The sequence below is a fragment of the Heteronotia binoei genome, chromosome 11, assembly GCF_032191835.1.
Source record: "Heteronotia binoei isolate CCM8104 ecotype False Entrance Well chromosome 11, APGP_CSIRO_Hbin_v1, whole genome shotgun sequence".
NCBI classification, from domain to species: Eukaryota; Metazoa; Chordata; class Lepidosauria; order Squamata; family Gekkonidae; genus Heteronotia; species Heteronotia binoei.
The window spans coordinates 80,692,500-80,817,634 of NC_083233.1; the positions used below are offsets into that span (position 1 = coordinate 80,692,500).

Consider the following 125,135-nt stretch of genomic DNA (forward strand, 5'->3'; position numbering starts at 1 on the left):
TAGCCTCTGTTGAAAAACCTCCAAGGAAGGAGAGCCCACCACCTCCCGAGTGGGAAGGTTCCCCCCAGGTTCATCTAGTCCAACCCCCTGCACAAGGCAGGAAGCTCGCAAAGACCTCCCCCTAAATTCACAGGATCTTCATTGCTGTCAGATGGCCATCTAGCCTCTGTTGAAAAACCTCCAAGGAAGGAGAGCCCACCGCCTCCCGAGTGGGAAGGTTCCCCCCAGGTTCATCTAGTCCAACCCCCTGCACAAGGCAGGAAGCTCGCAAAGACCTCCCCCTAAATTCACAGGATCTTCATTGCTGTCAGAGGGCCATCTAGCCTCTGTTTAGAAACCTCCAAGGAAGGAGAGCCCGCCACCTCCTGAGTTGGAAGGGACCCCCCAGGGTTATCTAGTCCCACCCCCTGCACAATGTAGGAAACTCAAACGCCTCCCCCTAAATTCACAGGATCCTCATTGCTGTCAGAGGGCCATCTAGCCTCTGTTGAAAAACCTCTAAGGAAGGAGAGCCCACCATCTCCGGAGGAAGTCTGTTCCACTGAGGAACCCCTCTAACCGTCAGGAAGTTCTTCCTAATGTTGAATTTCGCATCATGTAATGGTGTGGTGGTACCACTTATGCTTTGCTGCAGTTCTGGCTTTAGACTTCTGGTCTGTTCGACGTGCCCAATTCCTACTGCTCTGCTAACTGAATACCCCATCCTGCCATTCCTGCTTGACTCCGAATGAAAAGAAAACCTCAGAATATAAATAACGTCAATAATTAAAATTAAATAATGAACTCCTGGCTATGCTTCCACAAACTGTCCTGCATTAGAAACCATCATTTCTATGAAAGTTCATGGTCCCTCTTACAGCAAAATGTGTGGGATAAAAGAGCAAGAAAAATCGGCTTCGTTTATCGTCTGTAGTGCCTTTTTCATAGAATCATAGAGTTGGAAGGGATCTCACAGGTCATCTAGTCCAGGGGTGTCAAACATGCGGCCAGTTGGCCGAATCAGGCCCCTGAGCAACTAACTCATCTGCTTCCTTCTCCCTCTCTCTTCCTTCCTTCTGCATCTCAACTTACTTTGCAAGCCTTGCTCAATCGCACAGGAGCAACAGAGCAAAACCTCATTTTCTCTGTTGGCAGAGGCTCCTCACCCTCCTGGTTCCCTCGGGAGGGAAGGAAAGAGCCAGAGCTTCCTTTGCCCAGTTCCCTGGATCGCATGGGAGAGATACAAAGAAAGCACCTTTAAGACCAACAGGTGCTAATGTTTTAAGCATGTTTTGTTTTAAGGTTTTTTTTTTTAAATCTTTAGTCATGTTTGTTTGTGTCCTTTAAATAGTTTGGATCTCTGCTACCTAATCTTAAATAGAAACACACATGGCCCGGCCCAACAAGGTCGCGGGGAAGCTCTCCTTCCTTGGAGGTTTTTAAACAGAGGCTAGATGGCCATCTGACAGCAATGAGGATCCTGTGAATTCAGAGGGAGGTGTTTGTGAGTTTCCTGCATTATGCAGGGGGTTGGACTAGATTACTCTGGGGGGGTTCCTTCCAATTCAGGAGGTGGCGGGCTCTTCTTCCTTGGAGGTTTTCCAACAGAGGCTAGTTGGCCATCTGACAGCAATGAGGATCCTGTGAATTTAGGGGGAGGTGTTGGTGAGTTTCCTGCATTGTGCAGGGGGTTGGACTAGATGACTCTGGGGGGTTCCTTCCAATTCAGGAGGTGGCGGGCTCTTCTTCCTTGGAGGTTTTCCAACAGAGGCTAGTTGGCCATCTGACAGCAATGAGGATCCTGTGAATTTAGGCGGAGGTGTTGGTGAGTTTCCTGCATTGTGCAGGGGGTTGGACTAGATGACTCTGGGGGGTTCCTTCCAATTCAGGAGGTGGCGGGCTCTTCTTCCTTGGAGGTTTTCCAACAGAGGCTAGATGGCCATCTGACAGCAATGAGGATCCTGTGAATTCAGAGGGAGGTATTTGTGAGTTTCCTGCCTTGTGCAGGGGGTTGGACTAGATGACCCTGGGGGGTCCCTTCCAACTCGGGAGGTGGTGGGCTCTCCTTCCTTGGAGGTTTTGAAACAGAGGCTAGATGGCCATCTGACAGCAATAAAGATCCTGTGAATGCAGGGGGAGGTATATGTGAGTTTCCTGCATTGTGCAGGGGGTTGGACTAGATTACTCTGGGGGGGTTCCTTCCAATTCAGGAGGTGGTGGGCTCTCCTTCCTTGGAGGTTTTGAAACAGAGGCTAGATGGCCATCTGACAGCAATGAAGATCCTGTGAATTTAGGGGGAGGTATTTGTGAGTTTCCTGCATTGTGCAGGGGGTTGGACTATTTATTTATTCGGGATTTATATCCCGCCCTTCCCACGAATGGCTAAGGGTGGTTCCTTCCAATTCAGGAGGTGGTGGGCTCTCCTTCCTTGGAGGTTTTGAAACAGAGGCTAGATGGCCATCTGACAGCAATGAAGATCCTGTGAATTGAGGGGGAGGTGTTTGTGAGTTTCCTGCATTGTGCAGGGGGTTGGACTAGATGACTCTGGGGGGTTCCTTCCAATTCAGGAGGTGGCGGGCTCTTCTTCCTTGGAGGTTTTCCAACAGAGGCTAGATGGCCATCTGACAGCAATGAGAATCCTGTGAATTTAGGGGGAGGTATTTGTGAGTTTCCTGCAGTGTGCAGGAGGTTGGACTAGATGACCGTGCAGGTCCCTTCCAACTCTATGATTCTATGACTGTAGGAAGGTCTCATTTATGTCAGATATGGCCCTCATAACAAATGAGTTTGACACCCCTGATCTAGTCCAATGAGGATCCTGTAAATGCCTGGGATAAATGACCATGAAAAACTGGCTGTTTATTGTCTACACTGCACTTCTCATAGAATCATAGAGTTGGAAGGACAGCAATGAGGATCCTGTAAATTTAAGGGGCTCTTGCATTGTGCAGGGGGTTGGACTAGATGACCCTGAAGGTCCCTTCCAACTCTATAATTCTATGAAGGTCTCATTTATGTCAGATCTGGCCCACACAACAAATGGGTTTGACACCCCTGATCTAGTCCAACCCCCTGCACAATGAAGGAAAGTCACAAATACCTTTCCTCCCCCCAATGACCCTGCTTTGTGCCCAGAAGATGGCAAAACCCCAACTTTAAAGAGCTCAGCAGGGTAGGGAAGGCCGCCTTCTGGCTGCCACCACCCTGGCCCAAAGCACCCACCCACCTGTGTCTTCCTAAATAGCAAGCACCTTTAACCGTGACCGAAGAGCTGTGAGGACCCAGGCAGTTTAACAAGAACAACAGGTTTATTATAAGTCCTCCTGAGAAACAAATGGGTAATAAAACCTTTAGTGCACAGTGAATATAGAAAATACTAAGGCTGGTATAATGAAATTAAAGCCCTGACACGTCCAGCTAGACATTCCCTTCCTAATACCAAACAGACGCATCTCCTTGGGCGAGGGAACTCTTTCACTGCCTCCTCTGCACAGGGAACCTTTCTCCCTGCAGCCTCTCTAGAGAGAGCACACCTTCTCAGCGGCTCTGCTCACGACCTGAGTTCGATCCCCGGCGGAAGCCGGGTTTCCAGGAAGCCAGCTCGAGGTTGACTCAGCCTTCCATCCTTCCGAGGTCGGTCAAATGAGAACCCAGCTTGCTGGGGGGAAAGTGTAGATGGGGGAAGGCAATGGCAAACCACCCTGTAAACAAAGTCTGCCGTGAAAACGTGAAAGCAACGTCACCCCAGAGTCGGAAACGACTGGTGCTTGCACAGGGGACCTTTCCTGCTACAGAGCTGGCCTGTCGCATATGTCCAGAACAGGGAGATATCCAGGACAGAATTGCTCTATGCAGGCCTCAGATTCAATGGGAGCTCACAGGAGCACAGCTCCCGAACCTGAGTTCCACCTCCTTGTCCATTGAATAGTATTGCAGCTGCATAACAATCCCTGGATGAGTTCCACCACCTATTTTTCTACAAAATGACCGCTGGCTATATGTGTCATTGGGACAGATACCCTCCAGTAAAAAAAAAAAAAAAGAATGTGCGCAAAACTTGACTTTTCCACTTTGGGGGGAAATTTGACATTCACACATCCCTTCCCCTCTAGTAATAGAAAGAAATGGCCTTAACTTTCTGTCCAAATAAGTTAGGTAAGTTAGGGGAGGTGTTGTGGCTCAGTGGAATAGCCTCTGCTTTGCATGTCGAAGGTAACAGATTCAATCCTCAGCAACTCGTTAAAAGAAACAGGAAGCAGAAGAGGTGAAAAGCCTCAGGCTGAGACTCTGGACAGACACTGCCAGTCTGAGTAGACAATACTAGCCTTAATGGACCTACCCAGAAGGTAGGACCAGAACCAATGGGTTGAAATTAAATCAGAAGAGTTTCTGGCTCAACATTAGGAAGAACTTCCTGACCGGTAGAGCAGTTCCTCAGTGGAACAGGCTTCCTCCTCGGGCGGTGGTGGGCTCTCCTTCCTTGGAGGTTTTTCAACAGAGGCTAGATGGCCATCGGACAGCAATGAGGATCCTGTGAATTTAGGGGGAGATGTTTGAGTTTCCTGCATTGTGCAGGGGGTTGGACTGGATGACCCTTGAGGTCCCTTCCAACTCTATGATTCTATGAACTTCCTGACCGTTAGAGTGATTCCTCAGTGGAACAGGCTTCCTCAGGAGGGGGTGGGCTCTCCTTCCTTGGAGGTTTTTCAACAGAGGCTAGATGGCCATCTGACAGCAATGAGGATCCTGTGAATTTAGGGGGAGGTGTTTGTGAGTTTCCTGCCTTGTGCAGGGGGTTGGACTAGATTGACCCTGGAGGTCCCTTCCAACTCTAGGATTCTATGACTGTTAGAGCAATTCCTCAGTGGAACAGGCTTCCTCGGGAGGTGGTGGGCTCTCCTTCCTTGGAGGTTTTGAAACAGAGGCTAGATGGCCATCTGAAAGCAATAAAGATCCTGTGAATTTAGGGGGAGGTGTTTGTGCGTTTCCTGCCTTGTGCAGGGGTTGGACTAGATGACTCTGGAGGTCCCTTCCGACTCTAGGATTCTAAGGGTCTGATTCAGTATATGGCAGCTTCATGTGTGTGTGTGAAAGCAGTGCAACAAATGTGTGTAAGTTCAAACCATCAGTAATCATCAAAACCCTCATCGCTTCTGGGAGACACTCTTGGTCTCCTGCAAAGGATCTCCCTCTCTGGCCACTTGTGACCTTCACACAGAGGAGTCCTGAGAATGGAACCTGCGTTCTGCCTGCACCTCATGTGACCTCCCACCAGCTTATAAATCCAGAGGTGCATTTTTACTAAACAGGACCAAACTTAATGAAGAAAAGTGAAGCCAGGTGTTTCCACCATGCCTTGACACACACTTTCCTCTGAGTTCCTTCATTATCAGTATTTTGTGTTCAAATACAACTTGTTTTGCAAATCCTGGGGTGCGTGTATTATAGAGGCCAGAACTCTCCAGCTTCCTGGCTACAACTGGATCACGACAGAGCCCAAGATTTCTCTCAAGTAAAATTCTGCAGCCATGAGGGCTAGGAACACGCCCTTTTTTTGTTTTGTTCAATGAGGGCCAAGATGCTGAATTTTGTGCTTTGTATCATTTTTTTTTCCATGCACGCACACAGGTGAAAGGACACACACAGCTATGGGCTGAGCCTCTTTTCCAAGGCAGAAAGGATTCTTGGCAACTCTAAACTCTGGTGTCCTGCCCTGTTAACAGAGCGGGTGAGCAGCACAAAACATCTGATTTTTTTTTTTTTTGGTACCTACACAAAACTACTTTAGTAACTGACTGAACAAGTCCCAGATTGGGGGGGGGAGGGGAAAAAAAAAACCACGACATGCATTTGTGATCTCAAGCAGCAAAACTGGAATTATAAAGAAACTGACTTTTTAATATAAATTATAAACCCATCCAGTTTAAAGCAGATCGCTAGCAGTTTCGTCACTTAATTATGTCGGAGGCAAAGTGTTAACACAATCGTCCACAGTCATAAATTACAGAGCGCCATCAAGGAAGTGAAAAAGTTCAAAGGTGGTTTCTGCAGAGAACAGAAAAATCCCCTTCTTTATATAGGTTAAAAGAGACCCCCCCCTCCCCCCTCCAAAAATCATGATTAAACATAAAGATTGCAAAATATAAATGCAAAATTTAAAGTTAAAAATTACTAAGGAGATACAAAAGCCCCACCCCTCCATTGGGCAACACAGCTAAGGTGATGGTAAGTTTACTTCACGCAAGGGAAGGCGGTTGGGTTAAAACTCCCCTCACCTTCATCCCCATGAAGAAACACCCAACAAAACAGGCTTAAATCAGAGAATTTGGTTGCAAAAGACAGCTGCAAGGGGATCCTGCCTCACGATCCCAGCACTATATAAAATTAACTTCTCTCAATCTGTAAACAGTAGTTTTGGTAGCTCACTTCTATCGGTTAACTCACAAATAAAAGGGATACAGCAGCACTAAATGAAATCCAGAGGGGGTATGTGTGTTGTCAAAGGAAAGAATCGAACTCCTTTTCACAGGTCACCAAGATCAAAATTCTTTGATTGCAGAAAATCACTCTCTGTAGTGGGCAGCTGGAATCAGATGTTGCCCATCTTACATACTTTGAGACAGAGTGTGTGCATGTACACATACCTAGCCTGTTCAGGAAGACAGCATCCTTTTCTCCTGATTGGGTATTGAAAAGTCTTGCAAAGGCCATTTCAGAATTCAGTTTCAATGCATAAAATTACAGAAGGCAGCTCCAGTGTTTGGCATTCTGAGAGCCCTACATTTCTAAATTAAAAGGAGCAAAAATAAGGTAGGGGGGGTGCTGGATTTCCTCACAAATTGGTCTCAGGCCTGGTTTGGAGGGGAGCCGCTACCTGAAAGACACTTAAGAGCTTATGAGCCACCATGCATACGTCCCACAACATTTCAGTGGGAAAAGACGTTGCCAGCATGAACAGCCGATACTGCCACAACTCCCCACTGACCTCCTAGTGATCTCTGCTGAAGAGTATGAACCAAAGTTTCCTTCCAAGCGGGCACAGACGACATCACACTGCTCCAAGCGGGCTCCATCCCTGAGGAACATCTGGCAATGCCAGCAAAAATAGGCTTTTTTGATCGAGACGTCTGCAGAGGGTGCTTCCGGAAGCGCAGACGCAGCGCTGGAAGCAGAACTACGGCAGTCGGCGAATCTCCACAGTATCAAAGATGTGGGTACAGTGAGGATCGCCAAAAATGAGGATTGTACCGAGAACTCTAAGAGGGGTATCCTTGAGAACACTCCACACCACGACAGTCTTTTCCGCAATCGACAGAATCGGCCAACGAGCTCGGTGATGACTGTTTGGGAGTTTCTTGAAAGGCTGATGGACATCTTCACATTCTAATTTCAATATGTATGTGAGCAAATGAAGGGGGGAAACCAAAGAACAACATCAAAGCAGATCTATGGCAGTCGACGAATCTCCACGGTATCAAAGATGTGGGTACGGCGAGAATCACCAAAACCGAGAACTGTACTAAGAAAGAACTCTAAGGGAGGTATACTTGAGAACAGTCCACACCACAACAGCGGAGGAATATAAAGGAGCCCCGGCTAAAGACGAGCAAGAAGAAGCAGAAGAGCTAATTAATCGCCGAGCTCCAGAGGACAGCTTCTGGAAGCAATTCATGACCATGAAAATACCATTGTGGATGGTTGTGACAACGGGAATTGCTTTAGCTACAGGTTTCTCCCTCAACAGTCTTTTTCGCAGTCGTAAGAATCAGCGAATGAGCTCACTTACGTTCGTTTGGGAGTTTCTCGAAAGGCTGATGGACATCTTCATACCTAATTTATTCAAATTTCAATAGGTACGCAAACAAACGAAGGGGAAAAAAACCAAAGAACCTCCAATTGGCAACATCAAATGACCCCAAAATGAATCAATAAACTGCATATGGTTAATGAAAATAAAATGTCTACAGAGGGCTGCCGTTCAGAGCCACCGCCGTAACAGATCCTACTCTGGGTTAAACATTTTTTATGGGACTTCCCCTGAAGGTACAGCTGTAGGAAGACCAGAAGAACATTCCGTTCCTACAGCTGTTTTGTAGAACATTCCACATTTTGGGATTTCATTGCTCACAGCCAGTGCAAAAGTCTGAAGAGAACACCTTCAGAATGGTGCATTTTAAATCAAAACCGATCTTGAGTGCAGGGTCTTTAAGAGCCACGTTGGTGTTGCTGGATGAACTGACGGGTGTGTCAATTTCAGTTCTGAGGCACATCCATCCAGGGAAGGAATTTTATCAAAACTATTTCGGACGGAGCCACGTGATTTTTTTCCTAGGTTCCTTCTCAGCATCTGAGCATGCAGCCCTGGGAATAGCAGCTGCTTCTCCCCTGGGACAGACAGACAACAGACAGACAAGACACCCACAAAAGAAGGAAGCTACCTGCAAAACATCTATGGGCCCCATCATCTATGGACGCTTTGGAGAAAGAGCAAACCGAAGTAGCACGTCTTAAGTGGCTAAATAAGGGTCATCTCGATATTTCCTGAAAGGGGCATTTGGAAGAATGAAGATTGCAGCCTTAAGACTCCCTGCTGATAAAAAGCAAAAGCATACAGAGCTGTCACGGTTGTACTTCGCAACCGCCTTAATCCCAACGAACAAAGACTCTGGAGTCCTATGCAGGTCAGGTCGAGCGGGTTCAGAAACAAGTGGTTTCTAGCAAGAGTCAAGTGACTTCACCAGCACAGCTAGTACTCTTAAAGCTGCAGGTCACAAGCTTCCCTCCCCCCCAGCAACCAGAAGCCTTCAAAAGCTTGGAAGTTCTTGCCCCCAAATCCTGGTAGCCCAAAAGGAGATTTGGAGGTGGGGAATGGAGTACCTGGTATTATTTCTTAAAAGTTCTACCTGCTGGAAAAGAAGAAAAACCCCATCAAGATTAGCGATACCAGATGCTACAAAACATGCCCCACCCTCACGCCAACACCGGAATAATTAGATTGGCTGCAAAAATAAATGAAGATTAACATCCCGGGCTAGAAGTTGACAGGACAGTTTTCATCGGAAAGTTCTTTAAACCCCCAAATGTGGAGCACCTAAGAAGAGACGCAGCATTGCCCCCCCCTCCGCACCCTTCAGGAGAGGAACGAGTCGTTTACTTGCGTTCCCCACAGTTCTCTGAAGTTTTTATCTTGTGTGCATTTTCCCCCAAAACCGGTCAGGATCTAGTTCAGATTAAAGAATTACAAGGAAGCACTATTCAAGTTTCGCACCCTGTCGTCTTCATCACACTCTTTGAAACCGACCAAGGACAGAGATGGGTCTCAAGACGTGTGACCTGTGACGCTTTGATTTCTGTTCATCCGGAGCTTCGGAAGTGAAGCTTTTATACAGGCTTACAAAATTCCTTTTGCAATTCTCACTTCCTCTTTCGCAGCCTGTATATTCGTAGAGCCTTTTCGAGCGTTGCTCCCATCCACCAACAGGGTGGAAAAGGAGACTCTGTGGTCTTAAACGCTGAAACTAATGTAGGTAGTATTTTCGCCCAACCGTGGTTGTTAAGGGCAGCTGGCCCTATGAGCAGACCGAGAGTCACACAAGACAGCTCCGTAACCAAAGTAGATGTTGCGGTGGAAAGAAGCACCCGAAGAGTCCCGCAGCTAAACACAGGCCCCTAGGGACTTCTGCTTTTTCTAAGGCAAAAAAAAAAAAAACCCACACACAAAACTATAAATACAGCATTATGCAATGGAAAAATACAAACTCCTTTGAAATATGCTTTACACTGGATTTTTCTATTGCTGCTTCTAAAGACTTCAAGCCCCCAAAGAGTTTCTGGAGAAGGCTCCCCCAACACCAAGGAAAATGAAACAGATTGGGGTTTGGTTTTGTTTCTGTTACAACAGCCTTAGGAACATGTATAAAAAGTGGTCTAGCCCTGACGGAGGAGGGTTCCGGCTTCTGGTTTTATGTACAATAATTTAAATCAGCTTGAATATATCTTTTTTTTTTAATACATAAAAAAACCCTATTTTACGATCAAAGTCCTTCATGCATTTATGAGGAAGTTCCAGATTTTAGCGTCAAAGTCTGGCAGCGGGTGTCAATCCTTGCCTGACGGCGACCGACATCTAGTGCCCGAAAGGCGTTTCCTCAAACCTTCAGGTTTTTGATACTATCAAGTCTTTTTCTCAGCAGTTCACCAATTTCTTGAATTGAATGCTGGTAACTGTTCTGGACCTTCACTAGCGCAGTCTTTGTAAACTTCTTTTCTTCCTGGAAAAAAAAGTTATATACAAATCCTGTTAAATCACATGGAAGGCCACTTCTGTTTGGAGAGTCAGTTTGGTGTAGCGGTTAAGTGTGCAGACTCTTATCTGGGAGAACCAGGTTTGATTCCCCACTCCTCCACTTGCACCCGCTGGAATGGCCTTGGGTCAGCCAGAGCGCTCTTATCTGGGAGAACCGGGTTTGATTCCCCACTCCTCCACTTGCACCTGCTGGTATGGCCTTGGGTCAGCCAGAGCTCTGGCAGAGGTTGTTCTGGAAAGGGCAGCTGTTGTGGGTCCTCTCAGCCCCACCCACCTCACAGGGTGTCTGTTGAGGGGGGGAACGTAAAGGAGATTGTGAGCCACACTGAGACTCTTCAGAGTGGAGGGCAGGATATAAATCCAATATCTTCATCTATCTCACAGGGTGTCTGTTGTGGGGGGGGGGGGAAGGTAAAGGAGTTTGTGAGCTGCTCTGAGACTCTTCGGAGTGGAGGGTGGGATATAAATCCAATATCTTCATCTACCTCACAGGGTGTCTGTTGTGGGGGAGGAAGGGAAAGGAGATTGTGAGCCGCTCTGAGACTCTTCGGAGTGGAGGGCGGGATATAAATCCAGTATCTTCATCTACCTCACAGGGTGTCTGTTGTGGGGGAGGAAGGGAAAGGAGATTGTGAACCGCTCTGAGACTCTTCGGAGTGGAGGGTGGGATATAAATCCAATATCTTCATCTACCTCACAGGGTGTCTGTTGTGTGTGGGGGGGGAAGGTAACGGAGTTTGTGAGCCGCTCTGAGACTCTTCGGAGTGGAGGGCGGGATATAAATCCAATATCTTCATCTACCTCACAGGGTGTCTGTTGTGGGGATGGGGGAGGTAAAGGAGATTGTGAGCTGCTCTGAGACTCTTCGGAGTGGAAGGTGGGATATAAATCCAGTAACTTCTTCTTTTTTTATTTAGTGATTCTTGCAAATGCCTCCATGTACAGACAGGCATACGTTGCAGAATTAAACATTCCTGACCTCTGGGCTTCTAAGGAGTAATGTTCGTGTATCATCTGCCTTGTGCCAGCCAATCCTGTCAGGCTGCCTGTGGGTCTAAACCAAAGTCATCAGAGATCTTTATTCATGTCCCGAGTCAGGATGAACTTCAGCCCAATAATCCCGTCTTCACACAAAACTGAGAGGAAATGTAGCACTTGAAGAAAGAGGGGTGTGCAGACGGGAAGGTGCTTTTATCGAACATTTGGCTTTTCTCATGGCACTGACAAGCTGGGTACACTGAACCCGTATCCCTGTCATACCTGCTGGGTGGATTTGCATCATAAAAACTCTGGCCTTGGCTCAGCCTTAAAACAGCTCCAGTACGTGGTGTGTCACCGTTTCCTCAAACTATACTGTTTGGCCTATGGGAGTGGGGAAACCCCTAGGATTCCCAACTCATGCATATGCCCAGGTGGCAGGAAATGAAAGAGTCAGGGAGATTTTGCTCATTTGCTTTCAGTTCTGTCCGCACCAAAAGAAAGCAGAGCTAGAAAGGAAAGAAATGGGGGGGGGGACCCTCCCCACAATCAAGAATAAAATTCTCTGACCCTCCTGAACTGTTCACTGTGGGGATGTGTGACGGAGTAAAGGCTTCTCCGAAGTCCAGAACTTTTAATAGGGACAAAGGGAACTGGTCACCCACTCAGACAGAACAGTTTCTGCTATACCATCTGACTCCTCTCAGAGGCTGGAGTTTCCCAAAGTACAGCTCTGTTGATTCTCCTGGACCTCTCAGTGGCTTTTGAAACCATCAATCATGGTATTCTTGCAGACTGGGAGGCACCGTTTTAATTTTTTAATTTATATCCCGCCCTATCCTGCAAGCGAGCTCAGGGCGGCTTAGAAGATCCAAGATTTTACAACACTCAAAACTTTACATGTTTTTATAGTTTGCAGTTGGCGTTACTAGTGCAACTCCGCCTAGAACAGGGACTTCCAACCTTTTCGGGCCCGAGGGAAGAGAAACGGGCCCAGGCTGGATAGATTTGCAGAAACTGTTTCAACATCTCTCTGGCTTTCTGAGGTCGTCTGCCACAGGTTGGGAACTAGTGCTCTAAAAGTCTGACAGTGCCTTCGAAACCACTGCAGTTTTTCAGGGTTTAAGCCCTCAGGAGCTAAGCTCATTCTGTCAGACAGGAATGAGAAGGATGATCCATCGATCCTTCTTTTTGGCTCAGAAGGCGGGAGTGGGATTACCAAGAAGGGCCACTGGCAGTCGGGCAACAGAGGTGCCACAAAGCCCGATGCATCTTCACGCTCATTCCTAACTGACCGAATGAGCTTTAACCTGTGAATACTTCTGTTTGTGGAAATTCCCTTTGCCTTTTCCCATGGCCTTTCAGGTGTTAGCTTTCCACTTTTCTGTTTACTTTGGGAAGTCCTTTTGCTTGGTTAAGGTGGCAAGAATGGAGTGGGGTCCAATTAGAAACAAACATGGCCTTCTTGTACTCTACTGGGCCCTGGCTCTGAGAACTCAAAAAGTTCCTCCGCTGTGTGGAATTATTTATTGATCTTTTTGATTTATATCCCATCCTCCCCGCCGAGGCAGGCTCAGGGCAGCTCACAAATTTGAGGTCACACATGGTGTGACCAAATAAAACACAACAATAAAAACATAAAACATAACAACAATTTCTAAAAACATCTACTTATACTGGCATCAAGGTTTCAGACAATGATCTGAATGGCGGTTAGCCATTCGAAGAGCTCCTAGGATCGCGATAACATGTTTAGCCTGGAGAGGAGGCGGCTGAGAGGTGATCTGATCACCATCTTCAAGTACTTGAAGGGCTGTCATCTAGAGGATGGGGTGGAATTGTTTTCTGAGGCCCCGGAAGGTAGAACCAGAACCAACGGGTTGAAATTAAATCAAAAGAGTTTCCGGCTCTACATCAGAAAGAACTTCCTGACAGAGTGATTTCTCAGTGGAACAGGCTTCCTCAGGAGGTGGTGAGCTCTCCTTCCTTGGAGGTTTTTAGACAGAGGCTAGGTGGCCATCTGACAGCAATGAAGATCCTGTGAATTTAGGGGGAGGTGTTTGTGAGTTTCCTCCATTGTGCAGGGGGCTGGATTAGATGACCCTAGAGGTCGCTTCCAACTCTATGATTCTAAGAGGTAGACCAGGGGTGGCCAAGGGTAGCTCTCCAGATGGTTTTTTTTGCCTACAACTGCCATCAGCCCCAGCCAGCATGGCCAATGGCTGGGGCTGATGGCAGTTGTAGGCAAAAAAAAAAACCATCTGGAGAGCTACCGTTGGCCACCCCTGAGGTAAACCATCAATGATGTTTCTATGGGCCAATCCCGCTGCTGCAGATGCATGGCAGAAGAGTGCCGTTTTGCAGGCCCTGCGGAAACTGTGAAAGCTCTCGCAGGGCCCTGATCTCTTCTGGCAGCTCATCCCACCAGCTAGAGACAGCAACGGAAAAGGACCTGGATCTTTGAGCCCTGCTTCTTTGATGCTGGGGACTGTCAACAGGTTTTGAGACCCGGACCGAAGTGCTCGCTGAGGCACGTGCAGGGAAAGGCGGTCCCTAAGGTATGCATGACCCCTGGTCTTCTTTGATGCTTTCGAAGACTGCCACTCTGACTGAATCTCTTTCCACACTCTGAGCAGTTTTGGTCCTACCTGGAGGGCAGGTCTCAGAAGGGGGTGCGGGGGGGAGGGGCAGCTGCTCAGCCCCTTGGCCTGTGGGGACGCACAAGGTTCCATTGTGTCCCCTATGCTCCTTAATCTTTATACAAAATCACTGGAGATTTGGGCTGCTGTAGAAGATGAAGATATTGGATTTATATCCCGCCCTCCACTCCAAAGAGTCTCAGAGCGGCTTACAATCTCCTTTACCTTCCTCCCCCACAACAGACACCCTGTGAGGTAGATGAAGATATTGGATTTATATCCCGCCCTCCACTCCGAAGAGTCTCAGAGCGGCTCACAATCTCCTTCACCTTCCTCCCCCCACAACAGTCACCCTGTGAGGTAGATGAAGATATTGGATTTATATCCCGCCCTCCACTCTGAAGAGTCTCAGAGCGGCTCACAGTCTCCTTTCCCTTCCTCCCCCACAACAGACACCCTGTGAGGTGGGTGGGGCTGGAGAGGGCTCTCACAGCAGCTGCCCTTTCAAGGACAACCTCTGCCAGAGCTATGGTTGACCCAAGGCCATTCCAGCAGGTGCAAGTGGAGGAGTGGGGAATCAAACCCGGTTCTCCTAGATAAGAGCCCGCACACTTAACCACTACACCAAACTGGCTCTCCACTGTCTTGTCACTGTCTTGTCACCATTATGCAGATGACAGCCAGCTCTATCCCACACTTCCGGCTGATCCTAAGGGGGCCTGTAGAAACCCCAAACGAGTAACAGAGGCACTTTTGGAGTGGATGCAAGCTCATAAACGGAATCTTCATCCCAACAAGTTAGAACTGTTGGTGAGTGGAAAGCCTGAGCTGGGATTTAAGGGATCACCCGTTCTAGATGTGGTTATACTCCTCATGAAGTTTGGTGTAATGGTGAAGTGAGCGGACTCTTATCCAGGAGAACCAGGTTTCATTCCCCACTCCTCCGCTTGCAGCTGCAGGAATGACCTTGGGTCAGCCATAGCTCTGGCAGAGTTTGTCCTTGAAAGGGCAGCTTCCGTGAGAGCCCTCTCAGCCCCACCCACCTCACAGGGTGTCTGTTGTGGGGGGAAAAGATAGAGGAGATTGTAAGCTGCTCTGAGTCTCTGATTCAGAGAGAAGGGCGGAGTATAAATCTGCACTCTTCTTCTTCTCCACTCCTCCACTTGCAGCTGCAGGAATGGCCTTGGGTCAGGCATAGCTATCGCAAGAGTTGTCCTTGAAAGGGCAGCTTCTGGGAGAGCCCTCTCAGCCCCACCCACCTCACAGGGTGTCTGTTGTGGGGGGAGAAGATAGAGGAGATTGTAAGCTGCTCTGAGTCTCCGATTCAGAGAGAAGGGCGGAGTATAAACCTGCAGTCTTCTTCTTCTCCAATCCTCCACTTGCAGCTGCAGGAATGGCCTTGGGTCAGCCATAGCTCTTGCAGAAGTTGTCTTTGAAAGGGCAGCTTCCGGGAGAGCGCTCTCAGCCCCACCCACCTCACAGGGTGTCTGTTGTGGGGAGAGAAGATAGAGGAGATTGTAAGCTGCTCTGAGTCTCTGAATCAGAGAGAAGGGCAGAGTATAAATCTACAGCGAGTTTGGTGTAGTGGTGAAGTGTGCGGACTCTTATCTGGGAGAACCGGGTTTGATTCCCCACTCCTCCACTTGCACCTGCTGGCATGGTTTTGGGTCAGCCATAGCTCTGGCAGAGGTTGTCCTTGAAAGGGCAGCTGCTTTGAGAGCCATCTCAGTCCCACCCACCTCACAGGGTGTCTGTTGTGGGGGAGGAAGGGAAAGGAGAATGTAGGCCGCTCTGAGACTCTGTCCTTGAAAGGGCAGCTGCTGTGAGAGCCCTCTCCAGCCCCACCCACCTCACAGGGTGTCTATTGTGAGGGAGGAAGGGAAAGGAGATTGTGAGTTGCTCTGAGACTCTTCGGAATGGAGGGTGGGATATAAATCCAATATCTTCTTCTTCTTCTTTTTCTTCTACAGTTCTTCTTGAAGGAGCATGCTGATCGTCTAGGGGTGCTTTTGGACTCAGGCCTGCTGCTAGTTAAGCACGTGGCAGCCGTGGCCAGGAGTGCCTTTTACCAGCTTTGACCGGCTAGTCAGCGGTGACCTTTCCTGGAGAGAAAAGCTGAGGCCGCTGTGGCACCTGCCCTCATTAGATTCCTGTACCACGCTGTCCATGGGGCTGCCCCTGAAAAGTGTTTGGAAACGTCACCTGGTATAGGATGCTGGAGCCAGGATGTGGGTCACGGGGGGTGCATCACCCCACTCTTGGCCCACCCACACTGGCTGGCTCCCAATTTGCCCCTGGGCACAATTCAATGTGTCGGTCTTGACCTTCAAAGCCCTATATGGTTTGGGACCAACATTCTGAAAGGATCACCGAATCCAGGGGTGTCAAACCGTTGGGAAATGTGTTTAAAAGAGCCAGTTTGGTGTAGTGGTTAAGTGTGCGGACTCTTATCTGGGAGAACCAGGTTTGATTCCCCACTCCTCCACTTGCACCTGCTGGAATGGCCTTGGGTCAGCCATAGCTCTGGCAGAGGTTGTCCTTGAAAGGGCAGCTGCTGTGAGAGCCCTCTCTAGCCCCACCCACCTCACAGGGTGTCTGTTGTGAGGGGAGAAGACATAGGAGATTGTAAGCCGCTCTGAGTCTCTGATTCAGGGAGAAGGGCGGGATATAAATCTGCAATTCTTCTTCTTCTTCTAAAATGAGAGGCGTGGAGGTTGCAATAAATGGAGATAAGACTTAAAGCTTATAAAAAAGAAATAAAGTTTCCTTGAAAAACATCAGGAAAAGGTACTTGGGCTACAGAAATAAAATTTAGCTTACTAGCATGGCTAGCGACTTCTTTTGTGTTTTAACAATTTATTAATAACATATGGTTACAATATTTAATTGTCGTTTTCTATACTAACCCATATGATATGGCTAACTACTTCTAATCTGCTACATGGCTGCTTTTATTACCCTTTAGAACAAAGCAGGAGACAAGTGCGCCTTTAAGACCAACTAAGTTTTATTCAGAATGTAAGCTTCCGTGCGCTCTAAGCAGACTTCATCAGAGAGCTGACATTCTGAATAAAACTTAGTTGGTCTTAAAGGTGCTCTTGTCTCCTGCTTTGTTCTATTGCTTCAGACCAACACGGTTGTCTACTGGGATTTATTACCCTTTGTTAGCTGGTTTCTTCTCCCCAGAGAACTTGGAGCCAGGAAAAAGAGCAATTCAGCTTGCATATGAGATCAAAGGAGTTTCACACATAGTGCAAATGCCCAGCTTAGAAGAGCCAGGAACTAATTGGGTTTAGGCTACAATACATCACTTCCTCTTTTAGGTAAACAAAAACAGTTAACTCTATAACGGCTGGAATGTAAATAACTTGTATTCCAACACAAACTCATTTGTTATGAGGGCCGGATCTGATATAAATGAGACCTTGTCAGGCTGGGCCCTGTCCGGTTCCTAATTAAGGATAGGTAGCAGAGATAGAAACTTTATAAAGGACACAGACAAACACACAAGTAAAGATTTTAAAGAACACCCCTTAAAATAAAACACGCTTAAAATGTTAGCACTCGTTGGTCTTAAAGGTGATTTCTTTGTATTTTTCCCATGGGGTCCAGGGAACTGGCAAAGGAAGCTCTGGCTCTTTCCTTCCTTCCCCAGGGGACCAGGAGGGGGAGGAGTCTCAGCCAACAGGAGGAAGAGAGGCTTGGCTCAGGAGCTCTGCTGCGTGATTGAGAGAGCCTGGTAAAGCAAGCTTTGCCTTCCCCCCTTCCTCCCCAAGGGAGGAGTCTCAGCCAATGGAGAAAATAGAGGTTTTGCTCTGTAACTCCTGTGCAACTGAGCAAGTGTGGCAAAGCAGGCCATGATGCAGAAGGAAAAAAAGGGGAGAGAGAAGGAAGCAGATGACAGCCAGTTGCTCGGGGGCCTGATAGGAGCCCTCTGGGGGCCTGATTCGGCCCCTGGGCTGCATGTCTGACACTCCGGATCTAATTCCTTATGATCCTTACGGTCATCTTGGAGGCCCCCCTTCAAGTGCCCCCACCTTCGAAGATAGGGAAGGTGGCTACCTGGGAGAGGGCATTCCCCATCGTGATGACACCAAAACTCTGGAAATCTTTTCCCAAGAAGATTTGTCCGTCTCGTTCTGTTGCCAGATGACTAAAGTTATTTTTTGTTCTGTTTTTGCTCCTACCCAATGTTTTATGTTTTTTATGTATTTTAACTGTTTTATGTGTATGTTAACTATTTTTAATTTTTTTTTAAAAAAAATGTTGTTTTAATGAGGTATGTTTTGGGGTTTATTTTAATGGTTTTTATAATATAATTTCATCATATATGTTTTAAATGGCTGGCCACCTCGGCAGCCCTTGCAAGTGCAGGAAAGCAGGATACAAATTTTGTAAATAAATAAAATAAATCCCCTATCACAGGGGTGGCCAATGGGAGCTCTCCAGATGTTTTTTTGCCTACAACTCCCATCAGCCCCAGCCAGCATGGCCAATGGCTGGGGCTGATGGGAGCTGTAGGCAAAAAAAACACATCTGGAGAGCTACCGTTGGCCACCCCTGCCCTATCAGATATACATTCTTCAGACACTCCTTGCTGTGTGAAAAAAAGAGGTGAAAACATGAAAACTATTAGAAAACCGCAAGAGTAATAAGTCTCTTCTAGGTTTTTGGCTACCTGCAGCCTCCAGCTCCAGCTCTGGGAGAAGAGCCACGTTTTTAATTTTAGAATTTTATTAATTTTAGAATTTCAATTAAATTGTTTAATTAGTTATTGTTTTGAATATTATTGTACTTAATGTATTGATTTAATGTTGTTAGCCGCCCTGAGCCTGCTTCGGTGGGGAGGGCGGGATACAAATAAAATGATGTATGTATGTGACATCAAATAAAATAAAATAATCTCCGCTGACCGCCTTCATTAGCCACTCACTCCGGCTACCCTGCAGAGGCAGGTGGGAGGAGACGGCCCCATCCCCCAAAACAAGCTTTACAAAGCTGAGGATTTGTGGGTGTTTGTTTGGTGCCCTCTTGGGGCTGCCTGCTACAAAGCCCTATTCCAAAGCACCATGCAAGTATGTGAGTGCAGAGGTACACACACACAAGCAGAGAGAAATGTAACAGCCAATTCCCGAATTTTCTGTCACGCAAACAAAGGAGCAAAATTTAGGATGCAACTGTGCGGAAAAGAGCCAGCTGGATTAGTAGCAGCTGGGAGAGGGGCTGCGGCTGAACAGCAGAGCACTCGTTTTCAGAAGAAGACGATGACTGCAGATTCGTCTCTGAATCAGCGTCTCAGAGCGGCTCACAATCTCCTTTCCCTTCCTCCCCCACAACAGACACCCCGTGAGGTAGAAGAAGATATTGGATTTATATCCCACCCTCCACTCCGAAGAATCTCAGAGCAGCTCACAATTTCCTTTACCTTCCCCCCCCCCACAACAGACACCCTGTGAGGTAGATGAAGATATTGGATTTATATCCCGCCCTCCACTCCGAAGAGTCTCAGAGCGGCTCACAATCTCCTTTCCCTTCCTCCCCCACAACAGACACCCCGTGAGGTAGAAGAAGATATTGGATTTATATCCCGCCCTCCACTCCGAAGAGTCTCAGAGCGGCTCACAATCTCCTTTATCTCCCTCCCCCACAACAGACACCCTGTGAGGTAGATGAAGATATTGGATTTATATCCCGCCCTCCACTCCAAAGAGTCTCAGAGCGGCTCACAATCTCCCCTGCCCCTAACTCTATCCCTACGATTGGATCTGGAGGTTAATATGGTATCACCTTCCCAATCCATGAAGGCCCCTGAGAAAGTTCTAAAAAAAATCAAGTGGTCCCCGGCCCTAGAAAGGGAGTTTTCTTCCCTCTTTGGCTCTGAAGCGCTATGCAGATTAAGGGATTCAATCATAAATTCCAATTCAGATTATTCAATCCTTTCAGGATTTTCATTATTAATTGATTATTGTAGTGCCAAAGCTAAACCGGTGATCTTGTCTAGGTCTAGTTTCTCCAGCTGGTTCGATACAGATTGTTTAGCTTGGAAACAAGAACTGAGAGCTCATTTTAAAGAGGCTTGTCACTCCAAAGACCAATCAAAAATTAAGGCCTACATTGCTTACAAGACAGCCTACCTGGAGCTTACTACATCCAAAAAGAAAGCTTTCTTTCAGAATAAATGGGACCAACTTTACCACTCGATAAAATCTAACGATAATAAGGCCTTCTGGAGAATCATTTCAGGTAATCTAAAAAACAATTCTGTTACTGACCCAAATATCTCTGAGCAAACATGGGTTGATTACTTCTCTAACATTTTTGCTGCCCCATGTGTATCCCCTCCTATCTTAGCAAACCCCTCAGTTACTGATATGCCGGTCTGGCCTCCAGTAACTCTAGAGGAAATCAGTGAGTTATTGAAGGATTTAAAAGCGGGTAAAGCACCTGGCCCTGATGGCCTTCCCGCTGAGGTATTCACAAAGTTTGCCGATTGGTGGCTCTTGCCCCTTGCAAAATTGTTCTCTTTTATCGATCTGCATGGCTCCATCCCTGACTCTTGGCTTGACTCTATAATTATCCCAATATACAAAAAGGGGGGGTTGGAGTTACCAGAAAACTTCCGCCCCATTAGTTTATTATCTATAGTGGGCAAATTGTATGCAAAACATTTAGAACTCCGATTAACTGACTGGATGCGCCTAGGCAACATCATAGGTCCTGAACAGATTGGCTTCTCCAAAGGCAAATCTGCTATGGATCACTGCTGCACTCTGGCCTTCCTTGCTGAAAAATATATGCATACCGGGTCAAAAAAATTATATGCTGCCTTCATCGATTTGAAGGGTGCTTTTGATTCAATAGATAGAGCCCAACTATGGATCAAGCTAGGTTACCTGGGAATGGACCCTCGTTTGCTGTTTCTCTTGAGGAAACTTCATTCTAATACCTTTTGCCAAGTGAAATTTTCTTCTAGCGGTGACTTGACTAGTAAAATCCCAGTGTTAAAGGGGGTAAAACAAGGTTGTGTGCTGGCCCCACATCTTTTTAATTTATTTTTAACTGACCTGGCACAATTTTTGACCCCCATCAATGGTCATCCGCCTAAACTTGCAGGCCGAGCGGTCCCCTTATTACTTTATGCCGATGACACTACCATCCTCTCTTGTACAAGAGTGGGCCTGCAAAGGTATTTGAACGCCTTTTATGACTACTGTAATTGTAATTCACTTACTATCATTTATACCAAATCTAAAGTAGTTGTCTTTTCAAATTGCTGGGGCCCACAGAGATGGTTTATTGGCAATTCAACAATCGAGCAAACAAAAATTTTTAAATACTTGGGGATCACTTTTAACCACAAGTTAAGCTGGGTTTCACATCGTAACAACACCATCAACTTGGCTAAGTGTTCAGCTGCTCAAATTAAACAGTTTTTCTTTGCAAGGGGCAACCAATTAGTTCCAGCAGCTATTAAAGTATTCAAAGCCAAAACGCTTGCCCAAATCCTCTATGGTATCCCTATATGGATCTCAGCTTTTACCAGGAAAGTGGAGGGCATTCAAGCCTCATTCTTTAGACAAATTCTTGGTTTGCCAAAATGTGTGTCCTACTTTGCTCTCTGCTCTGAAGTGGGTCAGTCTTTGGTGGAGACAAAAGCCTGGATTGCAGTGTTTAAATTCTGGCTCAAAATTCATTTTAGAACAGATCCCAACAGCCTTCTTGATTGTATGAAAAGAGACCCATATATTTCGTCCTGGACAGCAGTGCTTCTGTCTAAACTCAATCAATTGGGGTTAGAGGTAGATGATTTTTCTACCTCTGAAGAGTCATATATCTTCAGATGTATTAAACTGAGACTGTGGGAATTGGAGGAAACGAAATTACGGCCAACTCTCCCTTATACTTGCTCTCCAGCTTCCTTAGGTCTTTATGCTTTTTGTGGCAAAATGCCCAATTATCTATCAGACCTAACCACTCCAAGTCATCGCAGGGCATTTATGTTGGCCAGACTAAACGCGTTTCCCTCCAAAGTTTTACAAGGGAGATATCAGCGAGTCCCTTTAGCCGACAGACTTTGCTCCTGTGGAGCGAATACCCCTGACTCAATCCAGCATATATTGCTTGATTGTTCTTTTTACCATAACCTCCGTAAAGATTTATTTGGCAAGCTTTCTTTTTCTCCAGATTTGTCTATTCTGCCACCCTGTTATTATTTATTGAGTGATACTGAGGGGGTGGTTAGTGAGGCTGTGGCAAAATTTCTGGCTGACATCCTTAAATTTAATTCTGACCATGTTTGAATGTATCTGTAAGCTCGGTTTTATTTTGATTTTATCTCCAATGTTTAAATTTTTATATTCTGTGTATTTTTATCTGAATCTATTATGCCATTAAAGGTTTGGTATGAGGGTATGAGGGAAGGTATATCCTGCCCTCCACTCCGAAGAGTCTCAGAGCGGCTCACAATCTCCTTTCCCTTCCTCCCCCACAACAGACACCCTGTGAGGTGGGTGGGGCTGAGAGGGCTCTCACAGCAGCTGCCCTTTCAAGGACAACCTCTTGCCAGAGCTATGCCAAGGCCATTCCAGCAGGTGCAACTGGAGGAGGGTGGAATCAAACCCAGTTCTCCCAGATAAGAGTCCGCACACAACCACTACACCAAACTGGCTCTCAGGGGTCATTTTGTGGGGGGAAAGGTGCAGGAGCTCAGTAGCATATCTCATTTGCATATGCCCCAGGATCTGTGTGCTCCCCACTGCATGCAGACTCTGCCTGGAGGTTCAGGAGCTGTGTTCCTGTGAGCTCCTGCTGAATTCAAGCCCTGCCTGTTTTGCATGCGGGGATCCCAGACTCAACCCAGTTAAAAGGACCTCGGAGAACTGGTTGGGAGAGATCCTTGCCCTGGGACCCTGAAGAGCCGCTATCAGCATTGAAACAGAAGGGCCAGTTTGTTGGACTGAACGTGAAGACAGTTTCAGATTTTCAACCCCACCCCATGACTGTATTTCATGGTTGCCTCCTAAGAAAATGGCTGCATTCATTCCAGAAACGCTGGGTGGGAGTGAGGCACTTTAAACTTTCCTGAGGAGAAGCACCTGAAACTCCCCCACCCACATAATACCAGTCATAAAGATGCTAGTTTGATGGACGCAAATTTCTTACCGGTGACAGTAAAGTGTCTTCTATGGACAGCTCTTCAAGTTTAAGTGCAGTTAGAGTAACTTCAAGCCCTTTGATGTGGTCAATCACATTGGAAGTGAGCGTCTGAAGCCCAGAAACGTAGTCCTGGAAGCTGGAGAACACTGGGGGCTATTACGAGAGAAAGCAGGGATTTTAAAAGCGGGATGTTTCCCTGTGGCCTTTTCTCTTTGCTGGAAGGCAAATGCATTTTGTCCACTGCTCCCAGAGCAAATATTTCTGTTAAAGGCTCCCACCCTCTTGCACATATGCGCAAGGAGGAAAAGACTACTCACCATGGATGCGATGCTTTCTTTTTTCTTCTTTTTCTTCTTCTGCAAGTTTGATCTGCAAGGCCGGAGGACAGCATCAGAGTAACTACACACCCATAGGACAATAGAGATCGTCTGGAAGGATGGAAAAAAAAAGGAGGCGGCATGAGCATTTTAGGGAAATGGCTGCAGCGCCCGGCCATTTCTGCTCTTCTGCAGTCTTATTACGAAAAGGAGGCCGTTGCTCACCTCAAGGAAGAAGACAAGGTTTTCTAAGATGTTTGGATGGATTGTGAAGCTGCCCTCCGTGACTTCCAATAAGTTGCCTTTGCATTTATTGAACAGATCTTTTAAAAAAAGATATTTTAATTTACTTTTTTAAATTAAGTTTTCGTAAATAAACAATAAAACCCCACAATGTATAGAAAACATGAATAAAGCATATAACAATATTAACAATAAATGAAGTGTAATTAATAGCAATAACAATTAGCGTCCTGTAGATGAGCACGAAAATTTACAACACAACCTAGGCTACAGTTTTGTTGCCCCGCCTCGGCTTGATCCCTGGAGGATGAACATCCTCGGATTCAAACGGCAGCCCCTCTGCCTCCACTCCCATTGTCTTTGAAGCGCTCCTTTATCAGATTTACAAGGGGGAGTGTTAATGGCTTGGTCTGTGTTCCTTTTTGTCCAGTGCGGTATTAGATTCTCTCTTTCATGTTTTCAAAGCGTTCCTCTTAAATTAGCTACCATTTTTAGACGCAGGCACTGCAAAAGAAGCCGCTGACAATGGACAAATCCAAACAGCTCACTCTCTTTGGGAAATTCTTAAAAGGAAGAGGGTGGAAGCTGCATACTTCTGAACTGGCCTGGGTCAACCTGCAACATGCCTCTTCCAAATTTATCTGGGGAGCATCTAGAGAGGACCAAAGCAGTTAACACAGCCCAACAGCTTAGAATCAGCAGGAGGGCTAAAAAAAAAAAATTTACTGTAATAATTTCATCAAGCTGACTGGGAGAAAGGGGGGGGGGCTTATAAATATTTTTAAATGAAACCAACAAATGCTTGCCGGAGTAGAGTAAAAATTAACCCCACGGGCAATCAGATAAAGGCCCTGCTAGATTTATAAAAGTAGGCACGAAGTGAAGGGGTAAAGAAAATGGAAAATTGCGCCCCCCCCCAACACCAGTACTAGAACTGGCATTACCTAATGACTCAATAGAGCAAAGCAGAGTCAAGGTGATTTGTTCTGCAGGTTGCCCACCAGCTCTAATGACTCAATAGAACAAAGCAGAGTCAAGGTGCTTTGTTCTGCAGGTTGCCCACCTGGCTCTAATGACTCAATAGAGCAAAGCAGAGTCAAGGTGCTTTGTTCTGCAGGTTGCCCACCTGGCTCTAATGACTCAATAGAGCAAAGCAGAGTCAAGGTGCTTTGTTCTGCAGGTTGCCCACCTGGCTCTAATGACTCAATGGAAGTAACAGATTGAGCCCAAAAAAGAGCCGGCCTCTCACAACGCAAATTAATTGTGCAATGAGGCCCCCTGGCGGACACGGCCAGCATGCCTTCTAGCTTTGCCTGAGCTGAGACGCTGCTGCAATGGCTGCCCAAGCAAAAAGCTGGTAAAAGGGTTGAAAAGGGAAAAGAAATTGAGAAGTGCAAGTGAAAAATGCGCAGATCTCCAAAGAACCCCCTACGCCCGGATTAGGGCTGCCTCCTCCCACTGGAAGGGACCGACCGGAGATGTAAAGCTCATTCGTTATGAGGACTAAATCTGACATAAATGACGCGTCAGGCCAGGCCGTGTGCGTTCATATTTAAGATAAGGTAGCAGAGATGTAGACTTTATAAAGAGAGATCCAAGTGGGCAGCTGTGTTGGTTTGAAGCAGTAAAACAAAGTAGGAGTCAAGTCCACCTTTAAGACCAACAAAGTTTTATTCAGAATGTAAGCTTTCATGTGCTCCAAGCACACTTCATCAGACAAAGAATCATTCTTCGTCTGATGAAGTAAGTTTGGAGCACACGAATAAAACGTTCTGAATAAAACTTTGTTGGTCTTAAAGGTGCACTCGACAGACTTTATAAAGGACACATACAAACACAAAGTTTTTTTTAAAAAACTTAAAACATGCTTAGAACATTAGCACTCACTGGTCTTAAAGGTGCTTTCTTTGTCTCTCTCCTGTGTGATCCAGGGAACTGGGCAAAGGAAGCTCTGGCTGTTTCCTTCCTTTCCCAGGGAACCAGGAAGGGGAGGAGCCTCAGCCAATAGAAGGGAGAGAGGCTTGGCTCAGTAGCTCTGCTGTGCAACTGAGAGCGCCTGGCAAAGCAAGCTCTGTCTTCCCCCCTTCCTCTCCAAGGGAGGAGTCTCAGCCAATGAAGAAAATAAAGGTTCTGCTCTATAGCTCCTGTGCAATTGAGCTAGCCCAGCAAAGTAAGCTGTGATGCAGAAAGGAGCAAGAGAGAGGGAGAAGGAAGCAGATGGCAGCCAGTTGCTGGCGGGGCCTGATAGGAGCCCTGCAGGGGCCTGATTCAGCCCCTGGGCTGCATGCTTGACACCCACAGGATAGACTTTCTTAGCAACCTTCTGCCACTGTGAGAAGCTAGTCCTCAGCACAGTGATGGCCCCTCCCCAGGTGCGGAGAATACATTCACGGAGACCAGGCAATGGCGAAAGGAAGTTCAGAGCGACACGCTCCAGAGGAATCACCCTATTAATCAGAATGGCTTAAGTGAGCAAGGATCTTGTGTCAACTTAAAAGGCTAACATACTTATTGCGGCAGAAACTTGTGTGAGTCTGCTTCGTCAGTTGCATGAGCGCATGTAAATGAAGTTAGTCTTTTAACTGTCATGGGACTCTTCCCATGTTCAGAGGAAACCTGCCGCTGGATACCAGTTATAAGTCTGTGTGTTGCAGCATGCAATGTTTGGCGAAGCCTGATGCACACAAGCCGGTGTACTTTCCAGATGCATACAGTCAGCCACTGTGGCAAACAGGATAACGGACTTGATGGATGCCGGGTCTGATCCAGTTGGGTTTTCCTTATGTTTTAACAGGACAATGTTTGAGTCCAGTGGCACCTTTAAGACCATAAGCCTTTGTGGAATTAAACTTTGCTGGTCTTAAAGGTGCCGCTGACTCAGAACTTTGTTCTGCTGCTTCAGACCAACACGGCCACTCGCCTGAATCTATCTTATGCTTTAATGTCACTGTATTTAAAAAAAAAAAACCGCCTAGCTCCTTGAGGTTATAAGCAGTTAATCAACCTAGCTGGGTGTTGGCAGGCTCATAACATTATACGGTCTTGTTTCCAAGGCTGATTTACCTGTTAGCTGCTGAAGCAACAATTTAAAGCTGTTCCCTATTCTCTCTTGAATTACTGTTGAATCTTCTGGAAATAAAGAAACCCTGTCACTTATTCCAATATGCAATGGCAGCATTTAAAACACACACGTGCACACAAATCGACAGGAATTTAGGACAAGAGAAACATGCAACGGTTACGAAACCAGAACACCATCGCAATCAAGAAATGCACGCTTGAAGTACCAAAGATCTCCTCTTTATTAAGCAAGCAGTTAACAGCTGCTGCCACACAAAAAACCGTGGCCATGGATACGGAGCAAGGATTGGCCCTCCCTGCGATCCACAAGGCAGCCTATTGGCCTATGAGGTCACAACTTCCATTTACTAAAAGGTCTACTCTTCTGGATTCCAAAGATAAACCCGATCAATAGGCAAAATGATCCTTCTCATATCTTAAGCTCACATCACGAATCTCTGAGGATACAATCCCCCTCATTAGTATTGTACCAGGGGTTCCCACCGACTCCTCAACTTTTTCAAACCCGGGGGCACCTCTGGAATTTTGACACAGGGTGGTGGGTGCAACTGTAGGGACTGAAACCAGTCACAAAATTGTCAGGGAGTGAGACTATGCATACCTCTATTAGTAACCCATTTCAAACAGAAGCTGTGTTTAATGAACATACCAAAGGCCAATCAAAGTCAGTATTGTCTACTCAGACTGGTAGCGGCTCTCCAGGGTCTCAAGCTGAGGTTTTTCATGCCTCTTTGCCTGGACCCTTTTTAGTTGGAGATGCCGGGGATTGAACCTGGAAACCTCCGCTTACCAAGCAGATGCTCTACCCCTGAGCCATGATCCCTCCTATACATATGAACATATGAAGCTGCCTTCTACTGAATCAGACCCCCTTGGTCCATCAAAGTCAGTATTGTCTACTCAGACTGGCAGCGGCTCTCCAGGGTCTCAAGCTGAGGTTTTTCACGCCTCTTTGCCTGGACCCTTTTTAGTTGGAGATGCCGGGGATTGAACCTGGAAACCTCCGCTTACCAAGCAGATGCTCTACCCCTGAGCCATGATCCCTCCTATACATATGAACATATGAAGCTGCCTTCTACTGAATCAGACCCTCCTGGGTCCATCAAAGTCAGTATTGTCTTCTCAGACTGGCAGCGGCTCTCCAGGGTCTCAAGCTGAGGTTTTTCACACCTATTTGCCTGGACCCTTTTTTGGAGATGCCGGGGATTGAACCTGGGACCTTCTGCTTACCAAGCAGATGCTCTATCACTGAGCCACCATCCATCCCTAAAGTCAGTATTGTCAACTCAGACTGGCAGCGGCTCTCCAGGGTCTCCAGCTGAGCTTTTTCACGCCTGTTTGCCTGGACCCTTTTTGGTTGGAGATGCCGGGGATTGAACCTGGGACCTTCTGCTTACCAAGCAGATGCTCTATCACTGAGCCACCGTCCCTCCCTACGGGATGCCTCCCCATGGGATGCCTTTTGCATTCTAATGATATTGTTTTTACTGAATTGAATTGTTATTTAGATTGATTGCTCTTATATGTTTATTTTATGGTGTGATCTGCCCCGAGCCCGCACATGGGGATGGCGGAATATAAATTTGAATAATAAATAAATTAAATTAAAAATAAAATAATATACACCGTCACACAGTGAAGATCCCTGTACTGTGTGGGCAACTGTTTCTGAAGCAGCTTTCTGAAACTCTGCACACCCAATCAGATTTGCAATAGCTAATCAGAAGCCCTGCTGGGCAAAAGCCCCACCTGGCCCAGGTGACTTCCTAAAAGCACTTGCTGGGCACCTGGGGAGTCCTGGATTGTACACAAGAAGATGAAGATGATATTGGATTTATATCCCGCCCTCCACTCCGAAGAGTCTCAGAGCGGCTCACAATCTCCTTTACCTTCCTCCCCCACAACAGACACCCTGTGAGGTGGGTGGGGCTGGAGAGGGCTCTCACAGCAGCTGCCCTTTCAAGGACAACCTCTGCCAGAGCTCTGGCTGACCCAAGGCCATGCTAGCAGGTGCAAGTGGAGGAGTGGGGAATCAAACCTGGTTCTCCCAGATAAGAGTCCGCACACTTAACCACTACACCAAACTTGTACAAACATCCCATGACCAAACAGCACCTGCAGAATGTCTCCTTCCAACCTCAGTTCACCTGGCTTTTCCCCCCAGGGACTTACCTAAACCATTGGTATCAAGTTCATAGATTTCACTAACAAGGTAAAACAAAGTGGTCTGACATTGGTGGCTTCCACTGCTGAAAAAGCCGGCCATTCGGGAAGGAGGGGGGCCAAGGACTGGATACTAGGGAAAGACAAAGAGGGGGGGAGACGTTAGAAAGCACAACCCTCTCGAGTGGGAGACAAGCAGCTACATTTCCAGATTGACAGAGACGTGACGAGACAGCTTTCCAATTAGGCTCCTGCGACGAATGTCAGGAGATGTATCTCCGTTCTGTGCCTACAGGCACAATCACAAGCTACTGAACATATCCAGGGACTCAAGTCAAGTTTAATACGGTCAGAGACCCATCCAGAAAGGAAGAAAATAAATAACAAGTGACATTAGAAAAAAAAAACAAGGTATACAATTAAGCTGGGTACAATAGCAAGCTGGGTACGAGGCAGTTGGCCCCTTTCCTGGAGCATGACGATCTGGCAACGGTGATCCACGCAACGGTCACCTCAAGGTTGGACTACTGTAATGCCCTCTACATGGGGCTGCCCCTGTGCCGAACCTGGAAGTTGCAGCTAGTGCAGAATGCTGCTGCATGGCTTCTATTAGGGCTTCCTAGATGGGAGCACATCCAGCCGGGGCTCCGGGGACTGCACTTGCTGCCAATAATATACCGAGTTCGGTACAAGGTGCTGGTTATTACCTTTAAAGCCCTATATGGCCTAGGACCAGCCTACCTTAGGGACCGTCTCTCCCCACATGTTCCCCAGAGAGTGCTGAGATCGAGTTCTCAAAACCTGTTTGCAATCCCCGGGCCAAAGGAGGCCTGACTTAAGTCAGCCAGAGATGGGGCCTTTTCAATCACAGCCCCTTGCTGGTGGAACCAGCTACCGGAAGAGGTGAGGGCCCTGCGGGACCTTGGGCAGTTCCGCAGGGCCTGTAAGACAGTCCTCTTCCGGTTGGCATACAACTGATCGGTACTTGAAAATTTCCAATAGAAGGCTGTAGTATGGTACTTGGTAAATGGCTCTGTTTTTACTGGTTTATTGTTTAAATGTTGTAAATTGATGTATTTTAAAACTTAATCCTATGTTAGAACTTCTGTGTTGTGAGCCGCCCTGAGCCGCTTTGGTGGGAAGGGCGGGATATAAACTAAATAAAATGAAATGAAATATAGCAGTACCCGAATCTTCTGCTCCAGAAACCGCTTCCCAGAATTCACAGCCGCATCTAGCTGTTGCAGGAGACCCCGTATCGTGTCAATCTTGGAGGAAACGCCATTCTCTGTGGTCTTCTCAGAGTTCTTTGGGTGAGCATTGTGGCCGAGAGCTGGCAGCCCGCTTACTAGCCTTAAAGTCAAAGACCGGATCTGCAACCAGATGGTCTCCTCCTCCAGGGAGAGTTTTCGATGCTCTTCAGAAATGCCCCTGCAAACAGACCAGAAGTCATATCAAAAGCACATCACAAGACGCTCAGGTCTATTTGTTCATTTCCCTCTCAAAGTGGGAGGGGGCAACATGGAATCCATGGTGTCAGTTACTAGGATGTGCTGTCTCTTAAGAACATAACATAACAGAAGCCATGTTGGATCAGGCCAATAGCCCATCCAGTTCAATACTCTGTGTCACACAGTGGCCAATACACACACACACATATATATACACACTATGGCTAATGCCACTGATGGACCTCTGCTCCATATTTTTATCAAATCCCCTCTTGAAGGTGGCTATGCTTGTAGCCGCCACCACCTCCTGTGGCAGTGAATTCCACATGTTAATCACCCTTTGGGTGAAGAACTACTTCCTTTTATCTGTTTTAACCCAACTGCTCAGCAATTTCATTGAATGCCCACGAGTTCTTGTATTGTGAGAAAGGGAGAAAAGGACTTCTTTCTCTACTTTCTCCATCCCATGCCTAATCTTGTAAACCTCTATCATGTCACCCTGCAGTCGACGTTTCTCCAAGCTAAAGAGCCCCAAGCGTTTTAACCTTTCTTCACAGGGAAAGTGTTCCAAACCTTTAATCATTCTAGTTGCCCTTTTCTGGACTTTTTCCAATGCTATAATATCCTTTCAGAGGTGCGGTGACCAGAATTGCACACAGTATTCCAAATGAGACCGCACCATTGATTTATACAGGGGCATTATGATACTGGCTGATTTGTTTTCAATTGCCTTCCTAATAATTCCCAGCATGGCGTTGGCCTTTTTTATTGCAATCGTACACTGTCTTGACATTTTCAGTGAGTTATCTACCATGACCCCAAGATCTCTCTCTTGGTCAATCTCTGCCAGTTCACAACCCATCAACTTGTATTTGTAGCTGGGATTCTTGGCCCCAATGTGCATTAGTTTGCACTTGGCCACATTGAACCTCATCTGCCACGTTGACGCCCACTCACCCAGCCTCAACAGATCCCTTTGCAGATCCTCACAAACCTCTCTGGTTCTCACCACCCTGAACAATTTAGCGTCATCTGCAAACTTGGCCACTTCACTGCTTACTCCCAACTCCAAATCATTAATGAACAAGTTAAAGAGCATGGGACCCAGTACTGAGGCCTGTGGCACCCCACTGCTTACCATCCTCCACTGTGAAGACTGCCCATTTATACTCACTCTCTGCTTCCTATTAATTAGCCAGTTTTTGATCCACAACAGGACCTGTCCTTTTACTCCATGACTCTCGAGCTTACTAAGGAGCCTTTGATGAGGAACTTTATCAAAAGCTTTCTGGAAATCAAGGTAAACAACATCTATTGGGTCTCCTTTGTCCACATGTTTGTTCACCCCCTCAAAGAAATGTAACAGGTTAGTGAGGCAAGATCTTCCCTTACAGAACCCATGCTGAGTCTTCCTCAATAACTTGTGTTATACAATATGCCTACTCATTCTGTCCTTGATAATGCTTTCTACCAACTTTCCCAATATTGAAGTCAGACTGACTGGTCTGTAATTTCCCGGATCGCCTCTGGAACCCTTTTTAAAGATGGGGGTGACATTTGCTACTTTCCAGTCCTCAGGAACGGAGGCAGATTTCAATGAAAGTTTACATATTTTTGTCAGGAGATCCAGAAGCTTACCTTTGAGTTCTTTCAGAACTCTTGGATGTATGCCATCCGGACCTGGCGACTTATTAGTTTTTAATTCACCAATCAGTTGTAGGACCTCCTCTCTTGTCATCTCAATCTGACTCAGGTCTTTCAACACCCCTTCCAAAATTAGTGGTTCTGCAGTGGGAAAACACTTCTCATTTTCCACAGTGAAGACTGAGGCAAAAAATGCATTCAGCTTCTCAGCCATTTCCCTATCCTCCTTCAGTAATCCTTTTATCCCTTGGTCATCCAAGGGCCCCACTGGCTCCCTGGCTGGTTTCCTGCTTCTAAAATATGTGAAGAAATTTTTATTGTTGTCTTTTATGTTTTTTGCAATATTTTTGCTCCTCATAGTCCCTTTTTGCCTGCCTGATCACAGTCTTGCATTTGATTTGCCACAGCCTGTGTTCCCTTTTATTAATCTCACTTGGACTAGCTTTCCACTGCTTAAAGGAGTCCTTCTTACCTTTTACAGCTTTCATTACTTTGTTTGTTAACCATGTAGGCCTTCTGTTTGTGCCTTTCTTAACTTGTGGTATATATTTTATCTGAGCTTCTAGGATTGTAGTTTTAAATAGCTTCCAAGCTTCCCCAAGGGTTTTGACTGTATTTACCTTTCCTTTCAGCTTCCTCTTCACATGCCTCATCTCAGAGAATTTACCCCTTTTAAAGTTAAACGTGGTTGTGCTGGTCTTTTGGGGCAACTCCCTATTTATACAAATGATGAAATCAATAACGTTATGGTTACTGCTCCCAAGTGGCGCAATCACTTTTACATCTCTCACCAAGTCTTGGGCATTACTTAGGACCAAATCCAGGATCGCCCCACCCCTGGTAGGTTCTGTGACCATCTGCTCCATAGCACAGTCATTGAGAGCATCTAGAAACTCAATCTCTTTCTCTCAACCTGAACACAGATTGATTGCATCAATATGTAGTTAAAAAATCACTTATTACAACAGTTTTTACTTTTAGCCGCTATCTTTAATCCTTCCATCATATTATAATCATCCTCTATCTTCTGATTTGGTGGGTGATAACAAACTCCCATAGTTAAATTTCTTTTTGGGCCCTCTATTTCGAAACAAAGCATTTCTAGGAGGGAATCTAATTCTTTGACCTCAGTCTTACTGGACTGTATACCCTCTCTGACATACAGAGCCACCCCACCTCCAACCCTTCCCTCCCTATCCTTCCGATATAACTTATATCCAGAAATCACCATGTCCCACTGATTCTCCTCATTCCACCAAGTTTCTGAAATTCCCACAATGTCTATGTTTTCCCCCAACACTAAACATTCCAACTCACCAATTTTATTTCGAACACTTCTAGTGTTTGTATACAAACATCTATAATTTTCCAGGCAAGCTAGGCCCGCAACCTTCCTCCTGCTGCCTCGAGACTTTGGCAGACACTCCATACTGTTTGTCACCATCTCAGTGGACAACTCTGATCCATTACCCGGTAGAAAAGTAACAGCTAACCCTTCATCTCTTTGAGATGAGTCCTCCCGAACCAGAGACATTTCATCTCCTGTCGGCTTTTCCCCAAGATTTAGTTTAAAAACTGCTCTGCCACCTTTTTGATTTTAAGCGCCAGCAGCTTGGTTCCATCTGGGGACAAGTGGAGACCGTCTCTTTTGTACAGCTCCCGCTTGTTCACGAAAGCATCCCAGTGCCTAACAAACTTAAACCCTTCCTCCCTACACCATCGTCTCATCCACACATCGAGACTTCTAATTTGTGCCTGTCTCTCCAGCACTTCTGAGAAGGCTACCATGGAGGTCCTGGCCTTAAGTCTCCTGCTTAGCAGCCTAAATTTTTCCTCCAGGACCTCACGACTGCATTTCCCCACATTGTTGGTGCCAACATGCACCACGACCACTGACTCCTCCCCAGCACTGTCTATCAGCCTATCTACAACACGCGTAATGTCCACTACCTTCGCACCAGGCAGGCAAGTCACCATACGGTCAGTATGCGGTTTCGCCACCCAGCTGTCTACTTGCCTAAGGATCGAATCACCAACTACCAAGACCCCCTCCCCTCTCCCTGCCCAGGGATCGTTCCTTGGCGCAAAAGGATACCCACTCACCAACTGAAGAAGAGGTCCCTTCTGAGGGCACATTCCCCTTAGCCTCAGCACGGTGCCCTGTTCCCTTTCGACCCTCATGCTCCTTGGCAGCAATGTGGCTGCTATGTTCAGAGTGGGGCTCATTTAATACGTCCCCGAGAGTTTTCTCCGAGTGCCTAACTGACTGTCTCTGCTTCTCCAGGTCAGTCACCTTGGCCTCAAGGATACGAACTCGTTCCCTCAGGACCAGGAGCTCCTTGCATCGAGAACACACCCAAGACTTCTGTCCTGTAGGCAGACAGTCGTACATGTGACACTCAGTGCAAAACACTGGAAAGCCCCCACCCCCCTGCTGGCATTCTACCTTCATGATAGCTTTTTAAAAATATACAGTCCCCTTTTAAATCCTGTTTGTTTATGTGGTTCTCCTTCTGGAGGATCTACTTACCTTATTGGGAACACAAGGAAAATAGGGATCTGGGTTCCTGGTCCTTACCCCCAGGCCAAGAGCCCTTTAGCTCGCACCAAAGGCTCAGCTTAATAATGCAAAGAGGGTGGGGCCTCAGTCTGCCCCAGGAACACAGGCACTCCTAATCAATCAGCAACAATCACCTTTAGCTCACTCAAACCAAACAAACAGCAGTTCCCAAGCAACCACAAACTCAGAATTTTCAGCAATCACACAGTCACACAAACTCAGAAATTCTCAGCAACTCCCCCAGCTGTTTAGAAAGCCAAATTTCAACCTTATAGCACTTTTTATCTGCTCTCTCTCAGAGCTTTCTGAAACGTGCTCAGCCTCTGGCAAGGCGTAGCTTAATAATGCCACACAAATACGTGTGTGTGGGGGGCAGAGTCTGTCTAAATAGCAGCTTGCAATACATTGCAATAAATTGTTGATTAAAAATGTCTGACTGCTTTTGCAAACCGAGGATGATCTACGGAATGGCCTTCTTATCATCAGTTTGATGAAGTGGATGAGTGCATGGACTCTTATCTGGGAGAACCAGGTTTGATTTCCCACCGCTCCACATGCAGCTGCTGGTGTAACCTTGGGTCAGTCACTGCTCTTGAAGGGTGGAGTATAAATTCAATTTCTTCATCTTCATGGTGTTCTGTCTACGCTTTAATATTCCATAGTCCATATACACAGAGAGACTTTCGACAAAACATTAGGAAGAACTTCCTGACAGAGTGGAACAGGCTTCCTCAGGACATGGTGGGCTCTCCTTCCTTGGAGGTTTTTAAGCAGAGGCTAGATGGCCACCTGACAGCAATGCTGATTCTGTGAATTTATACAGATCATAAGGAGGGCAGGGAGAGATCCAAAGTTTTATTCTGGGTATAAGCTTTTGTGTATCTGAAGTGTGCCCGTGAAAGCTTACACCCAGAATAAAACTTGGTTGGTCTTAAAGGTGCCCCTCGACTCAAACTTTGTTCTTCTGCTTCAGACCAACATGGCTACTCACCTGGATCTGCCTACTTCCTGTTTAACCAATTTTTTAATCTACAAGAGGACCTTGTCTTCTTACCCCGTGGCACCTCCTAGCCTTTGAGAAATGACTCAGGAAAAATTTTTTACGGCCGACAGTGTGGGTTATGAAAACCCTTGTTACAACAAATATAAGAAGGCCCAAAATTCCTGCTATTCTTACAGCATCAGGCAACCCTCCGTTTTCACCTGTCTTTTGGGTCCCAGTTGAATAAGACGGTTAGGTCTCTGTTATCCCGCAGGTCATTCCAGGGAATGTCATCTTCTTCTGGAGTCAGACTCATGGACTTTATACTTTCTTCCAAACTCATCGTTCTAGTTCATGGGAAGAAAAACAGATCTTCTGAGTGGGGAGTTTAAGAAAGACCTTAGGAAGCAATCCTCCTATCACAGAAATGATTAATCACAGACGCAAGAGAGAGAACTCCCCCCCGACATTTGAAGCAGAGTTTAGAAAAATACACTGGCATGGAAGGGATAACAAGCCTCCACGGAGGAGAGCCAGTTTGGTGTAGTGGTTAAGTGCATGGACTCTTATCTGGGAGAACCGGGTTTGATTCCCCACTCCTCCACTTGCACCTGCTGGAATGGCTTGGGTCAGCCATAGCTCTGGCAGAGGTTGTCCTTGAAAGGACAGCTGCTGGGAGAGCCCTCTCCAGCCCCACCCACCTCACAGGGTGTCTGTTGTGGGGGAGGAAGGTAAAGGAGATTGTGAGCCGCTCTGAGACTCTTCGGAGTGGAGGGCGGGATATAAATCCAATATCTTCATCTACCTCACAGGGTGTCTGTTGTGGGGGAGCAAGGTAAAGGAGATTGTGAGCCGCTCTGAGACTCTTCGGAGTGGAGGGCGGGATATAAATCCAATATCTTCTTCTTCTTATCTTCTTTGTAGCAGGAACTCCTTTGCATATTAGGCCACACACCCCTGATGTAGCCGGTCCTGCAAGAGCTTACTGTAGGCCCTGTCCTAAGAGCCCTGTAAGCTCTTGGAGGATTGGCTACATCAGGAGGATGTGGCCTAATATGCAAAGGTATTCCTGTCACAAAAAAAGCAAGCCAAGAGCCTGCTTCAGCGCTTTAGGATGGAAGACACCACAAAACGCTGGTCAGAATTCTTGACAATATGGGGAAACGTATTTGAGTTGACCGTGGCGATAGCTAGCGGTGTGATCTGTGTAAATTTAACCTAAATTTTGCCTAGAAAAATGACATTCTGGAACCTGCACAAATTATGAGAACAAACACATTTGCATGCCTGGACTTAATTATAATTTTTCTAGTAGCCAAAGGAAAAAAAAGAGAGAGCTAAACAGACAAACAGCAGACATCCTGGTTAACTTTCCTGCACTTTTCTTGGGACTGTACCAGGTACATCTTTTCAAACTTATCTTTGTAGCAAGTAAGTTTAAGAACTTTCTTTCCTCCCTTAAATGGAAGTAGTGATTTACAGGGTGCTGTGTTCTGGTCCCAGTGCCAAATTTCACAACTGTACAGTAAACTGTGGAAGACAGAATACTGTCTGCGCAGCCTAGACAAAAGGTCCCTGACTTTTTTCAGCCAGCCTCTGGAATTGGAGGCTTTCTGGAGAGTCCAGCGCAAGTTTCCAGTTTTCCCTAATTAATAGATGAGACAAAATTCTGCATATTTGCACAAGCACCTTTTTGGACTGGATGAGTTCTTTATTGTACATAACAACTGAATATTGTATGGAAGGACTTTGTGAATCGTTTATGGAATTGCACGCATACATCTTTAAGAAATCTCTAAGAAGTCTTTAGTAATTCAACCACGGTTTGTATTTGTGTTTTTGAAGCCTTTGGAATTCAGGCACGGTGCGGTAGGCACAGCTGCACAACGGCTGTTGCAAGAGGTGTAGCTGGCCCCAAAATAGCTGCCATACCTTACCTTCAGTCACACAGTGAAGATCCTTGTGCTATGGTGGGAACTACTTCCAAAACAATTTTAAAAAAAAAAAAAACGCACAACAAACCAGATCCCTTAATGGGCACTCAGAAGCCCTGGTGTGCAAAGGCCCCACCTCGTCCCAGCTACTTTCTAAAAACACTTGGTAGGTACCAGGAAAAGTGTTGGGAGTGCTGTGGTTTCCTTGGGCACCATGCTAGGGACCCCTGGCTGAAAGGACTTGGCAGTGACGCTAGGAAATGTCTCTCAGTGCTGTAGGCATCTGCTAGCTGCTGCCACCCTCCGGTCAACACCCTCTAGCCTGCCTGGACCCCCCCCAGGACCCCCCAGTGGAAGATGGGCCCGGCCATACTCACATATTGGCTTCGAGTAAGAGGTCCAGCAGCATCCGCTCGATGCGGACTTGTGCAAAGTGAAGCGAGGAATTCAGCCTGTTCCTGAAAGCGATGAATTCTGGTATCTTCTCAAATGCACCATATTTGTAAGCTTGAATAATGTATTCTGAGGTCTAGGAAGGAACACACAACGCTCTCTGAAATACATGCAATGGAAGTTGTGGATTTCCAGTGCATATACTGATAAGGACCAGAACTAAAAGGCTCCTCCCTGGATTAACCAAGTTTTGTGACAAAGAGGACTCAGCAAAGCCCTGCCTGTGGAGCAAGGGGAAGGAGAAACCCAGCTTGGGATTCCCTCCTCCACCAACAAAGAATATTCATTTTGTATACTTAGTTTGGTGAGAGTCAGTTTGGTGTAGGGGTTGAGCGCACAGACTCTTATCTGGGAGAACCGGGTTTGAATCCCCGCTCCTCCATATACACCTGCTGATGTGACCTTGGGTCAGCCAGACGTTTCTCTCAAAGGTGAAGTGAGCGGACTCTTATCCGGGAGAACCGGGTTTGATTCCCCACTCCTCCACTTGCACCTGCTGGAATGGCCTTGGGTCAGCCATAGCTCTGGCAGAGGTTGTCCTTGAAAGGGCAGCTGCTGTGAGAGCCCTCTCCAGCCCCACCCATCTCACAGGGTGTCTGTTGTGGGGGAGGAAGGTAAAGGAATCTCCTTTCCCTTCCCCCCCCAACAGACACCCTGTGAGGTAGATGAAGATATTGGATTTATATCCCGCCCTCCACTCCGAAGAGTCTCAGAGTGGCTCACAATCTCCTTTACCTTCCCCCCCCCAACAGACACCCTGTGAGGTAGATGAAGATATTGGATTTATATCCCGCCCTCCACTCCAAAGAGTCTCAGAGCGGCTCACAATCTCCTTTCCCTTCCTCCCCCACAACAGACACCCTGTGAGGTAGATGAAGATATTGGATATATATCCCGCCCTCCACTCCGAAGAGTCTCAGAGCGGCTCACAATCTCCTTTCCCTTCCTCCCCCACAACAGACACCCTGTGAGGTAGATGAAGATATTGGATTTATATCCCGCCCTCCACTCCGAAGAGTCTCAGAGCGGCTCACAATCTCCTTTCCCTTCCTCCCCCACAACAGACACCCTGTGAGGTAGATGAAGATATTGGATTTATATCCCGCCCTCCACTCGGAAGAGTCTCAGAGCGGCTCACAATCTCCTTTCCCTTCCTCCCCCACAACAGACACCCTGTGAGGTAGATGAAGATATTGGATTTATATCCCGCCCTCCACTCCGAAGAGTCTCAGAGTGGCTCACAATCTCCTTTACCTTCCCCCCCCCAACAGACACCCTGTGAGGTAGATGAAGATATTGGATTTATATCCCGCCCTCCACTCCGAAGAGTCTCAGAGCGGCTCACAATCTCCTTTCCCTTCCTCCCCCAAAACAGACACTCTGTGAGGTAGATGAAGATATTGGATTTATATCCCGCCCTCCACTCCGAAGAGTCTCAGAGCGGCTCACAATCTCCTTTCCCTTCCTCCCCCACAACAGACACCCTGTGAGGTAGATGAAGATATTGGATTTATATCCCGCCCTCCACTCCGAAGAGTCTCAGAGCGGCTCACAATCTCCTTTCCCTTCCTCCCCAAAAACAGACACCCTGTGAGGTAGGTGAAGATATTGGATTTATATCCCACCCTCCACTCCGAAGGGTCTCAGAGCGGCTCACAATCTCCTTTCCCTTCCTCCCCCACAACAGACACCCTGTGAGGTAGATGAAGATATTGGATTTATATCCCGCCCTCCACTCCGAAGAGTCTCAGAGCGGCTCACAATCTCCTTTATCTTCCTCCCCCACAACAGACACCCTGTGAGGTGGGTGGGGCTGGAGAGGGCTCTCACAGCAGCTGCCCTTTCAAGGACAATCTCTGTCAGGGCTATGGCTGACCCAAGGCCATTCCAGCAGGTGCAAGTGGAGGAGTGGGGAATCAAACCCGGTTCTCCCAGATAAGAGTCCGCACACTTAACCACTACACCAACCTGGCTCTCCAGGGGAGGCTAAGAGGTGGAACTTGAGTGCCTGCTGCCTTTAAGAGTGGAAGCCCCACTGCCCATTTCAAGGCTGGACTGAGCAACAGGGGTGTACAATCCACACACACACCCTTTTCAGTTCAGGCAGAGGTTTTTTTGTAGCATGAACTCCTTTGCCTATTAGGCTACACCCATCCCGATGCAGCCATTTCTCCAAGAGCTTACAGTAGGCTCTGTAAGAAGAGTCCTGTAAGCTTTTGGGAGGATTGGCTACATCAGGTAGGTGTGGCCTAATATGCAAAGGAATTTCTGCTACAAAAAAGGCCTTGTGCTCAGGCACCCGAGGAAGGGAGTTTTTGGCTCCCAACAGTTCTTGTTGTCCTTGTTCTCCTCCTCCTCCTCCTCTCTCTAAGGAAGCTTTCTCGCCAGAGCCCCTGTTTGCCCCTGCAAGAGATGAAAAGTTCATGCAGCCTTCAAGACGTAACTGCAGCTCTCTCCGATTCCTAGCGGGCATTCCTTGACGCTTTGTCAGGCGCTGAGCCGTCACATCCTGTTTAAAACCAAGCACCAGGCTTCCGATTCTTCAGATGCTCGAATGTTACCTGCTGTCAGTATTGGAGCACTTGAGGCTCTCGCTGTGACCCTACAGTGCTGTGAAATCTCTTCTAGGGCCTTGAATCTGGGGGAGGGGGGGTCTGTCTCCCATTCCCCGTGCTCCTCTGGGGGGCCTCTCCCTCTTTCTGTAAGAGCCTTGTAAGCTCCTGGAGGATTGGCTACATCAGAAGGGGTGTAGGCTAATATGCAAAGGAGTACCTGCTACAAAAGAAGCCCTGAGTACAGGTATATTGAACTGGGAAAAAAAAATTGTTTTTTTCCAGAAATATTCCGGATCCCAATACCGCTGCAGTATTTGGATCAGGGATTTTTTTTTTTTTTTTTGAAATCCTGAATTATTTCAATAGACCAGAGAAGGGAAAAAAAATGGGAGGGGGGAATTGCACATCCGAATCTGTGCCCACAGAGAACAGTCTGCTCCTCGTGGGCTCAGCTGATCCTGGGCTGACTTCTCTTAACTGGGCTGCAGGAGACGCCAGCCAGTCCCAAGCCAAGCCAGAGGGGGCTGCCTTCTGCAGCCACCTTAAAGTTCCAAGGGACTGCAGAAGCCAACAAACAGCTGAGAGGTGGAAGCAATTTGCTCCTGCCTCTTGCTCTTTCTGATTCTACCATTCATTCCTAAACACAGCCAGGATTTTCTAGGTGATTTTTTTTGGCTTTGTTTGTTACCCTGAGAAAACCCAGATACATTTGGGATGCTGAAATACACCCCCCAAACACCTTATATTTTCAGCTCAGGTAGATCCAAACGCACACCCCAAGCGAGCAACTTCTGTTTCAATGACGCATTTACTATCTTCTGGACCCAGCTGACCCGACAACTGCTAGCTGCTCTGAGAGGACGTATCCTCTGGGTTTCCGTGGAAGTCACTGTTCTGGGTGTGGCTCTTCTGCTCACGAGGAGGCAACAGGTACCCTCCTCTTGGGGCAGTTACAATACAGCCTCATAGCGGGACAAGCCGCTCGGGGTGGGGGTGACAGCTACTGGAAGAAAGCAAGGCCAGAACACCGAATCCGGGCCCTGCGGGATCTGCTCCAGTTTCACAGGGCCTGTAAAACAGAGCTCTTTCGCCAGGCTTTCAGCTGAGGCAGTGGATGTCACTTGTGACCGGCCTCCCTCCTTCGTTCCATCCCAGTGCTGTAAGATCTGCTGGACCTAGACAATAGGCCATGGCTGTGAGGCAGAACCTGCCATTTTAGTCTCTATTGTCGCTCTGTAGTTTTAGATCTTATATATTTAAATTGGTCTTTTATTGCTTTGATGATGTAACCCGCCCTGGGCCTGTCCTACGGGAAGGGCGGGCTAAAAATCAAATCAAATAAATAAATAAAATCCAGAGAAGACCGGCAGCTGCTGCTGTCAGTGGCTCCTGCGGAGCAATGGTTTGGGAATTACGGGCCTAACCCCAAGCCAGGCACCATATGTAAGAATCATAAGAACATAAGAGAAGCCCTGTTGGATCAGGCCAGTGGCCCCTCCAGTCCAACTCTCTGTGTCACATAAGAACATCAGAGAAGCCATGTTGGATCAGGCCAGTGGCCCCTCCAGTCCAACTCTCTGTGTCACATGAGAACATAAGAGAAGCCATGTTGGATCAGGCCAGTGGCCCATCCAGTCCAACACTCCATGTCACATAAGAACATAAGAGAAGCCCTGTTGGATCAGGCCAATTGCCCCTCCAGTCCAACACTCTGTGTCACATAGGAACATAAGAGAAGCCCTGTTGGATCAGGCCAATGGCCCATCCAGTCCAACACTCTATGTCACATAGGAACATAAGAGAAGCCCTGTTGGATCAGGCTACTGGCCCATTCAGTCCAACACTCTATGTCACATAAGAACATAAGAGAAGCCCTGTTGGATCAGGCCAGTGGCCCCTCCAGTCCAACACTCTGTGTCACACAGGAACATAAGAGAAGCCATGTTGGATCAGGCTAGTGGCCCCTCCAGTCCAACACTCTGTGTCACATAAGAACATACAAGAAACCATGTTGGATCAGGCTAGTGGCCCATCCAGTCCAACTCTCTGTGTCACATAAGAACATAAGAGAAGCCATGTTGGATCAGGCCAGTGGCCCCTCCAGTCCAACTCTCTGTGTCACATGAGAACATAAGAGAAGCCATGTTGGATCAGGCCAGTGGCCCATCCAGTCCAACACTCTATGTCACATAAGAACATAAGAGAAGCCCTGTTGGATCAGGCCAATGGCCCCTCCAGTCCAACACTCTGTGTCACATAGGAACATAAGAGAAGCCCTGTTGGATCAGGCCAATGGCCCATCCAGTCCAACACTCTATGTCACATAGGAACATAAGAGAAGCCCTGTTGGATCAGGCTACTGGCCCATCCAGTCCAACAATCTATGTCACATAAGAACATAAGAGAAGCCCTGCTGGATCAGGCCAGTGGCCCCTCCAGTCCAACTCTCTGTGCCACATAAGAACATCAGAGAAGCCATGTTGGATCAGGCCAGTGGCCCCTCCAGTCCAAAACTCTGTGTCACATAGGAACATAAGAGAAGCCATGTTGGATCAGGCCAGTGGCCCATCCAGTCCAACACTCTATGTCACATAAGAACATAAGAGAAGCCCTGTTGGATCACGCCAGTGGCTCCTCCAGTCCAACACTCTGTGTCACATAGGAACATAAGAGAAGCCCTGTTGGATCAGGCCAATGGCCCATCCAGTCCAACACTCTATGTCACATAGGAACATAAGAGAAGCCCTGTTGGATCAGGCTACTGGCCCATTCAGTCCAACACTCTATGTCACATAAGAACATAAGAGAAGCCCTGTTGGATCAGGCCAGTGGCCCCTCCAGTCCAACACTCTGTGTCACACAGGAACATAAGAGAAGCCATGTTGGATCAGGCTAGTGGCCCCTCCAGTCCAACACTCTGTGTCACATAAGAACATACAAGAAACCATGTTGGATCAGGCTAGTGGCCCATCCAGTCCAACACTCTGTGTCACATAAGAACATAAGAGAAGCCCTGTTGGATCAGACCAGTGGCCCCTCCAGTCCAACACTCTGTGTCACATAAGAGAAGCCATGTTGGATCAGGCCAGTGGCCCATCTAGTCCAACACTCTGTGGCACATAAGAACATAAGAGAAGCCACGTTGGATCAGGCCAGTGGCCCATCCAGTCCAACTCTCTGTGTCACATAAGAGAAGCCACGTTGGATCAGGCCAGTGGCCCATCCTGTCCAACAATCTGTCACATAAGAACATAAGAGAGGCCATGTTGGATCAGGCTAGTGGCCCATCCAGTCCAACACTCTGTGTCACATAAGAACATAAGAGAAGCCATGTTGGATCAGGCCAGTGGCCCATCCAGTCCAACACTCTGTGTCACATAAGAACATAAGAGAAGCCACGTTGGATCAGGCCAGTGGCCCATCCAGTCCAACACTCTGTGGTACATAAGAACATAAGAGGAGCCACGTTGGATCAGGCCAGTGGCCCATCCTGTCCAACTCTCTGTGTCACATAAGAACATAAGAGAAGCCACGTTGGATCAGGCCAGTGGCCCATCCAGTCCAACTCTCTGTGTCACATAAGAACATAAGAGAAGCCATGATGGATCAGGCCAATGGCCCGTCCAGTCCAACACTGTGTCACATAAGAACATAAGAGAAGCCATGTTGGATCAGGCCAATGGCCCATCCAGTCCAACACTCTGTGTCACACAGTGGCCAATATATGTGTGTGTATATGTGCACACACACATATATATACTGTGGCTAATAGCCACTGATGGACCTCTGCTCCATCAGAATCCATCAATCAGAATCTCTGTCCTCCCGATTTACCATCAACATACGACGGAAGGGACTATCTGCCACTTACATCTTTCTGGTTGGAGTGAAAAAACCTGAGGGCAAAGTTGCAGGACTGCGATGCGGCAATGTAGTTGCCGAGGGCTGCAGCGTATCGCGTCAGCAAGTAACTGCAAAGCAAACAAAATTAAAAATGAGAACGGAAGTTCCATCTCTAACCATACTAGCTGTAATGAGCTTCAGTACCCTCCCAACTCCACCCCCCCTCCCCAAAAAGATCAGAAAGTACATTAGAAGGGCTTAATACAAGAAATAAAATGCAGGCGGGTGGGGGGAGAAGAGAGGTGGGTCTGAATAGGTGGCCCAGCACAGCTCCATAAACCTTCCCTGAGCCACTGAGCCTGCTATCCCTTTCCCAAAGGGGCTCACCCCAAAAAAATCAGATTTGTATTTGGGTGTGTAAAGCATAAGTGGCCCTAACCAGGCTAGCCGCATCTCATTAGATCCTGGAAGCCAGGCAGGGTCAGCCCAGGTTAGTATTTGGATGGGAGACCACCAAGGGTGTCCAGGGTTGCTACAAAGAAGCAGGCAGCGGAAAACTACCTCTGAATGAATGGCACCATAAATTGGCATCTGACAGGACTTTGCACCACTCAAACGTAAGTGAATTGCGCTAAGGCTGAGAATTAGCCAAATTACACGGGTAAAGTATTTCTTTCTTTATTTCAGGGGTGGCCAAGGGTAGCTCTCCAGATGTTTTTTTGCCTTCAACTCCCATCAGCCACAGCCATCGGCCATGCTGGCTGGGGGTGATGGGAGTTGTAGGCAAAAAAACATCTGGAGAGCTACCCTTGGCCACCCCTGAGTTGACTTATATTCTGCCCTCCCCGCTGAAGCAGGCTCAGGACGGCTCGGATTCAGAATGCACGTGCCCACGGCTTTTTTTTTTTGTAGCAGGAACTCCTTTGCATATTAGGCCACACACCCCTGATGTAGCCAATCCCCCAAGAGCTTACAGGGCTTAGTACAGGGCCTCCGGTAAGCTCCAGGAGGATAGGCTCCATCAGGGAGTGCGGCCAAATATGCAAAGGGGTTCCTGCTATAAAAAAAGCCCTGCCTTTGCATATTGGGCCACACTCTCCTGATGGAGCCAATCCCCCAAGAGCTTACAGGGCTCTTCGTACAGGGCCTATTGTAAGCTCCAGGAGGATTGGCTACAACAGGGGGGACCTAATAGGCAAAGGAGTTTCTGCTACAGAAAAAGCCGGATTAGGCCACACCCCCTGATGTAGCCAATCCTCCAAGAGAAGAAGAAGAAGATGAAGAAGATATTGGATTTATACCCCGCCCTCCACTCCGAAGAGTCTCAGAGCAACTCACAATCTCCTTTACTTTCCTCCCCCACAACAGACACCCTGTGAGGTGGGTGGGGCTGGAGAGGGCTCTCACAGCAGCTGCCCTTTCAAGGACAACCTCTGCCAGAGCTAGGGCTGACCCAAGGCCATTCCAGCAGGTGCAAGTAGAGGAGTGGGGAATCAAACCCAGTTCTCCCAGATAAGAGTCCGCACACTTAACCACTACACCAAACTGGCTCTCCTGGCTTACAGGGCTCTTAGTACAGGGCCTACTGTAAGCTCCAGGAGGATTGGCTACATCAGGGGTGTATGGCCTAATATGCAAAGGAGCTCCGGCTGCAAAACAAGTCCTGCACACACCAGTTCTCCAAACCACACCTGACCTGACCGTGGCATTCACATGACATGCAACACTCATTCTTACACAGACCCTCCTGCGCAAACCTCCTCCCCGCAATATCCAGCCACACAGAAAGAGGTGTGCAATTTTTTCTTTTTTACCCTCTCTTAAATTTCCAACTTACTAAAGGGTTCAGTACTTATTCATCCACCTCAGTTAACAAATGACTTAGAATTAAAACAAAAGGATGCCACAAGGAATGCAAGATCTGAAAGAAGTCCTGGGGACTCAGAGACGAAGCCAATGGATGATTCTACGTACACACTACCCACCCGATGGTGTCGTGCTGTATGTGCTTTGCGTCAAGGCTGGAGTAGAGCTCCACAACTGGTTCAAACGCCCCCAGCATGCAGTAGATTCGGACGAGCAGCAATTTGAACTGAGCGTTTGAGGGACTGTGAGTCAGCCCTTCTTCTAGCAAAGTCAAGCACTGCCAGGCAGCCAGCTCTTCACCTGGTAAAGAACACTGCACTCAAGCCTTCAGTAAGAACAGGGCACCCACTCCAAAAGAGGAAGGACAAGGCAACCCCAACAGGGCTAGAAAGGCCTTCCCCTCCCACAAAGCACCCGAGACCCTCAGGCTGCCTTCCTGCAGGATCATATTTGAACTGGGGAGACCATAATGAAAAGATAAACAGTAACTCTCGGGGAGGGACTATGGCTCATTTGCAGAACACGGGAGGGACGGTGGCTCAGGGGTAGAGCATCTGCTTGGGAAGCAGAAGGTCCCAGGTCCCAACAATCCCCGGCATCTCCAACTAAAAAGGGTCCAGGCAAATAGGCGTGAAAAACCTCAGCTGGAGATCCTGGAGAGCCGCTGCCAGTCTGAGTAGACAATACTGACTTTGATGGACCAAGGGTCTGATTCAATAGAAGGCAGCTTCATATGTTCATATGTATGGGAGGGATCGTGGCTCAGGGGTAGAGCAACTGCTTGGTAAGCAGAAGGTCCCAAGTTCAATCCCCAGCATCTCCAAAAAAGGGTCCAGGCAAATAGGTGTGAAAAACCTTAGCTTGAGACCCTGGAGAGCCGCTGCCAGTCTGAGTAGACAACACTGACTTTGATGGACCGAGGATCTGATTCAGTATAAGGCAGCTTCATATGTTCATATATGTTCAACACGTTCAGTCTTTGCAGTTAAAAGATCTCAAGTAATAAGTGCTGGGAAAAAGTCCCTTCTTTGCTCAAGATTTAGTAGTCCAAGACTGCAAAAGCAGCCATGCTGGATCAGAGCAATGGTCCATCCAGTCCAGCATCCTGTTTCATACCCTGTTCTGTCAGATGCCCCTGCGTTTGGAGCACAGAGCAGGGGGCTCAGAGACCAAAGTCCGCCCCCTCCCCCATTGCTGGACCCACCCCACACTGGTTATCTCTTCTGAACATGGAGTGTCCATTCAGTCACTGAGGTTAACAGCCACTGATGGACCTACGCTCCCTACATCTGTTCAGTTCTCTAAACTAACGGCCAATAGCACATTCTGCGGAAGGGGATTTTCAGAAGCTGAATCATCAGTACTGAATCTTACTGTCCATCAGCTTCCTTGACAGCTGTGAGTTCTAGTATTACGAGACAGGAAGAAGTTTTCCTGTCTATTATTTCCAGTCCCACCTTTGCCCCAATCCCACCCCAGCCATCTAGGCTAAGGAGACAGTATGGAGCTCAATGGACCAATGGCCTGACTCGGTATATGGCTGCTTCACAAAGCAGTGACTTCCCACAGCAGCCTTGCCTGGACTGCCCTCTGCACCATCTCCTTGGTCAAACGTTACTAAAGCAGTGCGGAAGGCAGCCAGGGGCTCCAGCGATGCACTTGTGGCATCGCTCCGTGCCTTATCAGTCCTCCCACGTTTTGCACAGAGAGAATTTCAATGCACTCGTTTCTAAGGCACAAAAAATGCTCAACTGGATAAACAGACTGTGACCTACGTAAGTGCTTTCCCCCACCCTGGGCTCTGATCCCTTTTTGCACACATGCGGTCAGTGGAGTTTGCATAGACATACCTGCCTCTAGCCAGATGTCAAGGAGCAGATGAACAGCAAGCAGGCAGTAGTAGTCTGAGAACTGCAACTCTGTTTTCAAACAGGATTTTCCTACCAGGTGAAAAACACAAATTCCATGAACAAGGCGAAGTCACGTTACATTGTAAAACCGACTCGTTCTCAGCGCAATAAAAATTAATTTTAACCAGTTCTTTAGCGGGAGGGAGGAACATTTCTAAGAGACACCACCAAGGCCAAATTCACTAGCATGTCTTTAGAACATGAACTTATGGAGCTGGCTTAAATGTCATAGCCAGGACACTCGGCTGTCACTTGGAAGGTCCCTGGTTCAAATTCTGCCCGTGTTTGAGTTTGCTGACGGGCTTTAGGCGCTCAGCTCCTCTGCATGTCATCCAGGGACGACAACAGCAGCCTACCTTACAGAGCTGTTACAAAGATAAAGCAAGTTATATATGTGAAGCGCATGACACTAAATGTGCTGTGCAAGTATATTACACTCAGGGTTCCCTCTAAGCCGAGTTAGCGTGAGCGAGCTCACAGATTTTTAGCCTCCGGCTCACACGTTTTTGTCTTAGCTCAGGAAGGTGTCAGCAGCTCACAACTTTATTGCTAGTAGCTCGCAACTTTAATACCAGTAGCTCACAAAATAGAATTTTTGCTCACAAGGCTCTGCGACATTGATTACACTGACATGTTATATTCAAGATAGATTTAGATGGGTAGCCGTGTTGGTCTGAAGCACGTATTGGCCTTGAACGTACCACTGGACTAACTAGAACGCACCGCTAGAACTTTGTTCTAGGTTTCATTTGAGTTATTTCTTTGGTGGTGTTCTTGTTTTCCCAGCAGCAGTCCTGCATGCAATTCACGCATATAACTCTCACACTGCAGTTACTGCAACCAAATATGCAGAAGTTTAAATGAAACTAATTTGGACCAAAATTACCCGGCCAGGCTAAAAACCCCAAACGCAGAAGCATGAGTGTTCAGCATCACAAACATCAGCGGGCTTCATGAAGAAGTCATACGTTGCCCGATCCCTTGTATATTTGTTCAAGGCAAGTCTACTTAATTCTACGGGAGTTTCTCCGAGTTAAACGAGAGCAGGACGGCACCCTCAAGGTCTTACGGACTGGAATCAACAACAGCCTCAGGTTTGGCTCTCATAATTATTATGCTAGGCTTGCTTATATTGTAGCTGAAATAGCAGTGAAGAACAGTGATAGTGATCCAAGAACACTGGCATCATTTACAACTGAGAGCAGATTCAAGCACTTCTCACCAAACTCCAGCCCGTGTCGATACCGCAGCATCAGATCCTGGACGGCCCCCAGTTTTTGGGCTTTGTCCATTGCATGGTAGAGGCCAAGTAATCTCGTCAACTGCACAACACACAGATGCTGTTGCAAAGCCTTGATGCTAGCTGGCAGCGCGAGTTTGCCTTCCGATGGTGCCGACAGAGGGATGACGCCTAACAACTGGTTGATAAACTGGAGGGAAAGGGGGGGGGGGGGGAAGAATGGAAATGTGAACTTTGCAATGCCATGACAGAGGGGCTTCTTCAATAACCCTGGAAGAGAAGCGGGAGTTACGTATTTCTGTTCTATACAATGTCGTGAATGGGCATAGTAGATCCAGGGGGGCATCCGTGTTGGTCTGAAGCAGTAGAACGAAGCAAGCGTCAACTTGCACCTATGACAGATCAAATCCTTGCCCAGAGAAGCTGACAATTCCAGAGCAGGGCCCCCCAACCTTTTCAAGCCTCTAGGTACCTTTGGACTTCTGACACACACAGTGTGGTTTGTGCAGCCACAAAATGGTTGTCACAGGAGGTGGAGCCAGCCACAAAATGGCTAAGAACATAGAAGAAGCCATGTTGGATCAGGCCAATGGCCCATCCAGTCCAACACTCTGCGTCACAGAAGGACATAAGGGAAGCCATGTTGGATCAGGCCAGTGGCCCATCCAGTCTAACACTCTGTGTCACATAAGAACATAAGAGAAGCCCTGTTGGATCAGGCCAATGGCCCCTCCAGTCCAACACTCTGTGTCACAGAAGAACATAAGAGAAGCCATGTTGGATCAGGCCAATGGCCCATCCAGTCCAACACTCTGCGTCACATAAGGACATAAGAGAAGCCATGCTGGATCAGGCCAATGGCCCATCCAGTCCAACACTCTGTGTCACATAAGGACATCAGAGAAGCCATGTTGGATCAGGCCAATGGCCCCTCCAGTCCAACACTCTGTGTCACATAAGGACATCAGAGAATCCATGTTGGATCAGGCCAGTGGCCTCTCCAGTCCAACACTCTGTGTCACATAAGAACATAAGAGAAGCCATGTTGGATCAGGCCAATGGCCCATCCAGTCCAACACTCTGTGTCACATAAGGACATCATGAGCCAGTTTGGTGTAGTGGTTAAGTGTGCGGACTCTTATCTGGGAGAACCGGGTTTGATTCCCCACTCCTCCACTTGCACCTGCTGGAATGGCCTTGGGTCAGCCATAGCTCTGGCAGAGGTTGTCCTTGAAAGGGCAGCTGCTGTGAGAGACCTCTCCAGCCCCACCCACCTCACAGGGTGTCTGTTGTGGGGGAGGAAGGTAAAGGAGATTGTGAGCCGCTCTGAGACTCTTTGGAGTGGAGGGCGGGATATAAATCCAATATCATCATCTTCTTCTTCTTCATCAGAGAAGCCATGTTGGATCAGGCCAATGGCCCCTCCAGTCCAACACTCTGTGTCACATAAGGACATCAGAGAAGCCATGTTGGATCAGGCCAATGGCCCCTCCAGTCCAACACTCTGTGTCACATAAGGACATCAGAGAAGCCATGTTGGATCAGGCCAATGGCCCATCCAGTCCAACACTCTGTGTCACATAAGGACATAAGAGAAGCCATGTTGGATTAGGTCAATGGCCCATCCAGTCCAACACTCTGTGTCACACAGTGGCCAATATATGTTTGTGTGTATACACACACACACACATATATATATACTGTGGCTAATAGCCACTGATGGACCTCTGCTCCATATTTTTACCCAATCCCCTCTTAAAGCTGGCTATGCTATGGTTGTCACAGGAGGCGGAGCCAGCCACAACATGGTTGCCACAACTCACCTTCAATCACACAGTGAAGATCCTTCTGCCATGGAGCCTCCTGTTGCCAAAGCAATGCTTTTAAAAATCTGCACTGCCAATCAAATTTCCCATGGCTAATCAGAAGCTGTGCTGGGCAAAAGCTCCACCTGGCCTCACCCACTTTCTAAAAACAATTGGCAGGCACCAGGAAAGGTGTTGGAGGTGCCAAGGTGCCCACAAGCACCATGCTAGGTCCCCTAATTTAGAGTGTGACATAAGGGAGCCAGAGAGTGGAGTGAGGCAGTAATTCCAGCTGCATTCCAGCTGGACTGTAGGTCATAGAAGGAGCAACAAGCAGGGAACAGGGAAAGGTGGGCTGTGTACAGTGCTGAAGGAAATACGGCAGTGGTCAGAGAGAAGTTATTCCACAGCAGAGAGGTGAGAAATAGAGGAGGAGACAAGTTCAAAAGAGTGCCTGAGGCAGTGCGTGTAGGGACGGTGGCTCAGTGGTAGAGCATCTGCTTGGGAAGCAGAAGGTCCCAGGTTCAATCCCTGGCATCTCCAAAAAAGGGTCCAGGCAAATAGGTGTGAAAAACCTCAGCTTGAGACCCTGGAGAGCCGCTGCCGGTCTGAGAAGACAATACTGACTTTGATGGACCAAGGGTCTGATTCAGTATAAGGCCGCTTCATATGTTTATATGTTCAATCAGGGAAGCTAAAGTAAAACCACAATTAGTTCATTCACAACCTGGAGTGAAAGGCTTTAAAAATGAATAAGCAGGTTGCACCTGTATGCATTGTTAGGTATCACCTGTATGCATTGTTAGGTATCAACATTAAAAAGAAACATCCAAATTGTAATACTGGAATCTATTACACACACTCAATTTACTTAATATGCAAGTACCAAGGAAGAAAGGTTGGGTCTTGATGGAAGAAGAGGGGGCAAGCACAGCTGATAAGAAAGATAACTTGGGAGGGACATGGAGAGAATCCTCATTAATGCTGATACTTAACTATGCATAGAGGTGTAACTTGCTTAGTGATTAATTCGAAAAACATTCTCATGAAACTTGCCATGTGCTAAATATAGAACCTACAGGAGCCTGGGAACAAACTATTTCAGTAAAGGAAAACACAGCAGCTTGAACGGCAAGAGTTTTTGTTTGTTTCAGGGTTTTCACAAGAACCATAACCTAAAAGGTGAGAAGGAGCTATGAACAGGTAGGAAAATTAGTCATGAGAGATGGAGACTCAGGGTTGAATCCCAAATCTGTCATGGAAATTTGCTGGCCAAACTTGGGCCAGTCGCAAACTCTCAATCTATCCAACTTCACAGAGGTGATTAACATGTGGAATTCACTGCCAGAGGAGGCGGCGGCTACAGGCATAGCCAGCTTCAAGAGGGGGTTAGATAAAAATATGGAGCAGAGGTCCATCAGTGGCTATTAGCCACAGTGTGTGTGTGTGTGTATATAAATAAATTATTGGCCACTGTGTGATACAGAGTGTTGGACTGGAGGGGCCGTTGGCCTGATCCAACATGGCTTCTCTTATGTTCTTATGTGACACAGAGTGTTGGACTGGATGGGCCATTGGCCTGATCCAACGTGGCTTCTCTTATGTTCTTATGTGACACAGAGTGTTGGACTGGATGGGCCATTGGCCTGATCCAACGTGGCTTCTCTTATGTTCTTATGTGACACAGAGTGTTGGACTGGAGGGGCCATTGGCCTGATCCAACAGGGCTTCTCTTATGTTCTTATGTGACACAGAGTGTTAGACTGGAGGGGCCGTTGGCCTGATCCAACATGGCTTCTCTTATGTTCTTATGTGACACAGAGTGTTAGACTGGAGGGGCCATTGGCCTGATCCAACGTGGCTTCTCTTATGTTCTTATGTGACACAGAGTGTTGGACTGGAGGGGCCATTGGCCTGATCCAACAGGGCTTCTCTTATGTTCTTATGTGACACAGAGTGTTAGACTGGAGGGGCCGTTGGCCTGATCCAACATGGTTTCTCTTATGTTCTTATGTGACACAGAGTGTTTGACTGGAGGGGCCATTGGCCTGATCCAACATGGCTTCTCTTATGTTCTTATGTGACACAGAGTGTTGGACTGGAGGGGCCACTGGCCTGATCCAACATGGCTTCTCTTATGTTCTTATGTGACACAGAGTGTTGGACTGGAGGGGCCATTGGCCTGATCCAACATGGCTTCTCTTATGTTCTTATGTGACACAGAGTGTTGGACTGGAGGGGCCATTGGCCTGATCCAACATGGCTTCTCTTATGTTCTTATGTGACACAGAGTGTTGGACTGGAGGGGCCGTTGGCCTGATCCACCATGGCTTCCCTTATGTTCTTAGTCGTTGTGAAGACAAAATGGAGGAGAGGGATTTATTTATCGTTATCTTTTTACAAAATTTATACGCCATCTGTCCTCATCAGGGCCACCAAAGTGGCAACAGATTAGAAACAGACATAATTAAAAATGTATTTAAAACAAGCCAAAAAGTCATTAAAACAAATATCAAAATCAAGCTAAATTGCATACAAAAACAACTACAAAAAGACAGGGTGGGAGACAGGGATCACTGAGGAATCACCACATGAAACACATGAAGAAAACAGGCAGGTCTCTCTTGGGTGAGAGTCCCAGAGTCTTGGTGCCACAACTGAGAAGTCTCTTTCCCAGTCTCTTTCTCCAAAGATGACTGTAACATTTGGGTAGGTTCACTTTACAAACTGCTTTGGGTCTCCACTGAGGGAAAGTGGGGTATTAATGAAGCAGATGAAACAGAAACAGTCTATATAGCTATTTATTTATCTGTATTTCTACCCCACTCTCCTTTGCAAGCAGACTTAGGCTGGGTTACAACAGAATAAAACAGTTAAAACCAACACGGCATACTTAGTTAAGACCAATACCCCCCCCACCCCCGCAACATAACATAATCTGCAAGACGGCAGTTACAGTTCAACAGGAACTCCCACATGAATCCTGCATGGGAGTCTGAGATGGACCAGAATGTTGGGCAAGTTTACATAACCACTATCAACAGCACTGTTGAATTAGTGCAAGCCCCAAGAAGTAAGTGGGGCAGGGTGGAAAATGGTGGGGGGGCAGGGGGAGGCCGACGTCATTTGGATACCTGCTGCTTCAACTAAAGTCCTGACAGAATAACTGTTTTGAAGGCCTTGCTAGACAGACACCTCGACCTCATCTGACAGTGCAAACGGTTAAACTTCTGCCAACCACCATGAGGTCTCAAAGTACACCTTTTAAAAAGCTGAAGATCCCAAGACGTTTAATTTCGCAGCAGATTTCAACCCAGCCCAATGGTTTTATTCAAAACAGCCCCTGATTAGCTCTTCTGCCTTCCAGCAGTTTTAAATTATTGATATTTAACTAGTGTTTTTACTTTATTTTATTATTATTTACACTGTACACCACCTCTGAGTTCCTGTACGGTAAGAATGACAGCTAAAAATATTTTAAATAAATAGATGAAAACAACTATTGTTCCAATGTTGCTTATAAATCAATTTAAAAGAGCGTCTGCTAGAATATGCACAGTGACCTTCGGTGAGAGCTGAGTGAGAGCCAGCAAAGAGAGGGAAATATTCAGACAAAGAATTCCAGTTATCAACAATGCCCATAGTGTAGTCCTCAGCAATTCTGTTAACAGATCCTGACTGGACAGGGTTTTCACATGCAACCTCCCAGCCACAGTGTTTCCCCAAAGGGGCTTAAATGAACAATAGAACTGAGCAGGATTCCCAGCTGCTGAACACATTCTGCAAAACTGCTCATAATAGCATAAACCAAGGGTGGCCAAACTGTGGCTCTGGAACCACCTGTGGCTCTTTCACACATACTGTGTGACTCTTGAAGCCTCTACCGCCCCATCAGCCAGCTTGGAGAAGGCATTTATTACTTTAAGTTACTTCTTAAAGAGAGCCAGTTTGGTGTAGGGGTTAAGTGCACGGACTCTTATCTGGGAGAACCGGGTTTGATTCCCCACTCCTCCACTTGCAGCTGCTGGAATGGCCTTGGGTCAACCATAGCTCTGGCAGAGGTTGTCCTTGAAAGGGCAGCTGCTGTGAGAGCCCTCTTGGCCCCACCCACCTCACAGGCTGTCTGTTGTGAGGGAGGGCGGTAAAGGAGATTGTGAGCCACTCTGAGACTCTTCGGAGTGGAGGGCGGGATATAAATCAAATATCTTCATCTACCTCACAGGGTGTCTGTTGTGGGGGCGGAAGGGAAAGGAGATTGTGAGCCTCTCTGAGACTCTTCAGAGTGGAGGGCAGGATATAAATCCAATATCTTCATCTACCTCACAGGGTGTCTGTTGTGAGGGAGGAAGGGAAAGGAGATTGTGAGCCGCTCTGAGACTCTTCAGAGTGGAGGGCAGGATATAAATCCAATATCTTCATCTACCTCACAGGGCGTCTGTTGCAGGGGAGGAAGGTAAAGGAGATTGTGAGCCTCTCTGAGACTCTTCGGAGTGGAGGGCAGGATATAAATCCAATATCTTCATCTACCTCATAGGGTGTCTGTTGTGGGGAGGAAGGTAAAGGAGATTGTGAGCCTCTCTGAGACTCTTTGGAGTGGAGGGCGGGATATAAATCCAATATCTTCATCTACCTCACAGGGTGTCTGTTGTTGGGGAGGAAGGTAAAGGAGATTGTGAGCCGCTCTGAGACTCTTCAGGATGGAGGGCGGGATATAAATCCAATATCATCATCTACCTCACAGGGTGTCTGTTGTGGAGGAGGAAGGGAAAGGAGATAGTGAGCCGCTCTGAGACTCTTCGGAGTGGAGGGCGGGATATCAATCCAATATCTTCATCTACCTCACAGGGTGTCTGTTGTGGGGGAGGAAGGGAAAGGAGATAGTGAGCCGCTCTGAGACTCTTCGGGGTGGAGGGCGGGATATCAATCCAATATCTTCATCTACCTCACAGGGTGTCTGTTGTGGGGGAGGAAGGGAAAGGAGATAGTGAGCTGCTCTGAGACTCTTCAGAGTGAGGGCAGGATATAAATCCAATATCATCTTCTTCTTCTCCAAGCCAAGCCAGCTAGTGGCTTGGAGAATGCATTTAAAGTTGCTTTCTTTCTGCCTTCCCCCTCCCTCCCCTACTTCATCTATTTTCCTTCTTTCCTTCCTTCCCTCCTGCCTGTGTTGTCTGACAAACAATGCCATCTTTGTGTTTGCTCCCATTTTTCTACTTGTGCAGTGCTGTGATTTCACTTGCCATGTCTCAATGCTGATGAGGAGTGGGGTGCACCATCAGCCTTCACTTGGAAGCTTTGGGTCAAAGACCTAACATTTATTCTATGTGGCTCTTACATTAAGCAAGTTTGGCTATCCCTGGCATAAACCCACGCCTTCTTTCAAAGAACATCTAAAACTGGACAAGCTTCCAAGTGAAGGCTGATGGTGCACCGCCCGTCTCATCAGCATTGAGACATGGCAAGAGAAATCACAGCACTGCACAAGTAGAGAAATGGGAGCAAACACAAAGAACATAAGAGAAGCCATGTTGGATCAGGCTAATAGCCACTGATGGACTTCTGCTCCATATTTTTATCCAATCCCCTCTTGAAGCTGGCTATGCTTGTAGCCGCCGCCACCTCCTGTGGCAGTGAATTCCACAAGTTAATCACCCTTTGGGTGAAGAAGTACTTCCTTTTATCCGTTTGAACCCGACTGCTCAGCATTTTCATTGAACGCCCACGAGTTCTTGTATTGTGAGAAAGAGAGAAAAGGACTTCTTTCTCTGCTTTCTCCATCCCATGCATAATCTTGTAAACCTCTATCGTGTCGCCCCGCAGTCGACGTTTCTCCAAGCTAAAGAACCCTAAGATGGCACTGTTTGTCAGACAAATTTGGTGGATGCAAGAATGTGCTGAATTTCAAGTTTCACAGAATCCTTAATTAGAGCCCTGTGAAATGCAGTAGCTTGAATATCCCCAAGTTCCTCCAAGAGAGACAGTTCCATCTTTTGAATCCTTTGGGAGTTGTGATGAACAAGGTGACCACGGTCTAGTTAAAAAACACAACCCTTCCCCAACCTGACAGAACAGCTGTGTGAGTGAATCGAGTGCACCTGAGCTTACCTTTGTATGCTGGCTTGATGGGAGGAGGTCTACAAACACCCTGAGATCAGTAAAGCAGCAGGGTTTATCTCCAAATCGTTTGAAATACTCAAACATGAGCTCTTCTGGACTGCCTAACAAGGGAAACAGGACGAAGGACACATTATTGTTTTAAATAAGTCAGTGACACAGTGACACCTTAGCCAATGTGCCTGAACTGACAAAAGACCTACAAGCCAAGGCAAAGGGCTTTGCCATTTCTGCACTCTATTTACCACATTTTAAAAGTTACTCGCAGCTCAAAGAAGTAGATGTCTTTCCTGAGACAATTAGTGCAAGCTCTACGGTTCATGGATGCAATGACTCCCTTCTGCCTAGCCGTTCTTCCTCAAGAGAAAGACTGGCCAGTACAGAGTCTCTGGATCCAATGTTACGTTTCTGCAAACAAAAGTACTCTCTTATAACGGGTGTGTTCACAGTACACTAAATAATGCATTTTGCAACTCAATTTTTACAGTGTAAGAATAACAAAAATCCAGTCGCAGAACACATTGTTTGGCGTACTGTGAACACACCCAGTGTCTGATCACAGTCAAGAAAAAAGAACTCTTGCTACTTATGCCTTTGAATTAAACTTTTACTTCTGAGGATGCTTGAAGTCTGGTATTCATCAGCACACAGCCGTTTGATGTATTAAGGGAGCCTCGGATCAAAAGAGATGTCAAATCAATAAAGAAGATCTCGTGGGTGGGACTACTGGCTCTATCTGTTCTTTTGGGTTTCAGAAGGCTAAAAACAGATATTGCAACTCAGGTTTATTGCTCTAACATAAAAGATAAAAATATAACAAACCAGGAAAATTGCTGAGACCGAGAAAGAGATTTGGTCAGTTTTTTAACTGAAGTTTTCAATGCCGTTTTCTCTATGACCCATCTGTCACTCCATTCCTAACTTGGAAACCTCCTGATTCTTTTTGGTACCTAACACTCAAGAAGGCCACATAGGTAAGTTGTTTTCCTCTCTTCGTTCGACAGTGCTCTCTCTGCACTCCCACCCACTCCCCTCCTTTCACTTTTTCCCCTTCTCAGAGGTCTTTTAATAACTCAGAAGAAGTGAGCAGGGACTCATGAAGATTCATATCCTGCCATAAATTTTGTTAAGTCTTTGCTCTTTTCTACTTTTAACCTCTCAGTTCGCCCCCACTTTAATCTCACCTGCTTGCTCTTTTTCTAACCCCCTTTTATGACTACTGATGATGATGAGTCTGCATATAGGAGGGAAGTTCAACAGCTATCCCTTTGGTGTAAAGTAAATAATCTTATTTTTAATATAAATTAGACGAAGGAAATTATAGTGGATTACAGGAAGAGTAATTTGGACATCCAGCCGTTGTTTATTGATGGTGTTATGGTAGAACAGGTGACAGAATGGAAGTTTCTGGGAATTACCATGAAACAAGATCTAACATGGGGGGCAAATACTTTAGCTCTAGAGAAAAAGGCCCAGCAACGACTATACTACTTAAGACTCTTAAGATCACTACAACTGTCAGGGAGTCTGCTGGTTGCCTTTTATCGTAGTTCCATTGAGAGCATTTTATCTTATTGCCTCTGCGCGTGGTTTGGGAGCTGCACGGAAGCAGAGAGAAGGGTGCTCCAAAGAGTGACGAGAAGAGCACAAAAGATTTGCGGATGTTCTCTCCCCTCATTGGTGGATCTGTATAATATGGGATGTAAAAGGAAGATACAAATGATCCTAAGGGACCCTTCACATCTGGGCCATTTGCTATTTGAGATCTTACCGTCAGGTAGACGATATAGAGTGTTGAAGGCTAGGACAAACAGATTTAAGGACAGTTTCTATCCAAGTGCTGTGGTTAGGTTAAATGCAGGGTTATGAAGGATTATCTGTTTTAGATGTATTTAAATGGTTTTATGAATGTTTATCTGTTTTAGATGTATTTAAATGGTTTAAATGGTTTTAGATGTATTTAAATGGTATGAATATGAATATGTGTGTTTGATGTGTTGGTATGTTTGTGGAAGAGCACCTCATTTCGTTGCTCTCTTTTTGTGGAGAACAATGACAAAAAATTTATCTATCTACTGAACCTTGCTGTATTCAGTGCAACAGAACATAAGCCAATATGTTGTCAAAAGCTTTCACAGTCGGGGCTCATTAGTTGTTCTAGATTTTCCGGGCTGTGTGGCCATGGCATTGCGAGACCTGATGTTTTGCCCGCAACTCTGACTGGCATCCTCAAAAGTATAACCCAGAAAAAAACTGGAGTTCTCTCTGGGTCAAAGATCTCATTGGTGGGACTACTGACCCAGAGAGAATTCCAGTTTTTTCTGCGTTATACCTCTGAGGATGCCAGTCACAGTTGCTGGCGAAACGTCAGGCTTCACAATGCCAAGACCACGACCATACAGTCCAGAAAATCTGCAACAACTAAAGAACGTAAGCCTTTCACCCTTCCAACAATTCTCAAATGGAAGAAGCCTTGGACGCCGGTGGACATCATGGCAGACCACTATCCAACTGTGTTTGTGAATTTGGAGAAGGAAGAAACAAAGCAGCTGTGGCCATGCAAGCATTCCTCATCTATGCTGATGGACATGGGCTGGCCCCTAGATCTTCCCACGAGTGCAGGAGACAGAGCTGCAAACAGTGAGTGCCTGAAATATACTAGGGGGACTGCAAAACAGAGAGTGGGCTGCAACTCATCAGGGTTCCTGCATTGTGTTTGGCCTGCTCTACACATCCAAAGTACAGAAATACAGAAACAGTTTATTTTACAGAAGACGCAGGTAAAATCTAATCAGTTACTACCAAGGGAGGTTGCAAAGTTTCTCTCACCTCTGTAAATTAAAGAGGCTAAATATGCCAAACCCTTTATTTCACATTTTTTTTGTGTAACAAACATCCAAATGCACACGCAGAAAGATCAAATAAGTTTAGCATATATTAAACCTGCTTTTGAAAAAAGTCCATCTTTCAGTCCAGTTAATTCCTACTATTCTTGATTGATATTTAACCTGTTTATCTCCTCTCCCTCACCCCCCAAAACAAAGCAGCAGGAGTGACGGAGACTTTAAAGTCACCCTTGGTATTTTTACAAGGACTTACTGCAAGAGCCATCTCCCTCTCTAAGAGCATCGCAAGGATTTTATTTCCCTTGCATCCTGGGGGTGGAGTGGGGGATAGTTTTTAAGAGACAGCATTTCTCGATCAATGCGAAATGAAAAGCCGGCTTTCCTGCACCAATTTGTGAGGCTTTGCTGTATCAGCCGATACATCCAAATATTTACTACCCGTGAGCTATTTCTTAATGCCAAGGATTAAAACAGAAGACAAACAATGCTCTCCCTAAAGCACGGGTTTATTTCTGCAATTCTTGTACACAGTTTACATCAGCTGCTGCAATCCCAGGCTGGGAGAGCTGCCTTCTGCTTTGCACCTTCTCCCACGGGGCTCAGTTTGGCACCCCATGAGCAGCTCTTACCCAATTTGTGCTCCTCGCTGAATCCTCTGTGCCGCAAGCGTCTGATCAGCTCCAGCTGGGCAAGGTACGGTCCCCGGAGCGGCCGGGTACTGTTGGCTTCTCTCGATATCCTCTGCTCTACGAAAGTCACGGCTTGTTCTGTGCTGTGATGCACTTCGCCCTCCAGAGAGCTGTGTGCAAGAAGTAGCGTTCCCGTTGTGGTGAAGGGAGCTCTATGGCTGTTCTGTAGCTCATTGCAGCACGAAACCTAATCGGCCTGCACAAACAGCAGAACCCTCCTACCCAGCAAAGCGTTTGCCACAAAACAACAGGCTCTCTCTCCCCCATCCATTCAAACGACAAGGAAGCCTCCCCATTTCACATCAGGCGCCCATCTTGCCAAGACAGTGCCAGATCCACATGTTCAAACGCAAAGCTCTGCTGTTCCTCCACTCTTTTCATGGATTATATTTGTATCTTGCCTTCTCCCCCCCCCCCATCCCCTGGAAACGCCCAAGGTAGATTACGCTGGCTTTGCGTGACCTTGAATTCTTGCCCTGCCCTGGATAGCCCAGGTAAGCCCAATCTTGGAAGCTCGACTCTGGCAAGTATTTGGATGGGAGACCTCCTTGGAATACCAGACCTGGGAGGTGGGGGCAGGCTTTATTCAGCCCCCTCTCTGAATATCCTCCATGCCCACGGCAGGAGTCGCCAGCGGTCATCATGACTTCCAAGCACAGGTGTGCACACAACACATGCACACACACAAAATGCAACAAAAAAGAAGAAGAAGATTATATTGGATTTATATCCCGCTCTCCAAAGAGTCTCAGAGCGGCTCAGAATCTCCTTTCCCTTCCTCCCCCACAAGACACCCTGTGAGGTGGGTGGGGCTGGAGAGGGCTCTCCCAGCAGCTGCCCTTTCAAGGACAACCTCTGCCAGAGCTATGGCTGACCCAAGGCCATTCCAGCAGGTGCAAGTGGAGGAGTGGGGAATCAAACCCGGTTCTCCCAGATAAGAGTCCGCACACTTCACCACTACACCGAACTGGCTCTCAAAAAAAAAAGACTTGAATTCCCCTTAAATCAAACTTCATGGTTAGGCATTCTTAAAACTTCAAAAGGTAAGAAACTCACTGCTCCCCTTCAGCTGGGGGCGTCCAGCCTGCATCGATCAGTTGGAAGATGGAGTCAAAGTAAATGATATAGAACTGCCAGTCATCTGGGCTAAAACAGAAATAAGACAAGAAGCAGTTCAGTATATGGTTTTTACCCCCCTCAGAGGGCCAAAATTTCCTTTTTTTTATTAAAGTATTTCTATCCTGCTTTTCCATTCACAAAAAAAGGATCACAAAAACAGTTAACTGCAATCTAAGGAAATGGATTAAATATACAACAAATTTATTCTTAAAAAGCAAGAACTAAACTCCTCCCCTCCCCACCAGTCAACAGCTAACAGATGATAATAAAACGGCATCGCCGGCAAAGAGCCAGTAGCAAGTTCAACATAAATGAAAAGCCCGCTTGCAGCAACCATGTCCACTATCTTCTGGAAGGAGGCTCCATTAGAATAAAGCAACAACAGAGAAGGCCCTGCTTAGTCTAACCACCCGCTGTACCTCATAAGGCAATGGGGAACGCTGAGCGGAGCTTCTCCAGATGATGCTGACAATTGGGTGGGTTTGTACTGGAGAAGGCACTGCTTGAGGCGTTCTGGTCTCAATGCCGTAGGGATTTAAAAGGTCAAAAGTAGCTCCTTGAGTTTGGTTTGAAATCAAATTGGAAGCTATTTCCATGGCTGGGAGCACAATCCTAAGGAGATCTGTTCAAAACCCTGCTCAGGTCTATTGGATTTATTTCTTTTATGTAAAGAATTTTTATTTTTATGTAAAGAATTTTATATACACACACACATATATTGGCCACTGTGTGACACAGAGTGTTGGACTGGATGGGCCCTTCGCCTGATCCAACATGGCTTCTCTTATGTGACACAGAGTGTTGGACTGGATGGGCCATTGGCCTGATCCAACATGGCTTCTCTTATGTTCTTACGTGACACAGAGTGTTGGACTGAATGGGCCATTGGCCTGATCCAACAGGGCTTCTCTTATGTTCTTATGTGACACAGAGTGTTGGACTGGATGGGCTATTGGCCTGATCCAACATGGCTTCTCTTATGTTCTTATGTGACACAGAGTGTTGGACTGGATGGACCAGTGGCCTGATCCAACATGGCTTCTCTTATGTTCTTATGTGACACAGAGAGTTGGACTGGATGGGCCATTGGCCTGATCCAACAGGGCTTCTCTTATGTTCTTATGTGACACAGAGTGTTGGACTGGATGGGCCATTGGCCTGATCCAACAGGGCTTCTCTTATGTGACACAGAATGTTGGACTGGATGGGCCATTGGCCTGATCCAACAGGGCTTCTCTTATGTTCTTATGTGACACAGAGTGTTGGACTGGATGGGCCATTGGCCTGATCCAACAGGGCTTCTCTGATGTACTTATGCCACCTCCTCAGGGAGCCTACCTGGGGTAGCTTACAAATTAAAGCATATTACAAACATTTAGCATTCTTCAATTAAGAATAGCCGCTGCCTAAAATCACAGACAATTGAGCAGCTTAAAACAAATAGCAGCTTCCAAGCTAAAACGTACTATTACAACCAGTGGTAAAACATCAATCCCTTAATTAAAAGCTCAGATAAACAAAAATGTTTTGGCCTGATGCCTAACAGAAAGTAACTCAGAAGCCAATTAAGCCTCAAGGAGAAGAGCATTCCACTGGCGTGGAGACACTACTAAAAAAACCTGTCTCTGGCTGCCACACAATTCACCTCAGAAATAGGGTTTACTCCAAGGAAAGCATTAGTAGGAGAGCACTGAAATCCTACAACTAGCAAGGACTACACCTGCAAGGGAGACAACCATCTAGTAAACCTTTAAAGCAAAATAAATGTAAGGCAAGCTCCTCTAGTCGAGGTTTGCGCAAATAAATCTTCGCCAAAGAACGATCGCCATCCGTCTGACTATTCTAAAGTTATGGTTTTATTATACGTTGCTTTGCTAAGTTAGTGTAAACCCAAATTTCTTAACTATTTTTTTTGAAGGTTCTGCAAATTTTAGGCCCCCTCTCAAAGCAGAGAAATATTGTCATGCAGAGTTGCCAAGAGGACAGGAGAAAGGCATCCTGTCCTTTTAACAGAGGTTTAACATGAAGGAATGGGACAGCTGAAGCCGCTGTTAAATGGATAGGACATTTCCTCCCCTGGACTATAGGCACCCCTGTCCTCACGGCTGTGCAACCTACATTCTACTACAGACTTGATAGGACAGTCCATTAAACAGAATTCAAACCCACGGCACACTACAGGAGGCAGTCTGTAAACAGACATTTTATAGTGCAGATGCGTGGGAAGTGCAATAGTCTCAAAAGTCAAGCCCAACAGTAAAGTCCTCATTATGGAGCCAAGTATCTAAGCGCTGTTGGATCATCCCAGGGTGTCTGTAGTCAATGCACAAGAATGCTGGAAAGACCGAGAAGACGAGGAGGTAGCTGATATTGCACTTTCCCCTTATATCAGCATCAATAAGAAAGCTACAGAAATTCCCTTTTTTTTCATGATAAAATTTGAGAGAAGAAGACTGTAGATTTATACCCTGCCCTTCTCTCTGAATCAGAGACTCAGAGCAGTTTACAATCTCCTATATATCCTCCCCCCATAACAGACACCCTGGGAGGTGGGTGGGGCTGAGAGGGCTCTTAAAGCAGCTGCCCTTTCAAGGACAACTCCTACAAGAGCTATAGCTGACCCAAAGCCATTCCAGCGGTTGTAAGTGGAGGAGTGGAGAATCAAACCCGGTTCTCCCAGATAAAAGTCCACACACGTAACCACTACACCAAACTGGAGGGGGAGGTTGAGGACATATCACCAAGTATGCTTGTCAATGGGAATTAGGTTCCTTGCTTAAATCTCACTCTACGAGGGCAGGATGGGGCAAACCTTGAGAACTAATGAGCAGCTGCTCTTAAACATCAGAATGCTTCAAAGGTGAAGACACTATAAATCAAGTTTCTTCAAGGCTTCTATTGTTTCTTGTCCTTTAAGCAAACAGTGCCCTTTTTTGCTGATGTTACAGAGAAGGCAGCTTCTCTTAACTGTCCCCAAATGTTTGCTAAGTAAATCTCCAGTTGCTGTCTGATTGCCCTGTTCAAAAAAAGAGAAGGATTCAGGAAAATATACGAAGATTGCAGGTCACTGCTTGGTCTATAAGCGAAAATAAATTCACCAACACAGTACTGCAATAAGTGTTTATTATGGTCAAACTGTTACAAAACAAGGAGAAAGATTTCTGAGTTCTCTAAAACTCTATTAGGCTGGACACTCAGCCAAAAAACAAATAAAAAGGAAAGGGAGGGGGGCAGACAGAAGACAAGAAAAGATGTTTCAGGGCATAAAGGAAATGCACATAGTCTGCAGTTTGTAACCTTCTTGAAACCGAGCCTAGCATGAGTTGTACATTATAACAGACACAAAATGTCTTTGCCTCTCTTTCAAAAAGGCTAAAACCAGCAGACTAGGGAGCTGGACCACCATGCCCCGAGGCGTCTTCGTTTCCCTCCTTCCCATGCTTATTTTTTTTTTTAAACGGAGCTTCTTTCTGATGAATTCTTGGAAGCTTATTTGCTAATTCATGACAATTTCATTGGTCCTAATAAAAATGCTGTTGCGCGAACAGTCCAGCAAGATAGGGCAAGGTAGAACCAAGCATCCCTGTTCAATATAACACACATCTTTTCCTCTTGAATGCTCCTTTACGAAAGACAGATTTGGGTCATAAGGAAGGAAAGAAAAAGGAGAAACGTTTCTTCTGGGAGTGGCACTTGGCTGGCATTCTCAGTTTGGGAACCGGAGGCCATAACTATGTAGTATGCTACTTCTGATGGGACGGTGGCTCAGTGGTAGAGCATCTGCTTGATAAGCAGAAGGTCCCAGGTTCAATCCCCGGCATCTCCAACTAAAAAGGGTCCAGGCAAAAACCTCAGCTGGAGACCCTGGAGAGCCGCTGCCAGTCTGAGTAGACAATACTGACTTTGATAGACCGAGGGTCTGATTCAGTAGAAGGTAGCTTCATATGATGGTATTACCTCACATCCAGTGACATTTGACACTCTGCACAAGAGAACTATAAGGTGAATCCTTTGATGTGTGGGGGAAGCCGTCAGACTATCCAGAACACTTTTTAAATATATAATATTTAGTAACCATAGCACACATCATATAAGAAGCAACACCTGGCTCTCTATTTTTTATCCCTGGATGTGAGTCTCCGTACATTGTATATTGACCACTGAGGAAGGCCCCTAGGGGCCGAAACGTGTATGGCCCTTGTGTTGATTGTAAATCCATCAAATGTATAGGAGTAACTATATACAGTTTACATATTTTATGCAGTCTGACATTTGGACAATGTTTTAAAATTCATTTGTGGTATGTCATTTTATATTAAATGGTATACATTTTATGAATGGTGTAGAGGCAGCTTGGCCCACTTTTCCACTGTTCAGATTTGGGTTCTTCCCCCCCCCCCCTTCTTTGGCTATAACCAGGGCTTTTTTTAAAATCAGGAAAGCACAGGAACGCAATTTTGGCTGGCTTGGTACCAGAGGGTGTGGCCTTATATGCAATTGAGCCCCTGCTGGTCTTTTTCTACAAAAAAGCCCTGTGCAAAACAATGGTGACATCAGGGGGTGTGGCCTAAGATACTAATGAGTTCCTGCTTGAGAGCCAGTCTGGTGTAGTGGTTAAGTGTGTGGACTCTTATCTGGGAGAACCGGGTCTGATTCCCCACTCCTCCACTTGCACCTACTGGAAGGGTCTTGGGTCAGCCATAGTTATCACAGAGCTTGTCCTTGAAAGGGCAGCTTCTGGGAGAGCTCTCTCAGCCCCGCCCTCCTCACAGGGTGTCTGTTGTGGGGGAGGAAGATAAAGGAGATTGTGAGCTGCTCTGAGACTCTTTGGAGTGGAGGGCCAAATATAAACCCAATGTCTTCTTCTGCTGCTCGCTTTGCCTACAAAAAAAGCCCTGGCTATAACTATGTGCCTGCAAGAGGAGAAGCAGTGGTGTTGAGGAAGGAGCCATAACCTTCACCTTCAGCTGCCTTAGGGACAAGCAGCCAAAACGCCTACTCACTTTTTTAGCAGGAGCTTCCTTGAGAGAGCGCTGCATTCTGGCCACTTGCCCAGCTTCTTGTACATCTCCATGCATTTGATCTCTCTGCTCTGGAGCTCACTGGTCAGCTTCTCTAAGTGGAACAAAGAGTCACCAATTCACACGGTCAGTCCCATGTTTTCTGCCACAGTCATCCACTTGATTGCCCACAGCAAGTAAAAGCCCGCCCCCCTCCGGCAAGCAGGAAGGGAACCATTGCAGAAAAGATAATTCCCATCCCATTCCTTGCAAAATGAGGTCACGACTGGCAGGTATGATCAAGGAAGTTAGTTAAAAAGCAGCCAGTAACTTCCGTGGACTCGTTTGCATGTCTGCCTTAGTTCGCCTAAGGATGCAACATAAAACAAGATGAAATGACAGGGGTGGTATCTCCAACACAGTACATTAATCTGCTAATCGCCCCTTTGTGTTACAAATTACATCTTTCAACAATATAACAAAGTCTGAGTCCAGTGGCACCTTTAAGACCAACGAAGATTTTTGTGAGTAAAAGATTTTTATTAGTTTTCCAGAAAAATAGAAGGAACGGGGAAAAGGGAAATAGAAAATTAGAGAGACAAGAATCGATACTAATATAATCTAATCTGCATGAAAATACTTCCTTAAAAACAGATGTTATCAGATGTCATTATCGCTTTAGACCGTATCATCAAAATCTAAATGGAATGTTTTAGCGATTGGAAGTCTTCATGTAAGTTATCTATTTAAGCTATTACAAATTATTGTAAGATACTGGATTTATATCCCGCCCTCCACTCCGAAGAGTCTCAGAGAGGCTCACAATCTCCTTTCCCTTCCTCCCCCACAACAGACACCCTGTGAGGTGGGTGGGGCTGAGAGGGCTCTCACAGCAGCTGCCCTTTCAAGGACAACATCTGCCAGAGCTATGGCTGACCCAAGGCCATGCCAGCAGGTGCAAGTGGAGGAGTGGGGAATCAAACCCGGTTCTCCCAGATAAGAGTCCGCACACTTAACCACTACACCAAACTGGCTGATATTATAAAATGAATTATGGGAGATGGGAGATAACAGTTCATACTAAAGGATCTTAAGTATCTAACCAGACATATAACTTCATCCAATATTTTCTAGCTTCTTCCTTAGATTTCCCAGGAAGCAACTGGGATAAGTAGTCCATCTCAGCTGTTTCCAATACTTTCCCCGTCAAGTCCGATCTCGTGGGGTAAGACCAACGAAGTTTTATTCAAGGTATAAGCTTTTGTATGCATGCACACTTCAGATGTGTATGCACGCGAAAGCTTATATCTTGAATAAAACAATGGACTCAAACCAAATACAACAGGGGTGGCCAAGGGTAGCTCTCCAGATGTTTTTTGCCTACAACTCCCATCAGCCCCAGCCAGCATGGCCAATGGCTGGAGCTGATGGGAGTTGTAGGCAAAAAAACATCTGGAGAGCTACCCTTGGCCACCCCTAAAATACAAGTATGTGGCTAAGGAAAACATTAGAACAAAGGTTGAGTCCAGTGCCACCTTTAACGACTAACAAAGTTTTATTCTGGATATAAGCTTTTCTGTGCATGCATACACTTCTTTAGATACACCTAGCTATTCTACACATAATTAATTTGTCTAACGGAAAAGAAGGATAAGCTACCTCCTAGCTTTCCTCTCACGACATCAAGGGCTTCCTGATATTTCTCCAGACGTTCCAGAATCATGTAATACAGCTCAACCTTTAGAAATGGAGAGAAACGGGACACGACTGTCAATTAAGAGTCAGTGCAATCTACAGAAACAACACAGCCTGTGCACATTGTTTTAAAGGGGGAAAGAGCATTAAAAAAGTAAAGGCTTTTTTAATGTCTTTGTGGACCTATAAAAAACAGGCCGAGTCATAGCTCTAACAAAAAGGAAAACGATTTCAGGGAAGCGAAGTTATGTGTTTTAGACCTGACCTAGATGGCCCAGGCTAGCTTGGTCTTGTCAGATTTCAAAACCTAGGCAGGGTCAGGTTAGTATTTGGACGGGAGACCACCACCAAAGAAAAGGCCAGGGTTGCTACACAGAAGCAGGCAATGGCAAAGCACCTCTCAATTTAAAAGGCCTATAGGGTCGTCATAAACTCGAGGACACTTTACACCACAAAAAAACAAAAGGCAAATTTCTACTACCCCTTTTTTTAGTCAGAGTCTGAGCTAGCAGTCTTAATGGGTTTGTAATTCTTACTACTATCAAAGAGTTTAGGTTTTCACGGCTGGTAACATCATTAGGGTTTGTAGAATCTTTCGGGCTCAAGTGCCGTGTTCTACTGGAGAAAGTTTTCCTTCCAGACGTTTCGTTCTCAGCTGCGGAGAACATCCTCAGTGGCGTTGCAGCCGGAGCAGGCGCTCTGACCTTCAGAGCGCCTGCTCCGGCTGCAACGCCACTGAGGATGTTCTCCGCAGCTGAGAACGAAACGTCTGGAAGAAAAACTTTCTCCAGTAGAACACGGTACTTGAGCCCGAAAGATTCTACAAACCCTAATTTTTACTACTATTTATTTTATTTTATTTATATTCCGCCCTCCCCGCCGAAGCAAGCTCAGCCTCTACTACCATGTGCTTGTCCCCTCCCTCCCCAAGAGGCCAGCTTTTAAAGGCTCCTTTCCAGAAAAGATTCTGATATGGCACAAAGAGCTGTTGAGTCATTAACTCCTTGTTTCATACCCCCAATTTTTTCCTGGAAAATTATGGCCAAATTCAGGAAAAAGTACAAAAATGAAGGGCAAATTTGGGGGGGGGGGGGGAACCCTCTACCATTTCTGCATAATGATTCCTTATTCTTTCTAAAAGGTGGCCACACTGGCAAAAAGAAAGCTAATTTGACCCCAAACTCATCAGGTTAACTTTTTTCTTGGGTTTTTACATTAGCGAGCTGAGCCATAGCTATAACCAGGGCTTATTGTAGAAAAAGCCCAGCAGGAGCTCATTTGCATATTAGGTCCCACCCTCTGTCACCAAGCCAGCCGGAACTGCATTCCTGCTCCAAAAAAAGCCCTGGCTATAACCGAGGGAAAGGTGATTTCATGGAAGCAAAGGTATGTGTTTCAGACCTTCCCACAACATGCATATGGCTCTTATCCCCTACTTTCTTTCTTGGAGGGGTTAGTTTCTCTGGGCTATGCATTGTCTTCAACCCTCACCTTCATATCTGCTCTTGTTAACTGTACCAAAATGCTGCATATAAGAAAGCTATTAAAATTTAGCTGCATAAATTAGCAGAAGACGTGATGCAAATTAAAGTTTATTATGGTCAAACATGAGTTGAGATACGCATTTAAAAATCTTACTTCAGCTTCAGCTTCAATTTTATCTTCCTTCACCATTTTTTCTACCATCCTTTCTGCTAGCGGTAAAAACATGGTTTTTGAGAGGTTTTCATCCTTTGCAGATATAGACTGGGAACATAAGAGAAGCCATGTTAGATCAGGCCAATGGCCCATCCAGTCCAACATTCAGTGTCACACAGCGGCCAAATATATATATATATACACACACACACACACACACACACTGTGGCTAATAGCCACTGATGGACCTCTGCTCCATATTTTTATCTAACCCCTTCTTGAAGGTGGCTATGCTTGTGGACGCCACCACCTCCTGTGGCAGTGAATTCCACATGTTAATCACCCTTTGGGTGAAGAAGTACTTCCTTTTATCCGTTTTAACCTGTCTGCTCAGCAATTTCATCGAATGCCCACGAGTTCTTGTATTGTGAGAAAGGGAGAAAAGTACTTCTTTCTCTACTTTCTCCATCCCATGCATTATCTTGTAAACTTCTATCATGTCACCCCTCAGTCGACGTTTCTCCAAGCTAAAGAGCCCTAAGCGTTTCAACCTTTCTTCATAGGGAAGGTGTTCCAGCCCTTTAATCATTTTAGTTGCCCTTTTCTGAACTTTCTCCAATGCTATAATATCCTTTTTGAGGTGCGGCGACCAGAACTGCACACAGTACTCCAAATGAGACCGCACCATCGATTTATACAGAGGCATTATGATACTGGCTGATTTGTTTTCAATTCCCTTCCTAATAATTCCCAGCATGGCGTTGGCCTTTTTTATTGCAAACGCACACTGTCTTGACATTTTCAGTGAATTATCTACCATGACCCCAAGATCTCTCTCTTGGTCTGTCTCTGCCAGTTCACACCCCATCAACTTGTATTTGTAGCTGGGATTCTTGGCCCCAATGTGCATTACTTTGCACTTGGCCACATTGAACCGCATCTGCCACGTTGATGCCCACTCACCCAGCCTCAACAGATCCCTTTGGAGTTCCTCACAATCCTCTCTGGTTCTCACCACCCTGAACAATTTAGTGTCATCCGCAAATTTGGCCACTTCACTGCTCACTCCCAACTCTAAATCATTTATGAACAAGTTAAAGAGGATGGGACCCAGTACCGAGCCCTGCGGCACCCCACTGCTTACCGTCCTCCACTGCGAAGACTGCCCATTTATACTCACTCTCTGCTTCCTATTACTCAGCCAGTTTTTGATCCACAAGAGGACCTGTCCTTTTACTCCATGACTCTCAAGCTTTCTAAGGAGCCTTTGATGAGGAACTTTATCAAAAGCTTTCTGGAAGTCAAGGTAAACAACATCTATCGGGTCTCCTTTGTCCACATGTTTGTTCACCCCCTCAAAGAAATGTAACAGGTTAGTGAGGCAAGATCTTCCCTTGCAGAACCCATGCTGAGTCTTCCTCAATAACCCGTGTTCATCAATGTGCCTACTCATTCTGTCCTTGATAATGGTTTCTACCAACTTTCCCGGTATTGAAGTCAGACTGACTGGCCTGTAATTTCCCGGATCTCCTCTGGAACCCTTTTTAAAGATGGGGGTGACATTTGCTACCTTCCAGTCCTCAGGAACGGAGGCAGATTTCAATGAAAGATTACAGATTTTTGTTAGAAGATCCACAAGTTCAACTTTGAGTTCTTTCAGAACTCTCGGATGTATGCCATCCGGACCCGGTGACTTATTAGTTTTTAATTTGTCTATTAGTTGTAGGACCTCCTCTTTTGTCACCTCAATCTGACTCAGGTCTTTCAACACCCCTTCCAATATTAGTGGTTCTGGGGCGGGCAAACACTTCTCATCTTCCACGGTGAAGACGGAGGCAAAAAATGCATTCAGCTTCTCAGCCATTTCCCCATCCTCCTTCAGTAATCCTTTTACCCCATGGTCATCCAAGGGCCCCACTGCTTCCCTGGCTGGTTTCCTACTTCTAATATATTTGAAGAAATTTTTATTGTTGGTCTTTATGTTTTTTGCAATATGCTCCTCATAGTCCCTTTTTGCCTGCCTGATCACAGTCTTGCATTTAATTTGCCACTGCCTGTGTTCCCTTTTATTAATCTCACTTGGACTGGTTTTCCACCGCTTAAAGGAGTCCTTCTTATCTTTTACAGCTTCCATTACTTTGTTTGTTAACCATGCTGGCCTCTTCTTATACCTGTTTGTGCCTTTCCTAACTTGTGGGAAAGAAGAATACACAAAGCTGCCTTACTTTGAGCTAGAACATTCTTATTGATTTACTTTATTTATGTTCCTCCTTCTATCCCCACCCCCCATGGAGATTCAAAGTGGCTTACTTCATTCTCCTCTCATCACAACAACCATGTAAGGTAGGTTAGACTTCAAGTTTGTGACTAGACCAAGGTTACCCAGCAAGCTTCCATGGCAAGAGCAGGGTTCAAATTTGGATTTCCCATGTCACTTTTATTACTACACCATGCTGACTCTCCAATAAACCTAAGACTTTTGACATGCTCTGTCCTTGTTCTATCACCCCATTGCAGACCAGGGCAAAAGAATATTTTCAAAACTTTTAAGAGACCTGGAGAACAGCATCACATCTATTATTTTTTCTGCCCCGGCAAATGGAAATCTAAAGGCTCTTGCAAGAAGCATTCACAAAGAATTTCTGCTGAGGAACTTCCACAATAGCACCTCAAATAGCAAATAATGCTTTCGAAACACAAGTAATTTGCAAATTTGTAAAACTAGAAGCTTAGATGCATATCGACGAATCGCCTCTCTCTCAGTCACGTCAAGCAGTGATAAAATATTCATGTAGCAGATCCGAACAGACAACAAATCAGTTCTGCCACTGACTCTAGAAGAGGTTTCCTGCCAAGAGTCCAGATTTACAGTTACCTCTGATAACAACTCCAGAATTCATACATCAAAGGTAGGAGAGTTAGAGGCTGAAAAGAGAGACTGGAGTCCCCTTGGAAATATTATAGGATGCTGCCTTCCTTTGCCTCTCTCAAACCAAGGGCCTGAACCCAGCAACATTCTGTTCTGAGGGAAGGAGTCCATGGTCTCATAGAGGCACCAGATGGGGGATCACAGGCGCGCAGATGGAACCTTCTGGAACCCCCTGTTTACAGAGTCAAGCTCTATGACAAATCTTTCTGTGCTGGCATTTGCAAACAACTACCAAGTACCAACATTTTAGTTTATCATTACAGTCATTGACCAGGACATTTTAGTCATTTAGAACAACCTTAAAAGTACCTTATAAAAAATCCCACAGAGAGTCGACATGTTAAGATTTGATGACCTGACGGTTATTTATTTATTTATTTCCACAGATTTATAGGCCGCCCTTTCCCATAGTGGGCTCAGGGCGGCTTCCAACACGTTAGAACAATCAACTCAATTAAAACAGATGAAAACAGTTTAAAATTTAAACAATTATGTCATAACTCACAATTAGGTGGGGCAGCAAAGACGGTATTAACGGATCGATTCGGCTTGCTTGTCCCAACCTAGGTGTTCAAATCCCGGCTATCTTGCTTTCAAAAAATCAGAACGATGCAGTCGGTGCAGGGGGCCCCCGTTTAAATGACAGGACGCCCATCTGCCTCAGCCATAAGCCCGATGGAACAGCTCCGTCTTACAGGCCCTCCAGAATGGTAACAAATCCTGGAGGGCTCGAACCTCCACTGGGAGCTGATTCCACCAGGTCGGGGCCACGGCTGAAAAAGCCCTGTCCCTGGGTGAGGCAAGCTGGACGTCCTTTGGGCCGGGGGTGGTCAGAAGGTGTTGGCCGGCCGATTGTAGCGACCAGGGCTCATATGGGGAGAGACGGTCCCGCAGGCATACTGGTCCCAGGCTGCGCAAGGCTTTGAATGTCAATACTAAAACCTTAAAGCCAATCCGGTACTCAATTGGTAGCCAGTGCAGACTGCGCAGCATCAGCCAACTGCTCGCCCGTACAGGCAATTCAGACAGCAACCGTCCTGCCGCATTCTGCACCAGCTGTAGCTTCCGGATCAGCCTTAAGAGTAAGCCTGCATAGAGCGAGTTACAGCAGTCTAGCCTGAAAGTGACTGCTGCATGGATCACTGTAGCCAAGTCCCGAGGGACCGGAGAGGGTGCTAGTTGTATGGCCTCAGCCAAAAATAAAAATTATTATTATTATTAGATGATTAAAGGCAGACCGTGCAACAGCTGTGACCTGGGCCTTCATAGAGAGGGTGGCATCCAGTATCACACCCAAGCTCCTCACTTTCTGGGTTGGCACAAGAGATGAGCCATCCAGGGTGGGAAGCTGGATCCCTAATCTTGGTCCGCTCCGATCCAGGTACAGGACCTCTGTCTTAGTTGGATTAAGCTTCAGCCGGCTCAACTGCAGCCAATCGGCCGCTGCTTCCAGCGCCCTGGTTAGATGATCTGGGGCAGAGTCTGGATGGCCGTCCATCAGCAGATAAGAGTTGGGTGTCATCTGCACACTGGTGACAACCCAGCCCAAAACTTCTGGCAATCCGGACAAGGGGGCGCATATAAATGTTAAACATCATCGGCGAGAGAATAGCTCCCTGCGGCACACCACACCATAGTGAGTGACGCAGGGAGGTCTTCTTGCCGATCGCCACCCTTTGTCCCTGACCACGAAGGAAGGAGGAAAACCACTGTAAGGCAACCCCCTGGACTCCAGTATAGGCAAGGCGATGGGTCATTAGATCATAGTTGACCATGTCAAACGCTGCAGAGAGATCTAAAAGTAATAGCAGCGCTGACCCGCCTTGGTCCAGGTGCCTTCTAAGGTCATCTGTAAGGATTATCAGAGCAGTCTCCACCCCATAACCAGGACGGAAGCCAGACTGGAAGGGATCAAGGACAGTTGTATCATCCAAGAAAGCTTGAAACTGCTCCGCCACTGCTTTCTCAATTATCTTGCCCAGAAACGGTGAATTCGAGACTGGGCGATAATTGGCTATGACCAATGGGTCCAGAAAGGGCTTCTTCAAAAGCGGGTGAACCACTGCCTCTTTTAGCTGGAAAAACACCTGATGACAGGGATAGATTAACCATCTCAGTTAAGGGCCCCTGACTGTCCTCCCCGCCTGCTTTAACAAGCCAGGATGGACATGGGTCCAGAGAACAAGTGGTGGGTTTCACCGCAGCCAGGGTCTTGTCCACATCCTCCTAAGAGAGGCAGCTGAAGTGGCCCAATGTGGGACCCGAAGACGGACAACAAACAGGCTTCCAGTCCCCATACTGTGTCAATTGTTGCTGGGAGATTATGGCGGAGAGTCGAGATTTTATCTGCGAAGCAAGTCACAAAGGCCTCACAGCCGATATCCAATTCCCTAAACTTTTGATCGCCGACCAGCACCGTAGTCAATGATCGAATCATTCTAGACAACTGAGCTGGGCGCGATTTCGCAGATGCAACGGAGGCCGCATAGAAATCTCTCTTAGTGGACTTCACTGCCTTCTCCTAGACCTTCATAAACGTTCTATAAGAAGTTCTAGACTCCTCGTCATAAGATCTCTGCCACGCTCGCTCTAGCCGTCTAAGCTGCCGCTTCCATCCTCTGCAGCTCCAAGGTATACCAAAGTGCTGCTTTGGTGCGGCAGCGAAGAGGGCACCGGGGCACGATATTGTCGATGGCTGTGGAGAGCCGGGAATACCAGTCATCCACTAGCTCATCTGACGATCCGCCGGGGAGCATCGGATCCCGTAGAGCCTCCCGAAGCCGCTCGGGGTCCAGTTGGCTCCACGGACGAGCATAAATCCACCCGCCGCCCAAACAGGAGGTGGGCTGCAGGCCCAGTCGGACTTTCAGGGCAGAACGATCCGACCATGGAACTGTATCAACATCTACCAGATCCAGTGTCATCCCAGCCCCAAAGACCAAATCGAGCGTATGGCCGGCCTGATGAGTGGGAGCCGAAACGATCTGGCTGAGCCCCAGTGTCTCCATGGATGACACCAGGTCCTGGGGCTGCGTGGAAGCAGCATCATCCACATGGACATTGAAATCCCCCAGAACTACTAGCCTGGGGAAGGCCAGTGCCCAAGTCGATTCTGCCTTCAGCAGGGCAGGCAGGCTTTCTGGGGGTGTGCTGGGCACCTGGTACACCACCCAGATAGCCAAGCTCTCCTCGGCTTCCCATATCAGACCAACACATTCAATGCCCGTGATGTTTGGGGCAGGAAGTGCCCTGAAAGAGAAAGACTCACGAATCAGCACCGCAACCCCACCCCACCCCCGGCCGGTAGTCCACGACTGGTGGAGGACTGAGAACCTGGGTGGGGTAAGCTGATGCAGGGCGACCGTCTCGCCCTCACGTACCCAAGTCCCCGTCACACGTGTTGTTCCATGAAACAATCACGTTAAGGCGGGGTGGCCAATGGTAGCTCTCCAGGTGTTTTTTTTGCCTACAACTCCCATCAGCCCCAGCCATTGACCATGCTGGCTGGGGCTGATGGGAGTTGTAGGCAAAAAAACATCTTGAGAGCTACGGTTGGCCATCCCTGATGTAAGGTGTAGGTCTTATTGGCGACAGACCTGGCATTAATCAACACCAATGTTGGAGCTGGATAAATCTTCCTAGCCCCACAACCTGTATACTTTGGGATGGGACGCAGGAGGGAAGAGGTCCGAGCTTTCCCATATCTCTGGTCTCTTCCTGATCTCTGAGACCTAGTCCCACCGCCATACCTCCCCTGCCCCCAAATGACCGGGATCCCTGGCCCAGTCATGGCCTCCCCTGCGCAGTGCTATCGAGCCGAGTTGGTTCACATAGCCCGTGTTCCTTATTACACTTTCGTAACTACTTCAGGCCCATTAATCACAGAATCTAAATATATCAAATAAATTGACCCCTACTACAAATTTAAACCTTTATTAGCTAATTAATATAAACACCCTCCCCACTTCAATTTAACCCAATTAACTTAATTAATCCGCTAACTAAAACCAATCTATAAGTAGCGCTTCAAAGGCATCAATTTAATAATCAATTCAATTCCCACTAGTTAATTAATTAGACCCCTCCTATTAATCTATGAAACTACTCAGACCAATTGATAATTAACTCAATCAAATCTCCCTCAAACTAACTGACAAATTAAGACCCTCCCCAAACTCTTAGTACTAATACAAATATATACGCTTTACCAACTGGATTAGCCTAGCAATAAAAATATAAAAGATTATTATTTAACCCTTTAAAACATTTAAAAAGACACTTTAAAATTTGTTAAAAGATTTACAGTTTGGCCTATTTGTCTCGCTTCTTGTGTTCTTTATAAACCTAGGAACAGAACCTAATAATATAATTTGAGTAACTACCAAGCACCTTCCCCCCCCCCTTTCATTTTTTATTTACATTTATACCCTGCTTTTCCTCACATGGGGACCCAAAGCAGCTTACATCATTCTACCTTCCTCTATTTAATCCTTACAACCACCTTGTGAGGTAGGTTAGTCTGAGTGTGTGTGACTAGCTCAAGGTCACCTAGAAAGCTTCCACGGCAGAGTGGGGATTTGAACCTTGTTCTCCCAGATCCTAAGGCAACAAACTAACCCACTACGCTCTGCTGGCTTTCCATTTGAAGAAACAAGCAAAATCATTTTAAGGAGAAACTTCAGAAACAAGCAAAATCATTTTAAGGAGACAATTGCTGTTTTCTGAGATGCTGTACTCACCTGCATAATTAAGCTCATCACCGACCAGAAATAGTAAGGGTTTTTTGGTACAATCTTATAAAGTGCCATTCCAGCCTAAAAAAGGAAGGAGTGTGTAAATAAACATTCCGAATATTAGCACTGCATCATATAGATTTACAGCCTGAAGAGACCTGTAAACACTCTAGCAAATGAGCTTATTTTCAGGAACAGCCTCTCAATTACTGGGTTTTGGGCACTCAGAAAAATCAGAGCTACCAGGGAGATACATGGCCCTTGCTTCCTATTGCATTAGGATGGCAAGATCATGCTGCTAATAATACACATCTGCACACTCTATACCACGGTGGGGCAAGCCCATTTGCCTAGTATTGGTTGCTACACAAACCGCTGTGTTGTTGAACTGGAAACGGAAGTGCCAATCCGTTGTTCTGAGTCTGGGACCTCCAGATTGCATATTAATGTTCTTTGTTTCAAGGGAAGTAGGGTCTTTCAGCCTGCGCCTCTCCTCTTAGCTGAGAGAGAAATGTTCAGGTCCCACCACCTCCTAAGCAACACGACCTACGGAGCATGTGGTGCTCCCTTCGCATCTTCGTGTGGGCACTGGGGTTCATGCCAATTTCAAACAGTCCCTTTCAATGTTACAGGAGATCAAATTTTTACATGAAGCTGCGTGTTCATCTGATGTCAGAAGCGACCCGATTTGAACAGAAGTGTAACAATTAACGGCCTGCACGTATAATACGTCAACAGAGCCAAAAGAGGTCCTTATCAGATTGCAACTGCCTCTCTAGCAGGCCCATTCATTTCTAATCCAAACAGGCTTGGTTTGCACCCTCCTGCTGGCAAGCACCTGCTGCATCTTCTTGTATTCGCCAACCCTTGCGTAGGCCATGAAGAGATGAGAGTGATACTCTTCGCTGTTGGGGACTTTCTTCACAGCTGCCTCGTAGAGTTTTGTGACCAGCTCCGCTACAACAGAAGGTGACATTTTGATAAAACAGGCGGACATTTGTGTAGGGCTATATTATGTCCCACCCCAAAGGACATTTGTGACTCTATTGATGTGGAGACCTGCGATTTCCCCAGAACCTTGAATATTTTGTGCACGTTTCCCCATTTTAACCGGTATTTAACTCCCTACAATCCAAACTCTATCGATGTGGAGACCTGCGATTTCCCTGGAACCTTGAATATTTTGTGCACGTTTCCCCATTTTAACCGGTATTTAACTCCCTACAATCCAAACTCTATTGATGTGGAGACCTGCGATTTCCCCAGAACCTTGAATATTTTGTGCACGTTTCCCCATTTTAACCAGTATTTAACTCCCTACAATCCAAACTCTATTGATGCAGAGACCTGCGATTTCCCCAGAACCTTGAATATTTTGTGCACATTTCCCCATTTTAACCAGTATTTAACTCCCTACAATCCAAACTCTATTGATGCGGAGACCTGCGATTTCCCCAGAACCTTGAATATTTTGTGCACATTTCCCCATTTTAACCAGTATTTTAACTCCCTACAATCCAAACTCTATTGATGCGGAGACCTGCGATTTCCCCAGAACCTTGAATATTTTGTGCACATTTCCCCATTTTAACCAGTATTTTAACTCCCTACAATCCAAACTCCCTACAATCCAAACCACCTGCCTTGAATTCTTTGTGCACATTTCCCCCTTTTAACCAGCATTCATTCATTCATTCATTCATTCATTCATTCATTCATTCATTCTTTGTACTTATATCCCACCCTCCCCGCCAAAGCAGGCTCAGGGCCACTCTCTACAATCCAGACTCTTATTACATACTTTGTTTAGTTGTGCGCTTATTTCAGATTTCTGCTTTGTACCGATTGTTCTGACTTACATTGCACAATGCACCCTGAGCCTCAGTGAGAAAAGGACAAGTAATATAATTTTTTAAAATATATAATTTAATCGGCTTTCTCTCCCCCTTTTATGTATTATGGATGATGCCCAGTTAAACGGACACTTTTGAATGAACTTCCCCAATAAAGTCTCATTGACAGCTCCAAGAATATTCGAAGTTATGGCCCGACCTGAAGTACAAAGAAGAAAAATAAACCGGGAAACCTACGTCTATGCATTTCCCGGTAAAGGATAGTGAGAGCTTGTAACGAATTATCATCGGTGGGTTCCAGGGCTGCTACTTCTTGAGCCAAAGTGAACGCTTCATCTTGTTTCCCGGTTCTCTGCAGGCCAATTGCTTTCAAAACCTGTTTGGGAAGGAAGAAGCAGCGTTCAAAGACGTTCTTCACAGCTATAAAAAGTGAGTTTCTCTTATGCAGAGATACACAGTGAAGGGGGAGGGGGGGGCGACAATGAGCCTGACTTAGATACAACAAACCTGCCCCCTCTCCCTCATCCACAAGACAATAGGGTCACTCAACTAAGTACCCCAAACCCTGTAAGCCCCAGTTCTAGCAGACCGCACTTAGACAAGAAGTGGAACACTAATCAGGGGGCTATAGGCTCTGCTACTATTGTGGATGAATAAATCATTTATTTATTACAGTTGCAGGAAAAAAGGAAAGGTCCCCTGTGCAAGCACCAGTCGTTTCCGACTCTGGGGTGACGTTGCTTTCACAATGTTTTCACGGCAGACTTTTTTACAGGGTGGTTTGCCATTGCCTTCCCCAGTCATCTACGCTTTCCTCCCAGCAAGCTGGGGACTCCTTTTACCAACCTCGGAAGGATGGAAGGCTGAGTCGACCTTGGGCCGGCTACCTGAATCTAGCTTCCGCCGGAATCAAACTCAGGTCGTGAGCAGAGAGTTCAGACCACAGTACTGCTGCTTTACCACTCTGTGCTACGGGGCCGCTATTACAGTTGCAAGCCAGTTCTCAAACACATGCAATAGTCCCTAATCAGTTGTGGATCTGGTAGTAAGAGTGCTCTGAACAGAGCTGGCCTTAAGCTGCTACGGTACAGCGGTGCCAGTCACGTAATCTAAAATTATACTTTGCCCCTCCAAATTTCTAAGATGGCTTTATAAAATTTAAGTCAATGCACAAGCTAAGAAAGCACAGACCTCAACTAGCACAAAAACGATAAGACATAAACAGCAGGAAGTACAAATCCCAAAGACCTCCCCCAAAAGTGCAATTTTAAAACCTGTTGTGACAGGACAAGATGGGCAGGCATCCCTTGGTATGGTGCTCCCCCCCTCCCCCAAAAAGGCATTACAACAGAAAAGATCTTTTCCTGTGCAATCCACGATCACAGTTCAGATGGGTGTAGACACCTGCTACCAAGCCTCTGGTCATACTATGACTACCAGGGCAGGTTTATACAGAAGATGACAGTGTTTGAAATGTCTTGTCCCAAACCACTTGTGGTGTTGAAGGTGGAAGGCAGGACATTCAATTCAGCCTGGAAACAAACGGAAGCCGGGGCAACTGTTGTAACGCTGCCTGTCCCCATCAACACCCAGGTAGCGACATGTTAAACATGCAGCTTCTAAACCGCAGGCTTCCCACATAAAGCACATTCCTTCAATAACCTGTTTTTGACATCACTAAGGCACACAACCATAGCCAGATCACCTCTGTCTATGACAGAGCACAGTTGTTGTACAAGCTTGGGCAGGTAAAAGACACTTCCTGCCGCCACCATTTCACGGTCGTGCAGGAGCAGTGATGGATCCAAAAGCGGTTCCTAAAGCTGAGAACCAAAGGGGGAAGTACAATCCCGTTCTTTTATAAGGTGTACTAAGAAAAGATAAATACAGCTCTAAAACCAGTCTAGTGGTGTGCTGGTAGAGAAGGGATGCTGAAATGTTCACCAGTCTCCTCCCATCCTTTGCCCCTTTCAATATTCTGTAATACTATTTAATGTTTTTCCCAAACATGCTACTTCAAAGGATGCTTGGAAGGCAGAAATAAAAAAACATCCATTCCAAACAAACAAACAAGCAACAACGATTTCTTCACTGCCCTCCATTATTATTTCTAGGTAACAGCACTGGGCAAATACGAATATTCTACACTGAACAGCTCTTCGATGTTATCTTGCGATTCCAGAGACTGATCAGCTTTGAAATATTCTTAAGCTTAAACTCAAAAGCAGCTATAAAAGACACAGGTCAGTTTTTAAGTACGACTAGGGCCACAGAGCATAAACGAAGCATATTTGGGAAAGGTATGGTCATGACTCTTCCAAAAAGGAGCAAAAGACCAGATATTGTTATAAGATAAAACCATGATGCAATAATGAATGCAGGGTGTCACCCTATACAAGGCATTCCAACCCTAGAGTAAACCGGCAAGTTTTGAAATGGAACAATTCTTCTATCCAATTGTCCTCTTCATAAGTCATAAGCAAAGGGGTTTTTTAAATTTCCCCAGATTTTGCTAAGATAACTAACACATTGCGAGATACAAATCTGGGACTCCCTACTCACTATAGGTTTTAACTAGTTCAGCAAAGCTAATGAACGGTCTCCTATTTTCTTGATTAGATCGGAATTCTATATGACTGAAGTACTTCCTGCTTCCTGAAGTACTTCCTGCTTCCTGACCTGGTTGTTTATTTCTTTTCATATTTCCTACATAAAATGACAGCGTAGTGAAGATCCATTTATTGCATCTGAAAGGTGGGATCTAGCTCATGAAAGGTTACGCCGGAATAAAGAAGACCACCGTAGATTTATACCCCGCCCTTCTCTCTGAATCAGAGTCTCAGAGCGGTTTATTACAATCTCCTTTATCTTCCTCCCCCACAACAGACACCCTGTGAGGTGGGTGGGGCTAAGAGTGCTCTCATAGAAGATGTCCTTTTCAAGGCCATTCCAGCAGCTGCAAGTGAAGGACTGGGGAATCAAACCTGGTTCTCACAGATAAAGAGTCCCACTATGGCTGACCCAAGGCCATTCCAGCAGCTGCAAGTGGAGGAGTGGGGAATCAAACCCCGTTCTCCCAGATAAGTCTGCGCACTTAACCACTACACCACACTGGCTTTCTAAAACATGACTGGTCTTTAAGATGCCACAAAGCTCCTACTGTTTTTTTTTCTCTGCAGCGGACAAACACAGTTACCCCTCCGGAATGAGTGCCATAGCGGAATATTTGGCCATTACCTTAAAATATTTAACCCTATTTAACTGGCCAACTGAGCAATGTTTATTTACAATTCACTGTGGTAAGAAAGAAGCTGAAAATGATTAACTTTTACTCTGCCGCAATTTAGGTACTCGGCTAATGCGGCAAAGTTGACCTCATTTGTTTAAAGTTCAGAGAAAGGCAGGGCACTGTAACTGTGATTCAGCTCAAATGAAAAATCGTTACGGAGAAGGGACTTCGACGAAGGGACACCCCTCTTGCAGAAAGCTGGCATAAAAGTTGCAGGGGAAGAAAAACGTCTCGCTTCTCTGAAACTGCAGCCTCCGGTGCTCCACCCCAATCAGACAACACCCCGCAAGACAACAGCGCAAGAACAATGTGGGGCCTTGACTTGTTTAAGATTCAAGAAAGACAATTTAGCAAGTTAAAACAAACAAACCCTGAGCTCACCTTAGCACAGTGAAGATCTTTGTGTTTTTTCAGTAGCTTGTCTGCCTGCTGGATTGCCATTTTATTATTGCCATTATCAAGGTAATCTAGAGAAAGAAAAGACCCAAAGTGGTTACAACCACAAACTGGAAAGCGAGATTCCACCCCTTAGTCCTCATGGTGGTTACAGTCACGATTGGCTTAATATGGAAGTGGTGATGATGAATTCAGGGGAACACAGTCAAGGTGTACGGGATTATAAATGCTACGGGCAGAACAGAGACAACATTTAATTCTTCACTTAAAACATCTGTATCCCGGCTTATCTCCTAGGCCTCTCCACTTCCACCACTCTCACAATGCTAGAATTTGGGGTCACCTGCAGAGTTAGAATATAACCCCCCCCCCCCCCCAAAAAAAGACAGAGACCATATTTCAGCAAGTAGATAACCTGTTTTGCTTCTATAAGGTTCTGGGTTCAGCTCCAGCCACTTACAGTTAAAACTATCTCAGGTATGAGCAGTGTTCCCTCTAAGCTGAGTTAGCGTGAGCTAGCTCACAGATTTTTGCCTCAGCTCAGGAAGGATGACCCCAGAGCACGCTAATTTATGCAGTAGCTCACAACTTGAATGCCAGTCGCTCACAACTTGAATGCCAGTAGCTCACAACTTTCATACCAGTCGCTCACAAAGTAGAATTTTTGCTCACAAGATTCTGCAGCTTAGAGGGAACACTGGGCAAGAGGTGTCGGAAAAGCTCCTTCTCCGCCCGCGATTCTTAAGACCCGCTGCCAAACCAAAGCAGCCATCATCAAGCTAGTGCACTTATCTGATTTGACATAATGAAGATCCAAAACAAAGTGATTCTTCACATATCATTTATCCACCAATTAAATACAGGAAGTGGAGTTCCAAACCAGCATCCACTAAAAATTCATAACTAGTTATTTGCTCTTTCTGGCTCATATGGTTGAGTTATTCCTGAAGTTCACGTGTGACCCATGTAATTAATGCAAGCAATGAACTGATGTTTTGCCACCCAGTTACTAGAAAAAGGAACATGATCAATGAAGACACGGCAATGAAACACACCAATAAAAACAACCAATAAAAAGCACATAAAAGTAACATAATAGTGAGAATGGTATTGATAAAAAAAAGTCCTCAGGCTAGGAGCAGACCATAAATCTGCTACAAAAGATGGAACTACTTAGTTAAAGAGAAATGTTTCAGACCAGAGTCTGAAGGAAAGCAAAGAAAGCCAGATGAGCTTCAGGGGATGATCACAGAATCATAGAGTTGGAAGGGATGTTCAGGTTCATCTAGTCCAACCCCTGCACAAGGCAGGAGACTCACAAATACCTCCTTCTAAGTTCACAGAATCAGCACTGCTGTCAGATGGCCACCTAGCCTCTGTTTAAAAACCTCCAAAGGAGAGCCTACCACCTCTCAAGGAAGCCTGTTCCACCGAAGAACTGCTCTGTCAGGAAGTTCTTTCCTCTCTTGGGATTTGGTCTACAGACCCTTCACCATTTTCATTGTCCTCCTCTGAACATGTTCCAGTTTGTCTATATCCTTCCTAAATTGTGCCCAAAACTAAACACAATATTCTAGATGAAGTCTAACCAGAGCAGAGTAAAGCAATTCCATCACTTCACTTGATCTGGACACTATACTTCTGCTGATACAGCCCAAAACAGTATTTGCCTTTTTAGCTGCTGCAACACATTGCTGACTCATTTTTGGTGTATGGTCCACTAAGACCCCTAGATCCTTTTTTGCAAATATTACTACGAAGACAAGTCTCCCCCATCCTATAACAATGCTTTTGATTTTTTCCTACCTAAATGCAGAACTTTACATCTAGCCCTGTTAAACTTTTATTTGTTTTAGCTCAGGTTTCCAGCCTGTCAAGATCCTGTCTCTGTTTTCTACTGTATCTGTGACCCCTTCCAATTTAGTACCATCTGCAAATTTAATAAGCATTCCCTTGATTCCTTCATCCAAATCATTTATAAAGATGTTGAGCAAAACTGGTCCCAGGACAGACCCTTGAGGCACTCCGCTTGTCGCTCCCCTCCGAGAGAATCACAGCCATCTTTTCTAAATGCTCAAGGACTGTTTCATGATTTGTTCCAAAACTTTTCCAGGTAGAGATGTCAAGCTGACAGATCAGTTAGTTGGATCCTCTTTTCCCCCCTTTTTGAAGATGGAGACAACGTTTACCCACCTCCAGTCTTCCAACACCTCACCCGTTCTCCAAGAATTCTCAAAAATAACAGCCAGAGGTTCAGAAATTATATCTGCACGTTCTTTTAGTACTCTTGGATGCACTTCATCTGGCCCTGAGGACTTCATTTCATTTAAAGAAACCAGGTGTTTATGTACTGCTCCAATGCTGATCCTAGGCTGAAAGTCCTTTCCCTCCTCATGTGTTCTGTTTTTGCCATAAGCACCTTTTTCCTCACAAGAGAATACTGAGGATAAGTAGGAACTGAGAGGTCTTCATCACCTGTTACAATTGTATTTTCCTGTCCCTGCAAGGGCCTACCATGTCCTTGCACTTTTTCTAACTTTGAAGAAAAGAAATGAAACCTTTTCTATTGTTTTTAGCATCTCTCACCAGCCTAAGCTCATACTGAGTTTTAGCCTTCCTAACTTTCTCTCTAGGAGCACCGGTTATTTGTTTATATTCATCCTTGGTTATAAAGCCTTCCTTCCATTTCCTAAATGAGTCTTTTCTTTTATTTCTCAAGTCCTTAGGAAGTTGTTTATGGAGCCACCTTGGTTTCTTTAGGTTCTCATTTTTCCTTCTCATAGGAATAATCTGTGATTGTGCTGTCAATATTTTGCTTTTAAGAAGCTCTCATCCCTTTTGAAATTCCTTCTCCTTATGTGTTTCTGGCCATGGGATTCTACCCAGAACAACTTTTAAGTCTGTCAAAATACAGACAAAATACAAAATACAGCTTTTTCCTTCCTCAAGACTGTAAATTCCAAATTTACATGGACACCACACTACTACCCAGGGTGTCCACTACATTCAGCTTGATCAAGTCCAAGATAGCAGATCCCCTTGTTTCCTTCTCCACTTTCCGGAAAATGAAATTGTCAGCAAGACAAGTCAGGAATTCATTTGACCTCTCACTTTCAGCAGAGTTGGGCCTCCCACAGACATCTGGGTAACTGAAATCTCCCATGACCGCCATTGTCCTGTCTCTTTCCAAAGGCAAGATGCCAATACCAAAAAGGCCCTGCCACTGATCGCCATCTGACTAACCTCTGCATCAAGGCACCGGGAGCAGGGTTTGAGAAAAGGATATTAACTGGTGACTTGAGCTGTACAATAACAGGAAGGCGGTCCCAAGTCACCCAGGCTCTTATAGGTAAGATCCAAGACTTAAATTGTGCCTGGAAACAGATGGGCAGACAGCATGCGTATATCTTTCAACACAGACATTAGATAATCCCGGTATCCAGGGGTGACAGCTTGCTGCTGCATTCTAGGCCAATTTGAGTTCCCAAAGGCAGACCCATTTAGAATGCATTACAATAATAAGTACTGATCACCATGTCCAAATCACACTTTCTGAAGAACAGCCATAGCTGGCGTATCAGTGGAAGGTCAGGACTGAGGAGCATCCCAGCAGACAAACATAAGAACACCAGAGAAGCCATAAGAACACCAGAGAAGCCATAAGAACACCAGAGAAGCCAATGGCCCATCCAGTCCAACACTCTGTGTCACACAGTGGCCAATATGTGTGTGTGCTTATATATATACACACATACACACACACATATACATACATACATACATACATACACACACACACACACACACACACACATACACTGTGGCTAATAACCACTGATGAACCTCTGCTCCATATTTTTATCCAATCCCCTCTTAAAGCTGGCTATGCTTATAGCCACCACCACCTCCTGTGGCAGTGAATTCCACATGTTAATCACCCTTGGGGTGAAGAAGGACTTCCTTTTATCCGTTTTAACCTGTCTGCTCAGCAATTTCATCGAATGCCCACGAGTTCTTGTATTGTGAGAAAGGGAGAAAAGGACTTCTTTCTCTACTTTCTCCATCCCATGCATTATCTTGTAAACCTCTATCATGTCACCCCGCAGGCGACGTTTCTCCAAGCTAAAGAGCCCCAAGCGTTTCAACCTTTCTTCATAGGGAAAGTGTTCCAAACCTTCAATCATTCTAGTTGCCCTTTCCTGCACTTTTCCCAATGCTAGAATACCCTTTTTGAGGTGCAGTGACCAGAATTGCACACAGTATTCCAAATGAGACCGCACCTTTAGGGAGAGTGAAACCCCCTCTGGGACAGGCTGACTGCGTCTCTGTCACTGACCACTACTACCTTAGCCTTGCCTGAACAGAGTTTCAGCTTAGTAGATCCCCGTCAACCGCAGTACCTTCCTTAGGCATCTGTCTGGAGCCTCACAAGCCTGCCTGAGTCAGCTGCTAAAGAGAAAAAGAGCCATCTGCACATTATTCCAAACAACACAGGGGGAGTGGGGGGTGGGAGAAGGATCCTGGAGGGAGTCCACAGCACAGAGAACATGGAGTCGAGCAGCAACCCCCACCCCGCCTTTGCATCACCTTCCAGAATCTGTCAACCGAGTAGGAGCAAAGCCACTGAAGCATGGTGCCCAGTCAGTGTTTCCAGGAGGATACTGTGGTCAATGGTTCTGAAAGCTGCTGAGAGGTCCAAGAAATCAAGACAAAACATACTCTCACCATCACTCTCCCAGTGAAGATCTGTCCGGGTGACCAGCGCCATTTCCACCCCAAACTCAAGCTTCAATCGGTCTTGAAAGGGGCCTAGACAATCCAGGTCTTCCCAAAGCACCTGAAACTGCATCATTATCACCTCCTTGGGCTCCTCACCCGAAAGGAGGGAATGCTGGCCACCAGGCAGCAGTTATCTAGATGATTTGGGTACAAGGGGAGAGATGGTGCCTCGGTGGTAGAGCATCTGCTTGGTAAGCAGAAGATCCCAAATCCCCGGCATCTCCAATTGAAAAGGGTCCAGGCAAACAGGCGTGAAGAACCTCAGCTTGAGACCGTGGAGAGCCATGAATGGGGCTGTGGCTCAGTGGTAGAGCATCTGCTTGATAAGCAGAAGGTCCCAGGTTCAATCTCCAGCATCTCCAACTAAAAAGGGTCCAGGCAAAAAGGCGTGAAGAACCTCAGCTTGAGACCATGGAGAGCCATGAACGGGGCTGTGGCTCAGTGATAGAGCATCTGCTTGGTAAGCAGAAGGTCCCAGGTTCAATCTCCAGCATCTCCAACTAAAAAGGGTCCAGGCAAATAGGCGTGAAGAACCTCAGCTTGAGACCGTGGAGAGCCATGAATGGGGCTGTGGCTCAGTGGTAGAGCATCTGCTTGGTAAGCAGAAGGTTCCAGGTTCAATCCCCAGCATCTCCAACTAAAAAGGGTCCAGGCAAATAGGCGTGAAGAACCTCAGCTTGAGACCGTGGAGAGCCATGAATGGGGCTGTGGCTCAGTGGTAGAGCATCTGCTTGGTAAGCAGAAGGTTCCAGGTTCAATCCCCAGCATCTCCAACTAAAAAGAGTCCAGGCAAATAGGTGTGAAAAACCTCAGCTTGAGACCCTGGAGAGCCGCTGCTAGTCTGAATAGACAATACTGACTTGATGGACCAAAGAGGGTCTGATTCAGTAGACGGCAGCTTCATAGGTTCATATGTTCAAGGGTTCTCATCAGTTCTCACAACAGCCTCCTCTAAAGCAGTTGGAACACCTTCCCAAGAGTCATTAATTACTTCCTAAGCCCAACTGACCAACCTGGCCCAACTCAGTACTACTGACCACAAAGGGCAGTGGATGAGCCTAGACGCTATGAGCTGCACACTTTTAAACAACTTTCTCATCCACTTCCTCAGGCCTCACCCGCTGAAAAGTCATCTATGCAACTTGAACCAGGCTGCATTCCAATAGCATTCCAAGACTTATCTGACTCAACTGTGGCGATCTAAGTTGCAGTGAATGTGAGCGATTTTATCTGCAAAATGTATTGCGGAAGAATAACCGCAGGTCTGCAAGTTCTCTAGATCAGCCTCTTCAGGATCTTGACATCAAAGCCTTCTTATAACCTGGAATGGATGATACACTGCATGGATGATACAGTGAAGGAAAAGAGCTAGTTTTGACGCCCTGCTTTTCTCTACCTTACGGAGCCCCGTGGTGCAGAGTGGTAAAGCTGCAGTAATGCAGGCGGAGCCCTCTGCTCTCGACCTGAGTTCAATCCCAGCGGAAGCTGGTTCAGGTAGCTGGCTCCAGGTTGACTCAGCCTTCCATCCTTCCGAGGTCGGTCAAAGGAGTCCCCAGCTTGCTGGGGGGGGGGGGGGGGAAGTGTAGATGACTGGGGAAGGCAATGGCAAACCACCCCATAAAAAGTCTGCCGTGAAAATGTTGTGAGAGCAACGTCACCCCAGAGTCGGAAACGACTGGTGCTTGCACAGGGGACCTTTCCTTTCCTTTCTCTACCTTAAGGAATCTCGAAGCAGTTTACAATCTCCTTCCTTCCTCTCTCCACAACAGGTGCCTTGTGTGGTAAGTGGAGCTGAGAGATTTCTGAGAGAACTGTGACTGGCCCAAAGTCACCCAGCAGGTTTCATGTGGAGGAAGAGTTGGGAATCAAACCCAGCTCTCCAGATTAGAGTGTGTCACTCTTAAACTCTTAGGAAGGGTAGCAAATACAACAGAAGACAGAGTCAGGATACAGGATGATCTTGGCAGGCTAGAAAACTGGGCTACAACAAATAAAATGTATTTTAACAGGGATAAATGTAAAGTTCTGCATTTAGGCAGGAAGAATCAAATGCATAATTATAGGATGGGGGAGACTTGTCTTGGCAGTCGTATATGTGAAAGGGATCTAGGGATCTTGATAGACCGTACGCTGAAAATCAGTCAGTGGCATGATGCAGCTGCTAAAAAGGCAAATGTGATTTTGGGCTGTATCAACAGAAAGTATAGCGTTCAGATCATGCAAAGTAATGGTATCACTTTACTCTGCTCTGGTTAGATCGCACCCAGAGTACCGTACTGCATTCATTTTTGGGCACCACAATTTAAGAAGGATATAGACAAGCTGGAACGGGTCCAGAGGGGGGCAACGAAGATGGTGAGAGGTCTGGAGACCAAGTCCTATGAGGAAAGGCTGAAGGAGCTGGATATGTTTAGCTTGGATAGGAGACAATTGAAAGGTGATACGATCGCCATCTTCAAGTACTTGAAGGGCTGTCATCTAGAGGATGGTGCCGAGTTGTTTTCTGTTCTCCAGAATCAAAGGGTTGAAATTAAATTACAAGAGTTGTTGGCTAAACATTAGAAAGAACTTCTTGACAGTTAAGAGAGTGGCGCCTCAGTGGAACAGGCTTCCTCTCAAGGCGGCAGACTCTCCTCCTTAGGTGCTTAAGCAGAGGCTAGATGGTCATCTGACAGCCATGCTGATTCTGTGAACTTAGACAGATCACGAGAAGGAGGGCAGGAAGGGTTGCGTCATTGCTTAGGGCTTGTGGCCCTTTCTTACAGACCCAGGGCAACGTGACTGCCACTTTGCCAGGAAACAATTGTTCTCCAGGCCAGTTTAGCCAGGGATCCTGGAAGTTTTTTTGCCATCTTCTGGGCATGGAAGAGGGATCACTGACTGTGGGTGGGAGGGAGGGAGGGATTTGTGACTTTCCTGCATTGTGCAGGGGGTTGGACTGGATGATACTGGAAGTACCTTCCAAGTATAATTGGGGAGGGACCGTGGCTCAGTGGTAGAGCATCTGCTTGAGAAGCAGATCCAACATGGCTTCTCTTATGTTCTTGTGTGACAGAGTGTTGGACTGGATGGGCCATTGGCCTGATCCAACAGGGCTTCTCTTATGTTCTTATGTGACACAGAGTGTTGGACTGGATGGGCCATTAGCCTGATCCAACAGGGCTTCTCTTATGTTCTTATGTGACACAGAGTGTTGGACTGGATGGGCTACTGGCCTGATCCAACATGGCTTCTCTTATGTTCTTATGTGACTCAGAATGTTGGACTGGATGGCCCATTGGCCTGATCCAACAGGGCTTCTGTTATGTTCTTATGTGACTCAGAATGTTGGACTGGATGGGCCATTGGCCTGATCCAACATGGCTTCTCTTATGTTCTTATGTGACACAGAGTGTTGGACTGGATGGGCTACTGGCCTGATCCAACATGGCTTCTCTTATGTTCTTATGTGACTCAGAATGTTGGACTGGATGGCCCATTGGCCTGATCCAACAGGGCTTCTGTTATGTTCTTATGTGACTCAGAATGTTGGACTGGATGGGCCATTGGCCTGATCCAACATGGCTTCTCTTATGTTCTTATGTGACACAGAGTGTTGGACTGGATGGGCCATTGGCCTGATCCAACATGGCTTCCCTTATGTTCTTATGTGACACAGAGTGTTGGACTGGATGGGCCATTGGCCTGATCCAACATGGCTTCCCTTATGTTCTTATGTGACACAGAGTGTTGGACTGGACGAGCCATTGGCCTGATCCAAAATGGCTTCTTTTGTATTCTTATGTTATCTTGTATGTAGATCTGCATTACTACATACTTTCCAATAATACTCTTGTTCAGGGGTGGCCAACGGTAGCTCTCCAGATGTTTTTTTGCCTACAACTCCCATCAGCCCCAGCCAGCAAAAAAAACATCTGGAGAGCTACCGTTGGCCACCCCTGCTCTAGTTGGAACAGTAACCAATGGGAAGGCTGCAATATGTCTTTTAAAATAAAGTTAAGCAGCAAGATTGGAAATGGAATAAGTTGCAAGGAATGCAAAGCTAAAAAATTATGCATCAAAATAATGCAAACAAGTTTATCAAGAATTTAAAATGCTGCTAGATTCCTGAACCAGAAAGATAAATTGTTACCATCAGAATATTAAAAGCTTTAAGGATGGTGATTAGGAGAGACAAATAATTACAGCTTAATTAAACTTCTTTGTAACATGTAACTAATTAAGATACAAAAGGGCCACAAACCATCATCTAACCATAATCAAACAAAAGGTTATGTTGCTGATGAAACAAAATAAAGGCTTGCTTAATCATAATGTTAGCTGCAGAGGTAAATGAGATTGCCTTCAGAGAAAAATTGTGGGTTTTGCCCTGATGTGGGAAGCAGATGGTCCTCCTAACTATAATGTGTACGCTTAAGTGAATCCACACATGACAATTACAAATTATTAGGTATACATAAAAACGAGAACCATTACAACATGACACCTGCATTTTCGTTTAAAACATTGCAGTCAATTCAAGTACTTATTTATCTGTTCTCTTCTGGGCATTAGTTTAGAAAAAGTGGCTCCAACAAGCTTGGCAAATCCAAGTGCATTTAGGATTGCCACTTGTCCTCACAACAGTTCCATCTATGCATGTAATCTGTTGCATGTTTTCCAAAACAACTCTGGAAAACTAAGCCACAAAAAAAAAAAATACTTTATGCAACTAAATGCCTCTCACTTTTTGTAACCTATTTTTCCAAACTGGAACACCCCTTTAAGAATGCATTCTTTATTCTTCCAGGGTAAAAAGAAACAAGCAAAAACCTCACAGCAGGAAGTGGCTAGTACCTCCTCAAGGGGAAATAAATTCAGAGCACAGCACTGAAATGGATGGTACAAATTTGAAATTTAAGGAATTCCCTTTCCAAAGTAAGTTCTTACTGATCAAATTCAAGCAGAATCAGGTTCAGAGTCAACCTGATTCATACCATGAGAAGTACAGGCAGAACTTTACACAAGACACACATACTTGTACTCCCAACCCCATCCTACTGATATCATTTCAAGCAGCACACGCTCCAGTCGAACTTCAATTCAAACCTCCAAGTCCGCAGGAAACTTTACCCAGGAGTTTAGTTTTCTTCATTTTATACTGGCTAAGCTAACTGCGGTCTCCGACATGGGCTGAACTTTCTTCACTGTTAAAAATTTTGAAAGCTCTCAGACTATGTTTTATCTTCCTTAGGCAGGATTTACAAAAGTATACAGCAAAGCACTCCACGTTCTTAGCTAACACACTTCCCAACGAAGGTAGAAAAAGAACAGTGGGTAACAAATCTGGAATACTACAGAGCAATTTCCTGAAGAGACAAGAGTTCAGCTTGTGTTGCAAGTTTTACTGTTAGGGATGGAGGGTAGGACACACACCAATTAACAAAGTGCATGACCCACGGAAGAGTATTGTAGTTAAAACACGTTATTTATTTTGTAAATTTATATTCTGCCCTACCCCACGAATGGGCTCAGGGCAGCTTACAACATGACAACACTTTAAGACATTAAAAATCGCTAAAAAAATACATGTAAAAATTTGTAGAGACCTGCACAACTTGAAGATGCCAAGATCTGAAAAGTTTCATGCAACAACGACAGCCTAAAGTAGAGGTAAGGACAGATACAAACAGGAGGATAGCAAACACATACCCTGAAGCAAGGAAATAATACTGACATCTAGGAATCCATCCTGTACCCAGAGCATCAAGAGGGAAACAATACAAAGGTCATGTGTGTACACACAGTGTTACACAAACATTTTGTGGAGCCTTCCTGATAAAGAAATTAGGCTTGGAAATTCCCAACTGCACAACAACCCTTTGCATGGCCTGTAAAGGCCTTCCCAGTCTGGGTTTACTGCTATATGGAGTGCAAAAGCAGAATGGGAAGGGAGCCCCCAAACCTTAAAATTCTGCAAAATACGGGGCGGGGGGGGGGGGCAGACCACCCACCACTCCTGGAACTCTGCTTTCTTTTTGTGCTCATTGCCTGACCTACTCTCTCACCCTAACACACTCTAACCCCAACACACACTTTTTTCCTGAACTCCTCTAAGAAGCCAGGGGAGGGCAGGATATAAATTTGACAAAATAAAATACACAAGGACCCATATCCTGACACATTTAAACAGAGCGCAGAGTTACATATCCAGACTTCACACATCAAACCCACCATTAACCTGTAAATAGGAAAAAGGAGGTTTACATTCATATTTCACAAATAAAGCCCCACCCCCTCCAATCTGTAGTCTCCGATCCAATTAAGGTCACTGGTTTTTACACCCCCCCCCTCCAAATCCATTACACACTCGTATGTCGCTCAATTGCAAAGAAATCTCCCACAAGAAAGCGACTGAGATTCTTCAATATGCATCCCTCCCTCCCTCCCCCCCCCCCCCCAGGAACTGTGTTGAAAAACCTGCCTCCAGCCCCCCCCCCTGCAAGTATTTCATCCGGGGCTTCTGCGGCCCCCTTCTCGAAACCCCCCTGCGGAGCCCTCCCCGCTCCAGCTCCCGCCAAGCGGCCTTTGGGGGATCCTCCCCCCCCCCCAGAAGAAGGCCCCGGTCAGGATCCCGCCCCCCCGCCCCCGCCCCCGGCGCCCTCCTCCCCTCCCCTCCCCTCCCGCGCGGCGGCTACCGTAGATGGGCCGCAGGCGCCGGTCGTTGGGGTCCTGCACATGGCTCCGCGCCGCCATGATGAGAGCGCAGAACCGCAGCGCGCAGCCGCCGCCGCCGCCGGGAGGAGAGGAGAGGAGAGGAGAGGAGAGGGAGGAGAGGCCGCGCCGGGCAGGGGAGGGAGGGGGCGGGGCCTGCAGGCCTACCTGCCCCGCTCGGCCCCGCCCCGCCGACCCCCCTGCACGCCCCGCCCCCTCCCGAGGCCCGGCTGCCCGCGCCCTGCAACGCTGCACAGCCAAGACAGGACAGAGCCCAGGAGGGGAAGGAAGCAAAGAAGGAGAGAGGGAGGAAGGAGGGGAGGAGGAGGGGAGGAAGGAAGCAAAGAAGGAGAGAGGGGGGAAAGAAGGGAGGAGGAAAGGAAAGAAGGAGGAAGGAAGGGAGGAAGGAGGGGAAGAAGGAAAGAAGGGAAAGAAGGAAAGAAGGAGAAAGGGAGGAAAGAATGAAGGAGGGAGGGAAAGAAGGAGGAAGGAAGGGAAGAAGGAAAGAAGGGAAGGAAGGAAGGAAAGAAGGAGGAAGGAAGGGAGGGAGGAAAGAATGAAGGAGGGAGGGAAAGAAGGAGGAAGAAAGGGAAGAAGGAGGAAGGAGGGGAAGAAGGAAGGAAGGAGAAAGGGAGGAAAGAATGAAGGAGGGAGGGAAAGGAGGGGAGAAAGGAAAGGAGAAAGGGAGGGAAGAAGGAGGGAAGGAAGGAAGGAGGGAAGAAGGAGAAAGGGAGGAAAGAAGGAGGGAGGGAAAGGAGGGGAGGAATGAAAGGAGAAAGGGAGGAAAGAAGGAGGGAAGGAAAGAAAGAAAGGAGGGAGGGAAAGAAGGAAGGAGGGAGGGAAGGAAATAAGGAAGGAGGAAGGAAGGGAAGAAGGAGGGAGGAAAGAAGGAAGGAGGGAAGGAAGGAGGGAGGGAGGAAGGAAATAAGGAAGGAGGGCAGGAAGGAAAGAAAGAATGAAGAAGGAGGGAGGAAAGGAAGGAAGGGAAGAAAGGAAAGAATGAGGGAGGGAAGGGAGGAAGGGAAGAAAGAAAGGAAGGAGGAGGGAAAGAAGGGAAGGAAGGAAGGAAATAAGGAAGGATGGAGGGAGGAAATGAGTGAGGAGGGAAGGAAGGAGAGAAGGAAGGAAATAAGGAAGGGAAGGGCGGGAGGAAGGAAATAAGGAAGGACGGAGGGAGGAAATGAGTGAGGAGGGAAAGAAGGAGCAAAGGAAGGAGGGAAAGAGGGATGGAAGGGAGGGAGGAAATAAAGGAGGGAGGAGGGAAAGGAGCAAAGGAAGGAAGGAGGGAAGGAAAGAAAAGAGGGAGGGAGAAATAAGGGAGGGAAGAGGGAAAGAAGGAGCGAAGGAAGGGAGGAAGGAAATAAGGAAGGGAGGAGGGAAAGAAGGAGCAAAGGAAGGAAGGAGGGAGGAGTGAAGGGAGGAAGGAGGGAAAGGAGGAGGGAGGGAAGGGAAGAGGGAAAGGAGGGAGGGAGACATGATGTTCATGTCTGCAGCTCTCAAACATCTGACATTTATTCTATGTAGCTGTTATGTTGCCAGTTTGACCACCCCTGCTTTAAATAATGCCCAGGAAAACAGACTGTATGATCCCAGGTAAAGATGTGCAGCTTTTGATGCATTTGTTAGAAATACTCTTAACCCAAAAGCAAGGCGTGAAGCATTCCCAGGACACACAGACGGCACCACTGTTATCCCACATCTGCGGAGCACACAGAAGCAGGGGGAAATGCAAATCTGAGCAATGCTATTACTTCACAAGAGAGAAGATTCCTAGACAGAAGAGAAGCATCCTGTTGATTGTCCTCTCTTAGGGAAAGCTGAGCCAAGCTGATGAAGAAGCTTACATGTAACAGGATGTAGGTGTTTATGCAAATTTCCTTTTCGCAAAGTTTATATTTACCTAAATTATACAAACACATAATATTACTTTACATCCTTCATCTTTGCCTTGTGTTTTAATCCTTTGACCACTGCCTATCTAAGACTGAGATGGGAAGCCATGAAGAAGCCAGAAAAGATCCATGTCAGGATGCATCTCTGGCAACCGAGGTCAAGACGATTGATGCCACAGTATTCCCCATTACTCTGTTAGGAATTGGACAATGGAGAAAGCTGACAAGAAGAAAGTTGCAGAACAATTTTTTAGTCTAGTAGACCTTTAGAAACCACCAAGATTTTCAGGATGTAAGCTTTCAAAGAGTCAAAGAGCTCCCTGTCTAGTCAGCCATGAGTAGAAATAGAGATCTCCGAGTCCTTTTATACTAATAAGAAGGTGGGAGGGGTGTTGTAAAAGAGCTTCTAAAGGATGCCAAGGTACCCTGCATGCTGTAAGCAGCTTGATTAGAGCAGAGGGGAAATGCCTGGGGGTTGAAAATTAGCACCTGTAGTAAGATAAGAATCCTTTAGTAGTAAGAAGAATCCCTTTTTGGCCCAGTGGGCTCCCTTCTGAACCTGTGAATGAACTCAAGTCCAGCAATGTGATGTAATATCTCCTTCAAATTTCTTTGTTTAAAGACTGCCACTTTTAGGTCAGCAGTGGAATGACCTGGAAAATCAAAATGTTATCCCACTGTATGTGTGTTTGTGTGTGTTGTAGTTTTTAATTTCAGATTTAGGTCCATTTGTAGAACAGTTGCTGACGATTGATGGCATATAATGTTGGAAGATAAGCAAGCTGATGCCCAGAATTAAACGTTGTCGGTCTGAAAAGTCCCCCCACCCCCAACCCCCGGGGCTCAAGCTTTGTTTTCTTGTGTCCTCTTTAAGAGCCTAGCGGCCCCGTGGCACGGAGTGGTAAAAGCAGCAGTACTGCAGTACTGTGATCTGAACTCTCTGCTCACGGCTTGAGTTCGATCCCCGACGGAAGCTGGGTTTTCAGATAGCCGGCTCGAGGTTGACTCAGCTTTCCATACTTCGGGGTCGGTCAAAGGAGTCCCCAGCTTGTTGGGGGGGAAGTGACAAACCACCCCGTAAAAAGTCTGCCGTGAAAACGTTGTGAAAGCAACGTCACCCCAGAGTCGGAAACGACGGGCGCTTGCACAGGGGACCTTTCCTTTAAGAGCCTAGCAAGAGCGACCCCCTCTGTGCTTTCTTCTTTGCGGAGGGGGGCGGAGGCTGCCCGGAGACTCCTCCCTGCCTTCCCGGAGCTCCAATGGGCAGAAGGCTTCCGAAGGGGCCTGCGCAGAAGAGCCGAGAGCTGGGCGGGCACATGCAAATGAACCTACATGCAAAGCATTGTGGGGGGGAAGCCAGGGGCAGATGGGGGCTCCCCTCGCCCGCCCCCGGACCTATTTTGCCGCTTGCAGCCTGGCAGCTTGACAGGCGTCGCCGGGGTGTTGGGCGGAGCTGGGGGGCGGGGGTGGGGTGTGGGGCCACCGTGTGTTGGAGGGCAGTGCGGGGGAGAGGCGAGGGGCTGGCGGGGCGGGAGGAACTCATACTTACCTGGCAGGGGAGACACCATGATCAAGAAGGTGGTTTTCCCAGGGTGAGGCTCGCCCATTGCACTGCGGGCGTGCTGACCCCTGCGATTTCCCCAAATGCGGGAAACTCGACTGCATAATTTGTGGTAGTGGGGGACTGCGTGCGCGCTTTCCCCTGATCGGCCTGGTTGCAAAGATAGAATTAGTTTCAATGATTTCCCTCTTTAACGGCAACTAGATGCTTTTTTTATCTAAACAGTTGTATTTATTCTTTGGCCGTTCCTCATCTAATTATTATCTGATTATCTCATTGCATATACTAACCATCCTCCACTATATTTTAATGTATTCTTTTTTTTCTAATGACGAACTAGAATCATGTTTATGTGTGCGCTACATGTTTAAATCAAGCCTCCAAGAAACCTATCCCCTCATTTTAACCCAGAGCTCACATTACAACAGACTCTCATTTATTGCACTTAACGCCCAGGCTACTTAATGGGTTTAGTGCCTGGTCATCAATCTGCTCTTCCAACTTACTTACCCTTCGTTGTTGTTTCAGCTCAGTTAACATAAACTAACAAACCCCGGCCCCCAACTTTTACTCTTTTAATCTGCTAAAAAATGAAATTGCTGAGCGGACAGGTTAAAACGGATAAAAGGAAGTCCTTCTTCACCCAAAGGGTGATTAACATGTGGAATTCACTGCCACAGGAGGTGGTGGCGGCTACAAGCATAGCCACCTTCAAGAGGGGTTTAAATAAAAATATGGAGCACAGGTCCATCAGTGGCTATTAGCCACAATGTGTGTGTATCTATAAAATTTTTGGCCACTGTGTGACACGGAGTGTTGGACTGGATGGGCCGTTGGCCTGATCCAACATGGCTTCTCTTATGTTCTTATGTGACAGGCTTGAGGTTTCTAGAGAAGCCTGTTTGTGTCCATGAACTTTTATAAGAATGTATTATACATCAAAGAATCTTCAGACTAGTCTTGGCACAGAGAGACACCTCAAGGTGTTCTGTCTTCTTTACCAATTATATGGTCAAGCAGAAAAAAAACACTGAGGAAAGAATAAAACAAACTACAGCCGGAGGGCTGGGTCTTTAAGAGTGTGAATGATTTCGGTTTGTTTATCCTGCTTTTTTATGTTCTGTTTCTGCATGAATTCGTGTTCCATATGAATATTTTGAAAAACATTTCGATATTGAGTTCCAAGTCTTTGGAGTGTTTTGAAGTTTGTGGGACATTCTGCATGGCGGCTTGCCTTTGTATCTTTCTCCCTTCCGTGTATTTCACTTGCTTGCCAAATCTCCAGGAGGTGGCTGGCTATCTCCTGGAATTACAACCCATGTTCCCTCTAAGCTGCAGAGTCTTGTGAGCAAAGATTGGACTTTGTGAGCCACTGGTATTAAAGTTGTAAGCTACTGCATCAATTATTGTGCGCTGGGGCTCTTTCTCCTGAGCTAAGACAAAAATGTGTGAGCTGAAGGGTAAAGATCTGTGAGCTAGCTCATGCTAACTCAGCTTAGAGGGAACACTGATAACTGAGCTCCGGGCGATAGAAATCAGTTCACCTAGAGAAAATGGCTACTTTGGAAGGTAGACTCTATGTGGCATGGTACCCTACTGAAGTCCCTCCCCTCCCCAGCCTCTGCCCGCCTCAGGCTCCACCCCCAAGATCTCCAGGTATTTCCCAACCTGCAGCTGCCCACCTTATGCAGCCTCCAGCCAAAAACGGTCATCCCATGATTTCTTCCGCAGCCACACCCTGGGACTGAGGAGGCTAGAGCGACACACAGCACCAACTTCCTTTCGGAATCAAATTAGGGCTGCCAATCCCCAGGTGTGGACAGGGGATCCCCCGGTTTGGAGGCCCTCCCCCCGCTTCAGGGTCATCAGAGAGCGTGGGGAAGGGAAGGGAAATGTCTGCTGGGAACACCATTATCCCCTATGGAGACTTATTCCCATAGGAAATAATGGAGAATTGATCCGCAAGTATCTGGGGCTCTGCTTTTTAAGGTAAAGGCACCAAATTTTCAGTATAGCATTCAGTGCCTCTCCCCAAAATATCCCCCCAGGTTTCAAAAAGATTGGCTGGGGTGGTGGTGTTTCCAATTCTATGAGCCTCAACAAAAGATGCTCCTATCCTGCATTATTTCCAATGGAGGAAAGGCATTTAAAAGGCTGGGACCGCCAAGATGACCTTTAAATGTGATGCCAGAACTCCTTTTGGAGTTCAAATTATGCTTGTCACACCCTTGCTCCTGGCTCCACCCCCAATGTCTCCTGGCTCCACCCCCAAAGTCCCCAGATATTTCTTGAATTGGACTTGGCAACCCTCAATCAAATAAACTTTCTTCTTTCGGTCAAGGGAAAGGAAACCGCGACCCCTCCTCCCCAGAATACCGGAAGTGAGGCCTTCCGAGCCCTGCTCTAGGCCGCTCCAACTCTATGGTGAGCCCTCCCCAGCTGCTTTCTTCCCCTCAGGAGGAGGAGGGGGAAGAACAAGAAATTTCCACCGCTCCGCCGGGTGGCCCTCCGCACTCGTCCCCCATGCCCTGCTCTCTCACCCCTTCAACCCTGCGTCGAAGTCGGAACCTGCCCTACACCGGAACTGTCGGCCACGCCTCCGCGCCGCACTTCGGACCTCGCTCGGAGTCGCACCACGAAGAGCGGAAGTGGAGGGCGGATCTTCCTGTTTCCCCCGCGGCGGCGGCCTGGTCCTCGGTAGGTCCTGCCGGGCTTCTGGCACTCGTGGTGCGGCCGGGATCGCGGTCCTTTGGGCGGACCCGAACGACGCTGCCATGGCCGGCGCTGTGGTGAGTGGGGAGGCGGAGAAGAGGGTCTCCGTCGGGCTCTCAGTCCCCAAGTGGGCAAAGACCGAATAACTAAGAATGCATTGAAACAAAATCATACAGATGTGTTCAGTAGAAGACTAAATAGCAAGTTCAAGAGTAAATAGGAATTCCTCCCAAGTTCATAGAATCACAGAATTGGAAGGGACCTCTAGGGTCATCTAGTCCAACCCCCTGCACAAGGCAGGAAACTCACCAACACCTCTTCCTAAATTCACAGAAACTTCATTGCTGTCAGAGGGCCATCTAGCCTGTATTGAAAAACCTAGAAGAGTGGGAAGGGACCTCCAGGGTCATCTAGTCCAACCCCCTGCACAAGGCAGGAAACTGGAGGGCGGAGCTAAATTAACAGGATCCTCATTGCTGTCAGACAGCCATATAGCTTCTGTCTAAAAACCTCCAAGGAAGGAGAGCCCACCACCTCCTGAGTTGGAAGGGACCCACCAGGGTCATCTAGTCCAACCCCCTGCACAAGACCTCCCCCTAAATTCACAGGATCCTCATTGCTGTCAGATGGCCATCTAGCCTCTGTTGAAAAACCTCCAAGGAAGGAGAGCCCACCACCTCCCGGGAAAGCCTGTTCCACTGAGGAACCGCTCTAACAGTCATAGAATCAGAATCCTAGAGTTGGAAGGGACCTCCAGGGTCATCTAGTCCAACCCCCTGCACAAGGCAGGAAACTCACCAACACCTCTTCCTAAATTCACAGAAACTTCATTGCTGTCAGAGGGCCATCTAGCCTGTATTGAAAAACCTAGAAGAGTGGGAAGGGACCTCCAGGGTCATCTAGTCCAACCCCCTGCACAAGGCAGGAAACTGGAGGGCGGAGCTAAATTAACAGGATCCTCATTGCTGTCAGACAGCCATATAGCTTCTGTCTATAAACCTCCAAGGAAGGAGAGCCCACCACCTCCTGAGTTGGAAGGGACCCCCCAGGGTCATCTAGTCCAACCCCCAGCACAAGACCTCCCCCTAAATTCACAGGATCCTCATTGCTGTCAGGTGGCCATCTAGCCTCTGTTGAAAAACCTCCAAGGAAGGAGAGCCCACCACCTTCTGGGATAGCCTGTTCCACTGAGGAACCGCTCTAACAGTCATAGAATCAGAATCCTAGAGTTGGAAGGGACCTCCAGGGTCATCTAGTCCAACCCCCTGCACAAGGCAGGAAACTCACCATCACCTCCCCCTAAATTCACAGGATCCTCATTTCTGTCAGATAGCCATCTAGCCTCTGTTGAAAAACCTAGAAGAGTGGGAAGGGACCTCCAGGGCCATCTAGTCCAACCCCCTGCACAAGGCAGGAAACTGGTGGGCGGAGCTAAATTAACAGGATCCACATTGCTGTCAGACGGCCATTTAGCTTCTGTCTAAAAACCTCCAAGGAAGGAGAGCCCACCACCTCCCGAGGAGGAAGCCTGTTCCACTGAGGAATCGCTCTAACGGTCAGGCAGGTCATAGAATCACAGAGTTGTAAGGGACTTCCAGGGTCATCTAGTCCAACCCCCTACACAAGGCAGGAAACTCACAAACACCTCCCCCTAAATTCACAGGATCCTCATTGCTGTCAGATGGCTATCTAGCCTCTGTTGAAAAACCTCCAAGGAAGGAGAGCCCACCACTTCCCGAGTTGGAAGGGACCCCCCAGGGTCATCTAGTCCAACCCCCTGCACAAGGCAGGAAACTCACAAAGACCTCCCCCTAAATTCACAGGATCCTCATTGCTGTCAGATGGCCATCTAGCCTCTGTTGAAAAACCTCCAAGGAAGGAGAGCCCACCACCTCCCGGGAAAGCCTGTTCCACTGAGAAACCGCTCTAACAGTCATAGAATCATAGAATCCTAGAGTTGGAAGGGACCTCCAGGGTCATCTAGTCCAACCCCCTGCAGAAGGCAGGAAACTCACAAAGACCTCCCCCTGAATTCACAGGATCTTCATTGCTGTCAGAGGACCATCTAGCCTTTCTTGAAAAACCTCCAAGGAAGGAGAGGCCACCACCTCCCGGGAAAGCCTGTTCCACTGAGAAACCGCTCTAACAGTCATAGAATCATAGAATCCTAGAGCTGGAAGGGACCTCCAAGGTCATCTAGTCCAGCCCCCTGCACAAGGCAGGAAACTCACCAACACCTCTTCCTAAATTCACAGAAACTTCATTGCTGTCAGAGGGCCATCTAGCCTGTATTGAAAAACCTAGAAGAGTGGGAAGGGACTTCCAGGGCCATCTAGTCCAACCCCCTGCACAAGGCAGGAAACTGGTGGGCGGAGCTAAATTAACAGGATCCACATTGCTGTCAGACGGCCATCTAGCTTCTGTCTAAAAACCTCCAAGGAAGGAGAGCCCACCACCTCCCGAGGAGGAAGCCTGTTCCACTGAGGAATCGCTCTAACGGTCAGGCAGTTCATAGAATCACAGAGTTGGAAGGGACCTCCAGGGTCATCTAGTCCAACCCCCTACACAAGGCAGGAAACTCACAAACACCTCCCCCTAAATTCACAGGATCCTCATTGCTGTCAGATGGCTATCTAGCCTCTGTTGAAAAACCTCCAAGGAAGGAGAGCCCACCACTTCCCGAGTTGGAAGGGATCCCCCAGGGTCATCTAGTCCAACCCCCTGCACAAGGCAGGAAACTCACAAAGACCTCCCCCTAAATTCACAGGATCCTCATTGCTGTCAGATGGCCATCTAGCCTCTGTTGAAAAACCTCCAAGGAAGGAGAGGCCACCACCTCCCGGGAAAGCCTGTTCCACTGAGAAACCGCTCTAACAGTCATAGAATCATAGAATCCTAGAGCTGGAAGGGACCTCCAGGGTCATCTAGTCCAGCCCCCTGCACGGCAGGAAACTCACCAACACCTCTTCCTAAATTCACAGAAACTTCATTGCTGTCAGAGGGCCATCTAGCCTGTATTGAAAAACCTAGAAGAGTGGGAAGGGACTTCCAGGGTCATCTAGTCCAACCCCCTGCACAAGGCAGGAAACTGGAGGGCGGAGCTAAATTAACAGGATCCTCATTGCTGTCAGACAGCCATCTAGCTTCTGTCTAAAAACCTCCAAGGAAGGAGAGCCCACCACCTCCCATGGAGGAAGCCTGTTCCACTGAGGAATCACTCTAACGGTCATAGAATCCTAGAGTTGGAAGGGACCTCCAGGGTCATCTAGTCCAACCCCCTGCACAAGGCAGGAAACTCACAAACACCTCCCCCTAAATTCACAGGATCTTCATTGCTGACAGATGGCCATCTAGCTCTGTTGAAAAAGCTCCAAGGAAGGAGAGTCCACCACCTCCCGAGGAAGCCTGTTCCACTGAGGAATCGCTCTAATGGTCAGGAAATTCTTCCTAATATTGAGCTAGAAACTCTTTTGATTTAATTTCAACCCACTCGTTCTTGTACTACCTTCCGGGTACACAGAAAACAATTCCACCCCATCCTATATAGGACAGCCTTTCAAGGACTTGAAGATGGTGATCCTATCACCTCTCAGCCGCCTCCTCTCCAGGCTAAAAATCCCCAGCTCCTTCATCCTTTCCTCATAGGACGTGGTCTCCAGACCCCTCACCATCTTTGTCGCCCTCCTCTGGACCCGTTCCAGTTTGTCTAGATCCTTCTTAAATTGTGGTGCCCAAAACTGAACACAATACTCCAGGTGAGGTCTTACCAGAGCAGAGTAAAGCATTACGTGATCTGGACACTATACTTCTGTTGATACAACCCAAAATTGCATCTGCCTTTTTAGCCACCGCATCACACTGTTGACTCATGTTCAGCTTATGATCCACTAAGTCCCCATCAAAGGAGTCCTAGTGAACAGGAGGTCGACTTGATTATTCCTGCTTCGAATCCTGGTCTAGCATTCGAATCCTCTCCAACCACATAGCTCAACCAAAGGCAAAAGGTCAGATAAAATATTAAAGTGCTTCTGATGCATCAATAACTTGCAAAAAGCTGCAAAACCCAGAAGATTCTTTTTCAGTGCGTGCAAAGCACTGAATTCCCAATAGAATTCCCAATGGGCAAATGGGACAGAAATTTTGGGCTGACCCAACATGGCTTCTCTTATGTTCTTATGTGACACAGAGTGTTGGGCTGGAGGGGCCACTGGCCTGATCCAACAGGGCTTCTCTTATGTTCTTATGTGACACAGAGTGCTGGTCTGGATGGGCCACTGGCCTGACCCAACAGGGCTTCTCTTATGTTCTTATGTGACACAGAGTGTTGGACTGGAGGGGCCACTGGCCTGACCCAACAGGGCTTCTCTTATGTTCTTATGTGACACAGTGTTGGACTGGAGGGGCCACTGGCCTGATCCAATATGGCTTCTCTTATGTTCTTATGTGACACAGAGTGTTGGACTGGAGGGGCCACTGGCCTGATCCAACATGGCTTCTCTTATGTTCAAGTTGCACCTCAAAGGCAAACAATATTTGTGGCCAGGTAGGAGCATAGAATAGAATTCCCAATGGGCAAATGGGACAGAAAGTCTCCAGTAAGATTTCAAAACGGCACCAAACTCCAAAAGGCTCAAGGCCTTGTGGGTTTTGCAACTTTTTGCAATTTATTGATGCATCAGAAAGGCTTTGATATTTTTTCTGAGCTTTTGCCTTTGGTTGAGCCTTGTGGTTGGAGCCCCCTATGCCAGAAGAGGATTCGAAGCAGGAAGAATCAAGTCGACCTCCTGTTCCTTGGGACTCCTTGGATGGGACTGTGAAACGTTGGGGGAATTGCTATTGCTGCTTAGTCTTCTATTGAACATAATTGTATGATTTTGTTTCAATGCATTTTTTGTTATTCGGTCACTATAACTTTAGTTGTGCTGTCTTTATCCTACAAGTGACCTCTCTGCCTTAGCAATCTCCAGGTGGGGGCAGGGGATCTCTCGGTTTGAAGGCCCTTGCCCCACCCCCCACCCCGCTCCAGGGTTATCAGAAAGCGGGAGCGGGGGAGGAAATGTCTGCTGAGCACTCCATTATTCCCTGTGGAGACCGATTCCCATAGGGTACAATGGAAAACTGATCTGTAAGTCTCGGGTGGAAGGGCAGTTCTTTGAGGTATTTTCAGCATAGCATCTGAAATCAGTCAGTCAACTTCCACAGCGAGGACCTGGGTCCAGCAGACCCCACTCTGAAGCCCTAACTCCTATGCCCTCCTCAAAGTCCATCACAGAATCTCCAGGAATTTCCCATCAACGTGGAAAGGTACCACTCAAGGCCTCTGGGCAAGTGTCTGCCACTCTTGCTGTCTTCCCACCCACCCAAATGAAGGCATTCACTTCCCCCCCACCTCAAGGTGAGCTGATCTCTGGCATCTGGAGAGCAGTTGTAATTCTGAGTGATTTCCAGCGCTCACCTGGAGACTATAGCAACCAAACAGAGTAACGTGAAAAGGTAGAGCAGGAGGAGAGAGCCACACAGGCATTCACATTAAATCAACCTCAAATCCTTAGAAATTCAATTATTTATATAACAAATTATTCATAGAAAATGCAGTGTATCACAAAGTGCAAAGCAAAAATACTCCCGAAACAACCAGTCCTATATTGATGTCCGACAATTTGTTCGTTGAGACTGGAGTCGGGAAGCGGCGTGCAATGGGTGGGGTTTGAGGAGGGGTGGAACCTCAGACAGGTATAATGCCATTTCCTCCTAGGGAAACACTGGAGATCCCTCCGATTTACAACTCATAAGCAAAAATTTAAGTGAAGCAGAAGAATCATGTTGTGAAAGGATCTCCCACCCAGTCCTGCTTCTCAAAGGTCATAAATTTATTTGGTGGAATTTGATTCATAGAATCACAGGCAGCTTCTGTTCAGGAAAATCAGGAATAAAACTAATAAGGACGGTTGTGGAATGATGATTAATCACTTGTTTTCATTTATGGGTTTGGGTTTTTTACAGTTAGTTTTTCTTTGTTGGGTTTATTACTGCAATCGTCACGTTGTATTTATCTAGTATTGCTCATACAGCTATTGCCTTAAGCACGGATTAAAATAAAAAGGCCTTATGTCCCTGATATTTAATGGTCGCTCCTATAAATTTTGCCACCAAAAGGGTGACAAGATTGTTGAATTACGTTGTATTATTAATACAATTTATGTTAAAATTGCTTTTAAAAGTCGAATGGATTTTTTTAAAAGCCAAGGGGAAGTTTTCAGGTTTGTATATTTTGTTTGCAAAGGTGTATGGTTGGACACTTTCTCATGTCACTTTTAATGTACCAGCAGCTTCATTTGATTTACCGTCAGCATGGCAGTAATCCAGTGTCACTTACGGCTGCGTGTTTTACTTGTTTAGGACTTCAGAACGAATGCGGATCAAGCTTGCAGAGCTGCTGAAGAATTTGCAAGCATTTACTATGAAACTATGGATAAAAGACGGCGGGTGTGTATATCCCCAGTGGCTCTTGTATGTAGGAAATACGTGAACAGCAGCATTCACTGCTTATCTTATTATTATTATTATTATCTCAGGGTATCTGTCTGAGATTGTTAGCCGGCTTCTTTCAGGGCTGTGCTGATCTAGTTTAGGGTCCTTTGTATGGTAACGAACGCACAAAACCAAGTCATTTTTCCGTATCCTTAACAGTGCAGTCTTATGAACAAAGTCTGAGTCCATTGGCACCTTTAAGACCAACAGAGTTTTATCAAAGATTTCAGGTTTTCATGGCTGGTAACACCTTTGGGGTTTGTAGAATCTTTCGGGCTCAAGTGCCGTGTTCTACTGGAGAAAGTTTTCCTTCCAGACGTTTCGTTCTCAGCTGCGGAGAACATCCTCAGTGGCGTTGCAGCCGGAGCAGGCGCTCTGACCTCCTTGGCTGCTGTGCATTGAGTGAGGCCGGGGCTGCTGGAGAGCTGCTATTTCTAGGCTGAAGGGGGTGTGGTGAAAGGGCAATTGGTTTGTGGATGTGCCCATTGTTTGGTGGGGCTTCCTGGAAGGGTAGTGATAAGGAAACTGGATGTTGAATGTGACCATTGTTCTGTGTTAATTGCTGGGAGGGTTGGAAGGGGTGTGAAGATAAGGAAGATGGTTGTTGACTGTGCTGATTGTTCTGTGGAATTTGCTGGTTGTTCTGTGACTTTCTGCAATTTGCAATAATTAACAATTTACAACAATTAACAACAGTTTTATTCAAGGGGTAAGATTTTGTGTGCGTGCACACTTCTTTGGATACAGTGGATTGGAAATTACCGGTCCATGCATACAGGTAAAGGTGAGCGGTAAATTAGCATACAGCATAACGAAGATGTTTAACAGATTCAAGAACCAAATAGGAACAACAAGCTTAGTTTATATGGTTACCATTTGTTTGGGGTTAATTCCGAGGGAAAACATAGCGAAGGAAAGAAAGATGTCAGAATTGGAGAATGGTGGGCAGATGTATCCTTAATTGTGGAATGCTGAGAGTAATTAACTGAGGCCCTGCCATTATGCTCCATTCAACTCCTCTCAAGTGTGGAGGCAGCCTTCCAGCAGCTTTGCCTTTGAAGTGGGGCAATTGGTTGTGTAGAGTTCTCCCCTGCCAGTGAAGTCCTATATAGAATTACCCCAATGAATTCGCTTGAGACTTTTGCTCATATGAGTGAAATAAAGACTGTGAATTATTCCAATGTAAGCCCATTAAAATCAGTAGACTGGAGTAAGCCTGAGTAGGATTGTATTTACATCCTGTTAGCTGTGTCAGGGAGCAAATCCAAAAAGCAGCCACGAAACAGTCAGCAGCTTATTTTTATTTATTTATTTCCTTGGATTTATATGCCGTCCACTCCACAAGCGGACTCTGGGCAGCTCACAATTATGGTAAAAACAATTCCAGTTAAAACGATAAAAAAAACATGAACAAGTATCAGTTTAAAAACTAGATATTTGGTGCTATCTTAAGCTGAGCTACTAATTAGGCAGTGTAACGTGGGTTGTTCCTGCGTCCTTTGCATGTGTCACAACCAGTATACTGGACTGGTTTTTCGGTTGCTGTTAGAACACAAAATGCATATGTTTTTAAAATAGATTCATTGACCACATTTGACCTAAAGCCTGAAGTAGAAATAATTTTGTTCTTGTCCTCTGTATGTGATTTCTAAGACCCATCCATTTCTCTGTGTGTGATTTCTAAGACCCATCCATTCCATTGAAGCTTAGGCTGCCTTTGGATGTCATGACGGGTTGCACTTGAGCCCCAGCTGGGAACAAGGACATTTATACCCCACCATCAGTGCAAGGAGCTTGACTGAACGCTTCCTGTGATGCCCAAAGGCGAGGCACCTTAGCACGCCGGGTTTTATTTCCATCCCACAAACCAGGATTCCAGGACTCATTTGAGTCCTGGTTTGGAATTGCAATCTGTGTGGAGTAAGCAAGACTCAGTGTCTTCTTACAATTTACATTTGGCCATCACACTGAACCGGATCAAAGCCGCTGTGAGGCGCTTCCTGGCTGTTCGGATGGCTGGGAAGCACCTGGGGAGTGGCTGAAAAGCACTTGGGGAGCGACCAAAAGGCGCATGAGCACTCCGGAAGCTCATCCAGGGCGCACACAGCCCGTCCCTGTTCCGTGGACGGGCCGCAGGCTGTGTGGGGGCTCCTGGCTGCTCCATTTCCAGCCGGCGCTCTCTGCAGTGGCTTCATGCCACCCAAGCCAGCTGTCTGTTGTCGGCTCTCATATCCTAATCAGATGCAGTCTTGAATAAAACAGTCTTCAACTACCTTCAACCAATTGAAAGCGAGGGGACCAAGTGCACCTCCCTGGGGAGGTTGTTCCACAGTTGTTGGGCTGCCACTGAAAAGGCCCTGCCTCATGTTCCCGTCTTTGACTGACTGGATTTCGTCTTACGTTTCTTGCTCTGCCTCTTGTCTCTCAGGTGTTGACCAGGCTTTACCTGGACAAAGCAACATTAATCTGGAATGGGAATGCCATCTCTGGACAAGAAGCTCTGGCTGACTTTTTCGAAATGCTGCCTTCCAGTGAGTTCCAGGTGACCTTGTTTGACTGCCAGCCTGTTCACGGTAAGAGGCCTTGTCATGATCCTGGGCCTAGTGAGGCCTGCAGGCCCCAGGGAAGCCTGCTTAGGAGTTACTGGGAAAAGCCTACATCTCCCAGAATCCCCTCTGATTGGGTAGCGAGGGGTTTGGAGGGAAACAGGCGCAGAGAGGGGTGGGGCCTGGAAAGAGAATATAAAGGCCAAGCCCAGGAAGTGGGGGTGCTTTCCCTGGAAGGCTGAGCTGGAAGCAGGCTGTAGCCTGGAGAGCTGGAAGCAGGGGAGAAACCCTTACCCAAGGGGGTAAGTGCTGGTAAGAGTATGGACTGTAAGATAGACGCATTAGGGCATTTGTTTATTTTCCCTTCACCCTTTTACTGGTCGATGCACCTTGTTAATTTATATTGCACTGGAATAACCCTTTTTGTTGTTGTTCACTCTGCCTGGTCCTCACGCCCATTATTTGGCCTAGCTAAGGGAGGCCTGAAGGGCTTGGGAGGGGACTCTGGGCCTTCTCAAGGGGAACCCTTAACCCAGAGCGGTGGCAGCAATTTGGTAAGACCCCTCTGAGTCGGGACAGGCCTTATCAATCCAGTCTTGCGGAGAAGATGGCTCGATTCCAAAGTAAGCAGCGGGATTGTGGGTTTGACGCCTTCTCTTGTGGTCTGAAGTGCAGACATCCCTGCTTCAGTGGGAAATTGCAGCTTTAAAAAAGAAATACCGACACCGTTGTAGTGTGGTGGTCAAAGGTGTTGGGACTTTGGGAGGCCCAGGTTCGAATCCCCGCTTGTGCCATGGAAGCTTGCTAGGTGACCTTGGGCCAGTCACGTTCTCTCGGCCGAACCGACCTCACAGTTGCAGGGAGGATAAAATGGAGGAGAGGAGAAGCACGTCGGCCCTTTGGTTCTCCGCTGAGGAGAAAGATGCAGTACAAATGAAGCCAATAAGTATGACAAGGAGTGGTTTTGAATTTCTCCACTGAGTCACAGGAGAGCAGTTCCAGAGGCATTTAGGTCAATCCCATTGCGGGACCCAGAAAAACGTCTTTCCTATGTTTGGATATTGACTTCACTCAAACTCTGCTTTTCTCTCCAGTGGAGCCCCACAGCCGCTTACCTCATTCTCCTCTCCTCCCTTTTAGCCTCACAAAGGCCCTGAGAGGTAGGTCATGCTGAGAGTGCGTGACCACATCAACCATCAAGTACCTGAGCTCAGATAACCAAGAACCTGCCCTTCCTCCAAGGCTGTAGGGAAGAGCAAGCCAAAAAGTCACGCTAAGTAATGACCATCACAAGGAAATCACTGCAAATTGCTATATTGCAAAATATACAATAAAATTGGCGGTGTACAACAAAGATTTTTAAATTTATCGTGCTCACACCCTGAAACAATTTACAAATATGTGAACATATAAGGCAGTTGAGTACAGAACAAAGGAACAGTCGTTCAAATATCAAATCAATACATACAAAGTCACGAAAAGTGGCAGCCGGTGTTCCCTCTAAGCTGAGTTAGCGTGAGCTAGCTTGCAGATTTTTAGCCTCCGGCTCACATTTTTGTCTTAGCCCAGGAAGGATGACCCCAGAGCCCAATACTTTATGCATTAGCTCACAACTTTAAGGCCAGTAGCTCTCAAAGAATTTTTGCTCACAAAACTCTGCAGCATAGAGGGAATGTTGGTGACAAGCCAGTGTTCCCTCTAAGTTGTGGAGTCTTGCGAGCAAAAATTCTACTTTGTGAGCAACTGGCATTAAAATTGTGAGCTACCATATAAATTAGCTTGCTCTGGTGGGGCCATTGTTCTTGAGCTGAGACAAAAATGTGTGAGCTGGAGGCTAAAAAATTGTGAGCTAGCTCACACTGATTCAGCTTAGAGGGAATCGTAAACACAGTTAAGCAGCAATAAAGCGGCAGTAAAACTCCCACTCCGGATATTGTGGTGCTCTTGGTCAGTTGCAAAAGTCATCTAGTAGGCTGCTTCAGTGGAACCCGATTTCTGCATCTCAGTATTCTGGACCTAAAGTTCACAGCTTAATAATGGAATCCTTCCATTCTCCAAGGCGGCCAGGCACGGTTCTCTGCTCCATTTTATCCTCCCAGGGCTTCTGGGAGGTTTGGCTGACTGGTTGAAGTTCAGGCAGGGCAAGTTTCACAGCAGAAGGGGGATTTGAGCCCCCAGCCCTCCTTAGTCTGGAGCTCTGCTCACCACCCGCTTCTGCATTTAAGCGAGATTAAGGGTTCTCTTCTTCTTATGGTGGAGAGGAACAGCACATTATAAACACTGTCTCCCCCCCTCCAGTTTGGTGTAATGGTTAAGTGCACAGACTCTTACCTGGGGCAACCGGGTTTGATTCCCCATTCCTTCACTTGCAGCTGCTGGAATGGCCTTGGGTCAGCCATAGCTCTCACAGAGTTGTCCTTGAAAGGGCAGCTTCTGTGAGAACTCTCTCGGCCCCACCTACCTCCCAGGGTATCTGTTGTTGTGGAAGTGGAGGGGGGGAAGGTATAGGAGATTGTGGCTGCTCTGAGATTCAGAGTATAGAGTGGGATATAAATCCAATACCATCATCATCTTCTTTTCTCTTTGAAGAGCAAGCAACTCTGAACCAGGCCACAGTCCTTGTCGTGACTTGCGGGATCGTGAAGTTTGACGGCAGCAATAAACGCTACTTCAACCAGAACTTCTTGTTAACAGCGCAGACCACAAACAACAACACGGTGTGGAAGATCATGAGCGACTGCTTCCGCTTTCAAGACTGGCAGAGTTAGGGGGTGTAGGAAGCAGGCGCTTTGGGCAACGGACTCCGTTTTTTGAATGGTCAAAGACTGGAAACGAGATGTTTCTCCTCCCCCCCCCCCCCCCCCCGTAGTCCCTTTGCTCTTTTGGAAGTTGTCAGGACTTACTGGTTTTGTGACAGAACAAAACTTTAAACCATGTTTAGAACGGAAGAACTTCTGTACCGTCAAGATAAGCTCTGCTGCAGGAAAAAGCTTTTCCTTCCGGGGGGGGTTGTGACGCTAGTGGGGTGCCGCGGCATTGGAATTCCGGGAAATTCTCTTCGGGTGCTGCGGAAGAGTCTCTCGCCGTAATGTGTTGTGTACAGGTTGGACGCCGGCTCTTCTACACGTTTTTTGTTCCAACCCGCTTCCCTGCTGATCACTGTCACTCTCCACTTGTATGTTTTTGTGAGAAATTAAAAAAAAATACCTCTAGCTGTGATAGAAAAGGTGTGCGTGTATTTACTAGCCTGGGTCTTCAGTTTGCCTTAGAAGCTGAACACCACGGACAAACACACATTCTACCTGTGCCACGTCAACTACAGTGGCTTCCATGTTTAAACAATTTATTGGTAGCATATGGTTACAAAACTTAACTATTTCTTAATTTTTTTTTTCTCGCATTAACCCATATGACATTTCCATCCGCCCTCCCTCCAATGTTGACTTCCCCGAGGTTATAAATTCAAAATCAATATTAAAGGCACTTCTAACTGCTAAAGTTCAATGTATATATTCTTACTACTAAAAAATTGTCCAATGTTTCTTTACTTTCCAAGTTTTCTCCATATATCCTTTAAATTTTCTCCACTCCCTTTTGAATATCTCTAAATCATAGTCTCTTAGTGTTCTAGTTAGTTTGTCCATTTCACACCACGATAAAACTTTCATGGTCCAGTCCCATTTCTCCGGTACTTTTTCTTGCTTCCAAAGCTGCGCGTATAATGTCCTAGCAGCTGATAGCAGGTACCAAATTAGAGTCCTGTCTTCTTTTGGAAATTTTTCTAATTGTAATCCAAGTAAAAACGTCTCTGCAGTTTTCTTAAAGTCATAGCCCAAAATTTTGGAGATTTCTTGTTGTATCATCTTCCAGAATTCTTTCGCTTTTTCACATGTCCACCACATATGGAAGAAAGAACCTTCATGTTTTTTACATTTCCAACATCTATCCAACAGTTTCTTACTTATCTTAGCCAGTTTTTTCGGAGTCATATACCACCTATACATCATCTTAAAACAGTTCTCTTCGATACTTTGACAAGTTGATATCTTCATTGAATTCTTCCAAAGGTGCTCCCATGCATCCATTTGTATTTCTCTGTTCACATTGATTGCCCATTAACTACAGTGGTTTCCCGTTGAGTACCGAGTTAGATTCAAGGTTTTGGTGATGACCTTTAAGGCCTTGCGCGGTCTGGGACCGACGTATCTACAGGACTGCCTCCTCCGCTATGTCCCTGGAAGAGCATTGCGCTCAACTGGTCGAAATCTACTGGTGATCCCCGGCCCTAAAGAGGTCTGGCTGTCTTCAACAAGGGAGGGATGGTGGCTCAGTGGTAGAGCATCTGCTTGGGAAGCAGAAGGTCCCAGGTTCAATCCCCGGCATCTCCAAAAAAAGGTCCAGGCAAATAGGTGTGGAAAACCTCAGCTTGAGGCCCTGGAGAGCCGCTGCCAGTCTGAGAAGACAATACTGACTTTGATGGACCAAAGGTCTGAGTCAGTACAAGGCAGCTTCATATGTTCACATGTTCAGAACTTTTTCAGGCCTGGCCCCAACCTGGTGGGACTCTCTGCTGGAAGACACCAGGGCCTGCGGGATCTTTTACAATACCGCAGGGCCTGCAAAGCAGAGTTGTTCCTCCAGGCTTTTGTTTGAGGACAGCGACGGCTGCCGGGCTGGCACCCCCCTCTACTACTCCCAATGCCTGCAAAGCAGAATTACAGCACACTATCAAGTAGGATCATTGTAGGGTTGCCAAGTCCAATTCAAGAAATATCTGGGGACTTTGGGGGTGGAGCCAGGAGACATTAGGAGTGGAGCCAAGATCAAGGCTGTGACAAGCACAATTGAACTCCAAGGGAGCTCTGGCTGTCACATTTAAAGGGACGGCACACCTTTTCAATGCCTTCCTTCCATAGGAAACAATGAAGGATAGGGGCACCTTCTTTTGGGGCTCATAGAATTGGACCCCCTGGTCCAATCTTTTTGAAACTTGGAGGGTATTTTGGGGAGAGGCACTAGATGCTATACTGAAAATTTGGTGCCTCTACCCCAAAAAGCAGCCCCCCAGAGCCCCAGATACCCGCGGATCAATTCTCCATAGGGAATAACAGAGTTCCCAGCAGACATTTCCCTCCCCTCCCCCCACTTTCTGACAACTCTGAAGCGGGGTGAGGGCCTCCAAACTGGGGGATCCCCTGCCCGCACCTGGGGCTTGGCAACCCTAGTTCATTGGGTTGCAACTCTTTTAAATTACTGGTTTTATGGATTTTATGGGGCTGTTCAGACGCACGGTATAATCGGTTGTCGCTGTTGTTTCATACTGGATTAAAAGTGGCTGATCAGACAACAACATCTGCCTCCCGGTATTAACTCGTAGTAGCCCCCCCCCCCTCCAAGAATCCTTCTCGAAACCGGAGCATTTTGTTACTTGCTCCTTTGCAGTGTTTTTTGAGCTCTTCGGTTTCACCTCGTAATTTCCCTGTCTGGATAGTTCTCGACCAACTTCCGGATGTCTGAAGGCTGTCCCAGAGCAAAAGGAGCCTCAGACATCCAGTTTACGGTCGCCCTTTTTTTTACTACTTAGCAATATGCGCATAACTGCATAACCACATAATGTTTTAACCCATGCGCATGCACATAAAAGTGGAGGGGAAAAGAATTGCATAGTGCCGTCGTGTAGATGGCAGAAGACGGTTTCACCGCGGAGCGATTCGGTTCAAATTGCAGTCTGATTGATAATATCCAGAACAAAGATATTCAGAACAGAACCGGGTCAGTTTGACACGAACTCAACACGCTGTGCGCACAGGGCCTGTGTGTACCTTTTGTTGTACCTCGCCTGGAGCCCGGCATTGGCTGGGATGAGGCGATTCATAAATTTAATAATAATCTTCATCCAAACCAGAGAAGTAAATTCATAGGGGCAGGATGGTTGGAGAGCGAGTGTGTATTTCTAACCACGGTGAGGGGACTTGGATGGGCCGGCACGATTCTCCCCGAGCCCCCTGTGTGTCACAGTATGTACAACCGCACTCTGGTGTGCTGTCGTTGAATTCCACACTGTGAGGAAACGGTTCTTTCTGGCTGAAACCTGGCATGATTTGGCAGGGCCTGGCTGAATTTATTCCAGATGGGGACGTTCCTGGACAGCTTTTCTTGTCTGCTTCGTTAGAAGAAAACGAAACAGACCTTGGGGAAGCTGCGAGGAGACTTCAGGGGGATTGGCTCAGCTTCAGGTCATCAGTTCCTTTTATTGGACTGCGAGGGTTTGTGGAGAAATGCCATTTGAGGCTAGGGTTCTCCGTGAGTCGGCAGGGAGAGGCTGCCAAACTTGAAGCAGGCTTTGGGCCTAGTCTCTTCCTCCTGCCCCCTCCCCTCCTATCTGGAACCAGCAATTCTGGGGGGAGCCTCCTAGGGAGACAGGGAGTCCTTCAGGCCTGTCTCCCAGAATGTTGCAAGAGGAAGGGCTGAAAACTTGAGAGAGATGGCAGCAGGGCAGGAGAAGCTGTAGGAGAGCCATTGGGTTACCTCCTTCCTGCTGCAACAGAGCTTCTCATCTCCCTGTTTCTCAGGAAATGGACATGGGAAGAATAAGACACTTTCCCCCCCTTGCCCTTTCCTGCCCTCCCTCCCCATTGGCACATGCAAAGTCTTCAGTATTCATCCCATTCTTTTTAATGGGTGGGATGTCCCGTACCCTCCAGGGGCAGGAAACACTGGAGAAAGAAAACAGGAATGAAATAGGGCGGCAATGCTCAGACTGGCCAAAAGCTCTGTGCTGCAGACTGCTTCGATCAGGAATGTCAGACATGTGGCCCAGGGCCAAATCAGGCCCCTGAGGGACTGGCAGTTGTCTGCTTGCTTCTCCCTCTCTCTCGCTTCCTTCTGCCTCACAGCTCGCTTTGCCAGGTTTACAACTTGCACGCAGCTGAACAGCATACTCGAGATTGCTGCAGCACAGACATCGTCTCCAGATTTTGATGCAATAATTCAGAGCAAGAGGTGTCCGTTATCAGAGACCGTTAAACAAACAAAAGATTGCAAGAGCGCTAATCTTTTAAGCATGTTTTCAGTTTTTAATATTGTAAGCCGCCCTGAGTCCGCTTGCGGAGAGGGCGGGATATAAATATAAAGTAATAAATAAATAAATAAATAAATTAAAAACATCTTTTAAGCATGCTAGTAGCCTTTATAAAGTCTATATCTCCCCTACCTGGCATTACATGTTATGACACACCTGGGCAGACTTGACAAGGTCTCATTTGTGTCTGAGCCGGCCCTCATGACAAATGGGTTTGACACCTCCTGGATTAGATCTCCAGCCTACCTTCCAAGCAGCAGTGGAAGACATGGTGAAGAGTAGAAAGGCAGAAGAATTCTTAAGCCAGCAGGGTCCCGTGGGGGGCTGTTGCCAGGCCCATGGGGTGCAATTTATCATCCCATCCCATCAACATTAGCTGTTGAGCCAGTTTGGTGTAGTCATGGTTAAGTGCGCGGATTCTTGTCTGGGAGAACCGGGTTTGATTCCCCATTCCTCCACTTGCACCTGCTGGAATGGCCTTGGGTCAGCCATAGCTCTCGCAGGAGTTGTCCTTGAAAGGGCAGCTGCTATAATAGCTCTCTCAGTCCCACCTACCTCACAGGGTGTCTGTTGTGGGGGTGGGGAAGGTAAAGGAGATCGTGATCACTCTGAGATTCAGAGTATAGAGTGGGATATAAATCCAATATCTTGGGTCAGCCATAGCTCTGGCAGAGGTTGTACTTGAAAGGGCAGCTGCTGTGAGAGCCACAGTGTGTGTGTGTGTGTGTATAAAATTTTTTTGCCACTGTGTGACACAGAGTGTTGGACTGGATGGGCCATTGGCCTGATCTAACATGGCTTCTCTGATGTTCTTATGACCTGCTCTGAGGTCTGAGTTCTTACAGGGACGCCACAAACAGCACACGTATAGCCCGTGCTCCACCAGCTCCACTGGCTTTCGGCCGAGGACCAGGTCAGGTTCAAGATGCTGGTTTTAAACTTTAAAGCCCTTCGCAGCCTGGACCAACATACCTTCAGGACTGCTTCTCCCTGTATGTCCCCCAGAGTGCATGACACTCTACAAATCAACATCTATCGGTGATTCCTGGCCTGAAGGAAGTCTACTAGCCTCAACCAGAGCCAGCGCTTTTTCAGCCTGGCAGAACAGGCACCCGAGTGAGAGCCAGGCCCTGTAGGACTGAGTGCAGAGAAGAAGAAGAGATTGGATTTAAACCCCGCCCTTTGCTACCCAGAGCAGTTTACAATCTCCTTTCCCCTCCTCTCCCCACAACACATACCCTGTGAGCATACCTCTAAGCTGAGTTCGGGTGAGCGAGCTCTAGGGTTGCCAAGTCCAATTCAAGAAATATCTGGGGACTTTGGGGGTGGAGCCAGGAGACTTTGGGGGTGGAGCCAAGATCAAGGTTGTGACAAGCATAGTTGAACTCCAAAGGGAGTTCTGGCCATCACATTTAAAGGGACGGCACACCTTTTCAATGCCTTCCTTCCATAGGAAATAATGAAGGATGGGGCACCTTCTTTTGCGGCTCATAGAATTGGACCCCCTGGTCCAATCTTTTTGAAACTTGGGGGGTATTTTGAGGAGAAGCACTAGATACTATACTGAAAATTTGGTGCCTCTACCCCAAAAAACAGCCCCCGCAGAGCCCCAGATACCTGCGGATCAATTCTCCATGATTTTCTATGGGAATAAATCTCCATAGGGAATAATAGAGTTCCCAGCCGACATTTCCCTCCCCTCCCCCCGCTTTCTGACAACCCTGAAGCGGGGGGAGGGCCTCCAAACCAGGGGATCCCCTGCCCCCACCTGGGGATTGGCAACCCTAGCGAGCTCACAGATTTTTAGCCTCCAGCTCACACATTTTTGTCTCAGCTCAGGAAGGATGATCCCAGAGCACACTTAATTTATGCAGTAGCTCGCAACTTTAATGCCAGTAGCTCACAAAGCAGAATTTTTGCTCCGCAGCTTAGAGGGAATACTGCCTGTGAGAGAGGTGGGGCTGAGAGAGCTCTGACAGAAACTGCTCTTGAGCAGAAGAGCATTGAGAGAACTTGTGGCTGATCCAAAGTCACATCAGCAGGTGTATGTGGAGGAGTGGGGAATCAAACCCCGTTCTCCCACATAAGAGTCTGCGCACTTAACCACTACACCAAACTGGCTCTCAGTGCCGTTCCATAGGGCCTGTAAAATAGATGTTCCTCCAGGCCCATGGTTGAGGCCACATGAATTCAAACTGAGATTGGCCTCCCCCATGCAGTTCAGGGATGTTTTGCTAGGTCACACCCGCCCTCTCTCCAACTGATATCGATCTCATCTGCTCTTCTAGTTTGGTGTAGTGGTTAAGTATGCAGACTCTTATCTGGGAGAACCGGGTTTGATTCCTTACTCCTTGGGTCAGCCATAGCTCTGGCAGAGGTTGTCCTTGAAAGGGCAGCTTCTATCAGAGCTCTCTCAGCCCCACCCACCTCACAGGGTGTCTGTTGTGGGGGAGGAAGATATAGGAGATTGTGAGCCGCTCTGAGACTCTGAGTGGAGGGCGGAATATAAATCTAATGTCGTCTTCTTCCTCCTCCTCCCCCCATTGTAGTCACATCTACCTGTCCACACATAGAGGCTGGGAGAAAACCACTCCTGGTGCAATCAACATTGGATTATTCACTGAAATGCAAACTGGAGCACTGAATTTTAATTGGCAGAATGTTTTAATTGTTGGTGTTGTGTTAGATCAGGGTTGGCCAAACTGTGGCTCTGGAGCCACATGTGGCTCTTTCACACATATTATGTGGCTCTTTCGCACATATTATGGGGCTCTCAAAGGCCCCACCACCCTGTTGGCTGTCTTGGAGAAGGAATTTGTCTCTTTAAATCACTTCTCCAAGACCAGCTAGTCAACAGTTTGGGGAATGCATTTAAAGTTAAAGTTGCTGTCCCCACAAAAATGGATCTGGTGGAAAAAGTTTTGGAAACAGCAGAGTTGGACTTCTTATCCCAGCTGTTAGCTGGGAAATCTAAAGAAGAAGCAAGAAAATATTGGATGAAATTCTATGCCTGGTTAGATAACTAAGATTCTTAAGATACTCTGATGTGAACTTATTTTTTTCCTCCCCCCCCCCCCTGTACTTTATATTATAAAATTTATCTTTACTGGAATTGTCAAAATTACTAGACAATTTTAACAAAAGGTCTATATTTCAAAAAGTAGGGGTTAGATAAAAATATGGAGCAGAGATCCATCAGTGGCTATTAGCCACAGTGTGTATATATATGTATATATATAAATTATTGGCCACTGTGTGATACAGAGTGTTGGACTGGATGAGCCGTTGGCCTGATCCAACATGGCTTCTCTTATGTTCTTATTTCTATGCAAAATAATACCAGAATGTAGTGTTTTTTTTTCTTTTTTCCTCATCCCCTTCTTTGTCTGAAATGAATAGAACTTTTTGAAAATTTAAAGTTAAAGTTGCTTTCTTTCTGTCTCTCCATTCCTCCCACCTTCCTTCCTTCCCGCCCTGTGGTGCTTTCAAGTTCCTTCCCTCAAACATCTGATGTTCATGTCTTGTGGCTCTCAAACGCCTGGCGTTTGTTCTGTGTGGCTCTTAGGTTAAGCAAGTTTGGCCGCCCTTGTGTTAGATCTATGCCGTTGCAGCCTGCCCTGAGCCTGCTGGCAGAGGAAGAAGCTGAATAATAATATTTTTAAAAAGTCTCCTTGGAAGTAGCTCCTATTAAACCGCTGGCAGAAGGGTGTGATAAAGCAACAGCAGACAAAGGGAGAAAACGAAGGCGGTGGGGAAGCAAACGATGCATCCAGAGGAGAACGTGATTCTTCACCTGTGATTTATTTGCAAGACCGTAGCAAGAGCCGCCCCCTCTGGGTTTTCTTCCTCCCGGATGCGGCCTCCAGACTCCTCCCTGCCTTCCCGGAGCTCCAATGGAAAGGCCACCGAAAGGGTTGCTTGCAGCCGCCTGCGAAGAAGAGGAGGGCGGGCACATGCAAATGAATGTGCATGCAAAGCATTGTGGGGGGGAAGCCAGGGGCAGATGGGGGCTCCCCTCGCCCGCCCCCGGACCTGTTTTGCCGCTTGCAGCCTGGCAGCTTGACAGGCGTCGCCGGGGTGTTGGGCGGAGGTGGGGGGCAGGGGTTGGGTGTGGGGCCACCGTGTGTTGGAGGGCAGTGCGGGGGAGAGGCGAGGGGCTGGCGGGGCGGGAGGAACTCATACTTACCTGGCAGGGGAGACACCATGATCAAGAAGGTGGTTTTCCCAGGGTGAGGCTCGCCCATTGCACTGCGGGCGTGCTGACCCCTGCGATTTCCCCAAATGCGGGAAACTCGACTGCATAATTTGTGGTAGTGGGGGACTGCGTGCGCGCTTTCCCCTGAGCGGCCTGGGTGCAAAGATAGAGAAACCTGAACGTTTTGTTATTTCCTCTTTTTTCTTCCTATTTGGGCATGTGCTGTCTGAGTTGCTTCACTCCGTCACGTTTTCCTGCTGCTTTCAATTTTGCCTAATAGAGGGATCCCAGTAGACAGCCGGGTTGGTCTGAAGCAACAGAACAAAGTAGTAGACAAGGGCACCTTTAAGACCAACTAAGTTTTTTTCAAAATAGGAGTCGATTGCACCTTTAAAGATTGCCCCTTTATAGCATTGGAGAAAGTCCAGAAAAGGGCGACTAGAATGATTAAAGGGCTGGAGCACTTTCCCTATGAAGAAAGGTTGAAACGCTTGGGGCTCTTTAGCTTGGAGAAACGTCGACTGCGGGGTGACATGACAGAGATTTACAAGATTATGCATGGGATGGAGAAGGTAGAGAAAGAAGTACTTTTCTCCCTTTCTCACAATACAAGAACTCGTGGGCATTCGATGAAATTGCTGAGGCAGACAGGTTAAAACGGATAAAAGGAAGTCCTTCTTCACCCCAAGGGTGATTAACATGTGGAATTCACTGCCACAGGAGGTGGTGGCGGCCACAAGCATGGCCACCTTCAAGAAGGGGTTAGATAAAAATATGGAGCAGAGGTCCATCAGTGGCTATTAGCCACAGTGTGTGTGTGTGTGTGTGTGTGTGTGTGTATAAAAATTGTGTGCCACAGAGTGTTGGACTGGAGGGGCCATTGGCCTGATCCAACATGGCTTCTCTTATGTTCTTAATTTAGTTTTATTCCGAACGCAAGCTTTCGTGTGCACGCCCGCTTCTTCAGACGAGGAATGAGGTACAATAAGCAGAGCCACATAGAGCTGGTGGGGTTTGGAATAGTGGCGCAAAGCTTTCATATGCCTACTTTTGCCTACTGTTACTGTCTTTTCGATGAAGCCGTGTTGGGGTGGTCGTGGCCAAACTTGCTTAATCCTTTTCTTCTTCCCCCATGGGGACGGCAGGATGCCCTGGAGCTCCCATGGGCTGCAGTCGCCCGCGCAGAAGTGCAGAATTGCTGCCCAAAGGCAGCCGCGAGAGGCGGGCGGGCACATGCAAATGAATGTGCATGCAAAGCATTGTGGGGGGGGAAGCCGGGGCAGATGGGGGCTCCCCTCGCCCGCCCCCGGACCTGTTTTGCCGCTTGCAGCCTGGCAGCTTGACAGGCGTCGCCGGGGTGTTGGGCGGAGGTGGGGGGCAGGGGTGGGGTGTGGGGCCACCGTGTGTTGGAGGGCAGTGCGGGGGAGAGGCGAGGGGCTGGCGGGGCGGGAGGAACTCATACTTACCTGGCAGGGGAGACACCATGATCAAGAAGGTGGTTTTCCCAGGGTGAGGCTCGCCCATTGCACTGCGGGCGTGCTGACCCCTGCGATTTCCCCAAATGCGGGAAACTCGACTGCATAATTTGTGGTAGTGGGGGACTGCGTGCGCGCTTTCCCCTGAGCGGCCTGGGTGCAAAGATAGAATTGCTCACAATGTTTTTGCCTGTTTGCCTATGCAGCTTTGTTGGCTAAACTAGCTTGGAAGCCATATTTTTCACAGATATTGTGCGCCGCTAGATGCTCAACACCGCTTGGAGAACGCCTTTCTTTCTTTTCTTTCTTTCTTTCTTTCTTTCTTTCTTTCTTTCTTTCTTTCTTTCTTTCTTTCTTTCTTTCTTTCTCTCTCTCTTTTTCTTTCTTTCTCTCTCTCCCTCCCTCCCTTCTTTGCCACCCCTGTGGAAAGGAAAGGTCCCCTGTGCAAGCACCAGTCGTTTCCGACTCTGGGGTGACGTCGCATCACGACAGACTTTTTACGGGGCGATAGAACAAAGCAGTAGACAAGTGCACCTTTAAGACCAACTAAGTTTTATTTGGAATGTCAGCTTTCATATGCTCTTAAGCAGACTTCATCAAACAAAATGTGCTTAAGAGCATTACATTTAAATAAAACTTAGCTGCTCTTAAAGATGCACTTGTTTTCTGCTTTGTTCTATTGCTTCAGACCAACACGGCTGCCTACTGGGATCTTTTTACGGGGTGGTTTGCCCTTGCCTTCCCCAGTCATCTCCACTTTCCCCCAAGCAAGCTGGGGACTCATTTGACCAACTTCGGAAGGATGGAAGGCTGAGTCAGCCTGGAGCCAGCTACCTGAACCCAGCTTCCGCCGGAATCGAACTCAGGTCATGAGCAGAGTGTTCGGATCGCAGTTCTGCAGCTTTACCACTCTGCGCCATGTCAGTTATATGTAAAGCCTTGACAGTTTCTAGCACGTGCTGGGAAAGTGAAACTGAACTGCCAGGTAGATCATCGAAGTGACTGAAGGTGGCTGGTTGCCAGATTGCATCAGCCTTAGCAATGTCAGCATGACTCAGCAGGAAGCTGATTGGTTACCTGGAAGGAGCTGATGTATAAATGTACAAAGACACTTTACTGTGTGTGGGATATGTGTGGTGGAGAGCAGCGGAGCATTATGTCGGATTGGAGAGTGGAGGTGTAAATAAATGGTATATAGTGGTTATAACAGCTACTGTGTGCAAGCCTTCATTCTTTGCGTCACTAAAGACCACCCTCACTAAGCACAGGCGTAGCAACACGCCACCCCTGTGATAGAGACTTTTATACTTTGCGTAGGAGCGCTCCCTCGCTGCCGTGCAGGTGTTTGCTTTCTAGCCTCTGCCTCAAGCCCTTGTCTTGCTGCTTTTGACCCTCTCCAACAGGGGTGGCCAAACTTGCTTGCCATAAGGGCCACATAGGAGAAATATCAGATGTCTGAGAGCTGCAAGACATGAACATTCGATGTCTGAGAGCCACAAGCTGTGACCATCAGATGTTTGAGAGCTGCAAGACAGGGAAAGAGGAAAGCAAACAGGAGGGAAGAGGGAGGTGGAAAGAAAGCAACTTTAATTTTAAATGCATCCTCCAAGCCGCTAACTAGCTTGGCTTTGAGAAGTGTTTTAAAGAGACAAATGCCTTCTCTAAGCTGGCCAATGGGGCAGTGGGGGGCTTCCAGAGCCACACAGCATGTGTGAAAGAGCCATTCCTGCTCTCCAATGAGTTACAGGGGAGGGCAGGGCTTTTTGACAACCCCAACAGTGTCTCTTCTGCATAGCATTATTATGCATCCTTCACTTTCATCTGGCTCTGGAGAGCCAGTTTGGTGTAGTGGTTAAGTGTGCGGACTCTTATCTGGGAGAACCGGGTTTGATTCCCCACTCCTCCAGTTGCAGCTGCTGGAATGGCCTGGGGTCAGCCATAGCTCTGGCAGAGGTTGTCCTTGAAAGGGCAGCTGCTGTGAGAGCTCTCTCCAGCCCCACCCACCTCACAGGGTGTCTGTTGTGGGGGAGGAAGGTCAAGGAGATTGTGAGCCGCTCTGAGACTCTTCGGAGTGGAGGGCGGGATATAAATCCAATATCTTCATCTACCTCACAGGGTGTCTGGTGGGGGGGGGGGGGTAAAGGAGATTGTGAGCCGCTCTGAGACTCTTCAGAGTGGAGGGCGGGATATAAATCCAATAACTTCATCTACCTCACAGGGTGTCTGTTGGGGGGGGGGGTAAAGGAGATTGTGAGCCGCTCTGA

The 125,135-nt window shown here is 46.9% G+C and overlaps 2 protein-coding genes and 3 non-coding genes across 7 annotated transcripts; 4 read left to right on the top strand and 1 right to left on the bottom strand.

Annotated features, from left to right (window-relative positions):
• Nucleotides 1–5,856: 5,856 nt before the first annotated feature.
• On the bottom strand, nucleotides 5,857–94,971 carry NAA25 (N-alpha-acetyltransferase 25, NatB auxiliary subunit). 2 transcript variants are annotated; one of them, XM_060250366.1, is made up of 24 exons: nucleotides 94,863–94,971; nucleotides 83,392–83,477; nucleotides 79,959–80,097; nucleotides 78,707–78,825; nucleotides 77,875–77,949; nucleotides 70,207–70,314; nucleotides 68,533–68,611; nucleotides 66,877–66,988; nucleotides 61,811–61,900; nucleotides 60,695–60,864; nucleotides 57,211–57,323; nucleotides 49,283–49,490; nucleotides 48,001–48,090; nucleotides 46,270–46,450; nucleotides 44,313–44,412; nucleotides 37,811–37,962; nucleotides 35,721–35,846; nucleotides 30,050–30,293; nucleotides 28,872–28,995; nucleotides 26,682–26,747; nucleotides 23,601–23,698; nucleotides 23,376–23,486; nucleotides 23,065–23,211; nucleotides 5,857–10,250 (listed from the first exon to the last, which is right to left on the bottom strand). In XM_060250366.1, the coding sequence occupies exons 1-24, from the start codon at nucleotides 94,918–94,920 to the stop codon at nucleotides 10,128–10,130; spliced, it is 2,919 nt and encodes a 972-aa protein (XP_060106349.1). In that variant the 5' UTR covers nucleotides 94,921–94,971; the 3' UTR covers nucleotides 5,857–10,127. The 2 variants fall into 2 exon arrangements, with proteins under 2 accessions (XP_060106349.1, XP_060106350.1); XM_060250367.1 differs by having other exon boundaries at nucleotides 26,682–26,744; nucleotides 94,863–94,969.
• A 3,340-nt stretch (nucleotides 94,972–98,311) lies between these two features.
• On the top strand, nucleotides 98,312–98,475 carry LOC132579766 (U1 spliceosomal RNA). The gene has a single exon (XR_009555990.1). It is a non-coding gene; the product is annotated as a U1 spliceosomal RNA (small nuclear RNA).
• Nucleotides 98,476–100,742: 2,267 nt separating this feature from the next.
• LOC132579347 (NTF2-related export protein 2-like) lies at nucleotides 100,743–113,346 on the top strand. 2 transcript variants are annotated; one of them, XM_060249648.1, is made up of 4 exons: nucleotides 100,743–101,028; nucleotides 107,443–107,529; nucleotides 110,003–110,147; nucleotides 112,710–113,346. In XM_060249648.1, the coding sequence occupies exons 1-4, from the start codon at nucleotides 100,753–100,755 to the stop codon at nucleotides 112,886–112,888; spliced, it is 687 nt and encodes a 228-aa protein (XP_060105631.1). In that variant the 5' UTR covers nucleotides 100,743–100,752; the 3' UTR covers nucleotides 112,889–113,346. The 2 variants fall into 2 exon arrangements, with proteins under 2 accessions (XP_060105631.1, XP_060105632.1); XM_060249649.1 differs by having other exon boundaries at nucleotides 100,769–101,120.
• An 8,033-nt stretch (nucleotides 113,347–121,379) lies between these two features.
• On the top strand, nucleotides 121,380–121,543 carry LOC132579767 (U1 spliceosomal RNA). Its single transcript, XR_009555991.1, has one exon. It is a non-coding gene; the product is annotated as a U1 spliceosomal RNA (small nuclear RNA).
• A 1,311-nt stretch (nucleotides 121,544–122,854) lies between these two features.
• On the top strand, nucleotides 122,855–123,018 carry LOC132579768 (U1 spliceosomal RNA). Its single transcript, XR_009555992.1, has one exon. It is a non-coding gene; the product is annotated as a U1 spliceosomal RNA (small nuclear RNA).
• The last annotated feature ends 2,117 nt before the right edge of the window (nucleotides 123,019–125,135 follow it).

What these genes read in the sequence shown, in the direction of transcription:
- NAA25 (XM_060250366.1), bottom strand. Translation starts at nt 94,920, where the DNA reads ATGGCGGCGCGGAGCCATGTGCAGGACCCCAACGACCGGCGCCTGCGG. An exon ending in CGTGAGAGGAAAGCTAGGAG is followed by an intron (nt 66,989 to 68,532) that starts GTAGCTTATCCT and finishes TGTTCCACTTAG; the next exon opens with AGAAGCTGACCAGTGAGCTC. An exon ending in AGGAAGCTCCTGCTAAAAAA is followed by an intron (nt 61,901 to 66,876) that starts GTGAGTAGGCGT and finishes TTTCTGTTTTAG; the next exon opens with CCCAGATGACTGGCAGTTCT.
- LOC132579347 (XM_060249648.1), top strand. Translation starts at nt 100,753, where the DNA reads ATGGTGAGCCCTCCCCAGCTGCTTTCTTCCCCTCAGGAGGAGGAGGGG. An exon ending in CGGCGGCGGCCTGGTCCTCG is followed by an intron (nt 101,029 to 107,442) that starts GTAGGTCCTGCC and finishes TTACTTGTTTAG; the next exon opens with GACTTCAGAACGAATGCGGA. An exon ending in TGACTGCCAGCCTGTTCACG is followed by an intron (nt 110,148 to 112,709) that starts GTAAGAGGCCTT and finishes TTCTCTTTGAAG; the next exon opens with AGCAAGCAACTCTGAACCAG.